This window comes from Podarcis melisellensis (genome assembly GCF_964234715.1).
Source record: "Podarcis melisellensis genome assembly, chromosome: 7".
In the NCBI taxonomy this organism is placed as follows: Eukaryota; Metazoa; Chordata; class Lepidosauria; order Squamata; family Lacertidae; genus Podarcis; species Podarcis melisellensis.
In genome coordinates, this window is record NC_138539.1 from 8705733 (window position 1) to 8849911 (window position 144179).

At 43.7% G+C, this 144179-nt stretch overlaps 3 protein-coding genes across 9 annotated transcripts; 2 read left to right on the plus strand and 1 right to left on the minus strand.

Moving 5' to 3' along the window:
• The first annotated feature begins 4951 nt into the window (after window positions 1–4951).
• On the plus strand, window positions 4952–27611 carry LOC309374033 (solute carrier family 2, facilitated glucose transporter member 5-like). Of its 4 annotated transcripts, none has more exons than XR_014170326.1 (13): window positions 4952–5396; window positions 5849–6258; window positions 7903–7998; window positions 9627–9781; window positions 11369–11493; window positions 12653–12805; window positions 12900–13025; window positions 14355–14542; window positions 18212–18322; window positions 21313–21414; window positions 24553–24628; window positions 25565–26113; window positions 26748–27300. XR_014170326.1 is itself a non-coding variant. In XM_081918809.1 (13 exons), exons 1-13 carry the CDS (start codon window positions 5243–5245, stop codon window positions 27523–27525), a joined length of 1998 nt encoding a protein of 665 aa, XP_081774935.1. In that variant the 5' UTR covers window positions 4952–5242; the 3' UTR covers window positions 27526–27611. The 4 variants fall into 4 exon arrangements, 3 of the variants coding, with proteins under 3 accessions (XP_081774935.1, XP_081774936.1, XP_081774937.1); XM_081918809.1 differs by lacking the exon at window positions 26748–27300 and adding an exon at window positions 27352–27611 and having other exon boundaries at window positions 25565–25692; XM_081918811.1 differs by lacking the exon at window positions 26748–27300 and adding an exon at window positions 27352–27611 and having other exon boundaries at window positions 4969–5085; window positions 25565–25692.
• Window positions 27612–34001: 6390 nt separating this feature from the next.
• On the plus strand, window positions 34002–51326 carry LOC309374043 (solute carrier family 2, facilitated glucose transporter member 5-like). Of its 4 annotated transcripts, none has more exons than XM_081918832.1 (13): window positions 34002–34103; window positions 34892–34971; window positions 37168–37263; window positions 40573–40724; window positions 41949–42073; window positions 43510–43662; window positions 43757–43882; window positions 44940–45127; window positions 46011–46121; window positions 48351–48452; window positions 49381–49456; window positions 49579–49706; window positions 51088–51326. In XM_081918832.1, the coding sequence occupies exons 2-13, from the start codon at window positions 34927–34929 to the stop codon at window positions 51259–51261; spliced, it is 1476 nt and encodes a 491-aa protein (XP_081774958.1). In that variant the 5' UTR covers window positions 34002–34103; window positions 34892–34926; the 3' UTR covers window positions 51262–51326. The 4 variants fall into 4 exon arrangements, with proteins under 4 accessions (XP_081774958.1, XP_081774959.1, XP_081774960.1 ...); XM_081918833.1 differs by having other exon boundaries at window positions 34087–34169; XM_081918834.1 differs by lacking the exon at window positions 34002–34103 and adding an exon at window positions 34275–34295.
• A 12877-nt stretch (window positions 51327–64203) lies between these two features.
• LOC309374064 (solute carrier family 2, facilitated glucose transporter member 5-like) lies at window positions 64204–78241 on the minus strand. The gene is made up of 13 exons (XM_081918871.1): window positions 78130–78241; window positions 77239–77341; window positions 75557–75652; window positions 74890–75041; window positions 72953–73077; window positions 71911–72063; window positions 71686–71811; window positions 70011–70198; window positions 69551–69661; window positions 68926–69027; window positions 67421–67496; window positions 67184–67311; window positions 64204–64834 (listed from the first exon to the last, which is right to left on the minus strand). The coding sequence occupies exons 2-13, from the start codon at window positions 77326–77328 to the stop codon at window positions 64667–64669; spliced, it is 1515 nt and encodes a 504-aa protein (XP_081774997.1). The 5' UTR covers window positions 77329–77341; window positions 78130–78241; the 3' UTR covers window positions 64204–64666.
• Between the last annotated feature and the right edge of the window lie 65938 nt (window positions 78242–144179).

A 144179-nucleotide genomic window follows, 5' to 3' on the forward strand; every position in this document is an offset into this window, starting at 1 on the left:
CATGATGGGGTGAGCTCCCTTTGCTCGGTCCCTGCTCCTGCCAACCTAGCAGTTCGAAAGCACATCAAAGTGCAAGTAGATAAATAGGTACCGCTCCAGCAGGAAGGTAAACAGCGTTTCTGTGCACTGCTCTGTTTCACCAGAAGTGGCTTAGTCATGCTGGCCACATGACCCGGAAGCTGTACGCCAGCTCCCTCGGCCAATAAAGTGAGATGAGCGCCGCAACCCCAGAGTCGACCACGACTGGACCTAATGGTCAGGGGTCCCTTTACCTTTACTAATGTGCTTTTGGGATCCTTGTCCATCATTGCTGAGTAATGCTAGCAGGAGGAGGGGCATAAAATGGGTGGGTTCATGGTGTGGTGAACAGGTCTCTGCATGACGGGATGGCACCAGACACCTTGAAAAAGGAGATAACGCAGCCACTCCTCAAAAAGTCCACCTTGTACCTGATGGCACTTAATGACTACAGCCCTGTCTCAAGTATCCCATTTTATGGGCAAGTACTTGTGAGAGTACCAGAGGAGAAGTGACCACTGGGAGGAGCGCAGAAAGAAAAAAAACACACCATGGTACGCCCGCATCAGCACAACCGTGCACCTTCATGTGCCCCAGGTGCAATAAAACATGTCTCTCCTGTATCAGTCTCTACGGCCACAGCAGACGCTGTAACTCTCCAATGGTTGGATTTCACTCCAAAAGGCGCACTCTTCCATTGTCTCGTGAGACAGATGGATGTCAATGAAACTTATGAGGTCATGGTGACATAGCTGCAGACACTCCTGGAGGAAACTGGTTGATATTTTCATACATTTATTTCATATTTATTTTGTGACATTTATATACTGCTTGACTGTAAATAAAGCCTCAAATCAGTTTACAAATAGAATAAAGCAAAGTGGCATCCGTAAAAAGAGTTAAACTATTAATTTTTTTTAAGAAAACTCAGCAATAAACTAAAAAGAGATTAAAATACCCATTGGCATTTCACATTTTATATTTGTTCACATATTGAGTGGGCATATATGGGGTAAGGTGGTCTCACAAATAAACAGGTCCCAAGTTGTTACGGGCTTTATATGCTAATAGTAGCACCCAGTAGCAAATCAGCAACCAATGCAGATCTCTGAGCACAAGGAAGAGCACGGCAGACTAGGTCTAACTCCCATCAGCAAATGTTCGATGTGGTCAAACAAAGTCTCAAATAAATCCACATTGCAGTAATCCAGTCTGGAAGTAACCAACATATGAACTACTGTGGCCAACCTTTTCTGCTTCAGGAATGGTCATAGCTAGTTATAGGTGCCAACTCCTAGTGGCTGAGGTCCCTTTGGTTCCCCCAATAAAATATTTGAGGAGGCCAGCCCCCCCCCCAAAAACTGATGGGCATTCAAATGGTGTGTGCACACCACATCTTGTGATTGATTATGTGGGGTGGGTCTTACCTGGGTTTTCCCAATGACCGCTCCCCACATAAAAACAGGGGGCACCCTTTGCGTGGATGCGCGCAGCCCCTGGATCTGGAGTGGCTCCATCAGCATAGGCTTGGCTTTGCCTTCCCTCAGGTGGGATACCAGGAGGTCTTCACCTACCTCAGTCAGCTGTCCAATCCCACCTGGGGGAAGTGTTGCCAAGGAGACCAGGCCAGGTAGGGGAGGGACTACCTGCCCACACAATAGAGGGAGGATCTTACCTGGGGATCCTCACTTGGCTCCAGAGCTTCTCTCACCCTACCCACCCTCAGTTAATGTCTTGTTTTGCAGGTTAACGTTTCTTCACAGGTTTTGCAGTTTAACTTTTCTTCACAGCTATGCGGGGCGCTGCTACGTCAAGGTTGCTGTTAAAGGGCCAGAAAGGAATTTGCCTTCATTGGCAGGTTTCGCCTTTCCCGTAGCAAAACATCACAATTTTGGCGGTATCAGGCCTTGGGCGGAATCCTTAAGTCCACCTTCCTCTTTGCAGCAGCAATACCAGGGTTCCCCGTTAAAGGGGTTTCTGAAGGGAGGCTTTGACCGTACGCTGAAAGGTCGTCATTGCTCTCCCCTTCGGTGGCATAACGGGGGCGGCTATCTCTGCTTGAACATATGTTCTACAGAGCCGGCCCATCCCCCCCCACACACACACACACTGGATAACCCTGATGCTCCCCAGGTCCCCGGCTGGGGACTGGGGAGGGAGAATGCCCAATGCCTGAGCCAAGGTTGCTCATGCGTAAGTTGCCACCACTCCTGGCTAGGTGGCCTGGTTAAACCTTTCCTAGCTGGACAGCCCCTCACTTTGTGACTGTTCAGTCGCTGGCAGAATCCGACAGTGGGCGTTTCTTCAACCTTTTCCAACATAAAAGTTGTTTGACGCCCAGTCTCCTCCTACTCTCCCTGCGCGGAAGTCTTCTGCACAGGGAGGGCGTGGGTAGCGGAGGACCTGTGCTCTCCCTGCTGGTGTCCAGTGAAGAGTCTCTGAGCCTGCTCTCTGCTTCCCCCATTGGCCCCCCTCCATCCCTGGTGTTGTGCTGATTTTCTTCCCCAACAGGAGACCTGCCTCTCTCCCTACTTAGCCCCTCTCCAGCATCGTTGTGGAGCCTCGCCTCCTCCTCTCGTTCCGATGGCAGTTCCCTGACATCCATCTCTCCCCCAGAACCCCCCCACCCCCGGCCCGACCTCTGGATCCAACTTTGTCCCTGTCCTCGGCCGACGATGCGGGAAATCCTCGGAAGGAGCTGTCGCCATCCTCAGAGGATTCAAAACCTGCTTCCCACCCTCTCTGATCTCTGATCTCTCCCCGCGGTGTGGGCCTCCCAGTCTGAATCCTCCCTCTCTGACGCTTCTACTCCCTCCTCTTCGGAGTCAGGAAAACCCTCGAACTCCTCCTCGTCGTCGGCGGTGCCAAATTGCTCCTCCCAGAATCTCGCTGGTGGTTTTGGTTTGAGTGGGAACCGACTGTGGAACTCTTCCACTAGATACCCATCATTGATTGCCTCCGCAGGAACCCACGTGTCTTCGGACCGGGATTCTCCCTCCCAAGTGACCAAGTACTCTACCTTGCGCCCCCGCCACCTGGAATGGAGTATTTCCATGGCTTGGTTGTGGTGTTCTCTCTCCTCTACTTGCGGGTGTGTGGTGACTTCTCCCTCCCATCCCGGGAATTCCCGCCCCTCCCTGTGCGGAGAGAGTAGGGACCTATGGAACACCGGGTGTAACTTCATGCTGTCAGGCAGCTTGAGCCTAAATGCCACGGGGTTCACCTGCTGTGTTACCTCAAAAGGTCCCAGTTGCCTCGGCTGCAACTTCTTGCACCCTCCCTTAAAGGGTAACCCTTGGGTTGACAACCACACCCGGTCCTCCACCCGTATTGTCTCCCCTTCCCGGCAGTGCTTGTCTGCCTGCCTCTTGTAAATTTCTTTGGCCCTCTCCAAATTCATCTGGGGTTGCTGGTGCAAGGCCTCCATTTCTTCCACAAACTGCTCTGCTGCAGGTACGCTCCACCCTTCCTCCCCCCTCCCCGGGAAGGCCCTGGGGTGACACCCATAATTGGCCATGAACGGGCTCATTCCCGTGGACATGTGTTCAGCGTTATTGTATGCAAATTCAGCCAGCGCTAGTTTCTCTACCCAATCGTTCTGTCTCTCGCTGACGTAGCAGCGTAGGTATTGCTGGAGTATACTGTTCGCTCGTTCCGCTTGTCCGTTGGTTTCCGGGTGTCTCGCTGTCGAGAACCCCACCTCGACCTGCAGCAAGCTCATGAGCTTCCTCCAGAACCTTGAAGTAAATTGTTTCCCGCGATCTGAGATGACCCTCGAGGGATCCCCATGCAACCTGAATATGTGATCCACAAACAATCTGGCCGTTTCCTCTGCCGTCACTGCATGCGAGCAAGCTATGAAATGGAACATTTTTGTCAGTAGGTCGACTACTACCATGGCTGCTGTCTTCCCTCTTGATTTGGGCAAATCAGTCATAAAATCTATGGACACCACCTCCCAGGGTCTTCCCGGCGTGGGTAACCCTGCAGGAGCCGCCCTCTCCCCCTTTGCCCTCTGGCAGCGGTCGCACCCCCGTACGTACTCCCGTACATCTTCCCTTACCCTTGGCCACCAGAACTGCCTGGTGACAAGCAGTCAGCTGTCCAATCCCACCTGGGGGAAGCGTTGCCAAGGAGACCAGGCCGGGTAGGGGAGGGACTACCTGCCCACACAATAGAGGGAGGATCTTACCTGGGAATCCTCACTTAGCTCCAGAGCTTCTCCCACCCTACCCACCCTCAGTTAATGTCTTGTTTTGCAGGTTAACTTTTCTTCACAGGTTTTGCAGGTTAACTTTTCTTCACAGCTATGCGGGCGCTGCTACGTCAAGGTCGCTGTCAAAGGGCTGGAAATTGGGAATAACTGGGAAGACCCTGGTCTGTACTCTGGGTGCAGTGGTGGTCTGGATGAATGGATAAATAGGGTCTGGCAAGACAGAAGCTGTGTGGGTGAGTTGTTCCAGGATCTAGAAAGACAGTAAGTTGCCTGCCTTGGATGGGGTTGAGGTTTTCCTAGAGGAGCAGGTACTTAACTTTTGGGTGGTTCTTGGGTCCAGCTCTGTCACTGGAGGTGAAGATGCCCTCAATAGCCAGGAGTGCCTTTTACTAATTACAGGACATTTAAAGCACATAACTTTTTTAAAAAAATCTGGCCGGAACCTCTTGATATTGTTTTGTTTGTAAGGATATATTCATGTATTCAAAAATTGAAATATTAATTATTCTTTTTAAACGCACACAAACACACAAACCATATTTGCTTTTAAATCAGTGAAGGAGAAACTATTGTAGAGTAACCCATTGTAATATATGCGAGTGGTTCCAAGAGCCTTCAACAATTGGGGGCTGGAATATGAAACATGGAGCATGGAATATGGAACATTGTCTGGCATGACAACAGAAGCATTCTAAAAACAGCTATTTTGAAATGTGAAATGCTGGAAGCTAAATGAAACACAGCATTTGCCTAAAACATTTTCAAATGTTTCCTGGGAATTATATTGGAGTCCAAAGGATGACCCTGCAAGAAAGGCCAATGTTGTTATCCTCACGTTGCAGAAGGAAGAAGTAAGGCTGCGAAAGAATGTGGTCACACTATGGAAATTCTGTGCAGGGGACTTTGCTATTCAGTCAGCTCACCACAATGCTAGCTCCATCATGCCAACAACCAACCCATATTAAATTGCTGTGACAATGCGATTCTAAACCAGACTTGCAAGCAGGGATGATCTCAGAACCCAATTGTCAACAGCTTCCTGGAACCTTCTGGCCTCCTTCCTCTGATTGGCTCTCACAACACAGAGTTCTGAGAGCTTTACTTCAGAATAAAAGAAGCCTTGACTCAATACTCCACTCCTCGCCACTAAGAGAAAGCTACAGTAAGTCCATGTGTTCTTTGCCTGTTCATCCTCTTCATTCATGTCCTGCATAAGACGAGGAGGCTGCCTACAGTTACATTCCATATCTATCCAGTTCAGTGGCTATTTAAATGGTGTCACAATCTAGGAGTCCAAGGTGAAGATGGAATTCCATCAAAGAAAAGGAAGGAAGTATCCAGCTTCTGCTTGATCATTTCCCACATTAGCTAACCTAATCTAGCTACCGCCTCATGCCAACAGATGAAATAATCACTCCTGCTCTGAAAACAAATCCTTGAATTCCAATGCCTGTGCCTCCGGCCCCCTACAATCCAGTTGATCTCTGAAGGATAAAATCCCAGGCATGACTGTTAGACATACTAACTAAATGGAAGAGCCTCAAAACTTATGGATCTGTATCTGTGAAACAGATGGTAGGTCCAAATGAAAAGAACTCTCTTACTTCTTGACAGGTGAGCCTTCTTTCTGGGCTCCTACACAAGAAACTATGGATGAAATAGAGGAGGTAGACAATGAAACAATCAACACCCAGATGAGTTCGGAGAAAACAACCAACATCCGGGTGAGTTCAGAGGAAACAACCAACACCCGGGTGAGTTCAGAGGAAACAACCAACATCCAGGTGTGTTCAGAGGAAACAGCCAACACCTGGGTGAGTTCGAAGGAAACAACCAACACCTGGGTTAGTTTGGAGGGAACAACCAACACCCGGGTGAGATCGGAGGAAAAAACCAACACCCGGGTGAGATCGGAGGAAACAACCAATACCCGGGTGAGTTCGGAGGGAACAACCAACACCTGGGTGAGTTCGGAGGGAACAACCAACACCCAGGTGAGTTTGGAGGAAACACCCAAGACACAGGTGAGTCCTATCGATCCAAACTGATGTGTAAATGTTTTCCAGATTCTTATAGGTAGAACAACTCATAATACATTTGGTTTGAATTAGGCATTCTTAGGGTAGTCCCAATGTAGAAAGGAAAGATATTATGGGTTGTTCTAAATCTATATGATTAATATGTTAGTTTGGTATAATAAAAACAATTGATACAATAATTTAGCATACCAGCTGGGTTTGAAGCCCGTTAAACTTAGTTACATGACCTGGTTCCCTAGCACAAAATACTGTTTTAAAGGCACATTCTCCATCTGCTGGATTTAGGCAGCTGCATGTTTCATCTGCATAAGATTATTCCCTAAATGTTGCCCGGTTTACATCTGATTCTTGCCCTTATTCGCATTGAATTTATGAATTTTTCCAGGAATGTGGTTGTCGGGATTCAGTAAAATCCTGTGATGGATAAATTTATTTCTTGGGAGGATTAAGTTCAAAACTGAACCTCCCCCCACCCCTTGAGTAGTTTCAGTGTGATGGGCCAAAACTGGTAAGATGGCAGCTGGGTTTGGGGGCAAGTTCCAGGGCCCCATGGAATTTACAACCCTCATTTCATGGCTGGTATTGAAGTTATTAACGACATCAGTGATATCTTGTAGCTGGGGCCTGTGACGGGTTTTCATCTCCTGATTGGACTGTAAGATTCCAGTTTCCCAACTCTTGGATTGGTTGTGGAATGAAATGGGTACTAGAAATTAACTGTTAATATGCTGAACATGACTTGGTTTATTTCCAACAAGGCACCAGAAACAATGTGCTCTCCGTATTAAGATGGAGAAGGAATATGTGGCAGGAGTAGTTAGAAGTACATCCATCACAGCTGCAGCAGGGAGTGCTAGGGTGCTCTGCCCACTAGCTGGATGAGGAAGTGGTGGGAGCCAACCACCCAAGATACCCTCCAGGGAGGGCTCAGAAGAAGACAACTTAGATCCCGGATCCTGGTGGTGTGACACTGAAGAGCAGTCTGCAGAAGGGATGAGCTGGGAGGTGCTAGAAGCAGGAGGTTTGAGTGATCCAAGGAGGGTCAGGACAGGAGAAGGAGGCCCTTCCAGGACAGGGGGAGAGGCTGAGAGTCACAGTGTGTGAGCAGACTCAGAGAGGTGTCAGAGGTTGACCCTGCTACACAACAGCAGGACAGTCCCAGTCCTGCTGGCTCTCCTCCCACTCTGACACCCCTCTCAAGGAAAGTCCTACACATTGCTGAGCAACAGGTCAGACAGGCCCAGAGGAGGAGCTCAGCCTCTCTACATAGCCTCTGTCTGCTTGGAAGGGATCCAGACTGATAGGCTAGAGGGGGATAGGCAGAGCTAGTGGTCAGTTTCAGCTATGTCTTTGCTGGAGTAAGGCAAACCAGAGGACTCTGCTGTGTGCCTTCTGTGTGTGTGCCTGCCCTGTGGTTGACCTGGCTCCCTGACAGCTCCTTGACACCCTGTCACCCTGCTTTCCATGCACTGAGCGTGGACATCAGAAAAGAAGCACATACACTGTCAGGAAACTGAACTGCACAGATAGTTCACTCATGATCTCGTGGAACATCTACACATGAGCAGCTGTTCTCATGTATCTGACCTTGTGCAGTTTCATCACAGTACCTGCTTATCCTTCCTGCAGGAGTCGTCAAAGTTGCTTATTTGGGTCTCAGTTGCATCCTGCCTCCTATCACAGTGTGATGGTTACAACATGTGGCTACTCTACTCTCCAACTGTGGTAAGATGGTGCTGCAGTGTAGCTGGCTTATTAAAGCAGCAGTTATTATAGGGCTTTTACACTGTTGAGGGCCACATTCCACCTAGGGTAATTTGAGGGGGGCCACATACTGGAAGTAGGGATGGAAGGATCTGCTTGTTTTGGTTCTCTCGGTTTCTCACACACCCCAGACTTAAATTTGGTTCCTCACATTTCTGTAGCAAGATGCTTATTTTCTGTTTAAAATCTTCATGAATTTCCAGGCTGGTCATTTGTGCCTTTTTAGAGTCAGATAAGCATGGAATGCAATGATTCAGTGTTTACACAGTGTAGCATGAGCGCTGCAAAACAGAAGAAACACAAGAATCAAAATATTCATTGGCACATTGATACATAATCCTATATAGACTTCTGCAATTACTATTGGAAAAATACATGGAACATCTAAGGCAAGAATCTAATGTCAAAATTTCCATATCAGTCGTGACCCTCTTGGGCACGCATGTGGCATGTGAATATGCACACACATGGATGCACAGTGAGAACGCACAGCATCTCTTCCACTTCACCCCATTTCCTTTCTAACTGCTGCACAATAATGTAACAACAACAACTTTATCATTTATACCCCACCCATCTTGCTGGGTTGCAAACACCAATGAATTTGTTTGTGTTGCAGCTGATCCATAATTCATAAACTACACCCATTTTGAGTCTTAGCATTTTCCATAATTCATAAACTACACCCATTTTGAGTCTTAGCATTTTTTTAAAAAAAATGTTAAATTTTGCAAAAGGGGTTTGTTATGTTACTAATGCAAGCTGCCTCACAAGCAGGTACCCCAAATATGCCTGAATTATTGAGAAGTTTGATAAATGACAAAATGACATAAAGGTGGGGACAGCGTTTGTGATTTCTGGGACATCGCAGATGCTCACCTTGTGCAAGAAACTAACTTTTTAACTGTGAATGAGGCAGAGTCATTCCTCATCCCAACACTCCCACTGTCCATCCAGCATTGGCTGCAGCTTCCCTGCCAAAAAAACATAGGAAAAAAGTCTTAAAAGATCTACACTGGCTCCCAGTACGTTTCCGAGCACAATTCAAAGTGTTGGTGCTGACCTTTAAAGCCTTCAGGGGCCTTGGCCGTGTATACCTGAAGGAGCATCTCCACCCTCATCACTCAGCTCTGAGGGCCTTCTGGCAGTTCCTCACTGCAAGAAGTGAAGCTGCAGGGAACCAGGCAGAGGGCCTTCTTGGCAGAGGCACCCTCCCTGTGGAATGCCCTCCCATCAGATGACAAGGAGATAAAGGACTATACAACTTTTAGAAGACATCTGAAGGCAGCCATGTATCAGGAAGTTTTTAGTGTTTGATGTCTTATGGTACTTTAGTTTGTTGGCTGCTGCCCAGAGTGGCTGAGGTAACCCAGTCAGATGGGCAGCATATTGATGATGATGATGATGATGATGATGATGATGATGATGATGGAAGCTTCCTCATAGTGAGTCAGGCCATTGGTAAATCTAGCTCAACAGTGTTCACACTAACTAGTCAGGGTTTCAGCCAGGTCTCAGCCTCTCAGCTTTTGCTGCCATACACTCTGCAGAAAGGTCCTAATGTCAAATGTTATGTGCTTCTCTCCTAGTTCCTGCATGACTTGTATAACACAACTCTGTTGGAAGAGCTTGGAACTAGAGTAGATTCTAAGCGGGTCCTGGCCACTATCCCTGTGGCTTTATTTCCATTTGGAGCTATCTGTGGGTCCTTTCCTGTCGCTTGGCTGATGGATAGATTTGGCAGGTATAGATATAACCCTTTAAGTGCATTTCCTAGCATGCTGAGGGGATGAGGGAATGGGTGGTTGCTGCTGACCTACATCCCCCAGTAACATCTAATAAAAGATAAAATGCCATCAACTTTGTTAGTTTCATTCCACCTGCCCAAGGCATTCGACCAAATGGAATGGGATTTCAGAGAAAGGCAAAGGGGATGATGTCAGATAATTTTTATCTTTCACTAAACATTTCATGGACTGTTGTATGGCAGGGAGGGACAAAGTCCTGGAATCTTATCTGATCACTTTTAGCTAGCTAATTGAACTTTGTTTTAGGGTGGTGGGAACATGCTCTCCAAATGCATTATAATCCTACAGACACAAAATTAGTTGAAATCACATTGGTAGGTTTATCTTTCACTACACTAACACTACAGACAGAACAATATTTAAGTATTCTTATTATTAAAAGGAAGTAGATTGCACACAAATTGGATAACTGAGATTTCGGGAGGGGTAAACATTTCATCCTGGATTTGCATATCTTAAGAGTCGCCTTTAGGGTAGTTCCCAATCTAAATTCTTTAACCAGTTCCCCACTAAAAGAACAGCATCCATTGAATTCCCCATATTGTGCATTTATTCAGTTTGTTTCTAGGCTTTTGCTGTATTACTCGATATTAGGGGTAAGGCCTGCTTTTGACTGGTTAGCTTCACAATATAGTTTAATTTATCCAAGCACTTTTTAAACTGTTCTGTATAGGTAAAATGTCTTCACCTAAGCCTCTTTAGATTCATATATAAATGTTTCAAAAAGTTTTTGCCAAGCAGCCAAAATTTAGGGTGATATATCCACAGGAAGAACTTGGAAAAGCTACAACTTAGGCAATGTAACAACTTAGGCAGACAATATATCTATTTACAGAAACATTTTTCTCAGTATGGCAAGGTCAAAGGAAGTCAACCTTTCAAAATCGCTTTTCATTATTATTATTATTTTTAACCAGTGGGACAAAGCAGTCCAGAGATTATAGGAGCCCTGCTAGAAATAGTTTCTTTAGGCTCATGGTTCCCCAAACTTCCAAATATTGGAAGCTTTTATATCTACGTGGGACTCTTAAGTACCATTGGAATTAGAGTCTGAATCTTGGGTGGGATATTGAAAACCCTTAAAGTTTATTTTGATTAATTTATTTTAGCCCTGCTATGTCCATTCAGTTCCTGGTGTAAATAAGGTGGTGTATCTAAAGCATCTGCTAGCATCAGGACCATGTCGTAATCAGCATTTAAGTTAGCCAGATGTTCCTTACTTTTTATTATGATGCTTTTAATATTTGGTTAGTTTTTAAGCGCCTCCTCTAATGGTTCCAGGTCCAATACAAAAAGAAGGGAGACCCTGTTTAGACATGCTTGAGATGTTTTGTGTGTCCCAGTCATTTACTCTCAAAATATCAGTAGAGTTCTCCCGATTTGAGAGATGGAATGAGTGATGTGATATCCCAAATTCAGTCCAAACAGTTGAAGTAGGAAGCACCATAACTGCCCCCCCCTTTTGATAGTACCTTATAGTCATTGGTATCTCCTCCCTCAACCCCGCCTGTTTTTTTTTTCAGGAAAGGTGCTTTGATGATAGCTGACATTTTGTACATTATTTGTTCTGTACTATTGGGTCTCTCACACTTGATAAGAACCTATGGATACAGCCTCTTTATCAATTTCTGCTTTGGATTATGTTCAGGTAAGTCAGAGTCCTGAATTTATTGGCTTGCCTTTTTGCAAAAAGAAATCATCCTGAAATGCACAAGATTCATCTGAGCTGATTTCAGGGACCGACTGGATGATGGGGGGGGGGCACCAGCCAGGGAACCCCCAAGGGAAACCTCAGAGGAGGAAGTCTCAGAACCTAGGGATTGGTGGCGGGACACTGAGGAGAAGTCAGAGGGAGAAGAGTGGGAGGAGTTGTTGGATGCTGTAGGGGCAACAGGATTTAGTGAGCAGGGAGAGCCTGTGACAAGGAGCAATTCAGACTCAGATGCTGAAGCAAGAGGCTGCAGAAGAATCCTGGGAGCCTGTCTTACTGTGACAAACTCCCCTCTCCCTTAGTCTCCAAGGACATGAAAAACGATGTGTGGGGTGGATTAGATTAGAGATTAGATCCCAAAGATCTGGGATGTGGTAATTATACTAATCTACTCCAGTGGGAGGCAAATATTGTTGAATTATATTTTCCATCCACCCATGCCAACATATTCAACAGTAAACAATGTTGAGAATCGCAGTCAAAATATCATTTGTGGGGTGTCAGGTTGGCTACTTTTCTTCTAACTTTTCTCCAGCCATCGCAATTAGTTTAAATGAATATATTTAATTCCAGTTCTGGAAGATGAACAATCTCTGGCTTTGGCAAGCAGCTAGGGAAGAAATCTATTAAGTTAAGAGGCAGCAGCCGAGAAGACCTCTCTGCAAGCCTTTGTGGGGCTCAGTTTGGTTTAAGTTACAACTGGGCAACATCTTGGTGTCTATGGCGTCAAGCGCTCTGGCTTCTGGCAACCAGCCAGGGGGAGAAATCTCCAAAGTTAAGATGTAGTCACTGAGAACACCTCTTTCTGTAACTTTGTGGGACCTGAAATGGTGGGGAGCTACAACTGGGCAACAGCTCTGTAACTATGATGTCAAATATCATCTCTCCATGTAACTTGATCCAGTAACCTCTCATGCAAATTGTGAAGGACAGCATGACATTTTGCAGAAGTCTGTGGAGGACCTCTTAAATTCATAAGGAGTTAAGTGCATGCCTCATTGTGGCCTTCTGTACCACGCAGAGTTCTCTATATATGTTTCTGTACACTGTGTCACAAGCTCATTGTAAATTATATTTTGATTTCTCACCTAACCAGGAATAACCTTCTGTGTTGTCTCCATATATCTTGGGGAAATCTCCCCTATTCACCTGAGGGGACGCATAATGATGATGCACAGTCTGTTTTCTTCTTTTGGTGTTCTGTTGGCTCAGATACTTTCTCTCCCAGAAATTATTGGGACCCGAAAAGGTAATTAAGAGAAATTCAGCCTTTGACTTACAGCTTTTCAGAAGTTCCACCTCAGTGTTTTCACGTTATCAGTCACTCTTATTTTCTTTCACAGGTTTACCAATTCTGACAAGCATTTCTGTGGTCATGCCATTGCTTCAGGTCTTTCTACTGCCCTTACTTCCTGAAAGTCCTAGGTATCTCTTCATTCAGAAGGAGGATGAAAACAATGCAATAAAAGGTACTGGGACCTCTAGGTATGTGCACCATAAAGAGCTGTGATATCCCTTCAGGCTGAAGAGACCTCAGGCACCTTTGGCCTGTTGCATAATTCAATCTAGGATTATCAGATCATTTATGTTGATAATCCTCTCATTAATAGAGGGTCATCAACAGACTTTCATAACAATGCACATACAACTGATATATAAATGTACTTTCCTTTCACACAACTATTTAGGGTATAATAATAATAATAATAATAATAATAATAATAATAATAATAATTTATTATATATACCCCAACCATCTGTCTGTCAAACATTAAAAGCTTCCCTAAACAGGGCTGCCTTCAGTTGTCTTTTAAAAATAAACTAGTTGTTTCTTGCCATGACATCTGATGGGAGTGCGTTCCACAGGGCGGGTGCCACTACCGAGAAGGCCCTCTGCCGGGTTCCCTGTAACTTGGCTTCTCGCAGCGAGGGAACCACCAGAAGGCCCTCGGAGCTGGACCTCAGTGTCCGGGCAGAACGATAGGGGTGGAGATGCTTCTTCAGGTATACTGGACTGAGTCAATGGACATTCAATGGCTACTTGCAGTGATGGCAGTAGTGGCAGAATCAGTATACCTCTGAATAAAAGTTGCTGAGTATCATGAGTGGAAGAATGTGGCTTCAAGCTACAAGAAATGAAATTCCGAATTAAACGTTTGGAAAAACTTTCTGACAGCAAGAGCTGTTCAGCAGTGGAACAGACTCCCACGAGAGGTTGTGGGCTCTCCTGCCTTGGAGGTTTTTAAGCAGAGGCTGGATGGCCATTGGTCATGGATGCTATAAACATGATGATCCAGCTGGAGTGATTCAGTGCACTATGTTTAGGCTCTGGAATAGAAAAATAGTCTGCTTGTTTTTTAAATCAAGTTTCCAAAATTGCATGGGGATGTGTTCTGGGATAGGGGGAGGTGGGGCATCGTCGTTGTGTTGATTGTCTCCAGCAATGTAAAAGGAAGGAGCTAATATCCTTTGTGGCATGTATGGAAGTATTAAAAACAAGAGGAATTCTAGGAACAATGAAATTAACAAAAAATACTACACACATGATGTTGTGTAATAGTTGCAACAATTACAAATACAGAAAGTATCCCAATACAATTTCCTCAAATACCACAAATTTTTATTAAGAGATTCCCAAGATTGCTTCTTTATGGTTCTGAATTACTCCCAAGCGTTCCAGAGAGATTAAACCCTCCAGACTTCCCCTTCCAACTTCCTTTCAATCAATCTGCTTATTTATTTATTTTAGAAGTCACCCCTTTCGAAGTCTAATCCTCTCTGCCTCTGTTCACACCCAGTACTGAAGAGGCTGCGAGACACTAGCGACGTGGAAGATGAGATAGAAGAGCTCCAGCTGGAGGACATAATTGAGAAAGACGAAAAGAACATGGATTCACTTAAGCTAATGATGACCCCAAGCCTAAAATGGCATGTCATCCGCATCTTCGTCTTGATGGGTGGAGAGCAGCTTGATGGCCTCAATGCGGTAAGGAAAGTAATATCCCAAGTTGTTAGGAGGTTCAACCATGCAAAATGAGAATGTATTTCACAAAAAGGTTCAGAAGCACCAATTGTCACTGCTTGTCTCTGGGAATGGTCCATGTTGATGTACTCAGGGGCCTGCTCTGTTTTCTAGATTCTATTTCAGGGATCAAGACTAACCACCCTTAAGGGGAGGCCTGTGGTACACCTGGTGTTGGTGAATCCCAGTTCCAATCAACTCTAGACAGCATGGCCAGTGATATATATCCTGACAACACCCAGGGTGCCTCAAGGTTTCCATCTTCACCCTAGTGGATGTCAGGGACTGACTGGATGAGGAGGATTGGTGGAAATCACCTGACCAAGAGCCCCCCCCCCAGGAAAATGCAGAGGAAGAGGATTTAGATCTGGGATCCTGGTGGTGAACAAATGGACACACCTTAGAGGAGGGGAAGAGCTGGGGAGTACTGGAGACTGGGAGCTTGGAGGAGGAGGAAGAGGAAGAAACAGGCAAGTGCCGCAGCACAGAGCTAAGACAGGAATCAGACTTAGCAGTTTCATCACAGAGCCACCCTGACAGATTTTCTGCTGACAGCCTGTGTGCCCCTACTCCCAGAAAAATGCATCTATTGCATGTTACTGAGCACAGAGCCAGGCGGAAACAGAGAGGGTCCCTTGGGGCTCACCGTAGACAGAGGGAGGGGCCTGACACAGAGGGATAGGGAGTGAAGTGGGAGATACAAGCCAGTCTGAGCAACTGCTTCAATTAGACAGTAGCAATCTCAGAAGTCTCCATGTGTTCTCTGTTCTGCTTCCTTAATTTAAAAAAACAACAACTAACTTTTCTTTCTCTGCTCTGTGAATGACCTGACAGTGTATCTACTGGGAAGATGGCATTGCCTAGGGTAGAGGCAGACTATGGTCTTTCAGATTTCAGTGGCACCCTGTGCAAGGTCAAAATTCACCACCACTACCCGCCTCTTGTTTTCCATTCTGTGAATGCACTACTTCATAGTAATGCCCTCCTCAGCTCAGCACCCGGTGTGGAGGAACTCTGCCTCTGCCTAAAAGTTTATAGATTTCACAGGACACTAAAGACATCAGGGTAATGTAGAATGAGGCATCACACAGTTAGATAGATTGGAATGATTCCTTTAAGTTTCTGAAATGTTAAAGATCTGACATCTAATGTGAGATAACATGATTCCCACGTATCAGATTAATGTATGGATTGGAATGCAATGATCTTTCAGGTTCTGCACTTGTTGAAATTTTGCAATATGTTTCTCAGCTCAGAAAAATGTACCAGGTGTTTAAATATGCATTGAAAAAGGAATATTTGTGCAGAAACGTCTGGTTTCCAAATTAATGCAGAAATAGTACAGAACAGATTTGTTAATGAACACATGTGAAGTTAAAATGGATGGGAAATGAACTGATATGTCCGTTATTTGATGCAACATCACCATGTCCTGCGTTTTCCTATTTCAATTCATTTTCTCAGCATGAAGGAAGAGAGGAAAATCAACATGATTATGTTATAGAATTATGGAATTGTGGAGTTGCATGAGGTTCCAAAGGTCATCTAATTCATCCCACTGCAATGCAAGAGTCATGGCTAAAGAGTCCCAAACAAATGACCACTCAATTCCTGCTTTAAAAGTTCCAGTGAAGGGAACTATCACCTTCAGAAATATTGTTCTACTGTCAAAGAGCTCTTACCATCAGAAAGTTCTTCCTAAGAATAAAATAATAGAACTGTAGAGTTGTTAGGGTCCCAGAGAGTCATTTAGTCCAACACACTGCAATCTCAACGAAAGAATCCATGACGGATGGCATCCATGTTTAATCAAAACCCCCCTTTTATCTTCAAATATCTAAAGGGCTGTCACATCTAAGGTGGAGCAAGCTTGTTTTCAGCTACTCCAGAGGGTAATACAAATAACCCATGTTAATAGCTGCTTACCTCAGGGCTCCAAGGGGTAGGCCTTTGCTGTCTGGTGTAGCCATGCCACCAACACCAGGGGTGGTGGCATGGTTTGTGCGGCCAGAAGGAGGTCAATCAAGCTTCACGTCCAATTGTGTGAATATGAAGTGACAGGGCCCCAGGTTAAGGGCCAGTCTGGAGGGTCCAGAAGCCTTGGGCATGTGTGGAGTGATGCCTGGGCTCTGGTACTTTTACCCAAATACTCCCAACCTACCTTCCATGCTCCAAGTCATGGATTTCTTCACAAGTGTACATATCCTTTACATATAATGCTACTTCTCGTTCCTTCCTGTTGATTAGTTCATACCCCTCAATTATTATATTCCAACCATGAGTCTCATCCCATTAGGTTTCAGAAATGCCTATTATATGATATTTGCCTTCCTGTTTTAAGAGCTCAAGTTCATCTTGTTTCTTTCCCATGCTCTGTGAATTAGTATAAAGAAAACTGAATCTACAAATAATTCTTTCCAGCTGCTTCCGCACCCTGTGTATTAGGAGAGCCCAGTAATACTGCTCCAGTTCCCTGTACATCAATGTCATGTAACAATCTTTGAGAATTCTTGGGCAGCAGATTAGGTCCTTGCAAACTGCAGGTGGACAAACATTGTACCCGTCTTCAAAAAGGGGAAAAAATAAGGCACGGATAACTACTGACTAGTCAGCTTGAGGTTGATACCAGGAAAGGCCCTAGAACATTTAATTGGATGGCCAGTGTGTGAATACTTAGAAATGGGTGCTGTGATGACTAAGATCTAGCATGGGTTTCTAAAAAAAAAGAAGGCATGCCGGACAATCTCAATACTTTATACAGAGAGAGTTGCAAATTGGTGGATCAGTGGAAAGCTGGGGACGTAGTATATCTTGATTTCAGTATGGCTTTTGACAGAGTCCCCCGTGATATTCTTGTGGAAAAGCTGGTAAAATGTGGGCTGGATGAGGCCACTTGTAGGTGGACTTGTAGCTGCTTGACAGACTAATCCCAAAGAGTGCTCACCAATGGTTTCTCAACATCCTGGAAAATAGTGACAAGTAAGAGCTGTTTCTGATGGTAAGAGCTGTTGACAGTAGAATGGGCTCTCTTGGGAGATGGTGGACTCTCCTTCCTTGGAGGTTTTTAAACAGAGGTTGGATGGCCACCTGTTAAGAATGCTTTAGCTGAGACTCCTATATTGCAGGTCGTTGGGCTACATGACCCTGGAAGTCCTTTCTAACTCTGCAGTTCTATGATTCTATGTCATATATTTGTTTTACTCTGCTTTTGGGGCAATGATGCAGTTCAGGGGATACCTAGTTAACACCATCACTTTAGACTTAGATTTTGCAAAGGAGGAGGACCAAGTCAGGAGTCTCTTCTCTTTGGTCCCTTCCAACGCTACAGTTTTATGATTTGATGTTGAATTATTTTCCATCTTTGTCATTCACTAAAATTAAGTCAAGCATGGCAGGCATATGTGGAAAACGACAACTCTGAAGCACAGGACTTGCTACTTAAAGTGTTGGGTCAATTATACAGGGGAACCTAAATTAAAGGACTTCTAGGTTAAGAGCAGCTGACATCCAGAAAAGAACAACAGCAACCAAAATAACCAGAAAATGAACTCTAGGATTTCTCAGAATCCCAGGTCACCATCATGTGCTTCTTCCCCTCACCTAACACTTTTTATTGTGATGGTCTGATTTCAGGCATACTATTATAAAGAGAGAATCATCTTGCCTACAAAGTCAGATATTGCGGAAATACATCTACTTTTGATAATCGGAAGCACTGTTTATTCCTGTGCAATTGCATTATCGGTAAGTCTCCTCTACCTTTCCTCTCACTTTCTAAGTCTTGAAAATCACTCTTCTTCAATAGACTGATCCTCACTGCAACATTCTATATCTTTTCTGCCATATTATTTTCTGTGCAGCAGCAGCTCTCCCACTCTCCCCAAAACCTGGGAAATGTAGTTTTATGGGGTTTTCTAACTATTCTTTCTAAGACAGGCATGTCCAAAGTCTATTTCAGGGGTCTAATCTGGCCCGCCGGTCAGTTTAATCTGGCCCCTGTGGCAGTTTATTTCCTGAGGTAAAATCCTAAAAAAAAGCTCAACAGCTTCAATCCTAAAGAAAGGTCAACAACTTTGGTTGGCCCTTTGGTCATCCCTCACACATGTTCACTTCATCAAATCTGGCCCTCTTTGAAAAAAGTTTGGACACCCCAGTTCTAAGAGAAGCCCTTAGATTTAAACAGATTGCATGGCTCCATGCTTTACTTAGAACTGTCCCAAGGGTTTTTTAAAAAATACTTTGCATGTCCGTGTGTTAGAAGAAGCAAGAGCTCCTGTCTTTATGTACTTTATTCTGCTGCATTAACTATTTCATCAATGTACTCTAAGGGGAATTGCCTTTTTTAGCCTAAATGGCCTACTGTATGGAGAAGATATAATAATAATAATAATAATAATAATAATAATAATAATAATAATAATAATAGTTTTTATTTATAACCCGCCCTCCCCAGCCAAGGTCGGGCTCAGGGAGGCTAACAAGCAATAATAAAAACAAGTTGAATGAATACAACTTAAAAACAAGATTAAAATACAACATTAAAATATTGAAACATTAAAATATTAAAATGCAGCCTCATCACAGGAGGAGAAAGGAAAAAGGAAAAAGAAAGGGGGGGAATCAAATTGGCTCCAAGCCAAAGGCCAAGTGGAACAACTCTGTCCTACAGGCCCTGCGGAAAGAAATCAGATCCTGCAGGGCCCTGGTCTCATGAGGCAGAGCGTCCTACCAGGCCGGAGCCAGTGTTGAAAAGGCCCTGGCTCTGGTTGAAGCTAATCTAAATTCCTTAGGGCCTGGGACCACTAGGGTGTTGCTATTTGAGGCTCTCCATGGGGCATACCGGGAGAGGTGGTCCCGTAGGTACAAGGGTCCTAGGCTGTGAAGGGCTTTAAAGGTCAAAACCTTTTTTTGGTTTTGATATATCACCCCTATCTTACTATCATAGAACTACGATTCCTAAAAGTCCTCTGGAAAAGGGAATTAATATTAGACCAGTTTAAGTCTGTGATACAGATGTATCCAACTGGCTACAACTCTATACATCTGGAGTAGCCAACAAGCTGCTCTCTAGATGCTGTTGGAATACAACAAGTGCTTTATTTCTATGAAAAAGGTGTTGGTACACACCATGCCCCCTCTCTCTCCCACCTCCACCCGGCTGCCATTTGCATGCCCTCCTGCTTGCTCCCTCCCCCTTTGCCTGAGACTACTTCTGCCACTGCCACTGCCACCACTTCCTGCAGCGGCAGGCACAGACTCCCAGAGGCACTTTGTCCTCCTACTTCACCGTTTCCCACAGTGGCACTTTGGCGCGACCACTTTTACGATCATCAAAGCGTACCTGGCAATCATAAAAATGTTGCGCCAAAGCACCTCTGCTATGGTGAGACCTTCTTACGATTGCCAGGCACCTTCCTGGAAGGCGTTTTGGCAACTATTCAACTTTAGTCAGGCCACACCTGGAATACTGTGTCCAGTTCCGGGCATCACAATTTAAGAAAGATGTTGACGAGCTAGAACGTGTGCAGAGGATGGCAACTAGGATGGTCAAGGGTCTAGAAGCCAAGCCTTGTGAGGAACGGTTGAAGGAGCTGGGTATGTATAGCCTGGAAAAGAGGAGACTGAAGGGAGATATGATAGCCATCTTCAAGTATCAGAAGGATGGAGCAAACTTGTTTCTACCTACTTTGGAAGGTAGGACTCAAACCAATGGCTTAAAGTTGCAGGAAAGGAGATTCCAACCAGACAAATGATTATTTTCCCCCCTGATACTAAGAGCTGTTTGATAGTGGAACAGTCTCCGTCAGGAGTTTGTGGACTCTCCTTCCTTGGAGGTTTTTAAGCAGAGGTTGGCTGGTCACCTGCCAAGGAAGCTTTAGCTGAGATTCCTGCATTGCAGGGGGTTGAATTGGATAACCTTGGTGTCCCTTCCAACTCGTAGATTCTGTGATTCTATGATTCTAACTGTAAAAGGGTCTCACGTTGGGAACTGGTGGCAGTAGGATGGTGGGGGAAGAGGTGGTACATACATCCTCAAAAGAAGCACTGAAGACAACTTACACCATTCCTTACTATTGGCCCCGATAGCTAGGGTCGATGGGAGTTGAAATCTCACTACACATGAAAGGTATTTTGTTGGCCAAACATGCTACATATACCTACCTGGGATCAGAAGGGCTTATCTCTGAGTGGATATGTAGAGGATTGCATTGTAAGTCTTAGCTTCAGGTCCTTTTTCATTTAAGAGCCTTGACCCCCGACTGTGGTTGTCTAGACACAAATTCAGTATGCCACGCTTCAAAATCTGCTGTTCATGTATGCATTCATTCTCAATGAAGGGTGTGAATAAGCCCCAAGTAACTCTGTCTTAAAAAAAAATAGCAACTGTTTACTGTTTTGCCCTATGCTGCCTCTGCTTTGATTTGTAATTCAGGTTCTGGGCAAAACTGTCCAAAGCAAAGCTCTCCCATTACCCATTTGCTATAACAGGGAACAAAAAAAAAATTAAAAAAAATCAGATGCCAATTTTCCTCTTTTGAACAAAATTATGAAAATTTATGGAACAGGAGTCCCTCCAGAGTGAATGAAGCCTGTTTTTCAACTACAGCTCCCATCATCACTAGCTAGCAGGACCAGTGGTCCCAAACCAGCTGGAGGCCCTAGTTTGGGAAACACTGTTTTAATGTACTGTTGTAATGCCTAGGGTCCCTCTTTCTTCTCTCTATATTCTTTAGATGTATCTGGCTGATTCTAAGGGGCACAAGTTTCTGCTTCTCGTTGGCTCTGGGATCTGCATCGTGACCTGTATCATGTTAACCATGTCACTGGATTTAATGGTTTGTAGTTGGTAGATTTTGAGCTGAGAATCATTAAATAAATTTGTTGTTTGGCCCTGTCCCCCCTCCATCTTTAATCTGTATCATGCAAAAGCTCCAAAGCCAATGTTTAAGTAGGCTGTAGATGTGACAGGACATTTCTTTAAGAATAATAAAAACAAGGCATACGAACGGAGGCATGGACATCCTTCTGATTGGTACATCTGTAAAGGAGACTTGAGAGAAAAGTTGCACTGGATTTTTAACCTTCAGCTGAATTTTGTACAAAGTCTTCAAGTGAATGAATAAGAACATAGTTTCCCATTGACAGATGTTTCCTCTGAAAGTTACACAAATGTTAGATTCAGAGGCAAGAGAGGCCTCCTTCATTCTAGGGGTCAACAGTCAGTGTGGTGTAGTGGTTAAGAGCAGTAGACTCGTAATCTGGGGAACTGGGTTCGCGTCTTCGCTTCTCCACATGCAGCTGCTGGGTGACCTTGGGCCAGTCACACTTCTTTGAAGTCTCTCAGCCCCACTCACCTCACAGAGTGTTTGTTGTGGGGGAGGAAGGGAAAGGAGAATGTTAGCCGCTTTGAGACTCCTTCGGGTAGTAATAAAGCGGGATATCAAATCCAACAGTTCTATGGAACAAACAGTGGTAACTGGAAATATGGGAGCTTACCTCACAAATGTCCCGTTTCGAACGAGACATCCCAGATTGACTTTAGTTTCACTAGAACGTGGGACCCAAAGACACAGGTTTTTTTGGTCCCACACTGTGGTGCGAGTCAGTTGACTCGCAGCAGAGTGTGGGACAAAAGAACAGAACGGCCGATGTACTTATGGAAGCTGGTGCCACACTTCTGGGATTTAACCCAACAGGGACCCAAAAAGTGCAAAACCAAAAGGGACATATCCTTTGATTGCACATTCTTTTGTTTCCACACCTTCACTCGCTGTTCCCCACCCCACCCCCGGCACTGCTGGTATGCAAGCGGGCAGCAGGTGGCAGGATGTGGGGGTCTGTATGTGTCCCAAATTGCCCTCTCAAAATGTGGGTGTGGGGGGTGGAAAGTAGTATGTGTGACAGCCCTTCAGTTGTTGCTGCATTCCTATTCCCATCAGTCTCAATCAAGCATGGCCAATGGTTAGGAATGTTGCATGGCAAGGTCCTGAACCCTCCCTGATTGTAGAATAAAGACACTTGACACCAGAATTTAGGGTAATGGGCTGAAAAAGGCCACAACTTTATTGGTTACTGAATGTGAGTGGTTTTGGCTTAGGCATTGGAACCAATGACTATATCTGTCTCCTGCCCACCTGCAGGGAGTCTAATAAGGGTTAACCACCGATAGGGGGAGCCCTGTTGATGCACATCAACTAGGAATTTCCCCAGGGTCACCGATAGGGGTTGTGCTATTGGACACCCCCCCCCCCAGATTTCTTTAATGGAATACCCTTGAAATACGAGGGGTAGGTGATGGCCGCCACCTCCCACCAAATACTCCAATGCCTTACCACCAAATCTTACAAAGTTGTGAGGATTTGCTACGAGGTAGGCGAAAAGCCAAGTGGCTGGTGCCAATTTGCCAAGTGGAAAAAATTCCTACCAGGCCCCTTCAACAGGCAACCAACTGAGGTCCATAGCAAGGTCAGAGGATAAGGACCTAACCTTAGGGAGGGAGGGAGAACTGCGCAAACAGGAGCGAGGTAAAATAGAGCGAGAGCCTGGCCGCGGCTTGTTTAAATGGGCTGAGCCATACCCCCTTGGCCGAACGGACTAGCTGATATAAAATGACGCAGCCAGGAGCTCCCTGTGACTCAGAACTACCTAAGCCCCACCTGCATGGGCCGGGCTCATGATCTGCCCACAACGTCGACTCCCTGCAAGGGGAATCGGCTTTGCGAACTGTGGTCCAACAAAATATGGAGGGCACCACGAGGACTACACCTGGAAATTTCACCAGCGGCTTGTTCACATTTAAGCTTGATCACACCTACAATCCAAGAGTTGCAGAGCTGGAGGGGCCACAAGGGTCATCTAGTCCAATCCCTTGGAATGCAGGAATCTTTTGCCCATTGGGGAATCCATGTTACCTCCATTAGAATTTGGCCTCCTTAGTATGCACACAGGCAGATTTTCAGTTGGAGCTGAAGACCAAATCTGACTGTTTTCATTTGTACCAGTAGGTGTTGCCTTTTGCCTTGTCTCCCATCTTCCAGTAGATTCAAATTTAATATTTCACAAACAGTGAAATATTATAGATTCAAATTTAATATTTCACAAAAAGTGAAACAGCATGTGTTAAGGAATCAGTTGAGCAGTAGACATGCCTTTTGAAATAAACTGTGTCCAAAGCACACATCCAGGAATTCCCAAGTCAATATAACCTTTGCATGGTCACCTTTTATTTTATTTTCAATCTTAAAATAAAAAATAGGCAAAATAGGCATTTCCTTCTAACACAGGAAGATGGTTCTGGTGGAAATCAATAGAGTCATATAATTTGAAATCAGCAGGAAAGCATTAATCAGGAAAATCTGAAGAAATACAGTGGTACCTCTGATTATGAACTTAATTCGTTCCGGAGGTCCATTCTTAACCTTGAAACTGTTCTTAACCTGAAGTACCACTTTGGCTAATGGGGCCTCCTACTGTTGCCGCACCGCCACCACGCGATTTCTGTTCTCATCCTGAGGTAAAGTTTTTAACCCGAGGTACTACTTCCGGGTTAGCAGAGTCTGTAACCCGAAGTGTTTGTAACCCGAGGTACCACTGTAATTGTTTTTCTGTATTTAATTGTTGCTGTTGTTTTAAGATAAAAATATACTGCTGCAGAGATTTTCAAAAATAGGCACTACCCAAAATAAAACTGGCACCATGATGGTGCAAGGTGCATGGGAAGGATAGTAGTCAGAATGGATGCTTCATCTCATAGGTAAAAAGAGAGAGGAAATGTGCCCATTATCTTAAGTTTTTCAAAACTTATTCGATTCACCTTGAATTGGTGGGCGAGGGGAGAGGGAATCCAGATGTTCAGGGAGGAAACTCATGGAAAATGAGCTGGTGGACAATCCTACCTTAATTAGAACACAAACATTTCAAATGCACATTAAACTCAGCTGTAGACAATAAACACGACCTGCTTTCTCCAACAGAAATCTATCCCGCATTTGGTGCTTGTAAGAAAAGTTTTGGAAAACATATTCATCTTTGGACATGGTATAGGGTCAGGTAAGTGCTTAGATGATATTATTATTATTATTATTATTATTATTATTATTATTATTATTATTATTTGTTGTTGTTGTTGTTTAGTCGTTTAGTCATTTAGTCGTGTCCGACTCTTCGTGACCCCATGGACCAGAGCATGCCAGGCACTCCTGTCTTCCACTGCATCCTGCAGTTTAGTCAAACTCATGCTGGTAGCTTCAAGAACACTGTCCAGCCATCTCGTCCTCTGTCGTCCCCTTTTCCTTGTGCCCTCCATCTTTCCCAACATCAGGGTCTTTTCCAGGGAGTCTTCTCTTCTCATGAGGTGGCCAAAATTATTATTATTATTATTATTATTATTATTATTATTATTATTATTATTATTATTACACCACCCTTCATCCATAGATCTCAAGGTGGTTCACAACATAAAAATACAAGATAAAAACATAATATGCACAACATATGTTAAACACATTTAAAAGGCTATAGGATGTTAATCAGCCAAAGGCCTCATTGAAGAGGAATGTTTTTTTCCCTGGAAGCTAGAACTTGGGTGTCATTCTTCAAGAAACATTTCCGCTTTCAGTGTTCCAACATAGGTTACTTATATTTTTAAGTTCAATGTTCAGGAATGCATGGAGGCTCTGAATACTGAATATTACTGAAAAAGCTGAAAAATGCAGGTTATACATAGTTCCATTAACAAGTTGTTTCAAAACCTGTGCAATCCAGGGAAAGCATTCGGTCAGGAGACAAAAGTGCTAAGTGACTAACAATGCTGTAAAGGCAGATATGGTGCTTGCTGTGCTAGAAGGACAGGTTTGCTTATTTATGGTCTTTGCATTGTGTTCTTTAGATGATATGAAAGATATGAATGCAGTAGATAATCTAGTGAGTCAAATAAAATAAAATAAAAGTGGTATTCAATGCCCTAAATCATTTCTGTCTCCCAAGGTTCTATTTCATCTGTAATTGTGGTAGAGCTGTTCCTTCAGTCATCCCGGGCCTCAGCATTTGCGATTGCAGGATTTGTGCATTGGCTCAGTAGGTTTCTTATAGAATTCATATTCTTTTACATTGAGGTGAGTCGTTTTGAATTTCCGTTTGGTCATAAGTGCGGTAAAAAAAGCTCAGCCCCTTATTGCACCATTATTGTTTCCCCAAACCCACAAATGAAGCCATACCCTTGAACTTATTTATTTGCCATTATTTCTACCCTTCCCCCAATCCAGCCAGTGTGTTTTGTTAAAGTTGAATGTTAAATCATCTCAGGAATCTGCATATTTTCCATTCAGGTTCAGTGCAGTGATGGGGAAACTCTGCCCTTCCAGATGTTGCTGGACTGCACCTCCCAACATCCCTGGGTACACCATCCTGAGATCATCATCATAATCATCATCCCCTGCCCATCTGACTGGGTTGCCCCAGGCTGGTATATTAATTGAATTCATAATAATATCCATGCAAACACCAGCACCTTCCACTCTGCCACAAATTGTTTAAGTTACAGATAGGTAACCATGTTGGTCTGCCATAGTCAAAACAAAACAAAAAAAAATCCTTCCAGTAGCACCTTAAAGACCAACTAAGTTAGTTCTTGGTATGAGCTTTCATGTGCATGCACACTTCTTCAGATACACTGAAACAGAAGTTACTAGACCCTTCTATATAGTGAGAAGGTGGGGAGGGGTATTACTCAGAAGGGTGGTGGGAATGGGTGATTGGCAGATAGCTGTGATGAGCCTGTTGACGACTCTTAATGACTGCAATAGACTGCAATTACCAAACTTAAAACCATGGAGAGACCTGGTCTGAACAAAGACATTGGATTCTTATCTCATTATACATGACAAAGCCATTTTTACCTCCTCAGCCCTTGCTTTTTCCAGTAAGACCTATTGCAGTCGTTAAGAGTCGTCAACAGGCTCATCACAGCTATCTGCCAATCACCCATTCCCACCACCCTTCTGAGTAATACCCCTCCCCACCTACTCACTATATAGAAGGGTCTGGTAACTTCTGTTTCAGTGTATCTGAAGAAGTGTGCATGCACACGAAAGCTCATACCAAGAACTAACTTAGTTGGTCTTTAAGGTGCTACTGGAAGGAATTTTTTTTGTTTTGACTAATTGTTTAGTCATAGGAAAGAGATATATTCTTCTGGAAGTGGCACAGAGTGGCTGGGGAAACCCGGATGGGTGGTGTAAAAATAATAAAATTATTTATTTAAGGAGAGCAACTCTGCAGATGCTTCTCCAGAGGAGGACCTGCCTGTGATCTCTGCCTGCATTACTGACCCACACAGTCAAACTCTTTCATGCGCTCTTTCAGTGTCCCAGACAAAGCCCATGGTGCCTCCTAAGACAAGAAAACCATAGCTGGCTTCTTTGGGTGGAATTGCAGATGGACTTGTAGCAAGCAAGGAGGAAGGAGCCAACCCTGAATGCGCACAATAACGTAGAGCAAAACAGAGATGGATCAACCTGGGTTAGGTGGGTTGGGAGCTGGTCCAAAATGCACCACTGATCTTAAACTGCCACTTGTGGCAAATTTCTGGAGGTCTGGTCTTGAGCTCCTCGAAGGGTAAACTCCAAAAAAATATGTGTGTGACAAATAAATAACCAAGATTCTGTTTCTTTCTTTCTTTCCTTCCTTCCTTCCTTCCTTCCTTCCTTCCTTCCTTCCTTCCTTCCTTCCTTCCTTCCTTCCTTCCTTCTGCCCCCTTTTTGTTCCATCTCTAGGCAAGTATGGGAGCCTATATCTTCCTTCTCTTCTGGCCTGTCTCTGTAGCTACCTTTTTCGTTATCTTCAGGATTATACCAGAAACAAAAATGAAGGCCTTTGTACAGATCAGGAGATCCATGCTGATCCTGAAGCCCAGGAAGAAAAATACCAAGAAGAGGAACATCAAGTAAAAACTCAGGAAGCATCCTATGCAGTTTATTTCGTTGTTTGTGTATATATTAAATAGCTTTTTTAAATAAATGAAATTATTCAAAGAGCTGTTACTGTTATTCTTCCACTGTCTGAAACTGTAATCATTTTGATAAATAATGATGATAGTAGTCTGTGCTTTATTTAAAGAAAAATTTAGTCAAGGTGGTGGGGGAAATGAAAAGAGAAGACAGTTCTGAGATGAAGGACTCACTGCTTAAAGTGTTTAGACAATTATAGAGGTGAAACTAAAGGTAAATATTTTCTAGACTGAGAGCAGCTGACATCCAAGTTTAAGCGCAGAATTTAAAATCAGAAAGAGAACTGACCAGATTCTTCAAGGGCTCAGAACCCTGCCAGTTCTTCAATTCATCTAATAATTTTTATTATGTTTGTCTGATTTCAGACTGCTATTATATGGAGAGACTCTGTTGGTTGACAGGGCCGAAACTGGAGATAGTTCAGCTGGGTTTGATAAGCTTTACCATTGTTTATGGGACACTGGTGGTGCTGTGGGTTAAACCACAGAGCCTAGGACTTGCTGATCAGAAGGTCGGCAGTTTGAATCCCCATGATGGGGTGAGCTCCCGTTGCTCGGTCCCTGCTCCTGCCAACCTAGCAGTTCGAAAGCATGTCAAAGTGCAAGTAGAGAAATAGGTACCGCTCCGGCGGGAAGGTAAACGGCGTTTCTATGCGCTGCTCTGGTTCGCCAGAAGTAGCTTAGTCATGCTGGCCACATGACCCGGAAGCTGTACACTGGCTCCCTCGGCCAATAAAGCAAGATGAGCGCCGCAACCCCAGAGTCAGTCACGACTGGACCTAATGGTCAGGGGTTCCTTTACCTTTACTTTACCATTATTTATTGCTCTACAACTGCATTGGCAGTAAATCTCCTCCACCTTTTCCTCTTTCACTTCCTAAGTTTTGAAAAATCATTCTCCTTCAAAAGACCAGTCTTTTATAGACCAGTATGTAACCCCCCCACACACAGTGTACAATTTAAAACAACAAATAAACAGTGCAATAAAAATTGATGGTTTAAAATGCACAACTCACAAGCCATTACGTTACATATAAGAAAAATAGACATCCAGAAGCAAAGGCCTTACAAAGTGAGGCTGCCTATAACACTGCCTGTTACCTTCTGAAGAACTTTGGAGCATCAGTGTAATGTGAACATTGGGTTAAATTGCAGTCTTTGAGCTCATTTTTGAGTTAGCACATCTCTTCACACAGCTGGATGTTCTGAGATAAGAGGCCAGGTGCACTGGGTTACCATAGCAACAGAGCAGAGGTCAAGTGTATGACTTTGCCGAGTCAATTCACTCTCCCGTTGGTTCCTTACTTGCCTTTTCTCCAAATTAAATCCCTGCTCCAGTATTGAGCTGTTTCCTTTTGGAGCAGTTACTTTGGCAGCTGTTTCCTTGTGGTTGGCCTTTTCTGCACGATTTCTGACTCTACGATATTGTTTTCATGCTGTGGTGGCCTTGCTCCACAGGTTTGTCTAATGGCCTTATGATATTGGCAGTTTTAATGTCAATCCCTTCCTAGTAATCCCTAACAGAGTGAATTCACCTTTTCTACAACTGCCACATATTGGGACAACATTTTCATTGAGCTGTCCACCATGATCCCAAATGCTTTTCCATGGTCAGTCACAGACTCTGATGAGTTCGGCCCCTGTTAGTGTACATCAGTGTTTCCCAAACTTGCGTCTCTAGCTGTTTTTGGACTACAACTCCCATCATCCCTAGCTAGCAGGACCAGTGGTCAGGGAAGATGGAAACTGTAGTCCCAAAACAGCTGGAGAACCATGTTTGGGAAACACTGGGGTATATTTTAAATTAGATGGGGAAATTACCTCAATATGCATCATTTATACTTGCTTTATACTGACAGATCATCATTGTCGTCGTCATCACCATCATCTGATCAGACTTTTGTGAAAGCAAGCTGATACCACTTCAGCAAAATTTGTTCATCTATATGCTTGGTAATATTAGATTTTTTATTTTTATTTTTTTTAAATGAATTTCATTAGCTGTCCTGGAAGAAACATAAGTCAACCAGTGAGTAATTCATCAGATCTCCCAGCCTTATCTTTGTTTTCTCTAGATGTTTATCGCTGATTCTAAAGGGCACAGGTTTCTTCTGCTCACTGACTTTGGGATCTGCAACATTTTCACTGTTCTGTTAACCATGACCCTGGAACTGCAGGTTTGTGATTGATGGCATTTAGAGTTGAGAATGACTTTGACCTTGTTCTCCCTCTCCCTGCCATCCTACCCATAATATGTACTACAGTAGTTAACAGCTCCAAAGTCCATGGAAAAGTTGGTTGTAGCTACCACACACCATTTATTTCTTTTCCTTTTCTGTTTCTAAATTATGCACATGAACTTAGGTTAATTTAAATGGATGTGCTTCCTAAGTGAGAAAAAAGTTAGTTTTGATTTTAACATTCAACTGAACTGAACCTTATTTTTTTGCCTCTCCTAGAGAACTAGTGCAATACTTGTTACTGATATCAATGTAGTTTCTGAGTCTTGCTGTTGTTTTTCATTTTCATTTTATTTTGCTTATGGCTGAGACTGTAACTTCATTATTTTATCAAACTATCAGGGATGTAGTTTGGGGTCTTTATTTTTTGTTGGAAATGTCTATATGATATCGCTAAGGTTTAGCTCCTTCATGGATCACTGCATTGTCATGGCGAAGGGGCTTGAATAACTCAGAGAAGCTATGAGCTATGCCATGCAGGGCCACCCAAGATGGACAGGTCATAGTGGAGAGTTTTGACTAAACGTGATCCACCTGGAGCAGGAACTGGCAAGCCACTCCAGTATCCCTGCCAAGAAAACCCCATGGACCAAGACAACAGGCATATAAAAGTTATGATGCTAGAAGATGAGCCCCTCAGGTTGGAAGGCATCCAACATGCTACTGAGGAAGAGCAGAGGACAATTATAAGGAGATTCAGAACTGATGAAGTGGCTGGGCCAAAGCCGAAAGGACGCTCAGTTGTGGATATGCTTGGAAGCGAAAGGAAAGTCCAATGCTGTAAAAAAAAAAAAAATGCATAGGAACCTGGAATGTAAGAACCATGAACCTTGGTAAGCTGGATGTGGTCAAAAATGAGATGGCAATATAAATATTGACATCCTGGGCATCAGTGAACTAAAATGGATGGGAATGGGAGAATTCAGTTCAGATGACCATCACATCTACTACTGTGGGCAAGAATCCCATAAAAGAAATGGAGTGGCCCTCATCAACAAAAGAGTGGTGAAAGCTGTACTGGGATGCAGTCTTAAAAATGACAGAATGATCCTTTTAACATCACAGTAATTGAAATGATGAATAAAGTCGTAGTCATTCAAAATATCAGAAAATATCAAAAATCATTCATCAAAACGACTAATACAATTCACAGGGTCTCACAGGGAAGGACTTGTACAGTAGCAAACTACACTGAGAATTCTCAAACATCAAGAAATAACACTATTCTGTCCTAATGGTTTTTACAGATATATATGTATGTATGCATTTATATGGATTCTACCTCAATGATACAATTTACATAAATGAGAAAAAAAGGCCACCAAAGAAAAGTTCCCTGTGTTGATTTTGCCTCAGCTCCACGGCAACTATCTCAAAATGGCTTCCACAGAATGGCTTCCACAGAAAATCATTCAGGAAAATGAAATCCACAGGTCCACTATAACATAACATACATAACATGCATAACATACATAACAACATACATAACATACATAACATATATAATATAACATAACATAACCAGACAATGAAGTTTTCAGAAACACATTTTAATTTTTTAAGGGAAACATCAACTGTTCTCAAGGGCGTAAGGTAAAAAAAGGTAAAAGACCCCTGGATGGTGAAGACCAGTCAAAGACGACTATGGGGTTGCGGCCCTCATCTCCCTTTCAGGCCGAGGGAGCTGGTGTTTGCCCACAGACAGTTTTCCGGGTCATGTGGCCAGCATGACTAAACCACTACTGGAGCATGGAGGACTGTGACGAGTGCCAGAGCGCACGGAAATGCTGTTTACCTTCCCGCCACAGTGGTACCTATTTATTGACTTGCCCTGCTGTTCTGTCAAACTGCTAGGTTGGCAGGAGCTGGGACCGAGTAACGGGAGCTCATCCCGTCATGGGGATTTGAACCGCTGTCCTTTCGATCAGCAAGCCCAAGAGGCTCAGTGGTTTAGACCACAGCACCACCCACATCCTTTCTCAAGGGTGTAGGGCCTTACAGAAAAGGAGGTATCCTAACTGTTCTGAGGTAAATCATTTTTCTCTTTTTACAATGGACTAACTGCCCATCATTGTTGCTGCACACAAACACACACACACATATGGTACAATCTTTTATTCAATGGCAGCAGAATGAATGAATGAAACTTTATTTGCGTCAGCCATCAGCCATAGCAACAAAAGAACATTGCGGTATAAACAAGAAAACAAACAATGATCACACCCCATCATAGCAAAGCAAAAGTTTATAGGCTTATAGGCAAAAGCTGAACAGAAAAGCAAATATCTCCATCTATGAAGGACCATACCCTGTCCAAATTTCAGCAACACAGGATTCACACTGGTTTGCACTGATTATTCAAGGCATGGTAGCAAGCAAAGGTTGTATAATTGGCTAATAACATTTCTTAACATGATAAAAGATTATAAAGCAGGTGTGTGTTTTTTACAAAAAGATCTTCAACACTTCATCCTGTTTTCTTTAATTTTATTCAATCAGGAAGCCTTGACACAGTACATTGCAACTTTCCTAACCATGAAATGTTCCATCAGGTATCTTCTGCCCCTCTTTTTAAGTACAAAATGTGCTCTCAGCACATGGTATTGACTGTAATGTACTTTTTGTATTTCCATGTTACAGGAAAATGGCATCTATATGAATGTATGAAATGTGAATAAAAATCTAATGCAGAGGCTTATAATTTCTTATTTTATGCTCATAACTATTATGTACTTAACTAATACCTGGGGACAAACCATATATACAATTTGTTTATTAAGGGTACTAAATTTTGCTTCTAAAAGCAAAATTTCAGAAAGATACTTGCATTAATTTTCCCACAAGGGTAACCAGTATGGTTTGGGGATCACTTGCATTTTCCGGGGGGTTTTTTTGTTTTGTTGTTGTTGTTGTTGTTGTTGTTGTTGTTTTTTACTATTTGGAAATTCCTAAAAATGGCTGTGGCATGCTATTTCTAAGAGAAGTGAACAAACTATTCAGACATAGTAACCATTTTATACTGGTTTTAAGCCAGTAGGTCCAGTGACTCTTGTCTTGGACACCCTTACATTTAGATTTCAAGGTGGAAACATAAAAAAAAGGTGAAGAAATTTGCAAGCAAGTTTTTCCCTTTTGATGGCAATGAATCCTGCCAGAATTCCAGAGAATAACTGCAGGGGTGCAACCATTGGTGTTTTGAGGTCTGTAAATCAGCTGTCAAATCCATTTCATCCTCAAAGGTGTCTAGCACAACAAGCAAACAAAAACTCTGGGTCCATTTGTCCACAAATTGTCAGTGTTCTTACCTAAGGGTACCATGTCTATATCTATGTCTATGTCAATCTATGTGGAGAGAGAGAGAGAGAGAGAGAGAGAGAGAGAGAGAGAGAGAGAGAGAGAGAGAGCCAGAGCCGTAAAGGAGATTAAGCAATTGCTTATTCCTAGGAAAGGAATATGTTCTAATTCAGGGATCAACTGATGAAACCCTTACTAGCAAATTTGTGGGGGAAATCTGAAGCCTCCCATATTAAATACGTTCTGAAGGATAGGTCAAATGATATTGCACTGACCATGGCAAAGTCTCTTTCAGAGGTTGCAAGAAACAAAGACCATCATGCTCTAGACATGATTGGGCCGACCCTATCAACGGAGGAGTGGCTAATATAGAGTTGCACCATATGCTAGCTGGTAAAAGAGCCTCCAGTTGAGAAGACCAGGATTGGCAGGGAAAGGCAGTGGTTAGAGCATGGATACCCAGCATGAGAACTGACATGTTCCCCACAAAAAAACCAGCTCTCTATTTTGAAACGTGAAACATTGGAAGCTACATGAGATGTAGCATTTGTATAAAGCAATTTACCATCACTTCCAGGACATCATATTGCGATCCTCAGAACCACACTGGAAGGTAGGTCACTATGATTAAACCCATCTTGCAGGTGGAGAGAGTATGTAGTCTGTCTAGGGCCACCTATGCAATCATGCCAGATGAGGACTTCCAGATTCATAGCTCAATCACTTCCCAGATTTGGAATTCTAGACCTATCGTCCCACCAAACAACCCACATTAATTTATCGTCAGAATGCAACCCTAAACCATTCTCCGCTGCAAGCAGAGATATTGCATCATCTCTGCTCCCAACTGTCAACAGCTTCCTGGAACCTTCAGACATCCATCCTCTGATTGGCTCTCACCACCCTGCCATAGTTCTGAATGCTTTGTTCCAATATAAAGGACTTGGCTCAGTTCCTCTCTCCTCACAATTAAGAGAAAGCTACTGTAAGTTTGTGAACTCTTGCCTACTCATCCTCAAATGCTAATATGCTTAATACTCATCACAGCCAGGTAGGGAGGCTGCCTATAGACAGATTCCATCTGTAGCCGGTTCTGTGGTTATTTATACAATCAATGACACTGGGCTCAATAGCTCCTGTACTAGATCCTTCAGGAATTTCAGCAAATATTAAAAGGGTCAGTGCAAGAGGACTAACATGGTTCCCTGCCATGATTATCTCACTGCCAATGATTTGGTGATGACCAGTTGTGCTCTAATAATCTGTGAAGTCATGAAATACAAATTTAATAAATAAATCATATTAATAATAATTCATCATGGCATATCCTTTACTGTATCTCCAAGGAGAATTCAAAAAGTCAGGCAGCAATGCTCAATTTACTAGGATCTGCATGACTGTGCTCCTGTGAACCTTCAACTACTATACAACAATAAGCTTTATCAAAAGATCTTCAGCCAAAGGAAATGCGACTTTTAGCTTTTAATTGGAAGTGCAAACAATATTGCAAAGTAGTGTTAAAATTTAGGCAGCTAGTGTGAAGAAGAAGAAACCCCGTCAAAGATCAAGTAAAAACCAAGCATTTACTTGATTATTTTCCATATTCCAACTTCCTCTAAGCTAATGTGTCACAAACTTTACCAGCTCATTCACCAGGCAGAGCAAGGAAGGTCCATCAGTTATCCTAATGCATCCAACAAATGTCGTAATTACTCCTGCTGTATCAATCTAGTGCTTGGAGCAAATCGGAAACACTATCTTCTTCCCCGACAGGCGAGCCTTATTTTCTGACTCCTACAGAAGCAAGCATGATTAAAAATAAGAAGCTCGTCAATGCAGCAATAAGAAGACGGGTGAGCTTGGAGGACTTTGTCCAAACAATGAGGTTTATGGGAAATCTAAGTTGATGCATAAATCTTTTCCAGGCTTCCAAAAGGTACCACATAGTCCTTTGGGTTTGATGCAGAATTTGTTGTTCTAAGGGTGCAAGCTTATGCACAAGAACTTGGTGTTAGCTGAATGGGCTTAAGATCCATACAAAGTCTCCCCATTCTGGTCCTGCCCTCACCATGCCCCCAGAATGCATTCATTCATCCATCCATCCATCCATTCATTCAATTTAAACCAACCTCAACTCATCCAGCTTCAGCTCATAATTTGTCGTTCTTAGAGTACTGTAGTACCAATGAACAGCTCTCATGCTTTCTCTATGCATGGATCCAAGGCAATACATTATATTAATTATATATTAAATCTCTATGATCAATTAATATGTTGATATAGTATAATAAAGAACTGATAAGACAGTATATTAAGGTATAATAACATTAGGATATAATAGATTATTCATTATATTATTACAATATCCTCTCCTGCACTATTATGTATTACTATTAATAGTAATCAAGTCATATCATCATTTTATTCATGCAATGTAATGCAATGTGTTATTTAACATGTTTCCATGTTAACCTCCATTGTGTAAATTATAATTTACAAAATCAAAATCCTGAGCTAAGTGATTTCGTAGGAATGTCATAACCAAGAAACAATAGAGCAGCAGAATAGATGTACAGCCAACAGCTGTGGCAGGGTGTGTGGGTGGGATTTGCTGCATGCTGAGCAAACATCAGAGTGGGTCCTGGGATAGCTGGGGAGAGAATTTGATCAGCAAAGTGCCAACAAATAGAAGCCTTCCCCCTTAACAAATATCTGCCTCATTCCAGTCTTTCACCTGTGCCTATCTTACCCCCAAACAGGGGCTTGGACTGGATGATGATCACGTTCAGCTCTATCTCTATGGATGGTTTTGGTTGGCAGTAGAGTTGTATTGGCAGCTTCTGTTGTATTGGCTCTGTCGTACAAAGTCACCCAGCTCCAAGGTAGTGGTGAAGCTTGAACTAACCACAAGGCAGGATGTCATAACCTATCCATATTGCACAGACTACACATCTGCTCAGGGTGTGAACCTGAACAGTTTCAATTTCCCAGTATTTTGGAGCTTGAGTGAACATGGGAAGCCCTTTAAAAATGTTTTTTGTTTTTTTGTTTTTTTGCTAATTGAATATAAATAGATTCCAGGTACCAAATTTTGCAGAGCGAGAAACAGAGAAGACAAATTGAGAAATTTGAAAATTTGAACAAGTGGGTAGGGTAAGATGGGGTGGTGACAAGGAACACGTGGATTCTCGTTTCCAACTAAATGTGGTCCCGTTTGGTATCTGGATCTCATATTTCCAGTATTTACAGTGTATTTAGGAATATTTCCAGGAACATCCATGTTTCTTGGGGGCATGGTGGGAGTTGCAATGGACCTTGATGTTCCAAATGGGGAGAAACACGAGAAATAAACTAGTCATATGCCAATTATGACTTGGGTGCTTCCAGCAAGATACCAGAAACAATGTGCTCTCAGTGTTAGGATGCAGAGGAACAGTGTGGTAGACACTAGTCCTATTCATGTGTCATTAAATAGGTGTAGAGCAATCCCGGGTGCATCAGGGAGTGGCACTGTGCCACTTCCCCCAGTGCTACATCTATCCCTGTGCTCCTGCTGTCCACACCGAGTGTTGACATCTGAAACATGGGATCCACACAATCAGAGAAACCAATGGCACAGAAAGTACACCCACATGCTTGTGAAACTTCTATATCATGGGTAGGCAAACTAAGGCCCAGGGGCCGGATCTGGTCCAATCGCCTTCTAAATCTGGACCGCGGATGGTCCGGGAATCAGGATGTTTTTACACGAGTAGAATGTTTCCTTTTATTTAAAATGCATCTCTGGGTTATTTGTGGGGCCTGCCTGGTGTTTTTACATGAGTAGAATGTGTGTTTTTATTTACAATGCATCTCTGGGTTATTTGTGGGGCATAGGAATTCATTCATTTTCCCCAAAAAATTATAGTCCAGCCCCCCACAAGGTCTGAGGGACAGTAGACCGGGACCCCTGTTGAAAAAGTTTGCTGACCCCTGTTCTATGTCAGAAGCTGTCCACATGTATTTGCCCTGTCCATTCTCATCACAGTATATGCTGCTCCTTTCTGTAGGACCTGTCAAAGATGCTTATTTGGGTTTCACTGGCTTCCTGCCTCCTATCACATCATGATGGTTTCAGTATGGGGGTACTCTTCTCTTCGTCTATGGTAAGATGGCATGCAGTAGAGATGGCTTTTTAATGCAGGGATTACACAGTAGGGCTGGGGGTGTTTTGTTCTGTTGAGGGCCACATTTTGTTCAGGGTAATTTGATGGTAGGGGTGAAAGGATCTTCCAGAACAGTTTCTCATTTTCCCAATCTTAGATTTGGTCTCCCACCTTTCTGCAGCGAGATGCTGATTTTTGTGTGAAAATAAAACTCTTTAATATTTCTTCTAATAATCTTTCTCATTTTTTTTCTTACGTTTTGACTACTGTAGAGATTTGTGCAAGCAATTTCTCCTTAATATAATCCATTTTTTGACTGTTACATTTAATAGTGGATTCATTTTATGCACACTTTTACTCTGTTTTTGTTGTTGTTTAGTTGTCATAGTTGTTCGACTCTCCATGACCCCATGAACCAGAGCATGCCTTGGAAACTCTCACTTTCTTCTCAAAGCTTCTCCTTTTTTAAGTCCATGGAGTTTTCTTGTCAAAATACTGGAGTGGGTTGCCAGTTCCTTCTCCAGGTGGATCACATTTAGTCTAAACTCTTGGCTATGACCTGTCCATCTTGGGTGGCCCTGCACGGCATAGCTCACAGCTTCTCTGAGTTATTCAGGCCCCTTCGTTATGACAAGCCACTGATTCATGAAGGGGTTTATGTTACAATATGAGAACAACGCAGCTGCAAACTGGCAGCTTGGTGGAAACATCACATGATGTGGCTAGCTGTGGGAAAGAATCTTCCCGGAAGTTCACAGGCTTCACAAAGCTTTGTTCAGTGTGTAATATGAGACCTTCCTGTTGCGTATGTAAAGGAAGTCTGTGTCACTTGCTCGATGGAGACTGAGCAGATCGGTCATGTTTTTGTACAGCTGTAAAGTCAGAAATAAACTGCAGAGATGTAGACTTCTGACTATCTCCTTTCTCTTGCTGGTATGCAAGGAGGGAGGCAGTGTGCATTTCCCAAGCGGGGAAATGTCACCTATCAAGATCTACCCTGGACTTGCGGGGATGCCAGCCAGGGAGATCACCGGTAAACAGCTCCGGGAGCCTGGGAGAGTTGCCAGCCTCTCCCAAGGGGGCTAGTTTTCCAACAGTTTACTCTGTTACTTGACCATAAATTTGCTTTTGCAGAGAGAGGGTGGGGGTTCCTCTTTTGTAAAGTTTCATGGGTATATATGAGCTCAACAAGACGGGAACTTCATGCCACCTAAACCTCTTTCTCTCTGGCCCTTGGGAAGTCACTAGGTGAATGCTCTCATGAGTCCTGCCTCACATTTCCTTTTGCCAGGCTGGAACTATTGCAATACTTCCTTGCTTGCTAGAATGGATAATCTCTTAGAGCAATCAAATGAAACTTTAACACAAAGCATGATAAAATCTGACTTCCAGAATGCGGCCCCTGAAAGGCTGCTTATTGCAGAATGCATCTTATGGGATGATAAAGGTCTCTACCCCTGCTCTAGAAGACCTCAATCTCTGACTAGGGTGGGGGTTTCATTTGGCCCCTGCTGCGCATGCATGCAAATCTTCACGTACATGGATGCACAGTGAAAACGCACAACTTCCATTCCATTTCACCCCATATCCCTCCCAACTGCTCCACTGCAATTCAAACACCACCACTGGATTCGTCTGTGTTGTAGTTGGCCTATAATTTGTAAGCTACGTTATTTTTAGTCTGAGCCTTTAAAAAAATATTCTGTATAAAAAACTGAGGGACCATTATGGTCAAGTTATGAATGCAACCTGCATCAGAAGTAGGTGCATGACTGGCTGTTTCTGAATAAATGAACAAGCAAGGCCTGCAGAGCATAATAATAATAATAATAATAATAATAATAATAATAATAATAATATTTATACCCCACCCATCTGGCTGAGTTTCCCCAGCCACTCTGGGCGGCTCCCAATCAAATGTTAAAAACAGTACAGCATTAAATATTAAAAACTTCCCTGAACAGGGCTGCCTTCAGATGTCTTTTAAAGATAGGATAGCTGCTTATTTCCTTCACATCTTAAAGGAGGGTGTTCCACAGGGTGGGCGCAACTACCAAGAAGACCCTCTGTCTGGTTCCCTGTAACCTCGCTTCTCGCAATGAGGGAACCGCCAGAAGGCTCTCGGCGCTGGATCTCAGTGTCCGGGCTGAACAATGGGAGTGGAGATGCTCCTTCAGGTATACAGGACCAAGGCCATTTAGGGCTTTAAAGGTCAGCACCAACACTTTGAATTGTCCTCAGAAACGTACTGGGAGCCAATGCAGATCTCTCAGGACCGGTGTTATGTGGTCCCGGCGGCCACTCCCAGTCACTAGTCTAGCTGCCGCATTCTGGATTAATTGCAGTTTCTGGGTCAGCTTCAAAGGTAGCCCCACATAGAGTGCATTGCAGTAGTCCAAGCGGGAGATAACCAGAGCATGCACCAGTCTGGCAAGACAGTCCGCGGGCAAGTAGGGTCTTAGCCTGCATACCAGGTGGAGCTGGTAGACAGTCACCCTGGACACAGAATTAACCTGCACCTCCATGGACAGCTGTGAGTCCAAAATGACTCCCAGGCTATGCAACTGGTCCTTCAGGGGCACAGTTACCCCATTCAGGACCAGGGAAACCCCCACACCTGCCTGCCCCCATTATCATCATCATCATTATTATTATTATTAAATGTATACTGCCCTTCATGTGTAGATCTCAGGGCATTTCACAGCATACCTGTAAACATACAAGATAAAGCTACCCCCCCCCTTAGAGCATGTCCTTGGGGATTCTTCCATCTCCCATTCTGTGGACAGAACTAAGCCAGCATAGACGTCGCTGAGACAAGAGTGTGAATGTGCTGGGAATGTGGGCTTGAAGGTGTCATACAGTTCTTGTGCTTTTAGCTTTTCCTGTCACGTCATCTGTAAGGTAAAGGTAAAGGCACCCCTGAGCATTAGGTTCAGTCGTGACCGACTCTGGGGTTGTGGCGCTCATCTCGCTTTATGGGCCGAGGGAGCCGGCGTACAGCTTCCAGGTCATGTGGCCAGTATGACTAAGCCGCTTCTGGCGAACCAGAGCAGCACACAGAAATGCCGTTTACCTTCCCGCCGGAGCGGCACCTATTTATCTACTTGCACTTGACGTGCTTTCTAACTGCTAGGAGGGCAGGAGCAGGGACCGAGCAATGGGAGCTCACCCCGTCGCGGGGGTTCGAACTGCCGACCTTTTGATCGGCAAGTCCTAGGCTCTGTGGTTTAACCCACAGCGCCACCCGCGTCCCCACGTCATCTGTAGAGAGGTCCTAATCCTGAACGTTATGTGTTTCTCTCACAGAACATCCGAGAGTTTTTCAACTTAACAGGATATACTGAGGTGCAGGTCGAAATTTCTGAGATAAGCCTGGTCGCAACTGAAATGACGTTCTTGTTCTTTGGAAACATTGCTGGGTCCCTTGTTGTTGGCTGGTTGGTGGAGAGATTTGGCAGGTATAAAGATAAACACTTGACAGGTAAACTACACTAGTCCTCTGACTCATGGTGGTGGTGTTGCTGCTGACCTACATGCCCCCTCCCCCCAGTAACATCAGATAAAAGATACAATGTCATCACTATTGCTGGTTTCATTTCCCGTGCCCAGACATTCAACCACATGTAAAGGGAAAGGCAGGAGGGAAATTCAGTGATGTCAGATCACCTTGACCTATTACTAGCCATTTCAGAGAGGGATGTGGCAGGGAAAGAAAGTGTATGATCTAATGAGGTCCCTCAAATCCTATTTGATGACCATTAGTCAGGCAATGAATCTTTGTTTTTAAGAAGGTGGGAAGACACCCTCCAGATACAAGTTAATCCTACCAATGTGGTTTTAAACAATGATGGCTATTTGCAGTTTAGTAGCGCTGCAGAGAGCTTGCTGGGGAGACCATGCATTAAAACAAGGGACTCAAAAATAACTTAAACAAGGTTTTAATAACAAAAACAAAAACTCCTTATACACTAAATACATCAACAACAACAAACCAGACCCAACCACCAACCCATCCCCCAGGGTAATGGGAGAGCTAGGTGCTACTCCTTATATACTATGCCCAATTGCTGACACAGCTAGATTAACACAACTCAGCAGCACCTGCTATGTTTCACAGCTGCAAGACTGGGTCTCATTATCTGCCTTGGCCCTGGCTCTTAAAGACATACACAACTTGTGAAATAATAATGAACCTTCACATTTTAAAGTGACCATTCAACAGTATCTGGCGTAAGACCTAATATGAGTGTGCAGACTTTCTAGTATGCCAATGGGGTAAGGGCCATGTCAGTTGTAGAGCACATATGTCTATGCAGAATATTTCATGCTCTTTCATCACTGTCCTCCAAGTAAGAGAATTTACCTAGCATGGCAACAAATATCAAGTTTCTAGCCTATATATATAAAAAAAGACTTTGAGCACTGTCTCCTGAAATCTGTAGGTGGGGGGGGGGGTAAAGGGTTCCTGGGCGATTTTACCAGGCTTGGGAGTATGAACTTCGGTGCCTTGGGTACATTCTGTCTCTTTTCAAAACTAGCAAAACCCAAAGAAATTATCCCCCAAACATTATTGACTGTCTTACAATTCCATAGTTTTTCTCAATTGTCTGATCTTTCGATTGTACCTTACATTCCTTGGTATCGCACCCCCCTCCCCCAACCCCCTTTTACTGTCTTTACAGGAAAGGTGCATTAGTGATAACTAACATTTTATGCATTACCTCTTCTGTGATATTGCTTTTTTCGCGTAAGATAAGATTCTATGGATGCATCCTCTTCACCTTCTTCTATAGTGGAATATGTTCAGGTGAGTCAGGGTCCTGGATTCAGCATCTTGCCACCTATCCCCTGGTAGTAGTAGTAGTAGTAGTAGTAGTAATAATAATAATAATAATAATAATAATAATAATAATAATAATAATAATAATATTTCTACCCCACGCATCTGTCGGCTTCCAACAGAAGGTTAAAAATACATTAAAACATCAGTCATTAAAAACTTCCCTAAACAGGGCTGCCTTCAGATGTCTTCTAAATGTCATATAGTTGTTTATTAAGGGGTGATAAGATGAACTCAGACAACAATCTGGTTTAAAAATGGCCACAACTTTATTGGCTACAGATGTAGGTGGAACTTTGGCTCAGGCATTGGGTGTACTGTATATCCGTTCCAGCCTCCTGCAGGAAGGTTGAAACCATTTCAGAGTTCTGGCAACCAGTCCAATGAGACAGGACTCCATCCACGATCTAATATCCACAATCTTCAGTCTTTGGTCTACTTCTTCCTTTGGCTCTTCTGCCAACTGCGTTGAGTGTGTTCAGTGGAGCTGGCTTAAATGCATCACCAGTGAGCCGGGCATGAAAGCAGACAATGCATGGCCAACCAGCAAGGCACTGACCAGCAATAAGGGCCTCTGATCGGTCCATTTGATCAGAAGGTTTTGGCGGGCAATCTTGCCCAGATCAACTAGCCAAGGGAATTCCCAGATAGTTGGACTGTTTCTAACAGCCCAGTACAACTCATGTGCTAACCTGGAACAGAATCCAGACATGGGGGATGGACAACTCAAGACATGGCCCAAGCTGTTAGTGCAATTTCACCCAGTCTAGGTTTTCAACCTTGAGTTGAAAAAGATATTCACAGAAGACCAAGAAAGACGAATAAATGAAATGAAGTGAATATCCTGCAAAGAAACTTTTGTGTGCAGAAATGACTTTGATGTTTTGTTTAACATAAAATATTTGCCATGTGGTAATTTGTGCACAAATTATTCTACACTGTGGGAAGCAGTGTTGTTTGATTACATCATCATATTGATGGTGTCAAATGCTCTGGCTTTGGCAAGGAGCATGGGGAAGAAATTTTCAAAGTTGAGAGTCAGCAGCTGAGAACACCTTTCTGCGTTTATGCGGGGCTCAATTTTGCTTAGTGCTACATGTGGGCAAAATCTTCATATCTATGGTGTCAAATGCCATCTCACCTTGCAGTTTGACTCACTGGCCATACATACAAGTTGTGAAGGACAGAATGGCATTTTGCAGTAGCCAACAGGGGACATCATGACATCATAGGAATCTACCTATGTGACTCACTGTGCCATGCAAACATGCCTATGCATTTCTGCACATCAGATCATGTGTATATTGTGAATTATCCCTTGAAATCATACACTTGTTTATACATTTCTGCACATTATGCCACACACTCATTGTGAATTGTGCTTTAATTTATCATCAAACTAGGAATAATCTTCGGTGTTGTTCCTCTGTATCTTCTTGAGATTTCCCCTAAAAGCCTGAGGGGAGGCATAACCATGATGCATCATCTGTTTTCTTCTCTCGGTTATCTGTTGTTTGAGATACTTGCTCTTAAGCAACTTCTTGGGGCCTCACAAGGTAATTCAAAAGAATTAATATTTTCGCTTAAAGCATATAAAATGTTCCAGCATAGTTTCCCCCCACATTATCATCACACTATCTCCTTGCTTAGGTCTCTCAATTCTGGCAACCTTTCCTGTAATCATGCCAGTACTTCAGAGTTTCGTGCTGCCCTACCTTCCTGAAAGTCCTAGGTATCTTTTCATCCAGAGGAAGGATGTAGTGAGTGCAAGACAAGGTAAAATATTCTGAATTGTACAGTTTCTATTAATTTTCTTAATATAGAGTTATCAACATCCATTCTGTAGCAAAGCAGATACACGTGAGGTGGAATCCAATACTAGTCCTGCTCAGAACAGATCCAATGAAGTAAATAAACATGACTAACCTAGGTACATTGATTTCAATAGGTTTACTCTGAATAGGATTTAAACTACAACCCATTGCCATGAACCACATGGAGATGTTGTGGCAGGGCTGCTCACAGGGAGATGAGGAATGGGATCTGCTCTCTGTGTCTGTTGCTGGGAAGCAGTCTGCTTGGAGACGTTTGTATTCCACTGGTGTTGGACATCCTAGCGGAGGAGGGACAGATTGCTCCAGCAACCAGAGATAAACAAAACTTGAGTTGGACAGTGAGCTGGCCATACAGATTCAGGTCCAGTGTCCAAGGACACACTGTCAGATGCACTGCAACAAACAGACTCAGCCTACTTGTTGAAGTGCCCTCTTGTTTGCCCATCACTTGGAACAAGAACTATTCAGATGTCTGTGCCCACCCAGTTTTTCAAAATGAGAGCAAGGGGCCCTGGCAGGCATTCAGACAATGTCTTAGCTTATGCCTAGCCATGTACTTTAATTAATTTTTATTCAAGTTTTTTTATATTACAAAACAGATAAAGAGGGAAACGATCATCTACTGCCTCCAATTTCACTTTCATAGTCTTTTTCACAGTTCATTTACATATAGTGAGAGACACTTTTGTCATAGACATCTTGCATTTGGGGAAAGCAAGGGGGAGAGCGATGTGTTATTGTTATTTTGTTCTATTGCTCATTATTAGTTTAGTATGTTTGTGTCAGCATCATGTGGGTAGGTCCTTTGTTTATGTATTTCATTTTATTGTTAACGTGAGAGATTAGGGGGTCCTGAGCTTGGTTGGCTGCATTCAGTTGACTGCAGTGTGGCTTGTTTGTTGAGGGAGGAGGGTTGGTTGTTGGGTCAGGTTAGCCATAGTGATTCGTATGCTATTGGGGAAGTTTCCTCCATTGACGTCTAATCCTTTCCAATCCAGCACTGAAGAAGCTAAGAGAAAGGGATGATGTGGAGGATGAGATTCAAGAGCTGAAGCTGGAGGACATCACTGAGAAGGAAGAAAAGAATATGAATCCTCTAAAACTGCTGAGGACCCCAAGCCTACGACGAGAAGTGTTCCCCATAGTTGCCTTGATTGGTGGAGAACACCTCAATGCCCTCAATTCGGTAAGAAAAGCAAGATCCTAAGATGTTAGGAGGGTGAGCCTGGTAAAATGAGGGTCCATTTCAAACCAAGTTCAGAGGCACCAGTTATCACTTTTTGTCTCGAGGAATGCCCTAGATCTTTTCTCCAAGGGAGCTGTTTTGTTCTCCGGATTCTATTCCAGGGGCTGGGACTATCTAACCCTCCTACTGTGAAATCTGTGGCCCAGCCAATGTTGTTGGACCCCAGTTCCTATCACCTCCAGCCAGCATGGCTAATGATTAGGAATCACTCACTCACTCATTTTATTTGTTAAATCCATGCTCAAGGCAGCTTACAACTTATAAAATAATACATAACAACAAATATAACCAAAGCAGTCATCAACAATAATGTGTGGAATAATGGGTGGATTTGTCCCAAAACGTCTGGGTGTCTCTTCCATCATGAATGGTCATGTTCTCCTGGAAACATGGGTGTCAATAAAAAAAAATTGGGAGGGGGGCAAGTAAGTCCTGCCCCATATAAATGATAAATTGTGCTCAGTAATTCCCTGTATCTGTGTGAAGGCATTGACTGTCCCAAGATCACCCAGTGAGCTTCATGGGCAAGTGGGGATTTGAACCCTTGTCTCCCAGGTTCTAGTCTAACCGCTGTAACCACTACACCACACTGGGTCGCAAGGAACCTGGAAGTAGTTTATCTTCTAGACTAAGAGCAGCTGACATACAAGGTTCAGTCCAAAAAGAGAGAGAGAAAGAACATTGCGGAATCAGAACACTGAGTTCAACATCCTGTTTCTCACATTAGCCCAAAGCGGAGTCTTCAATTTCTAATAACCTTAGGTGACCACCAGTTGTTTCTTTCAGTCACTCAAGGCTTTCCATTGTGTTGGTCTGATTTCAGGCATACTATTACTCAGAAAGAATCTACCTGGCTATGGGAGTAGAAATAGATAACCTCCAGCTTACTGTTATAGGCGGAGCTGCTTTTTATTGCTGTGCAACTGCATTTACGGTAAGCCTCCCCAGATTTTTATTCTCTTGCTTTCTAATTCTTGAAAATCAGTCTTCTTAAAAGGACCGGTCTTTGCTGCGACCGTTTACATCCCTTCCATGGCTATTTATGGTGCAACAGCTCCCTCCACTCTCAATAAATCATGGAAATTGTAGGTCTATGAAGGTTCCCACATTCTTCTTTGTAAGAGAACTCCATAGATTTAAATGCGGTTCATGGAAACTGCAAATTGACTGAAGCAGGTTTTTTAAAAAAAAGAAATCCCTTTTCAAATTTGTTTTAATATGTTTGATGTTATTATTTTTTCTTCACTTGAGATAGAAAAGAAAACTCACATCCGTCTATCATAGAACTGCAGTTCCCAAGATCCTTTGAGAAAGCAGAAGGGAGCAATCCTATATAGAAGAAGCTCGCGTAGAGCAAGTCAGTGTACATTTACATGGTGTCAAGATACATGACATCCAGTTATAGGATTGCTGCTGCTCTGCTTAATCATGGCAGAGGGGAAACTGCAACATGCTCTACGTGGGGCTACCTTTGAAGGTGACCCAAAAACTACAACTAATCCAGAATGCAGCAGCTAGACTGGTTACTGAGAGTGGCCGCCGGAGCACAATTTCTGAGCACAATTCAAAGTGTTGGCGCTGACCTTTAAAGCCCTAAATGGTCTCAGCCCAGTACAGTGGTACCTCGGGTTAAGTACTTAATTTGGTCCGGAGGTCCGTTCTTAACCTGAAACTGTTCTTAACCTGAAGCACCACTTTAGCTAATGGGGCCTCCTGCTGCCGCTGTGCCGCCGGAGCACGATTTCTGTTCTCATCCTGAAGCAAAGTTTTTAATCCGAGGTACTATTTCTGGGTTAGCAGAGTCTGTAACCTGAGGCGTATGTAATCTGAAGCGTTGGTAGCCCGAGGTACCACTGTATACCTGAAGGAGCATCTCCTCCCCCATCATTCAGTCCATACATTGAGATTCTCTTCCAAGGGTCTTCCCTCACTGTAAGAAGTGGGGTTACAAGGAACCAGGCAGAGGGCCTTCTCGGTAGAGTCACCCTCCCTGTGGAACACCCACCCTTCAGATGTCAAGGAAATAAACAACTATCTGACTTTTAGAAGACATCTGAAGGCAGCCCTGCATTGGGAAGTTTTCAATGTTTGATATTTTAATATGTTCTGATATGTCCTGTGAGCCGCCCAGAGTGGCTGGGGAAACTCAGCCAGATGGGTGGGGTATAAATAATAAAATGTTGTTGTTGTACAAGCCTTTAAAATAGCACTCTATGCCACATTGCCAGGTCACGTGACTGGGCTGAATGTGCTTACGTCACCACTCTCTGGTCCCATCCTTTCCACACACCCAGAATATCCCCTTTTTTGGAACTTACGCTGCTCCCAGTTCCACCAACCTGTATCTTTGGCTGAGCTGGGGTTGGGTAATTGAGGCCAGGTCATCCATTGCATCCTAAGCTGCTCATCCTGGCATACCTCATGAGCCTGCGATGCAGTTGTTACCTAAAGACTGCTAGCTAAAATATCTCTGTACACCTCTACCGTGTGACCCCTTGCTTTGCTTTTTTTCTTCCCTAAACGAATCTCCTGCCTCAATGTTCAGCTCTTTCCAAACCAGGGAGTTACTTCATAGAATCATAGCATTGGAAGGGATCCTGAGTCTAATCCAACCTCCTGCAATGCAGAAATATGCAGTTGTCCCATATGGGGATCAAACCTGCAACCTTGCTGTTATCAGCACCATACTTTAAGCAACTGAACTATTTGACCTTATAATCGTGGCTGGACTCTTCTGCACTTTTTCCAATGCTGTGATATTGTTGTTGTGAAAATTTTGTCTAATGGCATTATTACTTCAGGAGTTTTATCTTCAGTCTCCTCCCTGTTGATCCCTTACAGAGAATTCAGTTTTTTCCACAGCTGCCATGTGCTGGGGACAACATTTTCCTTGAGCTGCCCACCGTGTAGTGGGGAGATTTTAGTGGGGAGAATTGCCCCAATATGCATCGTTTATGCTTTCTTATACTGACACACTCAAAGAAATCCAAAAGTGTCATTAGCAGGGAGAGAAACCAAGCTAGGATTTCTTCAGCATGACTTGTTCATATATATGTTTTTAATTTTATCTTTAATAGTGCTTTCTGCCAGCTGTACAGGTAAAGGCATAAGCTAACTAGCTTGTAGCTAAGAGGATCTTTTTCTTTCTCTTTATACTCTTTAGGTCTATCTCACTGATTCTAAGGGGCACAGGTTGATGCTTCTTATTGGCTTTGGAATATGTATCATTTCCTGTGTTCTGTTAACCCTGAGCCTAGAACTACAGGTTTGTGATTGGTGACATTTGGAATTGAGAATGACTAAGGGTTCTGCTCTTTGCCTCTGTTCCTTCCTCTGTAACAGCTACAAAGGACTGTGCAAGTAGGCAGTAGATGTGACAGAACATTTATTTTCTTGAAATATTTTCCATTTTCTGATCTTCCCTGTGAAAATCAGATGGGCTTTCCACTCCAAGGCAAGTGATCTCAAAGAGATCTTCACTCTGTGGGCCAGCAGTTCTATGGAATAAGAGATGATAATTGCTTAATAGAAAAAATTATGAAGATATAGTTGTATCTGACAACCAACAGATTAGCAAAAATGTCAAAATCAATAAAAGGTAACTGTTGGAAGTGTAAAACAACAGAAGGAACCTTCTACCACATGTGATGGTCATGCAGCATAATTTAAAATTATTGGGAAATGATTTTAAAAAAAACCTTTTGTTAAAAACCCAGAAGCACTACTGCTGGGGTTAATAACAACAGAAGTTTCCAATAAAGAAAGAAAGTTGTTTTTGTATGTCACAATGGCTGCCCGCATATTATTAGCACAAAATAGAAAAAATGATAAAGTGCCAATGAAAGAAGTCTGGCATATTAAACTGTTAGAATATGTGGAGTTAGCAGGGATGGGCACTGGAATAAAACCAAAATGATGAAAGATGTAAAGAAGACCGGATACTATTTACAGAATATATGGGAAAGTATATGGCCACATGAACCAGAAAAACTGTCTGCGGACAAACATCAGCTCCCTCAGCCAGTAAAGCGAGATGAGCGCCGCAACCCCAGAGTCCTTCGCAGCTGGACTTAACTGTCAGGGGTCCTTTACCTTTTACATGTGGAAAATGCTGCCTAAATATGGACACATGAAATCCAGGGGTAAATGACCCCCGGTATGTAATGGAAATACTACCCTACTTTCTTCAACAGGCCACCTTCCCAGAAATGGTGTATTTCAGCTCAGTTGTTGACCACTTGTTCATCTTTGGAGAAGGCTTAGGAACAGGTAAGTGCTCAGATGATGTGCTGTGCTCTTTAGATGATGCAAAAGATATGAATACAATAGATATTCCCCCCAAAAGGTGAAAAGATGGTATTCATTTCTCTGAATCATTTCTCTCTACTTAGGTCCTATTCCAACTGTAATTGTGATGGAGTTGTTTCTTCAGTCATCTCGGTCATCAGCCCTTGTGATTGCAGGAATAGTGCATTGGTTAACGAGCTATCTTGCAGACATGACAACCATTTATGTGGAGGTGAGTGATTTTAAATGTCAGTTTGATAAAGAGCGCATCGTTTCAGTCACGAAACTAAGCTCAACCCCTTCCCACACCATTATTGTCCCCCTCCAAACCCACAAGTGAAGCCATGTCCTTAGAGTGATTTTGATTTATCCGCCATTATTCCTTCCCCTTCCCCAACTGTCAGTGTGTTTTGTAAAGCTGAATGTTAGATTGTTTCAGAAATATACAGCATACGTTTGTCACCTGGGTTCGGTGTAGTGATGGGAAAACTTTGCCCTTCCAGATGTTGCTGGGTTGTAAATTCTAACATCTCTCCATAATGGACATCCTTGCTAGGGCTTATGGGAGTTGGAACCCTCTGGCTTCTAGGTGGCCACAACTTCTACATTTAGTAGGTAGGCTTGGGGTTCAAATGCCCAATTGGTCATGAAGCCCATGAACAACCCATGTCTTTGGGCAAATCACTCATGCTCTCAGGTGATAACCCACATCTCACTGACAGAGAACATGGTTTGCATGCAGAAGGTCCCAGAATGAACGCCTGACACCTCCATGGAAGCCCTCAAAAGACCTCAAAAGACCTGCTGGGCAGCATAGACAGTAGCAAGTTAGATGGACAAGTAGTCTGTCTCTGTAGAAGGCAGTGTTATGTCTTCATAACTGTGATTGGTTTTGTCTCGCCATAAGGAAGAGAGACACCAGTCATTATTCCTTACAACAAAGGAATGGTGGTAGCAACAGCTGTAACATGCACATCCTGGAGACCAGATCTGCACACACCCCCTGCACACCATGCCACCTCTACAATGACCTTTTGGTGAAAAGGAGGTGCTGCTGGTTTCCTGATGTAGATCTTTATTTCACCACCACCCTGTTCCTGATACAGATCTCGCCCCTTCTTCCCTAGTGGGATGTGCATGCGGTTCTGTGGTTCACCTCAGGTGCTGAAATGTCATGGGCCAGCCCTGGTAATAAGGGTAGTGGTCACTCAATAATTAGCAAGCAGCACAACAGTAGGGAGGACTCTGCATAGCCTCATCCCCTACCTCCAAGACCAATAGTTCCGTCCAAGGAAAGAAAGACTTAGCTAGGTTTTTGAGTGGGCTGGCAAGGTTCTGGGACAAGTGGTAACAGCAGGAAGGTCCCAACACTCAATGTGCAAGACAACATGAAGCAAAACTGAGGCGGGCCAATATGGGGCAGAAATGCCGGGAGCTGGTTCACAATCTACCCCTCATCCTGAACTGCCATCTGGCACAAATATGGCAGCAAGGGTAAGAGGATGACTGGTCTTGATCTCCTTGTGGGGAAAAGTCAAGGAGAATACTTGTACGACAGGCAATTAAAAAGATTCTGATTCTTTTCCTCCCCTCTCCCTTTCTCTCATCTCTAGGCATATATTGGAGCCTTCATTTTCCTTCTTTTCTGGCCTATCTCTGTAGCCACAATGTTTTATATCTTCCGGTATGTCCCAGAAACGAAAAACAGGACCTTTGTGGGTATCAGGAGACGCACGGCATTGAAAAAGGCCGTGAAGATTCACATCCAGAAGCAGGCGGGAAAGTAGAAACTCAGGAAGCACCCCTTTCGGCACATTGATTGTTTGTCTATTAAATAGATTTTTAAGACTAATGGAAGGATTCCAAAAGAGTAGTTACTGTTATCCTTCAACTCTTTATGCCCAGTTGGCTAAATTTCAATAGTAGCAACTTCCTTCCTGGGCTGAAGACAAGACCTTCTTTTCTCATCCCACTCCACCCCAGTTTCCTGGCTTTTCTGTGAAAGCGGGAATATTTCAAGAAAGCAACAGACATACGCCTCATCGGTTGCTACCCTTCTAGACCTCTGCAGTTGTTTGTGAATATTGCGTGGCTGATATTTGGGCTGGGCTGAACTAGATGCACCTCTGGAATTGGCTGCAGCTCAGTTTTATTTATTTGTTATTGACATGCAGCAATGGCAGCTTAGGAAACGGAGGCCTGTTAAGTCTGAGTCGATTCCTGTAAGGAGAGATGGAGAAGTGCGTAACTCATGCTGGGGATAACTTCTCAGGAATGACCCTCCTGAAATTATTGGACTAATACATATCTGCTGAACTCAGCATAGTCAAAATTCATGGGAGATGGGAGTTGGGGGTCCAACAGTATCTGAAGGACCAGTTCCCTCATGTCAGGCTTAACTCAGGCTTAATTCCCTATTTATGAAACCTCAGTACTAAGCTGACACTGCATGCCTTTTTACCTAATTGGATTGCTGCTCATGTCCTAAGTAGTCTGAAGTAAATTCACAGTCTGAATGTAAACCACTTACAAGGACTATCAATCGTCCCATGAGTGTGGAGAACCAGCCCTTTGACTTCTGTCGTCAAGTGGTTTGCATTCAATCCACTTACACAGAGACTTCTGAAAGGATTGTTCTCTCCATCAATCGGCTGATGGGACCAGAAGCCATCTCCTGAGAGCCAGTGTGGTGTAGTGGTTAGAGTGTTGGACTACGACCTGGGAGACTACAGGGTTCAAATCCCCACTCAGACGCCATCTCTCAACCTAACCAACCTCAAAGGTTTGTTGTAAGGATGACATGGTGAAGAACAGAACCATGTGACCACCTTTAGCTCCTTGGAAGAAAAGGGTTGTATATAAATGTAATAAACACAAATATAATGCTCAAAGTAGCAATTCATCCAGGAATACCAGGAAGGAAGGAAGGAAGGAAGGAAGGAAGGAAGGAAGGAAGGAAGGAAGGAAGGAAGGAAGGAAGGAAGGAAGCCCTCCCCTTTCAAAGCAAGCTGTTGGTGCCAATTTTCTGGTTGGTATTGGCAGCCACACTGTCATAATGATGCCAGGTGAGCAACAGATAGGGCACCCATACACCTGTCAATCTGGGCCCAGGTCTAGTTCCCTATCCTTGAAGTACAGCTTCCAATCAGGAACTGATTTTACCAGGGCTATCCTTTTTCTCCAATCACAGTGCTGTGATTCCTATCTAAAGCTTATACTAAAAGGGAGATATGGGCAGATGTCTTGGACCACAAGTGTCTGTGTCTATGCCAAGGCAACTGTAAACGGAAAGCTGTAGTTGTGTGTGTGTCAAACTCTCCATCTGCTTGGGACTGGAATGAGAACATTGCAGATCCAACAGATCCTTCCCTGAATTCAGAGCAGCACGTGGCACTCATCAGTGTGCTCCTCCTGGCAAAAATTCTTGGAAAGAGGTGCAAGTCTTGCAGATATAATTTCTGCCTGATCAAGGGTTCTTCAGAAACATTACATTTGCTAGTGCTTAATTGCTTCCACGGGATGGAATGGTGTACTCTCTGTATCTGAGGAAAAAAGGGTAGTTTATTTTTCAGTGCAAGAGATAGGGGCAGGTCATTCAGCAATGAGAGAAGGTAGGGCGGACCCTGTTGGAAACACATGCAGGAAAGCCGCCAACTTCCCAAGACTGGGGCATCTTCCCAGTGGTCCCCCCTGGCTATAAATCTCCTTCAGTCCAGAGAGACCGGTAATAAGTGACCCCTCCCTCCTGAGAGGAGCATGCTCTTCTTCTGGCATATCATAGCAGAAGAAAAAGTCAATCAGTAGCCACCGGGGCCCATCACCTCCTGGGAAATAGAAGGGGAAGAAATGGAAGCAGTGAGAGGTTTTACTTTCTTGGGCTCCATGATCACTGCAGATGGTGACAGCAGCCACGAAATTAAGAGATGCCTGCTTCTTGGGAGGAAAGCAATGACAAACCTAGACAGCATCTTATAAACCAGAGACATCACCTTGCCAACAAAGGCCTGTATAGTTAAAGCTATGGATTTCCCAGTAGTGATGTATGGAAGTGAGAGCTGGACCATAAACGCCGAAGAACTGATGCTTTTGAATTATGGTCTGGAGGAGACTCTTGAGAGTCCCATGGACTGCAAGAAGATCAAACCTCTCCATTCTTAAGGAAATCAGCTCTGAGTGCTCACTGGAAGGACAGATCCTGAAGCTGAGGTTCCAATATTTTGGCCACCTCATGGAAAGAGAAGACTCCCTGGAAAAGACTCTGATGTTGAGAAAGATGGAGGGCACAAGGAGAAGGGGATGACAGAGGACGAGATGGTTGGAGAGTGTTCTCGAAGCTACCAGCATGAGTTTGACCAAACTGTGGGAGGCAGTGGAAGACAGGAGTGCCTGGCGTGCTCTGGTGCATGGGGTCACAAAGAGTCAGACACAATTAAAGCTCTAAACTACTTTATTTTACATTCTATATACAGATAGTCCATCTGTATAGCCAGATGGAGAGCCAGTGTGGTGTAGTGGTTAAGAGCGGTAGTCTCGTAATCTGGGGAACCGGGTTCGCGTCTCTGCTCCTCCACATGCAGCTGCTGGGTGACCTTGGGCTAGTCACACTTCCTTACAAGCTGCGGCTTGTAAATGGAAACTGAACCTCAATAAAGACTTTTGTACATTACTACTGGCTAGCGTTGGTCCTCTGTGAGCTGGGACCTGGAGGCAGCTCTGACACCTACCATTCATTTTTCAACTTTATTTCACATGGCTTAGACGCTATGGTGTTCAGGAGCACATAAATGGGTGGAAATACTTCATCAGTTAATTATTTAATATATGTATCATTTCACCCTGATACTTTATCAATGCCCATGTTTCCTTCTACACATTGGCAAAACATGGCACAAAATAATATTGGTCCAACTGAATGTACAATACCATCAAGTTTCCATACCATCAGTTTATACTTATGCTTGTCTGCTGGGGCAACACAGAGCATCCCCAGCAGCTGGATCTAGTCTTCAGGCGGCTCCTTCATCTCCTCTGCTTTTTCATATTCAGTATGCATCATTTTATGATTTTGAACCACAGCTGTGGAGCTTTTTACCATCTTCCCATTGTCCAAGATTACTTCAGTCTCACGCAGGCTGTTATTTCTGCAACAGTTGCAGTCGGTGACAGAGTTCAAGGACAGTCAGTATCACGCCTGGCTTGTTCCATGCCGCTAATCTCAAATATAAAAGGAGATGTCACCTCCTACCTTTCCAAGTAGAGATAGCACTGCCACTGGCCCAGGAAATCTGGTGAAACTCTGAATGGAGTCATCTGGCCAAGTCCTGTCCCCAAATGATTACATTCAGCTGTGAACGGAGAAAATGCAGTTCACATAAAATTAAAAAAGGTTAAAGCATAGCACCCAAAGTGCTGCAAACTGAGTTTCCCCCTCAGAGAAGCATTATTGCTTATCAAATATCTTTTTCTAGAGAGAGAAAAAGCACGGCAAAGGCCCACTTATACAGCTGGGTAAACCTGCTGGAACAAAACTGCCTTCAGTTGTTTTCCGAAAATGCAGATAGCAGGTGCTGTCGTATCTCAACAGGGATGCTATTCCACATAGTGGGGCTTTCATGCTTAAAGCCCTCCTCCAAGTAAATGCAGAGCAGTAGATGACAATCTGGGACACGTGTGGCGCTATTGGTTAAACCACAGAGCCTAGGACTTGCCAATCAGAAGGTCGGCGGTTTGAATCCCCGCGACGGGGTGAGCTCCCATTGCTCCTATATAGGGAAGTTGTTTTAAAAAAGGTTTAATGTTTTATTATGTTTTTACAAATGTTGGAAGCTGCCTAAAGTACTCGGGGCAGCCCAGTAAGATGTGTGGGATATAAATAGTAAAATTATCATTATGGAATGGGGAGTCCCTATTTTCATCGGAGAAATGTTGGAGGATATGCTTTAAAGCCTAAATATGCATCCATTATGGGATGCGGGTGGCACTGTGGATTAAACCACAGAGTCTAGGACTTGCCGATCAGGAGGTCAGCAGTTCAAATCCCAGTGACAGGGTGAGTTCCTGTTGCTTGGTCTCTGCTTCTGCCAACCTAGCAGTTTGAAAACACGCAAAAGTGCAAGTAGATAAACCTTCCAGCGGGAGGTAAACAGCATTTCCATGCACTGCTCTGGTTCGCCAGAAGCGGCTTAGTCATGCTGGTCACATGACCCAGAAGCTGTACACTGGCTCCCTTGGCCAATAAAGTGAGATGAGTGCTGCAACCTCAGAGTCGGTAACGACTGGACCTAATGGTCAGGGGTCCCTTTACCTTTACCAGAATGGGCTCATATGCATCTCTGTACCCAGATCCAATGTGATTGTGGGTAGAATTGCTGGTGAACTGCCCAAATAATTATTATTTTCAGATAGAGTGGTACTTTGGTTCTCAAACTTAATCTGTTCCGGAAGTCCGTTCCAAAACCAAAGCGTTCCAAAACCCAGGCACACTTTCCCATAGAAAATAATGCAGAATAGATTAATCTGTTCCAGATTTTTAAAAACCCCTAAAACAGCAATTTAAGATGAATTTTACAATCTAACAAGACCACAGATCCATAAAATGAAAGCAATAATCAATGTACTGTACTATAAAATAAATACGACACTATTGTAGATGATAAAAAAATAAAATAATTATTATTTTCTTACCTGCACTGATGATCGTCATTGTTTCCGGGGAGGGGGTGGGGTTTTATCCATATCTGCAGTCACACAATCAATCAATCAATCAGTAGCTGAACTGGGTTCCGTACAGTCACAAAAACAAATGAACCAAGAAAGACTCAAAAACAAAAACACTAAATAAATAGCAAAAACAAAAGCACCAAACTTAATCTGTTCCGGAAGTCCGTTTGACTTCCGAAATGTTTGAAAACCAGGGTGCAGCTTCTGATTGGTGCAGATTCATTCTGGACTGGGCTCTTAAGCTGTCTCTAGGAGTCCATGTGAAATCTGAACTGAATCTGAATTGGAACTTTTACATAAGTCTGGTGCATCCTTAATTCCATGGATGAGGCTCCACACTTGTCTTTGGTTGTTGTTGTTTTTAGCTCAGTGGAAGAACATGAGGTTTGCATGGACAAGGTCCTGGATTCATTCCCAGGCATTGTAAGTTATGAAAAGTTTGCCTCAGAGCCCTAAAAGCTTGGGATACTGCCATTCTGCAACCTCCACCAGAGGACTGTCACTCCCCTGTTCAAAGAAAAGAGGGCCCATTTGTGGGCGATGGAATATCTCAGAGTGTTTGGAACCATTTCCCAGACGAACCACCACTTCAGAAGAGCTAATAGAGGAAAGATCAGGCCTCAAGGAAGTGTTGAAATCAGTTACTGTTAACACCCTTCAGATTTGAATCCTTATGCAACACGTGTGTGTGTGTGTGTGTGTGTGTGTGTTTTCTTTGCAAATGTCTCTGAGTTGTTTCTTCTAACGGCTGTCCTTGTGGGCGGATTCCTTTGGGACAGTTTGTTCTTTGTCGCCCCCTCCCCTTCTCCCGAGCAAGCACTCTGCCAGCCAAACAGGGAGAATTTGAATGACTTCATTGCGGCAGTGCTCCAGGAACAGAAGAAGCTACACATATTTGCACTGCACACTTAATGATCCCATCCAATTTTTTTAATTTTTTTTTTTTACTATTTCTATTTAAGGGCTGGGACTGGATGAGATAAGATTGCCTCTTTTTCGACACCTTTGTGACCTCGGAAGGGAGTAGGTTAGGGACACGTGCATTGTAGCTCATGCTAGTTCTACTCTGAGTAGCATTGAATGCAACCCCATACTGGTGTCTCTTTCCCCTTTGATGGTTGCCTTGAAAGTACAGGCAGGTCTCCCTTACCTCTGTGCCCCGTTAACCCCAAACGTAAGTCTCTGGCGCTGGACCATAAAGAAGGCTGATCACTGAAGAATTGGTGCTTTTGAATTCTGGTGCTGGAGGAGACTCTTGAGAGTCCCATGGACTTCAAGAAGATCCAACCTCTCCATTCTGAAGGAAATCAGCCCTGAGTGCTCCCTGGAAGGACAGATCATGAAGCTGAGGCTCCAATACTTTGGCTACCTCATGAGAAGAGAAGACTCCCTGGAAAAGATGTTGGGAAAGATTGGGGGCACAAGGAGAAGGGGACGACAGAGGACAAGATGGTTGGGCAGTGTTCTCGAAGCTACCAGCATGAGTTTGACCAAACTGCAGGAGGCAGTGGAAGACAGGAGTGCCTGGCATGCTCTGGTCCATGGGGTCACAAAGAGTTGGACACGACTAAATGACTAAACAACAACAACAACAAAGTCTCTGGCATGTTAAACCAGGGACTTTACTGATCTTCTGTTCACCTAGTTAAGTGGCAACCCAGGCAACTGCTATGTAGGATCCCAGAGTGATGCCTTAAGAGATGTGGGCTCTCCTCTTCATCCTCTGGGGCTTTGTGAGGGCTGCAGCTCACTCCTGGTTCTCCTTGCTGACAGAGGGCAGACCACTGGACCCACTTCCCTTGGAAGGGGAAGAAAGCTCTTGCCATTGCTCTTGTTCCTCAGTGGCTTCTTCTCACCTTCTTCCTCCTCCTCATGTTGCTTCCTCCACCATCACCCCACCAGGAACCTTTTTCAGTGGGGCTCTCCATGTTGCTAAGAGGGGCCATGCCCTACCTCTAGTACTCCTCTCCTTCCACTCCACTCTTTCTGCTTCGGATGCAAGCAAGAGCTGGGAGGTGTCCCATGGTTGAACTTTGAGCCCCCCAAACACAGCAATATCTTGTTTAAATTGCAGGACTGGACTGAACACTCACTTGTTCTGGTGGGGAGTGAAGAAGAGGAGGAGGAGGAGGAGGGGAGGAGGAGGAGGAGGAGGAGGAGGAGGAGTTTGGATTTGATATCCCGCCTTTCACTCCCTTTAAGGATTCTCAAAGCGGCTAACATTCTCCTTTCCCTTCCTCCCCTACAACAAACACTCTGTGAGGTGAGTGGGGCTGAGAGACTTCAAGGAAGTGTGACTAGCCCAAGGTCACCCAGCAGCTGCATGTTGAGGAGCGGGGAAGCAAACCCGGTTCACCAGATTACGAGTCTACCGCTCTTAACCACTACACCACACTGGCTCTCAGTAAATTGTGATGTCAGAGCCCAACTTACTTTGTGAAAAAACTATTGCATGGAGAATGTGTTTCTTTCCCAGCACATGCTCCCCCATCTATTACAGCTTTTTCCACCTTCACTATGTGATCCCAGCCAGCATGCCCAACTGGGCTGATTTTTACATTTTCAAAGAAGTGTCCAGGTTTGGGAGATTTTGGGGGGCTCGGACGGTTTGGGCTCAGACTTGGGCTGCTCTGCACACCGCTGCTGCTGCCAGTCCCAGCTGGGGAAAGAGGCTCCTTGGCTTCCCTCGTTCGGGCTGGCAGCAGCTTGGGTTGTCCGCTTTTTTGCTCTTCAAGATATGGCAACCCTATTAATGCCATTCACAGCAGTTATGTAGGAGGCTTGTGATGCTTCTCATATATTAAAAATTCACAAAACATTTTGGCTTTTGCCTTTGAGATGCTGCTGCCAAAACAACTGTTATAGCTCTTTGAGGATAGACTACTCAGAAGCTACTATCCTCCAGGCTCAGCCTATGTGGTATTAATATGTCTAGTATGTCCCATTTTTTTATTGAATTATGGTGCTGGAGGAGACCCTTGAGAGTCCCGTGGACTGCAGCAAGATCAAACCTATCCATTTTGAAGGAAATCAACCGTGAGTTCCTGAAGCTGAGGCTCCAATACTTTGCCCACCTCATGAGAAGAGAGGACTCCCTGGAAAAGACCCTTATGTTGGGAAAGATTGAGGGCACAAGGAGAAGGGGACGATAGGGGATGAGATGGTTGGACAGTGTTCTTGAAGCTACCAGCATGAGTTTGACCAAACTGCGGGAAGCAGTGGAAGACAGGAGTGCTCTGGTCCATGGGGTCACGAAGAGTCAGACACGACTAAATGACTAAACAACAACATGTCCCACTTTGCCCATCTAGCCCAGCTACATGTTCTTACAGAAGCAAACTGTGAAAACCTGGCAAGCAGGTCCTGAGTGCAAGAGCACTCTGCCTTCCTGGCATTTCCTGCAGCTGGTATTCAGCGGCGTACTGCTATCACCATCACCAACAACAGCCACAATTCTCCATTCAAGACATATGGTAATCTGCCCCACAAGTAATGGACTTGTGCATGCTTTTGCATGAATGTCAGATTTTGTGAGGGCAGGGAACATGTGTAACCAGTGCAGTTCTGTTTGAGGAGCCGGAGTTTGGTGTTGGGGTTTGAAGAGGGAAAAGCATAAGGTCTGAGTTGGAGAAAGGTAAACGAGTAATGATTGTTCAGTGCTTTCCCCAGCTCTGAGAGTGCTGTTGAGCTCATGTCCTGATTGCAGCCTTCTCAAAGGTTGGCCACTACAAAATCAATGTGCTGGACTAGATGGGCCCTTGATCCATCAGGGCTCTTTTAATGTGCCATAACCAGGCTGAATGCACCAACGAGCCCACTCCATGAAGGCTTTCAGTCTGGGCCCAAGTCTTCAGTTCTAGATCACGGACAGCACTAGTGGAAACATACTTTACAGTGAAGTATGCATCAAAAATTTGTACTTTAGGAAAATTTGCACAATTTAAAATGTTCCAAAGAAACTGCAGCAGAATATATTGGAATTGTTGATTGACTGATACTGCATTATGATTGTATCCCATGATGTCATGCGGCAGAAATAATCATGGAGAAAAAGAGGAAGCCTAAGATTCTTCAATGCAGTTGGAAAAAAACCTGTTATTTAGTCCTAATTATGTCTGCTTCTTTTCCTCACTAAAATTATCATTGTGTCTTAGAAATTCAGAACTGACCTGTAAGGTTGTCTCCTCAATATGGAATAGCTACTTATGTTGATGTTACTGCAAATCCCAATGCATCCCTTTTACATTAGGTCATTCTCCCACTGGCTATCTATGTAATCATTTATTAACAGAAATATTTTGTCAGCTGCTCTCTTCCTTTTCTCCTCCCACAACCCCACTTTCTCAGAGATTTCACCTCAAATGGACTGTGAAGAATCCAGATATTTGCCTTACCGACCAAAAGGGAGAAACACACCTTTCCTTCTTTTATATTTTATGTTATACCAGCAGTCTCAAACTCAGTATTGCTCAGCAAAAAAATAAAAGGGTCAGTGTAGTTTCAATATCAGTAGTTAAAATCAGTGCAGTTTTGAAATGTTCACTCTGTCATTTTTATTCAAAAAGGTGCCCAGTTGTATCCAAACACAGACAAAAGTCTCTTTCTGATTTCTGGAAATGTTATTCCCCACCCCATTCCACCCCTATTCTGCCTTCTTCCAGGTCCAAAAGAAACGATGCGTTGATGATCATGCATCAATTGGATGTGCCTAAAATGATTGGTGCCTGTACAAACTAAAAATATGTGTCTTACATTACCAAGAGTTTATTTTTCCAGTTCAATACAGTGGTACTTTGGGTTACAGATGCTTCAGGTTACAGACTCCGCTAATGCAGAAATAGTACCTCGGGTTAAGAACTTTGCTTCAGGATGAGAACAGAAATTGTGCGGCGGCAATGGGAGGCCCCGTTAGCTAAAGTGGTGCTTCAGTTTAAGAACAGTTTCAGGTTAAGAACGGACCTCCAGAATGATTTAAGTTCTTAACCCGAGGTACCACTGTAACTTATAAATAAAGAATACCACTCTACATACTGATTTGGAACTGAAAGGCATTCCCAGAGTTGTGCATATATGCTCAACCATAAGCTCAATCCATCTCATTTCTCTGGACTTAAAAAAATATGCAGGGTAAACATTGCATTTAAATTGTATACATTTTGCATGCACTTTCTCCTGTAATATATGTGGATGTACACACAGTTGACACTTGCAGAGAAAGGTGTTTTGGAGATAAGAGGCTATCGGTGATAGCTTCTGAGAATGGAAAGAGCTAGCAGGGACACAGAGAGGGAACGGCCAATTCCCATTGTCTCAGACTGGCAAAATCACAAGTTCTTCCATTATTGAGAGGGTAGGGCAAATTAGCTATGTAAAGCCTAAACATAATTGCCCAACTCTGCTTCTTTCTTTTTTTAAAGCTCTCATTTGTATTTTTAAGCTCTCACGATGGGCTGCAGAGGTGGTGGTGAGGGTACAGGTATAAACCATGTACCTAATGGAGCTCCACGGACTATGGTCAATTTGCTCCAGATCAGGGTAATCAGTTACTTATTAAATGGATGTGCCCCAAAATAAATTGGAAATCTATTAAATGGATCATATAAATATTAAGAGTTCCACTTTCTTACAGATCTGGTTCATATTAAGTTTTCAATCATTCATGTCTTCCATGGTGTCCATTTATTATAATGTAGTCACACTAATCTTCTATGTAATTAATTTTCTAGTTCCTTTCCTAGATAAAATTAGGGTTGCTTTTTTAAAAAAAAATGAAATTTTGACTTTTGTGCCATTAGATATGAGAGAGAGACAGAGAGAGAGCACACACTTATGGTACCTGAACCTGGATGTAGAATTCTGAACACTGCATCCATTTCTCTAGTCGTTTTCACAGGAAGAAAAAAAAATACTATGAGAGGTATGGGTAGAAAAGGTTACGTTACATACACAGGAGAATAGCTGGGAGACGGGGTGGTGGACAGATGGCATTTCAGTGCCCAAAGAAATGGAAGTAAAGGAGTAGTAAGTGAGATGGTGACCTTCAGATGTCATTGACCAGATATGACTTGTATCTGTAGCTCTGGGAAGCACCAAACAGCTTGGGAGCCACTGTGTCTTTCCAGTTCAACTTGTTACTTGGGACCAAATTAAATCTGTTAAAAACAAAACTCTGTTGCCCCCATTCCCTATATACATAGCTATTCTTTCTTTCACAGAAGTGGATTAAATTTGCAGGCAAAGTTGCTCCACCAAATCGTAGACAGATACATCCAGGGGTTTTCATGTAGGGAACTTTAGAGTCTGGCGATTAAAAACACAAAAACAAAGGAAATGTCTGTACATATTTTTGCCCATAATTGGATGCAAGATGCCAGAATGGTCACCCCGATGAAGGGATGAAGCCTGCCAAACTTTGGAATGGTGGTGGTTTTACTGCAATGGGCAGATGCTACCTGTTTGGGAGTGATTACATATGAATCAAAGAGGGATGGAACATAGATCCCCAATAAATACTGGGGTAGATGAAGGACAGATTGTACCTCAGGTCCAGGTATAAATAGATTGGCAGTGGAATTTTACTTCAACCCTAGCCATGGGTCAGAATCTTCCACTGTACCCAAGGGCAGCAGACTAGCTTAGGTGGTACTCAACATGGCACACACAGGCCTGTTCTCCAACACCTCCCCACCACCCATGAGTTTCTGAGTAGTTTTCAAAACAGCCTCACATCCGTGTTGTGCATTGCAACTAAAACCTTTCCTTTCCCATGAAGTTTCCCAGGAATGGCACAAAGTGTGTAAGTTGTCATATGTGTGCGATTGGTTTCTAGATTTGTCAATAGACTGTGTTGCTCATTTTCTCATTGGATGGATCTACAGGGTTCATTCATGTTCAACACCGCTCAAAAGTTTGCACTGGGAAATACTGTGACAACCATTTTTTTCTCATTCCAAGGATCAATGTGGGGCAACATTCTCATTACATATTGCTGAAGACTGTTGTATTCTGTATGGCATCCTCTTTTAAAGCCCAATGTAGCATTAACTCTTTAGGCTGAAAAGATTTGGAGTTGGGGTGGGAACAACAGTTGTCCAATGATCTATTATCATCTGTCCAAAACATATGTCATAAGCCTGTGAAATGGCAGTTTAGTATTTGTGTGTGTCCATTTTACATACATTATGCATTAAGAGACAAGGTGTGACTTAGAAATCTAGCTTTTAAAATTCCCAGGGATGTAACTGAACCATTAAAAGAGACATTACAGACAAACCATGCTGGTGATATGTTAACAGCAGATAAGGCCTCCTTGGTAGCTGCTCTCAGATTGTGGAGTTGACTCCCTTCCATGGGAAGCTAGGGCCTGCCCCCCACCCATTGCTTTCCTTTCACCGGTAGACAAACAATTGTTGCTGTTGTTGTTGAGACAGGCCTTCGGGTGCTCAGTTACTGTTACGGCTGGGTTTTCTGAGGATGAGTGTTGTACATTGACTTGTGTGCTTAAAAGGTTTTCAGTGTTTTCAGTGTTCTTTTTAATAGTGTGTGTTTTTAGCTGTTTTCATTCATCCTATGTCCCCCTTTGGGTGCTGAACCGGGAGATAGGCAGAGTATTAAACAAACAAACAAACAAAGGCATCTCAAAAAGACAAAAATCTGTTAAAAACAGAGCCATTTACCAGTCACAGAAAGCAGAGGTGGGTAAACACTTCTCTGACAAACTGATTTGTTATATATTTAAATATGAAACTCAGAAAATGAAATTTAGAAGTGTCCCTAGGGATGATGAATTTCAGTTTATACATATATTTCATTATTCCAGTCTTAGGTTCAGTTCACCACATTCCCTTTGCCTAATGAAAATTTCCCAGCAATTTAGCATGCATTTCTCCTAAAATGCACATCGTGTATGCAATTTTGCCTGAGAGCACATTTTTGCAAGCAAGTTGCCCCCCAATGTATCCATTTCTGTACACAAGCAGCTCAAACAAAGCCATTAAGATAACAATCAATGAACAGAGGAAGCTGTTTTATGCTGAAGCTGGGCAACTGGTATGTCCAATACTACCTGCAAGGACTCGCAGCAGTTCTCTGGGTCTTCTGGTTAAAATCCTTCCCAGCTCCACCTGGAAGTTCTCAGGGTTCACCCTAGGACCTCTTTCCTGTAAACCCACTGAGCTACTGCCCATCCCTATCTCCATATATTTTGACTCAGCCAAAACATTGAAAAGATGGCAGCTAATAAGATGTAGTGCTTTCTCAGTTTGTCCCTGTTTTCACAGGTAAGACTGAATGTAAAAAAGAAGAAGACTGGTTTTTAGATCAGCAGGGAATCTTATATTATTACTACATTAGCTGAACTAAGGCAACTGGAGGATATCAATAAGAGCTTTCTTAGAATCGTTTGTTTGGAAATTCAAAAACAAAAAGAAAAAAATCCCAACTAAATAACTGCATAGGGTGATTCTTGAGTTTCTAATCAACCACCGTGGCTGAGACCTTCTTGACTGACCGCAGCAACATGATTCTCTTGATATCCACAAAGGTCCTCTTCTTGGTTTCTGGGAGAAACTTCAAGATGAACAAAAAGGTGGCTAGGCAGATAGGGAAGTAAAGCAGAAAGCAGTAGGATCCAATCGACTTCTAGCGTTGGGAAGGAAATGGGGGAGGTTGGGTGGGGAGGGGGAGAGGGGGAGAGGGGGAGAGGGGGAGAGAGAGAGAGAGAGAGAGAGAGAGAGAGAGAGAGAGAGAGAGAGAGAGAGAGAGATATGAGCATATCGTGGAAGCTTATTTACTTATCTATCATGCACATGGTGTATGTGTTTCTGTGTTTAGATCCTCATTCACACTCTGAAAGAGGGGGATGACGGTCAGTCTGGGGAAGCTTTAGGTTAGGCTACAGAATCAGTGTGAATTCTTCAACCCAGTCAGTTTATGGATGTCAGGTTTTGATATGGAGTCTGGAGAAGTAAAATATGCTGGTACTGACATGTCAAAAAAGCAATCCAGAGGTTAGACATGGCCCACCAATCACACAGCCTGAATTTAGATATTGCTATACCCTTCCATGACTGTGTTGATGTTTAGTCATTTAGTCGTGTCCAACGCTTCGTCACCCCATGGACAAGAGCATGCCAGGCCTCCCACAGTTTGGCCAAACTCATGTTCGTAGCTTCAAGAACACTTTCCAACCATCTCGTCCTCTGTTGTCCCCTTCTCCTTGTGCCCTCCATCTTTCCCAACATCAGGGTCTTTTCCAGGGAGTCTTCTCTTCTCAAGAGGTGGCCCAAGTATTGGAGCCTCAGCTTCAGGATCTGTCCTTCCAGTGAGCACTCAGGGCTGATTTCCTTCAGAATGGATACATTTGATCTTCTTGCAGTCCATGGGACTCTCAAGAGTCTCCTCCAGCACCATAATTCAAAAGCATCAATTCTTTGGCGATCATCCTTCTTTATGGTCCAGCTCTCACTTCCATACATCACTACTGCAGAAGGCACCAAAACATGGGCCCCTACACAGTAGCTCTGAGCCCCAGTCCACAATGCAATAGTTGGCATCCATTTGTCTCAGATGTGCCTTGGGGTGGGTAGGTGAGTGAAGCCAAACTGCTGGACAGTTACAGTGTCTGCTGTGACTATAGAGACCAATATGGGAGAGGCATGTTTTGTTGCAGTTGGGGCAGATGAAGGAATCTGTTTGCACACTGACTTGTTAGCTTTGGTGCTTTATATGGCATCAAAAGAAAACAACCCAGAAATTTATAAACTGCTTCACAGCTTAAAGCTTCTAGGGGCAAGCAAATGGGGGGGGGGACAACCATATTGCTTTATAATTGGGTGGATTTAATTAGAGGGGGAGGTACTGGTGCTACATGTGGCTGGGATTAATTTACCAGTGCAAACCACTGGCCATCTGTTTTATGGTTCCAATCCAGGGTCAACCTGGGGACCAACTCCTCACCACAATCTGTTCCTGAATACATTTGTGGCCAGGGCTAATGTTTAATTAGGGTTTTAAAAGCCTTTCTAAACACGAAGTCAGGAGTTGGGTGCGGGAAGGAATCTTCTGTCTCCTTCCCCTCTCCCTACCGAGACCAGGGTGCCACCCCATCCCCGGTGTCATGGACTGGTTGGGCACAGAGGAATGGTGGGAGGAACAAGCTGAGGAAGCACCAAGGAAAGCTCAGAGCCCAGGGAGTGGTGGTGGGATGACGATGAGTGGTCACAGGGAGAAGGCTGGGAAGAGGAGATGCCAGAAGCTGAAGGGGTAGCAGGACAGAGTTGTTCCACCTGGCCTCTGGCTTAGAATCAGTTTGATTCCCTTCCCCTCTTTCTTTTTCCTTTCTCCTCCTGTGAAGAGGCTGCATCCTAATGTTTTAATGTTGTATTTTAATCTTGTTTTTTAAATTGTATTTTAATCAACTTGTTGTTGTTGTTGTTGTTGTTGTTGTTGTTGTTCTTCTTCTTCTTCTTCTTCTTCTTCTTCTTCTTCTTCTTCTTCTTCTTCTTCTTCTTCTTATCATGGAGTAAGACCACAGGGAATGAACTCTTCTGCTCATTAGGCCTGACATTCAACCAAGTCTGTAGTGTACCTGGTAATAATGAGTTAACTCCAACATGCAGAGTGTGATTTATTGCTGGCTCACTCCTGACACCCAGATCCTAAAGGAAAGCTGCTTGCACAGTAACACCCATACCCAGCTGTTGAGCGGAAGGGGTCATGTGGGGAGGAGGAAGCATCCAGCAGTCATGCAGTTTCCCCCCACCCTGCCTGCCTCTCCTTCTTGCCTAATTCCCCACCCCCAACAGCCATGGATTGTTCTGGGCCACGCAATGTGACCTGCAGTGAACTGTGGCTGTCCGAACCTGACTCATCCAAAAACTGAGTCCCTCCAAATAGGCCCAATTTGTTTCAGGCCTCAGCCAAATCTGCTGCACAGCCCTAAAGCAAACCACGACCTCCCCGTCAAAACTGACCATCAAAATCACTCACCTCTGTGTGATAAAAAAGCACTCCTGATACAAAGTTCATGAACCAGTGCACAAAGCCCGCAATCACAAAGCCTGAGGCCCGCGATGTCTGAAGGAACAGCTCCAATACAATTAGACACGGAGTTGAATCTTGGGAGAGAGAAAGGATTCAGAACATTGAATACAACGTTTTCACTGACTCAGTAATTTATCTTTCCTATTCATATCCTTTACATCCTCCATGGAGCTGGGTACTTACTTGGGCCAATGCACTGTGCAAGGAGAAATAGGAGAATAAAAACTGTGCTGAAATACGCCATCTCACTTATGGTGTCCTGTTAGGGAAAGTTGGGTATATGTCAGTTATGTATTATTAAAGTTCCTAACTACCATTTACATAGAGCAGGGGTAGCCAACATGGTGCCTTCCACAAGTTGCGAAGCCACAACTCCGGTCATCCCTGTCCATTTCACCATGCTGATTGAGGATGATGGGAGTTTGGGGTCTACCACACTGATTACCCCCTTGATCTTCAATGATGGCCCCTTCTTTACAATTTCCATGTCTTTTCCCACAGCACTGCTGGCCCACGGAATGCAGCAGGTGCCACAGAAAATCAAGAGCAAAGCCCCTGTGAGATCCCTTGTAATGGGGAAAATCAAAATGCATGATCCTGGGAGTCATTTTGGACTCACAGCTGTCCATGGAGGCGCAGGTTAATTCTATGTCCAGGGCGGCTGTCTACCAGCTCCATCTGGTACGCAGGCTGAGACTCTACCTGCCCAGGGACTGTCTCGCCAGAGTGGTGCATACTCTAGTTATCTCCCGCTTGGACTACTGCAATGCGCTCTACGTGGGGCTACCTTTGAAGGTGACCTGGAAACTGCAATTAATCCAGAATGTGGCAGCTAGACTGGTGACTGGGAGTGGTTTCCAGGACGATATAACACCGGTCCTGAGAGATCTGCATTGGCTCCCAGTACATTTCCGAGCACAATTCAAAGTGTTGGTGATGACCTTTAAAGCCCTAAATGGCCTTGGTCCTGTATACCTGAAGGAGCGTCTCCACCCCCAGCGTTCAGCCCGGACACTGAGGTCCAGCGCTGAGGGCCTTCTGGAGGTTCCCTCATTGCGAGAAGTGAGGTTACAGGGAACCAGACAGAGGGCCTTCTCAGTAGTGGCACCCGCCCTGTGAAATGCCCTCCCTTCAGATGTGAAGGGAATAAGTAGCTATCTTATCTTTAAAAGACATCTGAAGGCAGCCCTGTTTAGGGAAGTTTTTAATATTTAATGCTGTATTGTTTTTAACATTCGATTGGAAGCCGCCCAGAGTGGCTGGGGAAACTCATCCAGATGGCCGGGGTATAAATATTATTATTATTATTATTATTATTATTATTATTATTATTATTATTATTGACTTTTCCAGGAAAAATCTGCAATTCCTTATCACCCACATCTTGAAGCTTTCACACACAAACCTACTGGAATTTAAATTTCAGAGTATGCATTGGACTTCCAACGAAACTGAATATTGGAAGATTCAGGACAGAAAAAAGGAAGTCCTTCTTGCAGCACACAGTTGAACTATGGTACTCACTCCCCACAGTGATGGCCACAAGCTTGGATGGCTTTAAAAGGGGATTAGACTAGTTCATGGAGGAGAAGGCTAACAATGGCTACCAGTTACTCTGCACATACTAAAGGGGAGGGTGCCCAGGTTCAAATGGCTATACAGATGCCCAAACTTTTTGAATTGCCCACCTGCAATTCCACAGTAATTGCTAACAGAACACAGAGGATGCCACAGATGCCAAAGCCAGAGAGAAGCAGAATCTTCCGCCCCACAGAATCAACTAAAGACATCTAGAGAGAGAAAGAGGAAAAGAAGCAGTTCAAACACTTGCCTGGCCAAGGTTCATAAATCATTGCTTGCTCACTGTCCCCTCAGTGGCCATGGCTGCTCCTCTCTTTCGCTCCAGAAGAGCCTGCCACTGATGCTGCACCACAGTCCACTCAGCGCTTGGCCTCCTCCACCCCCTCAGTATTGGGGGGGTGCTGAGCCCCCTGATCAACAATATTGAGGGGGCTGAAGACAAGTCAGCCCTAAGGAGTTGGTGCCTATGGGTACCAGGAACTGCAGCTCCAAGAAGGATAATCTACAGCACCGATGGTTCCTTGGGGAGAAGCCATGTGCATTAAATGTATGGTGATGAAACCTTAGAATCCAATAATTGTACAGTTGGGAGGGACCACAGGGATCATCTAGTCCGACCCTCTGCAATGCAAGAATCTTTGTGTGGCTTAAACCCACAACCCTGAAATTTTAGAGTCTCATGCTCTATCGAATGAGCTAAGATGAGAGAGAGAGGAGTCGGAAGATGCTTACCGAAAATATGTTTGCCAGGAGGAAACTCACAGTGGTAGCTATACTCATGAAGCGGACATTGTCTTTTCCCATATGTGTATACGTGTAGGTTCTCTCTGAATAATAGTAAGTCTGAAATTAGACCAGAACAATCAGAGGTTTTAGCTCAAAGTAATTTGTTTATTTGTTTATTACATTTCTGTCCCACCCTCCCTCCCAGTGGAGTCCATGGCTGAGAACATCAAATGTTAAAAGAAGTACAATCAATTAAAACTGTAATGATTTAATTATTAAAAGTGCTGGGGTGCTTGATAGTTGCAGACCTGGAGAACAGAATATCAACCGAGTGCAGAGAACATGACCATCTCCCTAGATACACAGCATGAATGACTGGTGTCATCGCCTGTGAACTTTGTGTTCAAAACAAGTCTTTGTTTCACCTGACTCAACCTCAGAACACCTTGGCCTGCATCTCTCTTACCGCAATGACTCCAGTGAGATGCTGGGAAGCCATCAAGGTAATTACAGTGATGACTTGCCATCGCAGGCTTCTCTTCCAGAGCAATTTGGGCGTGTTCAAGGGCTTTTCTGCCTTCGCAGCAAAGAACTCCTCGCGGAGCTCGTCCATCTCATCCTCCACGTCTTCCCGTCCTCTCAACATCTGCAAGGCTAGGTGGGAGTAGAGGCAGAAAGGAGGTGACTTCCCAAATAAGCAAAGGGGTCAGTGGAAATGAAGTTTTTTAAACACCCAATTAAAGGCAGTGCAAAGCCCCTGTGTTAATCACAACATCAGGATAAAAGGAATGATACAATAATGATGGAGTGCTGAGATCCCATGATAGGAGTAAGAAATCTCCAGCCTGCGGGTCACTCTTGCCCCACTGAGGTTCCCAGCTTAGCCAACGAAGTTATTTTGGGCAAGCTGTGCCCACCCGAATGCCAAACAGGCAAGGGAGGGGCCTGACCAAAAGGGCAGGGCTTGACCAAAACTACTTTGTGCAGCTCACGAAGTGCCCAACAGCCAGCTGGTTGTTGAGAGCCATTGATATGCTGGGTGTGGCGTTTGCCTCCTAGGTGGGTTATAAGGAAAGGGTTAAAATGAGTGTGATGTGATTGGCCAGTGGAAACTGATAGGGGGAGTTAGAGTGGGTGTTGTGTGAAAGTCAGTTGAGGGTTGGGAGTTGGAGAAGGAAGAGGGAGGATATAAGTCTGTGGGTTGGTCGAGTGGTGTGGTGAGAGGAACTGTTAGGTGGAGTCAGATAGATAGATGGGATAATCAGTTTGAAGTTGTTAGGAACTAATAGGACAGTTAAGGAACTAAAATTAAGAAACTGCCAAGAAAAATTAACTGAAACCATAAGCTTGTTCATGCCTATAAAATAAACTTGATTATTTGTTAATGTTAACAACTGTCTGGACTCCGTGTGTACCAGTGAGAAACGGGTTGGTGGCAGCGAAGAAAGCAATTACAGTGGTGGCACAGGGTCAATAGACCGTCAAACGTCCAGGGACCCTGTGTGATCACCACACTGGGCAAAGCAGAGACCAAACACTAAGCAGGATTGCTCCTCCTTTATATCATCCGAGGCAAAGGGGGAGCGATCTTGTTGAGCAGCAAACTCTCTGGTGCAGCTGCACTCAGCGGTAAGCAGGGTTTCCCACTCCCCTGTTGAAAGTGAGTTTACTTACCACTGTGCTCAGGAGAGTGATTGGGTCTTTCTGCTACTCCACCTTTAAAAGACGGCTCCAGCAATCTTTAAAAAGGTAGGCGAAACACTTTCCCATGCTCAAATGGGAGATGTTGACCTGTGGGGGGGGGGGGGCAACCCACCCATCAACCATGTGATGTCATCAGGATGTTATGGGATTGACAGGTAGCTTGACCCATCCACATGTCAACATTGGCCCACTGGCCCCTGGAGCTGAAAAAGTTCCCTACCCTTGTCTGATGGGATAGGCAAATTTTCTTCAGGCTTTTGGAGTACCCCCCCACTGTGTACACTGCCCACACCCAGTGGTCCCAGTACAGTTCAAAGTATTGTAAAGCTATCCACCATTCCTAATGGGATCCTAAATATGAGTTGCCCGGGAATGAACACAGGAGTTTTGCACGGTGTCCACTCCTAAAGGTCCCACTACAATTGATAGTATTGTACCTTCTCTTGCACCATCTTCATCCTTCTTCTGAATGTATAAGTACCTAGGACTTTCAGGAATGAAGGGCAGTAGGAAGACCTGACACGCTGGCATGACCCCAGCAAAGCACATCAGAATCGGCCAACCTGTGCAAGAAGGGTAACTGATGATATTGAGAACAATAAACCAATGGGGATTGTGCTTCTGATCTGCTATACAGCAGAGGGTGCTCTTCTCTAAATTACCTCTTTCATTCCCCAGGACTTCCCGAAGAGCCAGGGTCTGAGCCAACAAGACACCAATGGAAAAAAAGAAGTTGGCCGTCATGGTTATGCATCCTCGCAGCTCTACAGGCGATATCTCGCCAATGTATATGGGAACAGCACTGTAGATTATTCCTGGTTAGATGATAAATCAAGGGATAATTCATGATCTGCATGTAACATGATGTATATAAACATCTGATTATCTCCACGTTGAATAGGAGGCCCTAGTGGGAAGTAACAGGAATTGTTCAGCACCACAAAATGTTCCCCATGAAGGTATGCAAAATGGCAACCAGTTCTTTTTGATCTGCATGAGACATCACTGTGTTAAATGATGCAGAGACACAGCAGGTAACAGCATGTTATGGGAAAGTCGTTTCCTCCTAGGAGGAGAGGGGGTTGCGGGCTAAACCCTCCTCCCAGGACCTATGACCTTGCTATGGACTTCGGTTGGTCGCCGCAAGGGGCCTGGTAGGAATTTTTCCAAGTTGGCACACTTCAAGCCTTTTGGTTTTTTTGCCTACCTCGTAGCAAACGTCACAACTTCCTCGGTATTGGCGGTTAGGCATTGGCAGGGGTTAATTGTTATGCAAATGAACGGGGGGAAGGAAGCGCCATCACCTTCCCCAATGGAAAGGGTAGTCCGGTAGAGGACTCCGGGGGGCGTTGCCTTGTCCGAAACCTAGGGAGGTAAGGGCCTCCGGTACACCCCCGAGCGGTGACACCCGTGGGATCCTAGTTGGCATACTTCAACAGGACTCCCACGGCTTGTGGACAACCCATCCTGGTCTCCATGCCGGGTAGATGATAGGAGGCAATGCCTAAGGCCAATACCTTTCAATTCTGTAATCAATAAAGTTGTGGCCTTTTTATGCCCATTAACCTTAAACAATGTGTCCAGTGTCTTCATTTCTCATGGGGGGAGGGGACTTGCCACGCAATGTTTTTAATAATAATAATAATAATAATAATAATAATAATAATAATAATAATAATCACTCAATCCAGTACCCTGACTCACCTGAGCATATTCCAGTCACCAAGCGTGCAACCATTTTGAATTCATATGTAGTTACCTCATGTGTGCAACCCATCAGTACAGCAGAGAGAATGGACAAAACGTTAGTAATAATCAAAGTACCTTTCCTGAAAAGACAAGGAAAGCAGAAAAGTTTGTGTGGGTTGGGATTTGCTAGTGAAGATATGATACCACCCAAAGAGCAGCAGTAGGAGAGCAGCTATGGAATTGCAATAAGGCCTTCAGCTTTCTATGGATACTTAGTTCTGTGCTTTGCTAGTTATGGGTGGAGATCTGCCATTGATATGCTGGGTGTGGCGTTTGCCTCCTAGGTGGGTCATAAGGAAAGGGTTAAAATGAGTGTGATGTGATTGGCCAGTGGAAACGGATAGGGGGAGTTAGAGTGGGTGTTGTGTGAAAGTCAGTTGAGGGTTGGGAGTTGGAGAAGGAAGAGGGAGGATATAAGTCTGTGGGTTGGTTGAGTGGTGTGGTGAGAGGAACTGTTAGGTGGAGTCAGATAGATAGATGGGATAATCAGTTTGAAGTTGTTAGGAACTAATAGGACAGTTAAGGAACTAAAATTAAGAAACTGCCAAGAAAAATTAACTGAAACCATAAGCTTGTTCATGCCTATAAAATAAACTTGATTGTTTTTTAATGTTAACAACGGTCTGGACTCCGTGTGTACCTGTGAGAAACATTATGCTAGTTATGGGTGGAGACCTGCAAGGCACTGACTGCCCTACTGTTAAGCACTTTAAAATGATCCAAGCTCTTTCTAGGATTTCAGCAGACATTGCTCACATGTTTCCATGAGGTCTAGTAAGTTGGCTTTTGCAACCCTGCTATGTTCCCGCGAGGGGTGCAGAGCTTGGGATCATTTACATGGAAGCTTATACTCTAACTATGAGCTACCTTTCTAAAGGGTATATCATAAGGCCAGTTATTAGATGCTACTGCAGAGATGTAGGTCTGCAGCAACTGTATTTCCTCACTTCCCCTGAAGCAGGCATAGGCAAACTCAGCCCTCCAGATGTTTTGGGACTACAACTCCCATCATCCCTGACCACTGGTCCTGTTAGCTAAGGATGATGGGTGTTGTAGTCCCAAAACATCTGGAGTGCTGAGTTTGTGTATGCCTGCCCTGAAGCTTACTGCTTGGTCCCTCTCCAAGGTGCTGATCCTGTCTTATCTTCCTTTCTTGTCTGCCTAGAACTTTGAAACTTTACTTAGCCCTGGTGGCTATATCCTCAACTATTTGAGTCACTATGGGGATCGCAGACCAGTTGATGGTGGTTACAAGTGTGGGGAGGCACCCAGAGCATGCTTTTTAAAGTGAGTAGAGAATGAGACTCTTAATCACAGGGCCGTGGGATTGAATTCCACATTGGGCCAAAGATTCCTGCAATGCAGGGGGTTGGTCTAGATGGCCCTTGTGATCCCTTCCAACTCTACAATTCTATGATTCTATTTCCATTCATCTTGCAGATTTATAACCACGTTGCGGCCAAAAGCTATCAAAGCCACAGACGATAAAACAAAATACAAAAGATACTGCCTCAAGAATCTAAGAACAATAAGAAACATTTCAGGAGTTCTACAGGTAGTATTCCATTATAGAATTGGGTAACACTTCAGGGAAAGCTTTCTTAAGTTATTAGTAGCTGTCTTGTGGGCTTTCCATAGGCATCTGCAGACATTCTATGGGCACCTGTAGGCTATCGTGAGGACAAGATGCTGGAACTAGATGGCCTTTGGCCTGATCCAGCAGGGCCCATCTTATGCTCTTCTTGTGACCTCCTCCCCCTTCATGGGCCATTTGGTATCTGTGGTGGTGAGCAATGAGACAGATCAGGGCATGTAGGTCAGAAGCAACTCATTTTCCCTCACTTCTCACCAGCCTAGGGCATGCAGTTCATCAGTCATGATTCTGTCTATACCTGCCACATCTATCCTCCAGGACGCCAATCAGAAGTGCCCCAAATGTACCTCCCAGTGGATATAAAGCGATGGAGGAGGACATCAAGAATAACTTGATGTTGGGGTTCATCTTCGGGGGGAAAGTGGTTACGTTATAAAAGTCTTTTATGAGCTAGGAGAGAAGCACAGAAAAGTCGATGTTAGGACAGCACTACACATCACATGACAGCAGAATCTCAACGGTTGTGACCAGGGATAGGAGAGTCTGTCAATCTCTCTCAATTTCTCATTTGTCCCTTCTTAAATTCGGTCCTCTTCCGGTCCATATCAGTTTGTGATGTTTTTGAAGTCCTCATGAAAATTCAACCACCTTTAAGTGTGGATTTCTCTAAATTTACAAATGTTTATGCTATTTTGTCTCCCCCTCCCTCCCTTATAACACCAGAAATTGAGGAAATCCAATGGATCTAAATGTTGGAAGATTCAGGAGAGTCAAAAGAAAGCACTCCTTCAAGCAGCACAGTTGCTGTTGATGGCACTGACAGTCACTAACTTGGACAAACTCATGTAGAATTAGACTGTCAGTGACTGCTAGCCACAATAGCTATGGCTTACCTCCACTTTCAGAGGCACAACAAATTACCCCTTGGGGAACACAGCCCACAAAATAAAAGAAGCCATTTGTACCACAGAAGGGGAGTAGATCAGCCAGATGTTGTAACCATAGGTTGCAGACAGGAGGCAGGCAGCAAACAACACCCAAAGAAGTGTTATTGACAAGTCCTACAGAAAGAAGTAGGAGATACTGTGATGAGACAGGGCAAAATACTTGCATTTCTTTCTTGTTAATTAGGTGTATTTACAACCAAGAAGCAGAAAGATAGAATAAAGACAAAGGTGCATTCAGTCCTCAAGGGAGGTACATTTGGTGGACATGCAGATATTCCTTGACAATTACAACTTTTGTGGAGATGTAACAATCCAAAATCATCATCATCATCATCCCAAGGATTCCAGTTACAGATAGGTAGCCATGTTGGTCTGCCATAGTCAAAACAAAACAAAATCCTTCCAGTAGCACCTTAAAGACCAACTAAGTTAGTTCTTGGTATGAGCTTTCGTGTGCATGCACACTTCTTCAGATCTGAAGAAGTGTGCATGCACACGAAAGCTCATACCAAGAACTAACTTAGTTGGGGTTTTTTATCATCCCAAGGAGTCTTTGATACTAAGAGGCCACTTGGAGTTCTGAAGATACCAGGGATTTAAAGATGGAGAAATCTGATTATGATTGTTTACTTATTTCCCTGAACAGTTTTCAACATTAGTAAAACACCAAATGCAAGATTAAAAACAAATAAATAAACAGAAATAAACAAATATTGACTATAAGCAACACAAATGCAAATAAAACCCTATCAAAGCCAGAACAAACTCAACAACAGAAAACCCATTTAAAATCTGCCTAAAACCAGACCTGGAAAAACAATTTAGTGAAGGAAATTAAATATTAGCAAAATCACTTAAATAATGTAAATAAAACTTTTTTTAAAACTTGAAAAATAATACTGTAGTATAATGGGTTGGATTCAGACTTGTTGTTTAGTCGTTTAGTAGTGTCCGACTCTTCGTGACCCCATGGACCAGAGCACGCCAGGCACTCCTGTCCTCCACTGCCTCCCGCAGTTTGGTCAGACTCATGTTTGTAGCTTCGAGAACACTGTCCAACCATCTCGTCCTCTGTCGTCCCCTTCTCCTAGTGCCCTCCATCTTTCCCAGCATCAGGGTCTTTTCCAGGGTTTCTTCTCTTCTCATGAGGTGGCCAAAGTATTGGAGCCTCAGCTTCAGGATCTGTCCTTCCAGTGAGCACTCAGGGCTAATTTCCTTAAGAATGGATACATTTGATCTTCTTGCAGTCCATGGGACTCTGAAGAGTCTTCTCCAGCACCATAATTCAAAAGCATCAATTCTTTGGCGATCAGCCTTCTTTATGGTCCAGCTCTCACTTCCATACATCACTACTGGGAAAACCATAGCTTTTACTATACGGACCTTTGTTGGTAAGGTGATGTCTCTGCTTTTTTAAGATGTTGTCTAGATTTGCCATCGCCTTTCTCCCAAGGAGCAGGCGTCTTTTAATTTCGTGACTGCTGTCACCATCTGCAGTGATCAGATTCAGACTTAGTCATGCTTAAAGAAGACCCGTTGAAATGAGTCCAGTGGGACTACTTTCACCATGATTATTTCTGGACCCCACCCAATATATTATGAACCAAACTGTACTATTAGCTGATAAGTAATGCTGTATCTGAAACCTGGGAAACAATTACACAGAAACTTTGATTTTCAATGTGTTATAAACCCAGTACCTTGAATGCAGCCTCCAGCCTCACTCGTTTCTTGGGTTTTTTACTAGTTGGCGCCTCCTTTTTGTCCATGGTTTCCTGAGTAGAAGTCATAAAAAAGGCTCACCTGGGGGAAAATAAGATAGTGTTGTTGGTAGAAGGCAGCTGATCAGATGCATGCAGGAAGTCCCTAAGCAAGGTATGGAGGCAAGGCACTTATTTGTCTCTGTGATGGCCAGCTTACAGCCTCCCTAGGGTCTTCCCAGCTAAGACAGAATACACTCCTCTGCTCAGCTGACCCCCCCCCTTTAAAGAGCTGCTGCCATGATACAGGGGTTAATTATTGCCATGAGGCTCTCCCTTATCATCCAATTTCCAAATCTCCCTGGAGTCTCCCTAAAAGTAGTGTGGAATGAAATCTTCTAAGCATGAGGGCATCGTGTTAGCTATTCAAATGGGGAGATTGGAAGGCAGGCAAAGACCACCACTGCAAGGCCTACTCAAACTGAATTTCCCCCTTTGGGGTGATCTACCATCAACTGCACTGTGTGAAGCATCCCAGTGTGTTTTCAGTACATAGATACCCTTTTCTGTGTCTTTACAATATGCAAATAAACATTACTTTTAAACTGCCCTTCTAGAACCTATATCCTGAATGCTGGGCTATAAATAACAGACCCAGAGTGATTCTGGGGCTCTCTTGATGCAACCTGGCTGAAGCCTGAATCATCTCCCCTGAATCAACCCAGTTCATCTTGGGATTTGACTGAATCCAGTGCACAGCCCTAATTCGGGCAACAGGATCAGCCAGATAACTGGTAAGTAATGAGATCTGCCTGGAAAAATCCCTTCAACCATGCAGAGGGTAGATCCCACAGGATGGAAGACGAATAGGCCAAGAGCACCCGGACTTACCATAGCTTTCTGTGACTTGTAAGTAGGGGGGAACTAAACCTAGCACAACTGTTCTGTAGAAATAAGGCATTTCAGAACCTCTAAGAGAATTCTGGGAGACAATCAAGGGAAGGGCATCAGAAGGTTCCAGGAAAAGCTGTTGACAGTTGGAAGTTGACACAATGCAATGATGGAATGCGGATTAGCTGCCGGTGTGGCAGAGCTGGAAGGTGACTGAGCTTTGAATCAAGAAGTCCTCCTGCCATTATTGATTGAAGTGCAGAGTGTTTGAGGACCAGGACATTCACAGGGAAACCAAAATGCTTGTTTATAAAGCTATTGTAATACCAACGTTACTGTATGCATGTGAAACATGGACCACTTACAAACGCCATCTCCAACTTCTTGAAAGATTCCATCAACAGTGTCTCCAAAAAATAACTTGGGAAGACAGGTGAACTAATAGTATACTGGATGAAGCAAAGATCACCAGTGTTGAAGCAATGATTCGTCAACATCAACTTCGTTGGACTGGTCATGTTGTGTGGATGCCTGATGATTGTCTTCCAAAGCAACTACTCTATTCCGAACTTAAAAATGGAAAGCGTAATGCTGGTGGTCAACAAAAGAGGTTTAAAGACTGTCTCAAGGCAAATCTAAAAAAATGTAGTATAAACGCAGACAACTGGGAAACACTGGCCTGCGAGCACTCCAATTGGAGAACAGCCTTTACCAAAGGTGTCATGGACTTTGAAGACATTCGAACTCAGGACGCAAGGAAGAAATGTGCTAAGAGGAAGGCATGCTTGGCAAATCCACACCATGATCAACTACCACCTGGAAACTAATGTCCCCACTGTGGAAGGACGTGTGGATCCAGAATTGGCCTCCACAGTCACTTACGGACTCATTGTTAAAACCGTGTTTATGGAAGACAATCTTACTCAGCTACGAGTGATCGCCAGAGAAGAAGACAACGACGACTTTATGGCCTTAGCCAAGCCACATAATCCCTTAACCTTCTTTTCCAACTGAAATTTTAAAGGTGTTTTAAATACTGATTTATTTTCATAGAAACATTGAATGGGAGAGTTGGATGGGTCCCAAAGGAGTATCTAACCCAACCTCCTGCAATGCAGTTAAAGAACCCCTGACATATTTTAATATGGATGCTGTTTTAGGAAGAAGGGTGGGATATACATTATCAAACAAGCAAACATGAGTTATAAACTCATACTGACCTACTTTTATAGGATCCTTATTAGGAGGCACAGATTACAGCTATAACAAAGGCGGCATTTTTTCATCTCCTCCAAGCTAAACAGTTGGCTCCTTACCTCTCTCGCCCTGACCTAGCCACTGTGATCCACATGACGGTCACCTCGAGAATTGATTATTGTAACTCACTCTACGTGGGGCTGCCCTTGAGACTGACCCAGAAACTCCAGCGGGTGCAGGACCCTGGTACCTACAGGGCTGCCTCTGCCTTACGGTCTTCAAACAAAAACACCTGGGAGGTCCCGGGCCACAGGGAGGTTAGGCTGGCCTCAACCATAGCCAGGGCTTTTTCGGCTGTGACCCCGATCCAGTGGAATGCTCTGTCACAAGAGACTAGGGCCCTGCAGGACCTGACATATTTCTGCAGGGCCTGCAAGACGGAGCTGTTTCCACCAGACCTTTGGCCAAGGCACAGTCTGACCCCCTCCTTTGGTAATCCTCATAGAACTCTAGCCCAATGGTTGCCATTAATTTGATTTTGAACTGATTTTATAATGAATTGGTTTTAGAATGTTGTGTTACTTTTATTGCTGTTAGCCGCTCTGAGCCCGGCTTCGGTTGGGGAGGGCGGGATATAAATAAAATTTTATATTATTATTAGTATTATTACAGTGTGATGTTAGGCATAGGAGCCAACTCCTAGGGGCCAAGGAGTCTTCTCCCCCCCCCAATAAAATATTTGAGGGGGCCACCCCCAAAAAAGTTGGTGGGCATTGCCATTCAAATGGTGTGTGTGCATCGTGACACGTGACATGTGTAGGGAGGCTTACCTGCCCCCCCCCCCAATATATTTTATTCAAGTTGGCACCCCTGATGTCAGGGAAGCTTTTGAAAGTGCTACATTCAAATATGTAAACCCCAACATTTTCCCATTTGAAAACAGATACCTTCTTTGCAGTAGAGTAGCGTGGGGGGTGCAGGGGGGCCCAGCCACACCGGGCGCAACATCTGGAGGTTAGGGTTAGGGGGCGCAAATCCACGGGTTAGGGGGCGCAAATTACTTGCCTTGCCCCAGGTGCTGACAACCCACGCTACGCCACTGCTGCTTTGAGATTGCTCCAATTCTCATTCCAAGCAGTCGTGTTCCAGCCACTTTACCTCTCAGTTGTTAGAAGCATATCATGAAATGGTTTACTCTGCTGAAGCCTCTCTATTGATTTAAAAGCTAGTGTGGGGAGGTGGCCTACAGAATTGTCTTACAATGTGTTCTTTATCAATCTTTTATTCAAGTTTTAAACATGCAAAATCAGCCACCTGGTCATGGTCTTCACCAATATAATGAGATATATTGTACAGTGGTACCTTGGTTCTTGAACTTAATCCATTCCTGGAGTCCATTCGACTCCCGAAACTGTTCGAAAACCAAGGCGAGGCTTCCGATTGGCTGCAGGAGCTTCCTGCAGTCAAGTGGAAGCTGCATCAGACATTCGGCTTCTGAAAAATCTTTGCAAACCGGGTTTGCACCTACTTCCGGGTTTGCAACATTCGGGAGCCAAAACGTATGAGTACCAAGGTGTTTGAGAACCAAAATAAGACTGTATTCCTATTTCAAACAGAGGAATTATTCTAAAAACATATCTGTACACAAGAATTGAGACTGACAAATTTTAGGCATTTCTGTATTCTTTCGCAACTCTTTTTTTGGGGGGGGGGCAGGGGGAAGAATGCAGAAAGGACTGGCCTACCTGCAAGCTATGGTGTATTCCCAATAAAGTCATTTTAAGTATACCAGGATTTCTCATCTTGTGCTATGCATTCCCAGTCAGGGAGCAGGGAAATTCCAGTGGCCAGACTATAGTTTGATTTCGGTAACTGTGGTTTATTGTTTCACTGTTTGCATATCTTCTCTCTTCTTATATTTGAATAAATATAACCCTTTTCATCACAGCTACAGTTTCTTGCGGCTTCTTTAAGAATTTGCTGGCAAGGATTTACTAGGGATAAGTAACAAAATAACAAGACCTATCCTTGATAGATTGGGAGTGTTGGAATATGTGGTTTCAGCCACCAGACACTTGTGAGAGATCAAAGAAAAATGAAGGAACCTTGGAGCAACCAATCTCCTTAAACACACACATACCCTTTCCTATACTGTCTTTCTTCTTTTTCTAAAAAAATGGCTAAAAGAAAGAAATCATCAAAAGGAAGAATTTTATAATGATTCTCTTCAATGGTCAGATTAAAATAAAAAATTACACGCTCCAAACTTCCTGTTATTCATGGCAGTATTCAAAGAATTGCCTCAAGCCAGTCAGTGCTGATAGCCATCTGGGATGGAAGCATCGGGGAACAGATGGGATACACTGACAAATACAAGGGGCAGATGGAAGCAGACGATCACTGTTTTCTTGAAGAGCAAACCGTGGTGGTGGTGTGTGAGTGAGGGCTTTGCAGCAGGCCAAGTCACTTGGAGGTGGTGGAACTGAGGAGACTGAGAGGAGATACACAGCCCTCTTCAAATATCTCAAGGGCTATCACAGGGAAGGTGGAGAAAGCTTGCTTTCTCCTCCTCCGTGGGGTAAGGACTCGAACCAATGGCTTCAAGTTACAAGAAAGGAGATTCTGACTGAACATCAGTAAGAGCTGTTTGACGGTGGAATGGTCTCCCTCAGGAGGTGGTGGGCTCTCCTTCCTAGGGGGTTTTCAAGCAGAGGTTGGATGTCCATCTCTCATGGATGCTTTAGTTGAGATTTTTGCACTGCAGAGGGTTTGAGTAGACAATCCTTTGAGTTACTTCCAACTCTACAGTTCTGTGGTTCTATTCTCTGGTGCCTTGATTTTTGGAAAAGACAAAGGAAGTAGCATGGAAATATATGCTCTGGCAATGTGGGACACAGGTTAGATGGGAGGTTTCCTGCTGGTATGGTTGTTGTTGTTGTTGTTGTTGTTATTGCCCTGCCTTTTCCCCTTACAGGGACTCAAGGCAGCTTACAGATAAAAATAAGAACAGCTAAAAAAAGGGGGGGAAAATCATTAAAAAACAATTAAACATTGATAAACTATCTTTCTATATCTACCCATTATCTATCTATCTATTAAAAACATACAGAAGATTACAATAAAAACTGAACAGTGCTAGTACAATTCCCAAAAACCTGTTGGGACAAGAAATAATTCACCTGCTGGAGGGAGGACAAGAAGGGAGCTAGTCTAAATTCTGTAGGGAGAGAGTTCCACAGTTGGGTAGCAACCTCTACCAAGAAGTCCCTCTCCCATGTCCCTACCAAGGAACAGTTACAGATAGGTAGCCGTGTTGGTCTGCCATAGTCAAAACAAAAAAAAATTCCTTCCAGTAGCACCTTAAAGACCAACTAAGTTAGTTCTTGGTATGAGCTTTCGTGTGCATGCACACTTCTTCAGATATCTGAAGAAGTATGCTCCTACCAAGGAAGTCTGTGATGGTGGTAGGACCAACAGTGGGGCCTCCCTGGAAGATCTCAAAACCAAGGCTGGTTCATATGAGGGAATGCAATCTTTCAGAGAGAATGGATACAAGCTATTTGGGCTTTATTATCACTATTATTTTATATCAGGTGGCAAGGGTAGGGACTGATGGTAAGAAATTGCAGCCTGCCTTAGTTCCCTCTCTCTGAATTTTAATGGCAGACAGGGATTTTGATCCCCAAACCTGTTCGCTCACAGTTCACACCCTTTGTTTGTGATACACCACTACTTAAAAGAGGTGGGGGTTGAGGCCTTGTGAGCACCACTATAATAAGAGCCTAGTCCAAGCCTCAGCTGCCTTACCTTCAAGGTTGTTCTAGGTCTGGTGGTGGAAACATGCAGTGTTTTATAGCAGAGAATAATAAACCCAAGAGTTCTGTTTTCTATAGCAAGGTCAATTAAAGGAAAAAGAAGAAGAAGAAGAAGAAGAAGAAGAAGAAGAAGAAGAAGAAGAAGAAGAAGAAGAAGAAGAAGACATCTCTCTGTGCTTTGCATTAGCTCTAAGTGCAAATCACTGAACAGCCTTAAAAGCCATTAGCTAAATTCTTCTCAGTCGTTCCACAAAATATCACAATTCCTTTTGTTCAGAAGCCAGGATGGGGGGAAAGCATTACTGCTAAGGAAAAAGTGTGTGTGTGTGTGTGTGTGTGTGTGTGTACAATAAAAGACTTGGAGCCCTCAGGATTCAGAAGACAGGTGAAGTGACCCACAAGTCTTTTAATTATATTTGCTAAGCCTGAGGCATGTAGAAGCATCTTCTATCTTAAGAAGGGTAATTTATAATATCAACGCCTGTCTGTCCAAAATGAATGTGCAATTTTGGCAAGCAGAAATACTCGACAATGTTTCCTTGCTTAAGGAAAATGACAATGACAACGCTAATCCTACCAACTTTTGGGAGGCTACAAAAGCATTGACAAGAAGTATCTGCATCAAAGAAAAACCATAAATTAAAAAACAAACCTGTGCAATAATAACCAAACTAGAAATGGATTTACTAACTAATTATAAAAGTTTGGATTCAAAAGACCTTTGAAATAGATGCTTTGAAAATTTGTAGCACACTAGTCAATTTATTATAGGTGAATGTGGAGGTAAAACTCAGAAGTTTGGGAAACCCTTCTGGATATGATATTACTTGATATGTGGTTAAGGAACTACGTTTTGGGTGGGGGTATCCTGTTAATTCTGCTAAGCAGGACCCTGGGTATCTGCTCTAAGCCGCTGTTGCATTGCTCTGTATGTTTTTGAAATGTCAGTTCTCTTGGTAAGGTGCAAGAGAACATTTCAGTCCCATTGTGAATAAGGACATTCCAAGCATCTTTATAAGCCTAATGAAAAGTGACTCAGTGAATCCCATCAGCTGTTCATAATCAAAGCATCTAGATGGGGAGGGTATTCTTGGCACCCTCCCCTTATTACAATGAGTAATAGAACAGACAGTGCAGATCATTTTTGCAACTCACGCAACCCGACAAAAGTATTTATTGTGAATTATTATAACATTCTGAAAATGCATAATTACCTTTTAACCCAGGTTGGCAAACACAAATCAATACCTTACAGCTCTAGCAGGGCATTTTACTGGCCTTTAATGGCGAGATGTGAGGCACAGAGAATGAGAAACAGGCTGGTGACCTATTAGAACTTGTGAAACTTTCAATGGAATAAATCAACTTTGGGGAAAAGCCAGTGCTGAAATGGGGAAAGGTGTTAGATAATGAGAACAAAAGTATGTAAGGACAAGCGATAAACTAAAACACACACGTTATACTCTCTCAATCTGTACACACAAGGCCGTCCCAATACATTCTGGTACCTGAGGCAGACCCCAAAATGTTGCCAGGAAAGAAAAGAAGGGGTGAGTGAAGATCTACATCAGGAACAAGGGGGGAAAGAAAGATAAACATTGAGATCATTGAGATCTGCTACCTGAGGCAACTGCATCAGCTTGCCTTACAGGTGGGCTCGCCCTGTGTACATATAACCTGTCATGTACTCAATCCATTGATTTATCTAACTTGCAATTATCTACTCACTTTGGCAACAATCCCCAAGCACTCAGGAGTGGATGTCTAATACTAGAGATCCTTTCAAGTGGAGATGTCAGAGACTGAATCTGGAATCTTCTTTACAACTCAACTACGGTGAAATGTGCAAGACAGGGAGAGATTCTCACTAAATATAGTTCAGAGGTCATAGACCACAGGCGGAAATTGGAAAGCCATCAATCTCACCCCAGCAATTGAGAGGACCAGATGCTCAGCCAATGTGACGCAGAGGAGTTTAAGAAAAGATGCTCTGCGATCCACGGTGTCAAATACAATGAAATGTGAAAAGGCTCCTTCTTAAATTTATCAGAAATGCTACTCAGCTTCTCTTAACATCGATGACAAAGATCAAGAAGTGCAGGCACCATGCTACACAGCTCTCTGCCGAGAGATCAGAGCTGACAGTGATGAACAAGAGGCATAGTGTCTTCCCTGACCTCTGGGTGTGAGGTCAGGTGTCCAACAAGTAGGGAAGCAAGTCTTTCAACTGCTGACAATGGTGCCTGGGTACTTGGAGATTGCTTGGCTGATGCTCCTGAAGCAATCTTCAATGACCAGAGGAGAAGCCCACCCAACCCTTTCCCTGGGGCTATGTAAGCCACATTACTGACAGGGATGAGAAGGTCTGAACATATTACAATGGCTGCGCTGGTTACCAAGTAGTTTCTGTGTTCAGTTCAAAGTGCTGGTTTTTAATCTACAAACCCTTATGAGGTTTAGGACCCCAATATCCCAAGGACCACCTCTCTTCACATGAAACAACCTGAACCTTGTGGTCCTCAACAAAGACCCTTCTCCGTCTGCCTCAAACCAAGATTGTGGAGGAAGGAAGCTACACAAGAATGAGTCCGCCACACCACCATGCAGTGGAATGCTCTCCCCAAAGAAATATGCCTGGTGCCATCATTTGCATTTGATGTTGTTCTTAAAAATAAAGTGAACATTTAATGCTAATAATTATTATTAATGAGGCCTGGTGGAAGGCAGATGCAAGGCTGCCCAGTTTAGAGAATGAGTTTGATTGGCTCCTGCATGGACCATTGGTTAGCCTGAGAGAACTCCATTTTGTAGGTTGTAAGAGTTGTAAACTGCCTTGAGTGCCTTGGCAGAGGAGTGATAAATAAACTCAATGCATAAATAAATGATCCATATTGTTTTCTTGAATCTCTTATGTCCTTTCTATTTCACCTGGACAAATCAATTCAGGACACCTCTGTTTGTGTGAAGGAATGCTTAAGTATTTAAGAAGCTAAAGCAACTTAACTAACTAACTTAATAAGAATTAACTTTGCAATCTGACATCAAAGTTGAAAAACGCTGATGTCAAAGTGGAAACATATTTTGACATTTGCAGAGATCTCATTAAGAAACCTACCATGGGGAAAACTTAACTGGGCTCATTTTACTTGCATTGGTGCTGGAGCTGCATTGACAGAGAACTGATTCATAAATGATCCTATCAGCTATCATTAGCCATAACAGCTAAATGGAAAGTCTTTGCCAGCACACCACCAGGAGCCAGCAGCTGGTGGAAGGGGAATCAGGGAAGCCATCCAGTTGTTGGCTAGCTGCTACCAGCAACAGAAGGCTAAACTTGTACCCATTTGGGGAATTCATTCTATGGGTAATGGCCATACATAGAGTCTGCAACTGCTAGGAAGTAGTAGCTATATGCTGAGGTGCCCTCTGCAGATGTTCTGATGAATGTGTCCAGGTTGGAGGCCCCAGGCCTACAGCGTTTATCATGAACATTCATAAGAACAATTGAAAGGGTGCCGGAACTCACCATTAAGTTGTTACAGTAAGTCGCCAGGAAACATGGGGCAGTGCTGAACAGATTCTAGTTTGACAAAAGCCATGTTCACCTCCCACAGAGGCGCTAAAAACTATGGCAAGCTGTCTCCCTCGCTGGTTTGGGGGTCTCCCCTGGGTTCTGATGTGGGTCAAATAAATACACCCCCACTTTCATCATTCTCTTAGATTCAAGGAGATAGCTAGGACAGCTTGTAGAGCAGTGTTTCCCAACCTTGGGTCTTGAGCTGTTTTTAGACTACAGACCCCATCATCCCTGACCACTGGTCTTGCTAGCTAGGGATGATGGGAGTTGTAGTCCAAAAACAGCTCGAGACCCAAGGTTGGGAAACACTGTTGTAGAGACCCTGGATGGAAAGCTTAAAGCCCACCACTGCTACACAGGAGATTAAAGAAAAGGAAATATGACTTAGCCTTGCCCCATAGCTTGATCAATCATGGGTAGGAGTGGCTAGGAGCTAAATGGGCTCATAGATCTTTTAAAAAATGAAGACTCGCACAAGCTGGCCAGCATCTGTTTTGACTTGAAGTGGTCATTTGGGGCTTTTCAGAAGTACATACAGGCAAGACGAAGTGGGGGGGACCTCCGACCGACAATGGCACCCACCTGAGAGGTGCCCAAGGTGTGCTCTGGTGCTTTCTGGCTACAAAAAGAGAGCACTGGGTGTAGTTCATAAGGCAAACAGTGCAGGCTAAGGCACGCACTTCATGAGACACAACAATCAGCAGATTGTTGTGTCTCATGAAGCGCATGCATAGCACTGTACAGTTCTCAAACTTAATCTGTTCCGGAAGTCCATTCCGAAACCAAAGTGTTCCAAAACCAAGGCATGCTTTCCCATAGAAAGTAATGCAAAACAGATTAATCCGTTTAAAAACAACCCCTAAAACAGTAATTTAACTTGAATTTTCCTCTCTAATGAGACCAATGATCCATAAAATGAAAGCAATAATTAATGTACTGTACTATAAAATAAATAAGACAGTATTGTAGATTATGAAAATTATTATTTATTTATTTTCTTACTTGCTCTGATGATATTGTTTGGATGGGGGACTTTTCTCCATTTCCGCAGTCACAAAATCAATCAATGAGCTGAACTGGGTTCCACAAAGTCACAAAAACAAATTAACCAAAAAAGCCTCAAAAACAAAAACGCAAAATAAATAGCAAAACCAAAAGTGCCAAATACAGTGGTACCTTGGTTCTCAAACTTAATCCATTCTGGAAGCCGGTTTGACTTCTGAAATGTTCAAAAACCAAGGCGCGGCTTCTGATTGGTGCAGGCGGCCAGAAACAATAGCTGACAGCCGCCTTGGACGTTTGACTTCCGAAAAACGTTTGAAAACCAGAACACACACTTCTGGGTTTTTGGAAACCAAGGCGTTTGAGAACCAAGGTACTGCTGTACAGTCATCAGAAGTCACATCAGGGCAGACAGATAGAAAGCCCTAACTGGGGAAAGGGTGCCCCAAAATGTATGTCTTCACATTTACTTTCACTGAAGCTCATTTGCTGACTGAAGGTAACTCTGAAGCACAACATCATCACCATAAAACTGAAAATATTTCTCCTCCATAGCTTGGAGGCAGCCTACTTCTGAATGCCAGTTGTTGGAAACCTCAGATGGGGAGAGAAATGTTCCATCCAGGTCCTGCTTGTGGGCTTCCTGGGGCATTTTGTTGGCCACTGTGACAAGAGAATGCTGGTCCACAGGGGCTATGTAGTAAGGGGGTCTCTAAAATATAAAGGTAAAGGTAAAGGGACCCCTGATCATTAGGTCCAGTCATGACCGACTCTGGGGTTGCGGCGCTCATCTCGCTTTATTGGCCAAGGGAGCCGGCGTACAGCTTTCGGGTCATGTAGCCAGCATGACTAAGCCACTTCTGGCGAACCAGAGCAGCACACGGAAACGCCGTTTACCTACCCTCCGGAGCGGTATCTATTTATCTACTTGCACTTTGACATGCTTTTGAATTGCTAGATTGGCAGGAGCAGGGACCGGCAAGTCCTAGGCTCTGTGGTTTAACCCACAGCGCCACCCACGTCCCTAACCTCTAAAATAATTTAAAATAATTAAATTAAAATAATTAGGTCAATAACGTCCTTAGGAGGACAACCAAATTTAAGCACAAATTCGACCCACAGCTGTGAGGCATTCGCGAGTTTTTTTGCGGAGAAAGTCCTGTTGCTCCGCCGTGACCTCCCTGCCAATTTAGATACAGTGATTGAACTGGAGGCCCCTCAACTGACTTCAGGTCCAGTGTTGGACCATTTCGATCGGATACTCCCTACTGATGTGGATAGATTCCTTCAAGTTGGTAGGCCCACCACCTGCCTCCTTGATCCGTGCCCGTCTTGGCTGATTAGGGAGTGTCCAGATGTTGCGCGGACCCCCCTGGTTGAAATTATCAATTTGTCCCTTGACACGGGGACATTCCCAGGGGAACTGAAGGAAGCAGTGGTGTGTCCACTCTTAAAAAAAACTTCATTAGATCCCTTAGACCTATCCAATTACCGCCCAGTTTCAAATCTTCCATACCTGGGTAAGGTAATTGAGAGAGCGGTTGCTGAACAGCTTGGTAGGTTTCTGGAGGAAACATCGGCATTAGATCCATTTCAGTCCGGTTTCCGTCCTGGTTTTGGGACGGAGACGGCTCTGGTTGCCCTAACAGATGATCTCCGTAGACAACTGGATCGAGGCGGGTCAGGACTGCTGATCCTTTTAGATTTGTCAGCAGCCTTTGACATGGTCGATCATGATCTTCTGGACCACCGCCTCGCAGACGTGGGGATACAGGGCATAGCCCGTAACTGGTTGTGCTCTTTTATCTCTGGTCAGGGACAGAGGGTGGCACTAGGGAGGGAAATGTCGTCGCACCACTCATTGGTGTGTGGAGTGCCGCAGGGCACAATTCTCTCCCCAATGCTTTTTAACATCTTTATGCGCCCCCTTGCCCAGATTATCCGGAGCTTTGGGCTGGGCTGTCACCAATATGCTGATGACACTCAGCTCTATCTGCTGATGGATGGCCACACTGACTCGGCCCCAAACACACTGACCAGATGTTTGGAAGCTGTGGCTGGATGGTTTCGTGGGAGCCAATTGAAACTAAATCCTTCGAAGACAGAGGTCCTATGGCTAGGTCGGGATGGCATGGGGATGAGGGACCAACTCCCTTCTCTTGCGGGGGCCCAATTAGTGCCATTGCCTTCCGTTAAGAGTTTGGGTGTAATCCTAGATGCCTCCCTTTCCATCGAGGCGCAAGTTACAGCAACAGCCAAGGCGACATTTTTCCACCTTCGCCGCATCAAGCAGTTGGTCCCTTACCTTTCCCACCCTGACCTGGCCACAGTGATCCATGCAACGGTCATCTCCAGGTTTGACTACTGTAATTCGCTCTATGCGGGGCTGCCCTTGAAGCTGTCCCAGAAACTCCAGCGGGTGCAGAATGCTGCAGCGAGGCTCCTCACGGGGTCTCTGCCATGGGAGCATATTCACCCAGTGCTTTTCAAGCTGCACTGGCTCCCGGTGGAGTACAGGGTCAGATTTAAGGTGCTGATTTTGACCTTTAAAGCCCTTCACGGCCTAGGACCCTCGTACCTACGGGACCGCCTCCCCTGGTATGCCCCACGGAGAGCCTCAAATAGCAACACCCTAGTGGTCCCAGGCCCTAAGGAAGTTAGATTGGCTTCAACCAGAGCCAGGGCCTTTTCAACTCTGGCTCCGGCCTGGTGGAACGCTCTTCCTCATGAGACCAGGGCCCTGCAGGATCTGATTTCTTTCCGCAGGGCCTGTAAGACACAGTTGTTCCGCCTGGCCTCTGGCTTGGAACCAATTTGATTCCCTCCCTCTCTTTTTCCCCCCCTTTCTTTTCCTTCACCTCCTGCGATGAGGCTACATTTTAATATTTTAATGTTCCATTATTTTAATGTTGTATTTTATTTTTGTTTTTAAGTTGTAATCATTCATCTTGTTTTTATTATTGCTTGTAAGCCGCTCTGAGCCCGGCCTTGGCTAGGGAGAGCGGGGTATAAATAAAAAATTATTATTATTATTATTATTATTATTATTATTATTATTATTATTATTACCTCTAAAATATAGGTTGGTGCTAAAGGTGGACCTGAAAAGGAAGACATAATATATTGGCTTAGAGGCATTCGTTGCTTAATTAATTCATATGTCCCACCCCAATGAATCAAATTCTTGCTCCAGATCTGAAAAAGCTTTGAGTGTGAATTATACTCGGAGTCGAGTGTGGATTTCATACTCTTTATTCAGCTCACAGTAGTGAGGAGGAATGGAAGTTCCCCTGAAATGTCCGCTTTATATACATTATTTACACAGTGGGCCCATGTGATTGGCTAATTCCGGGAGTCTCCTGTAGGCCAATCAGGTTGCGGATTCACTTCCACCTGGAGCTGGATTGGGTGGCTCCTGCAGACCAATCAGACTGCTGCATTCTGAATCCTATTGTTCTAGGACCAATCAGACTGCTGCAATTTGGATCCTATTCAACTCAGTACATAACAGAGTGGATGTCAAAATTGTAATTCACTTCAAAGTGCACAACATTTGTTGGCATTCTCTGCAACAAGCAAACCTGGTCAGAATTATTTTATTTTTATTTTTTGGTTGGCACTTTCTTCTTTCATATGGTAGGAATAATCATAAAATCAAATGGCATCTAGTTCTAATTTTTATGGTAATTGCTTTCTATAGCACTCGCCAGATTTCCCCCCTTTTCATAATAACATCATACATAATTACTACATAATCTTCCAGCATAAATAACACTCCAATTAGTCTGTAATCTGTAATTATAATGTACTTACCAAATAGTTTTGTGCTTATTTGAACTCTGTGAAATAAAATACCTTGTTAATAAAAATGCTGCGAGAGAATTATGTAGATTTTTTCATGCCAAATCCAGTCTCTGCCAGTAGGATACAAACTATAATGAAGTCACCGAGAATTTTAAAAATATATTATATTTTCTTTGTACACTGGGAAAACAACCACCCAAGGCTCAGATCACGCCTTTTATTTTAGGAAGGGGAGCAAACTGGTTGGTGACCTGTGGCATTTCTGCATAAAACAGACCAATTTAAGTATTTTAATAGCTCCTCATTCCCATGTTTATTAGTGTTGCCTGCAATGTTCTCCCAAAACAGTCTTAGAAATAAACTTCAGGGTTTCTTAAAAGCCTGTATCCGACCAGAGGTGAGCTTTCAAAGCCTGATAATTCTTCTCCTTCCTAGATTAAAACTGGAACATAAAAGCAATTCACACCTCCCTGCTAGCCTCCATAATCTATAAAGGGTCTTCCAACCAGATTTAACACCCCTTCCAGATACCAACCCCCTAAAATGGTGTAGCCAATGAGGTAAACTCCACCTCCCTTGCCAGCATGGACAACATAATAACAGCAACAATTTATTTATACTCCACCCATCTGGTGGGGTTTTCCCAGCCACTCTGGGTGGCTCCCAACAGAATATTATTATTATTATTAATAATAATAATAATAATAAAGAGATAATACATCAAACATTAAAAACTTCCCTAAACCAGGCTGCCTTCAGATTCTAAAAGTCAGATAGTTGTTTATTTCCTTGACATCTGGTGGGAGGGCATTCCATAGGGTGGGCGCCAGTACTGAGAAGGCCCTGGTTCCCTGTAGTCTCCCTTCTCGCAGTGAGGGAACTGCCAAAAGACCCTCAGAGGTGGACCTCAGTGTCTGGCCTGAATAGTGGGGGTGGAGATGCTCCTTCAGGTATATTTGGCCAAGGCCATTTAGGGCTTTAAAGGTCAGCACCAACACTTTGAATTGTGCTCAGAAACGTACTGGGAGCCAATGTAGGCCTTTCGCGACCAGTGTTATATGGTCTAGCTGGATTAGTTGTAGTTTCTGGATCACCTTCAAAGGTAGCCCCATATAGAGTGCATTGCAGTAGTCCAAGTGGGAGATAACCAGAGCATGTATCACTCAGGCAAGACAGTCTGTGGGCAGGTTGAGTCTCAGCCTGCATACCTGACAATGGTCAGGGATGATGGGGGCTGTAGTCTTCTGACAACTGGAGGTCCAGGGGGCTCCCACCCTTTAACTAGCGGATCTATTGATCCACCTTCCATGCACCTTGGCCAGCAGCAAAGCCAGCTTCCACTTTTCATGAGGTACTGCCTTCATCAGTGGCTGTCTTTCAATTCACTATTGGAAGCTGTACAACAGCAGTACTCTGAGCAATGGTGGGCAGCAGGCAAAACACTGGCTCATTTAAATTTGATTGCCAGTGCCGATAAAGCCCTGTGCAAAGCCCTCTTCAAAATAGTGCTTTAAAAGGCATGATGTGGACCCCCTGGAATACTTTGATTCTGCTAGAAGGCTGTTTGTGATTTATATGACCAAACAATCTCATGGTTGGCTCATTTCCACAAAATCTGAGCTTATTTGGCAGCATTCGAGAATATTTGGTTAAAAATTATGATAAAAATAAGTACAAGTAGGAGGCTCTATTGGCGAAAGCACACCTCAGGTTAAGAACCGCTTCAGGTTAAGAATGGACCACTGGAACGAATTAAGATCTTAACCTGAGGAACCACTGTACTTAGGCAAAATTTCCTACAGATATATTGGGAGAAAATTGCACTAAAATGCTGAGAATATTTTTTAAAATAATAAGAAGAATCGCAAACTGATGTAGACAGGTGCAGAACAGAGCCTAAGGGTCAGAAAAATGAGAAATTGGTGGAACCTGAAATTGAGAGATTCACATCCCTATTCCCAACCGCCAAGTGTGAAGCATGGGTTCTCCATCACAGCAGAGAACCCCTTCCCTAGCAGTGCTCCTCTCTACTGGCAGAGGTTAGCAGAGAGAAACTGCACGCAGCCATATGAGAAATATGTAAAATAACTGAGCAAGTATTAGACCTCACCCCAGAATTGGCCCTACTAAACATCTTCCAAGACAACAATGCCCATTTACACCACAAAGAACTCATAACCCACCTACTTTCAGCAGCCAGACGCACCATAACCAGACACTGGAGAGACCTGTCAGGAGTAAGCATGGACCAATGGTACCAAATAGTATGGGAAACAGTCCTACTAGAAAAATTAACCAATAAACTGAAACTGACATGGGGACAAACAGAAGAAGACACCTTCACCCCGGTATGGCTCCCCTTTATCACAGACACAGCCCAACAAGACAATGAAAATAATCCACCAACAGCGTACAAATCAATATGGCTAACCTGATCCAAAACACCTACCCACCCCACTCACACATGAAAACAAAGATCACCACAGCCAATCACAAATGAACAACCACACCCTAGACCTACCCCAATCTCCCTCACCACCAAAGGAACACAAATGAACAGCACGAGCAACGCTGACACCAAACCCTACATACATTAAGCAAAATAGAAACATTGCCACCCAACCCCAACCCCACCCATCTTCCCCCCTCCACCCCTTTGTTTCCTCCCTAATGTCTCAACAAATGAAACTGATTTGTAAAAATGTTGCATGGAAAAAATAAGAGAGACATTACACATACTTCTGTAAAACAAGAAAATATTTAATAATAATAAGAAGAAAAGAAACTGCACACAATCCTAACCCCCCCCATCAAGCTCTCCAACATCATCATTACAGTTAGTTTTGTGCTATAACTTAACATTAACCCCCCCACACACACCAATTTGACACCAGTCATCAATGCAACAAAGCAGCCACCAAACACTAAGACAGTAGAGAAATATATATATATATATTTCTCTATAAAGTACAAGAGTAATTTAATCTCAGCAATTGCACCGCTTCAAAAAGGAAGCCATTTCTTGGAAAACCACTTCAAATGCTCTATGCTTCCCACTTCAAGTTGAAAGTCCCACAATCGCTTTGCCTTGCAGGCTTACCCAAAAGTGAAGTTCCTTGCCAAGGAACCCTCTTGCCAATTTCTTGATTTTCTTGTTTGCAAAGAAGCAGCCGACGTCAAGGTGGGGGAGAGGAAATGCAAGCCATGAATCATCACGTTATAGAGGAATAACACACTTCTCGTAAGCACAACAGGAAACTATCAACAAAAAGCAAGCAATTTGGGAGGAGGGGGGAAGCACATGAAATTGTACATATGCGTGGCATTGTGGAATGGGTGCAATTATGTTCACAGTTGCGACACCTACATTTTGCAGCAGAAAGGCAAACTGTAGAAGAGGGAAGGAGAAAACAACAAATTGTGAGCAGCACGTCGACGAAATAAAGAAAGGAGACGAGTTTTTGTAGTCATATTAATGTATTTCTTACATGTTTACCCTGCTAAAGAGCTTCACGTAGGACTAAGAGAGACTCCTGCCTGGAGCTTTGGAAAGTGCTTGCCAATCACTGTAGACAATATTACACTGGCTGGCAGAAACTAGCCACTAGCCACAATGTCTATTCCCTGTCTCAGCATTTGAAGGGTGCAATACTTCTGAATGCCATTGGCTAGAAGCCACGGAAGGGAAGAATGCTCTTGTACAGTGGTACCTTGGGTTAAGTACTTAATTCATTCTGGAGGTCCGTTCTTAACCTGAAACTGTTCTTAACCTGAAGCACCACTTTAGCTAATGGGGCCTCCTGCTGCCGCTGCACTGCTGGAGCACGATTTTTGTTCTCATCCTGAAGCAAAGTTCTTAACCTGAGGTACTATTTCTGGGTTAGCGGAGTCTGTGACCTGAAGCGTATGTAACCTGAAGTGTATGTAATCTGAGGTACCACTGTACTCAGATTCTGCTTGTGGGTTTCCCACAGAAACATGGTTGGCCCCTGTGAGAACAGAATGCTGGTCTAGGTGGGCACCTGGCTTGATTCAGCAGGCTAGTTTTATGTTCTTAATCTATGTCCACATTGAAACAGCCACAGCAAAACAACAACAACAAAACCACCAATATTATGTTGAAAAACTTGTTGGATTTTACAGTCTGAAAGGGGGAAGAGAAATGCTCATCTGGGGATAAGCTGTGGTATCTTTCCTAAATTGAAAAGTCTTGCTGGGTGTTCTTAGGTTCCTAAACTGAGAGATGGTATGACAGCTACAGTATGTTCCTATTCTAACAGGCAGAGGCTACTCCCAGTCTCAGGAAATTGGAGTGGCTTTAAAAACATTATCCTTTTTCAGAAGAACACCATGCATATTATCTCACTGTGTGGTGTATACTGGCTACAAACTGCAGACCACTGCAGAAATAAGATGGACTGAATTTAAGGTTGGGGGGGAATGGAGAGGGGGAAATAAGAGAAACTAAAACTGATCATTTCATCCATTCCTATGCTTTTTGCAAGACCGTGTTTTAAGCAAGAAAAATATGGATTTCATGACATGGAAAAGGCAGTAAACAACTCTGGAGTATTGTTGAACAAGCTGTCAAGTTCATGGTAGATATCCAGGAGAGAACAAAACCAGCTTAGTAGCTAACCAGCCCTCATCCCATCCCTTCTCTTCCATTTTGATTTGCTACAGCTGTATGCCTAGAAATGTTTATTATTAATTAGTTAATTAATTAGTTAGCTTTCTATGCCAACCTTCATCCATAGATCACAGGACAGTTTACAATATCAAAATACAAAACACATACCATAATAACAAACAAAAGCAAGACCCCCTCCTCCCAGTTTAAAAGGCCATAGACCATTTCATTAGCCAAAGACCTGGGAGAAGAGGAATGTTTTTGCCTGGCACCTAAAGATATGTAAAGAAGGTGTCAGACAAACCTCCCTAGGGATAGCATTCCACAAGTGGGTAGCCACTACAGAAAAGGCCCTGTTGTTGTGCTGCCACCCTGTGGATGTGTCATGGAGGAAGCACATGAAGAAGGGCTTCAGATGATGATTGCAGGATCCAGGTTGGTTCATTAGGGGGAAGGTGATCCTTGAGAAATTGTGTTCTGAGCCATGCTGAGCTGGTCCAAGAAAACTAGTTCTCTTATGCAGTGCTTTTTTTTCTTAAAAAAATATGTTTAGGGCTATACTCTCATTTTCCTACTCACATTGAAATACTGCCCCTCAATGAGGCCAAACTTAGATTCACAAAATGTTTAGGGGTATGCGTACCCCCAGAAAAAAAGCACTGATCTTGGTGTTTTTAGCTACTGCTGTGCCCGATATATAAACAAGGAACTGGAGATTACGCTAAGGGTGGCCAAATTTTGTGCAACTGCCATAAAACTTAAGGAACAAGCTGTACTACCAAAATGATTAAGGTTTTAAATGATAATTATAGGTTATATTTTAGTGATCAAGTTTTAATATATATATATATATATTAACTGCTGCTGTATCTGAATTGTCTCTGTTGTAGCCAATTGCAATCCAATGTATCCCTGTTGCGTTTTATGATTTTTCTGATATTGTAAGTGACCCGGAACTGGTCTGTGACCGTAATAATAAAATTCATTCATACTGCTGTGCCCAGCACACCTATGATCCTCAGAAATCATAGGATTATAGGATAGAATCCCACACAGATAGATGATGCTATTGCCAACGCTTCAACAAACTAGATTTGAACATTATGATAGCAATCTTTGACAGCTAGAATCTCGTTCATGCAGTTGGAACTGTTACTCTTTCTTTTTTTTAAGGGAAAAATAGAATATCAAGTCCCAAAGCGGTAACTAAAATTAAGCAATAAGGGGTGGGTTGGTTATCAAATATATTTTTTATAGATTCGCCTGTACCTCAAATGATTGGTGCTTCTACAGACACATAACAGAGCAATTATGAAGCACAGAAAGGAATGATAATTTTTGCATGAGTGTTTTAGAACAATGATAGGCCATTTCATTGAAACACTAATTATCTTTTTGAAGAGTTTCATGAGGTTGATGGTCTCTAGCAACAGAACCCAAAGCATGATTGCTATTCAAGCTTTTAGGCTGAATTCTAGTGTTGAGGGAGTTAGTCTGTTCGCCACTGGCTGTCTAGGGCTGATGGGGACTGCAGTCCAACAAGATCTGAAGAGCATCATGTTGGCAGCACCTGGATTATATGAAGAGGAGGGCAGCTGGTCTTTCTTATTGCAGTCAATCCACTGGACTAGTGCTATTTAACTGTCATGGGGCCTCATCTTCCGCTACAACCAATCTCCTAGGTCTCTGCAATATGAGCATCTCTGCTAATTACATTGAGCCAGAATCATCTGCCTTCAGGATATTACAGCCCCCCAGCCTACCAGACATGGGGGAGAAGGTGAAATCTCCATAGACCTCTTTCCACAGAAAAACAGATTGCAGCCAAAGACCCAATAACCCTATTGCAGACATTTGAGGGCAGGAGTCTGAATCAATTCAAGATGAGTTTTCAAGACTAGCCACTCATTTCTATGATTCTTTTGATTTGCACCTCCTTCTAGGAATGAAGGGAAAATAGATTCAGTTCAGATTTAAAGGCAAATCTACCTGATTTACACTCCCCCGGAACAACCTGCAAATCAAAACACAGTCATTTTTTGAAATTCGCACTTCTTTGAATTTTGCAATGCAGTTCTCCAGTCAAGTAATGTGTGCAAAAATGCATATGCTAGAATGAAGTGTGCATAAAAATGGTGAAACAGTGTGCAACAAAAGAATTGCATCAGAGAAAATTGCTTTGCAAAAATCTGTATATTAGGCAAAACTGAACACAAATGTGTGTATGTCAGGAGAAAATCACAATGGAGAAAAATGGAAATGGGTAGGCTAGCTGCTGCTACCTTTTATTGACCACACTTGAAGCAAGTTCCAAATAGCCAAGCTGAAAATTGGAGATTGGAGCCATAAAACAATATCAAGAAAGCTCTCAAAGCTGTGAGATTGGACTTTTTGCCTACATAACCTGGAAATCTCTGATAGTGCATTTTGGATCCCCCTTATGCTCTTTCCTTTGTGTTTACGATCCCCATTATGGTGGGCATACCTCTGATTGAACTTTGCTACAATAGAAGATGCCACCTTACGCCCGCCGTTTCCTTTTGGATTTAACATGGCAGTAAACATTTCCTCCCAATGCATCTGGTGCAGTGTTAAGATTAAAGAGGAGCCCAGATGGGTGTTTGGTTAAATGGCGTAGCTTGCAAAAAAAAGGGGGGAGTATCTAATGTTTCTCATCTCCGTTCCTGCTGTAATCCCCTTCAGAAGGCACTGGCATACAAAATGAACATCAAAAGCAATGCAGCCAATTGATTGCAAGGGAAAGGCCTCTTAATCAAAGAGGAGGGGGAGGGAGGAAGGGGAGAGAGAGAGAAAGAATTGGCAACCCTAAAGGAATGGCCCAGCAAGCCAGCTGCTCCTTACAACAGCCCCGAACGAAGTACTAACTCGTTAACCGCCATCAGCCATGTGCGAAGCTTGCCAACTGAGCTGCCTCTGCAAAGACAAGCAGAAATCAGGAAAAAGCACTCTGCAGATGCTTCATCTCCACTGTTAAAAGTCCTGATCTCAGCAACTGAGTGTTGTCTTTGCCAAGGAAACATTCCGAATGGCTGAAGGCACTGCTGAGCCAGACGTCGAGCAACAAGAACCCAGAGAGGGGTTAGGAAACAGCTCAGAGAAGAAAGGCATAGACCAGCAAGTCAGAGGCGATCGACAGGAGGACGGATATACCTCCTGCTCCTGATTAGGGTGCAGATTTGGCTTCTGATGTAGAATGCCGTGCATGGGGGTGACTAATCGGAAGTTCCTTTTGTACCTGCATTTGAAGTTACTAGCACACATGGGGTGCATTCAAAACTGACATAAAGGCTGCAGTCTATTCCCTAATGTGCTGGTGATGGGTAATGCACTATGTAATGACTGGAACGGGCAATTTTAATTGCAGCGATAATTCCTAGGAAAGTGTCCAGATCGGATTAATGAATGTGTTTGTTGCTTCTGTCAACGGTCACAAATGTTTCAATGGGGTTGCAGAAGTATAATTGAGCTTCAACGGTTACATGACTAAGCCAACCTCAGATAGTGCTGTTTCCTGAGTCGAGGCACTAAAGATCACTAGAAATTGCCTTGCACTAAGTCAGATCAAGCTCATTATTGCCAACACTTAGTGGCAGTAGCCCTCCGGGGTTTAGACTGCCCTACCTAGAGGGACGCAGGTGGCGCTGTGGGTTAAACCACAGAGCCTAGGACTTGCCGATCAGAAGGTCGGCAGTTCAAATCCCCACGACGGGGTGAGCTCCCGTTGCTCGGTCCCTACTCCTGCCAACCTAGCAGTTTGAAAGCACGTCAAAGTGCAAGTAGATAAAAAGGTACCACTCCGGCGGGAAGGTAAACGGCGTTTCCGTACGCTGCTCTCGTTCGCCAGAAGCGGCTTAGTCATGCTGGCCACATGATCCAGAAGTTGTACGCTGGCTCCCTTGGCCAGTAAAGCGAGATGAGCACCGCAACCCCAGAGTTGGTCGTGGCTGGACTTAATGGTCAGGGGTCCTTTTACCTTTACCTTTTTACCTGGAGATACTGAGAATTGAACCTGGGACTGTCTGCATGCTGGTTTTGACCTTTAAAGCCCTTCATGGCCTAGGATCCTTGTACTTACGGGACCACCTCTCCCGGTATGCCCCACGGAGGACCTTAAGGTCCATAAATAGCAACACTCTAGAGGTCCCAGGCCCTAAGGAAGTCAGATTAACCTCAGCCTGAACCAGGGCCTTTTCAACACTGGCTCCCGCCTGGTGAAACGATCTGTTTCATGAGACCAGGGCCCTGCGGGATCTGATTTCTTTCTGCAGGGCCTGTAAGACAGAGTTGTTCCACCTGGCCTTTGGCTTGGAATCAACTTGATCCTCTTCCCCTCTTTCCCTTTCCTTTTCCTCTTCTGTGATGGGATTCCTATTTGGGGACTTCCCTGGCTTTTTTCTGGCCCACGTAGGACCAGTCTGGATAGTTGGCCTTGGTGAAGATTTGACATTTTCATCCCCCAAAAGTTTTTGATTTGAGTTTCTACTGAAATGAAATGATGCTTCATCTTAATGTTGTATTTTATTCTTGTTTTTAAGTTGTATTTTAATTAATTGTTTTTATATCTGGTGTTAGTCACGTCTTGGCTGACAAGGGCTAGGTATAAATTATTATTATTATTATTATTATTATTATTATTATTATTATTATTATTATTATGCAAGGCAGATGCTTCACCACTGAGCTATGGCTCTTCTCTATGCTCCATTTTCAGACTGATCTTAATAAATTTGTTTTGTTCAGCAACCAGTTTGGCCTGGTTTCTGCTTTAAAATAGCCTGACTCTAACGGAATAGCTCAGCTGGTTAGAGCATGGTGCTGATGACACCAAGGTTGCGGTTTTGATCCCCATAAGGGACAGCTGCATATTTCTGCATGGGAGGGAGCTGGATTACACCAATCTTTCCCAAACTTGGGTCTCCAGCTGTTTTTGGACTACAATTCCTGTTGGTCTTGCTAGCTAGGGATGATGGGAGCTGTAGTCCAAAAACAGCTGGAGACCCAAGTTTGGGAAACTGGACTACATGATCCTCGGGGTCCCTTTCAACTCTGTGATCCTAACTATCACTCCCTATAATAACAAGCTCAGGGGGGTGAGTGCCAATGGCTTTAGGGCCCAAATGGGGCTTCTGAGAATCAAACGGAAGGTTTCTCAATATGTTGGGGGAAGGAAGTAGACTAAATTAGAATGACTGGACTGGATTTTTCTGTTCCACATGGGCACTACATGGGCCACCCCTAGTCTACACCAACTGGTTGAGGTTCACCAGGAGTTCCTGTCCAGGGTCTTTCCCATCCCTGCCTTAAGATGGAATTCAACCTGGAGCTGTATTCAAGGCAGCTATTCTACTACTGAGCCATGTTCCTTTACTGCCCGAGTCTGCTGATTGTGTAAATTTGCCACTAGAATCCAGTGGGTCGAAGTGATTAACTCGAAAAGCCTCCCACCAACATTTCACATACGTAGGAGGCGAGGCAAGTTTGCGTGGTGATGGTATAAACTGACATCTGTCAGACAAGCAGAACTGAAATCCTCTTGACATCGTCACTGCAAAGCCAGCTAAGCCTCCATAAAGCTTACACATGATCAAGTTGGATGATATTCTAATAACAAGTGTCAAAAGGCAAAGCCTCATAAAGATACAGATACGGATGTGTGTGCACACATACCAAGAGAGTCAAAGTACATGAAGAAATCATTAAAATATTCAGGCTAGATCAATTCTGTACAGATGAAAGGATGGGAAAGTTTCCCAGGGGTGTCAAATTCCTACCCCAAAGACAGCATCTTTGGTGGGGTCAAACACACCCAGATTGCCATAGGTGGGAGAGGGTGACCAACATAAACTCTCGATTGTGGATTGACAGCTAGACTACAAGGTATTCTAAGAGCCTTCCTTTTGCAATCCAAGACTGTCTAAATTTGCAGCTGTAATTGCAAATTATAGTTTTATTATATTTCATTTTAAAGGGGACCTCATGAAAATCCTTCAGAATTTTAGTGCAAATTTCTCTTAAGGTACACATATCTGTGTGCAATTTTGCCTAGCATATACACTTTTGCAAAGCAATGTTCCTTAATCTACCTTTGTATGTTATGTTCACTAACATATGTGGACAATTTATGTACATGTATCTCTCTATACACATTTTTGTACAATCTGACTTGGCTGGAGAACTGCATTAAAAAGATTTTGAGACATGCAAATCTGTGTTTTCAGTTCATGTTTCAAAAACTGAAAATTAGGTAGATTCACCATTAAATATGAATTAAATGAAATTTCTTCCCTAGCCCAAGTTCTGATGACTACTGTAAAAGATTCCATATATCAGGGGTGAGGGGTGTTTGGCCCTCCAGATGTAACTGAACTACAACTCCCATCATCTTCAGCTATTGGCCATGCCTGCTGTAGTTGAGGATAAATATATTAATGGTGATGTCAATATCCTACGTCCACTATCACAGCAGTGTGCCAGCTATTATTGTTATTATCACCATCATTATTATTTGCTTTATCTTGTCCAAGGAAACCCAAAATAACTTACAACCAAATGCCTGGCAGTTGCTGGGATTCCCAAATAAGGAGAGAACTGCTGTGTTCAATCTTTAGCCTTCTCAGAGACGTCTGGTGGGCCATTAAGAAAACAAGAAAAACCACTAGATCAGGCCAATGGCTCATCTAGTCTAGCACCCTGCTCTCACAGCAGCTAAGCAGATGCATATCAGAAGAAGAAGAAGAAGAAGAAGAAGAAGAAGAAGAAGAAGAAGAAGAAGAAGAAGAAGAAGAAGAAGAAGAGGTGTTTGGATTTGATATCCCGCTTTATCACTACCCTAAGGAGTCTCAAAGTGGCTAACAATCTCCTTTCCCTTCTTCCCCCACAACAAACACTCTGTGAGGTGAGTGAGGCTGAGAGACTTCAGAGAAGTGTGACTGGCCCAAGGTCACCCAGCAGCTGCATGTGGAGGAGCGGGGACATGAACCCGGTTCACCAGATTTCGAGTCTACCGCTCTTAACCACTACACCACACTGGCTCTCATGAGGAGGACCTGAGCACAAGAGCATTCCCCCCTCAGTAGTTTCCAGAAAATAGCAGATCTTTTTTCCGGGGGGACGCAGGGGGTAAGCGTACCTCTAAACATTTTGTGAATCTAAGTTTGGTCTCATTGAGGGGCAGTATTTCAATGAATAGGAAAATGAGAGTACCCCTAAACATTTTTTAATAGAAAGAAAGCACTGGAAAATAGTATGCAGAACCATACTGCCTCCCACCATGGCATGCCCTCCAACATATCTCCAATGAAAACAGGGATGTCCTATTCAATAATAGTATTAAATAATTTTATTAGTTATACCTCACACATCTGACTGGGTTGCCCCAACCACTCTGGTGGGCAGCTTCCAACATAGAAATTAAACACAAAATATTACAAAAACTTCCCTACACAGGGCTGCCTTCAGATGTCTTCTATAGGTTGCATAGTTACTTATCTCCTTGGCTCAGGGGTCACATAACTCCAACATTTCCCTGATGATAATAGGGGCGTCCTAAGGAAAAGCAGGACATTCTGGGGTCAAATCAGAAACAGGGACAGCTTCTGTAAATCCGGGGCTGTTCCTGGAAAATAGGGACACAGAAGGGCTTCCATGGCATTGCCATTGTGGTTAGTAGCCATAGGTGGCCTTTACCTGCACTGTGAAAACAGGATGCAATGCTCTTCTCACAGTCTGATGAGTACCAAAGCTTGCCAGAAAACACCAGTCTTTCTTCCCGTCCACACCTTGTCCGTTTCCACAAGGTGGCCGCCATGCTAAGTCTCCAGAGAAATAGATGCTTGTCTTGTTCTTTGCTTGGACTCATCACTTTCTTTCCACCAGGAAAAATGTTCAGGCCCCAATAACAACTTTAAATTCAAAGTGGAACAGATAAATCTCCCCTTCCTGCCTAAAGCACACTGGGGGAATTATTTCTTCATTTAGCAGGATATCTCCTCTTAAGCTTCCTCGGCTGCTCTGAACAACTTGTATCAGCTGGGCCTGGAGGATGCTGGAGGAATTATCCTCTATTTCCTCCCCTAGCTCACCTGTGCTAATCTGATCCTGTGCTTTGCTAGGGGTGCTCAGCAAGACCTGGAAAGGAAATCTTATTTTCCTAGTCTGCCAGTCACAGGTGATATAAGCTGAATTTTTTTTTCCATTGGTGTGGACTCACTGGATGGCTATTTGAGGCAAAATCTCAGTGTCATTTCGCTAGTGAAGCCACCGTAGACAGACTTAAAGCTTTCTTTAGGTGCTGTTATCAGTCATTAATGTTCTTGCTGTCTGCTTTGTGGGTGCTGTAAAAGAGGTATTTTTGGGGAGAGGGGTGCATCCAGCTAGAGTTTTCAATTTAGTCAGGGTATCATAGCTCACCCCCAGAATATTTTTCATTTTTTCATTTTTCACTTTTCAGAGCTTTCAATCCAACGAAATTTGCAAACGTATTTTTCTCCCACCTTGATAATATGGTCTGTTTTGCACTGTGGCTGTGTTGAACAGGTGCGGACATTGATTGTAAGTGCTGCTTGCAGACTTGACCCATATAATTGTTGTTATTTATTTCTGGTGTGTGTGTTAAAAATCAATATGAAATGATTTTAAAACAGAAAATGGAATTTTCTATGAGGACTGTTGCCTTCTCTGCCCCCAAACATAAATTCAAACTCAGTGAGTTGCATTAAAAACATGCAAACTATTACATTTAATCACAGTCATAATCATTATTTTAGGGATGTAAACCAATGGAAGAAATTTTCATTGCTAAAACTATGTGCATAGATAACAGAAAAAGGGGATTACATTTCCAATGAAGTCTGGGTGGTATAATAAAACACTTGGGAGGGTTGTTCAAGGAAAAACTAAACGTAATCACTTTGCTAGCACACAGTTTCCATTCATATGTTTCAATAAATGAACCACCAACAACAAAAACCCTTGCCCTCTTTTGACTCATACAGCAAAGATACCTTCAGGTGCCTTTGTGATGCAGATAACAACAACCTCTTGACTTGACGTACTCCATTGTTATGAAGCAGACCAGCATTGTTTGCTAATGGTTCTGTTTTGTGTCATGGGATCAAGAATTGTAGAGTTGGAAGGGATCTAGAGGATCATCTAGTCAAATCTCCTGCAATGCAGGAATAATAATAATAAGAAGAAGAATTAAGAATTAAGAATTTATTTGTACCCATTTATTTGGACCCATCTGGCCCATCTGGCTGGGTTTTCCCAGCTACTCTGGGTGGCTTCCAACAAAGATTAAAAATACAACAAAATGTCACACATTAAAAACTTCCCTGAACAGGGCTGCCTTCAGATGTTTTCTAAATGTCAGGTAGTTGTTTCTCATTGACATCTGATGGGAGGGCGTTCCACAGGGTGGGCACCACTACCAAGAAGGTCCTCTGCCTGGTTCCCTATAGCTTTGCTTCTTGCAGTGAGGGAGCCACCAGAAGGCCCTTGGTACTGGACCTCAGTGTCCAGGCAGAATGATAGGGGTGGAGACGCTCCTTCAGGTATACTGGGCCAAGGCCTTTTAGGGCTTTAAAGGTCAACACCAACACTTTGAACTGTGCTCGGAAACGTACTATCACAGCTATCCATGTATATTGTGAAAACTCTCTCTCTCTCTCTCTCTCTCTCTCTCTCTCTCTCTCTCTCTCTCTCTCTCTCTCTCTCATAGTTGCTGACCTGCTATTTACAATGGGAATAAAGCTCTCCTTGGTGGGAACCTATCTTCCACTGCAGTCACCAGTTGTAGTAGGAGTAAGTTGTGATCAATACTGTTGAAGCTCCCCTCCCCCTATTCCATGGTCTTGATCCTGGCTTGTGCAGTTGCTTGAGAAGTTCAGGATGTCTGATTGTGCAGGTGCCAGATCACCCATGGAGGCTGGATTTGTAAAGGAGTGTCAGCAAGTAGAACGTGTGGTGTTAGAAAACACTGAGCTCTTTCAGTCAGCTCTGGGTAGTCTGTTATATCTGTCACAGTGGAGCAGACCAGACATTGCATTTGCTGTCAATCTACTCAGTAGAGAGGCCTCAAGTCCTAGTGTGCAGGCCTGGAATGGTATAAAGCGGGTGCTGTGTTACCTGCAAGATACCAAAGACTTTTGTCTTAGGTTGTCAGCTCAAGGAGATGTCAAGCTGACTGCTTGGGTGGACTCGGATTGGGCTAACCTTGAGGACCGCAAATCAGTGTCAGGTCTGGTGGTGAAGTTTGGGGACTCAGTAGTTGGGTGGAGGTCCCGGAAGCAAAGTCTCATAGCGCTTTCATCTACTGAAGCTGAGTTCAGTGCGCTATCGGATGCTTGCAGAGAGTTGGAGTTCTATGTGTGTTTGGTCGAGGAAATCTGTGGAGAGAATTGTCTGCCCGTTGTGGTGCATGAAGACAATCAACCGTGCCTGAAATTAGCTGAGACGGGGCAATTCAAGGCGAGAACCAAACATTTGGACATACGTTTTCAGAATGTGTGTCAGAGCATTCGTGAGGGGCTAGTTGCTCTGAAATACTGTCCCTCAACAAAGAACCTCGCTGATGGTTTCACAAATCCATTAACCTTCCAGAAGCATGAGGAGTTCTGTGAGGGTCTGTGTATGGGGAAAGCAATGTTGGCTATTGTCCCCAGATGCAGGACAAGAGGGGGTGTGGAGTTTGGAACAGACAGGGTTAAAACGCCGTGGTGCCCTGCATCTGGGAGGGGCCGGAAGCAGGGCCCTACGTCACAGGCTTTGTCTGTGAGAGTTACTTTCAGTTCTACCGAGAGACGCTGAGAGACACAGCTCGGAGGCTGCAGGCTGTGTCTGTGTGCTTTTGGAAAGCACGGAGGAATGCCTTTGGAATGGCGGAAGTTTCTGACGGGAAAAAGACTGATTTATGGCTTGTAAATAAACTCTTCTAGAGATAAGAACTGATCTGTCTTTTGGACTTAATTTATCCCTTTCTCACATGGACTCAGGACCGCTGCATTACTCTGCTAGGCCAGCTCAGAGCTTCCAGGGATACGGAGCTGAACTTGGAAGCTTGCCAGACCCAGGATTTATATCCAATATCAGCAAATGGCTTGGACCACTCTGTGCCTGCTACTGAAGCTCACTGCTTGACTTTGGGTCAGTCATGTCAGTTTGAATTTCTTAGCGAATAAAGTATTGATCTGATGCGTAGAGGTTTTTCGTATTCTAATTAATTCAAGAGGGTTCTGGAAGATTCTCTGTGTGAAAGAAACAAGCAGGAGGTTCATGATGTTTGGGTTATTCCTTCAGAGAAGCTGAGCACAGCTGACTTTAGCTGGTTCTCTGATCTCGTCTGTCAAGATTATGCTGACTATAAAAATAGGCGAGAAGGAGCCTGGGTTTCACTTTCTCTTTCTATCTCTATTCCTTCTGGTGTGGTGTTCTATACATAGTACAGTGGTACCTTGGGTTAAGAACTTAATTCGTTCCAGAGGTCCGGTCATAACCTGAAACTGTTCTTAACCTGAACACCACTTTAGCTAATGGGGCCTCCCGCTACCGCCACACTGCCAGAGCACGATTTCTGTTCTCATCCTGAAGCAAAGCTCTTAACCTGAGGAACTATTTCTGGGTTAGCGGAGTCTGTAATCTGAAGCTTCTGTAACCTGAAGCATATGTAACCCAAGGTACCACTGTATGCTTAGTTTTAAGGTTTTATAAGTTACTGTAAGTTTAAGTTAAGTCTGGATTTCTTATGGACAGTGCCAATCCTGATTGTAAAGGATTTGAGACCATTATGCTCATTTGCCTTCAAATAGCAGTAAAGCTCTCCTGGATGAAATATCAATTGCCTCTGGTCTGTTTTTGGGAATCCTGTAATATGTTTAAGTTTTTACTATACGTTGGAATCTGCTCTGGATCAATATTCAGTAGAATTCCATGGCAAATATGTCCTTTTATGTGTAGGTTTGGTATTCTGGGTGAAATTCCAAATGGATTGCTATGGCTCTTCTTTTTGAAACCCCACTGAATCTTTTCCAAACCAATGCAGGTCCACTTTAGCACAAACTCTTCCATTTCTAAGCCTGGCTGAAAACTCCTTTTTTATAAGCTTGTATGATTTGCTCTTTTCTACAAGAGGGTTTTTTAACCCTCAGCTAGTTCAGCTAGTTGTAGAACCATGCATGGGTTTTTTTTAGCTCCAGTCATAACTGAGAGTCGGTGTGTGAGAGCCTCTCCCCTCCCAGCACAGAGCAAATGTCAGAAGAATGGCTCTGAATCAGACAAGGGACCCTGAACCACATTTATGAAAATCTATGGTTAATTCCACTGAGATTACACAAATTGGCTTCCCCTTAATTGGCAGTTGCCAAATAGGCTCTGCAGGAACCTCAATGTAACGGAAGATTTAAAATTCTATTAGCCGTGGTGACAGCATCGTAGGCTGTGAGGAGGTAGGGCTGGTCTGATCCTTTGTCTGAGAAATTCAGAGTAATTGATGATAGAAAAAAGAAAGGCCATTAGCCGAATGATTGATACTGTCTCCCTTTCTAATTACATCAGCCCATTCCACGAGAGACAGGTCATGAAACATATAGATCTAGATCCACAGGTTTCAGAAAGAACGTTTCTCTCTCAAGAAATTGGGCTCTGTATACAGCTTTGCACTACAACCCCAGACCCTGCAAATGTCCCTATTTTCTAGGGACAGTCCCGGATTTACAGAAGCCATCCCAGTTTCTGATTTCATCCCGGAACGTCCCACTTTTCCTTAGGATGTCCCTTATTATGTTTTTGTGTATGGTGGAAGCCACCCAGAGTGGCTAGGGCAACCCAGTCAGATGGGTGGGGTATAAATGACAATAGTATATTAATTATTATTGTGGAATAGGGCATCCCTATTTTCATCGGAGAGATGTTGGAGAGTATGCAGCCCACACTGTACATTAAAAGCACATCAAACCACATTACTCCCCCCCCCCCATAAATCCTAGTAACTGTGATTTGTTAAGGGTACTGGGAATTGTAGCTTTGTGAGGGGTAAATGACAGCTCCCAGAATTCTCTGGCAGTGATGTTGTTGCTGGTCTACAGCTCCTATCCAACCTGGCCTGTGCTTGCAGGTGCTGGTGGAAATTAAATTGTAGGGAATATTGGAATGGCACTGCTTGGGGGGGGGGCAGATGGTGAGCACCAGAGATGCTTTGATGTGCCTTGCCTGAAAATTTATGTTTTTACACCACGTTGAGGGCTTTCAGAATCTAAATTTTCTAAATAAACAAGAAATCCCTGCCCCAAATCGTGCTGCCTCTTCTACATTTGCCATTGAGGAACATTTCCTTTTTCAAACTTTCTTTGCCAGAAAGAGAGAGGCAACATTTGTCATTTATGTGTAACAACTGCGAACCTTAAAATCTCAGAAAACAGAAGGCAAATAAAAGGGAAAGCCACATTTATTTTCTCTTTAAAATATCACAGCTTTGAAGAAAGGCCTGGTTCGTAATTCTTGGACATTTGGGGCTGGCAATGCCAGTATTCTCGGTCACCCAGCTGGCCTCCGGACTCAGCAGGCGAGAGGAGAACTGTCACAATTCCCAAAGATGATTATTGTCAGACTTCCCAGTTATGCCGATTGGAAGGCAAGTTAATTTGAAGTTCCAGCTTGCAAATTTCCAGTGTGGCCCTTTGGCAAGGATGCTGCAGTCTCTCTCTCAAAGTAAACATGCAGAGTGTTGGGATATTCCGTTCCACCTTAAGGAACAGGCATGATTGTTGTGTGTCACATGCCTGTTTACACTCCAGCACAGTATGCTGGGAACTTCCGTTTGTGTATAGCTTTTGCTTTAGCTGCTTTGCTTTGGATACGAAGGAGATCAGACATGTTTCCTTTTGTCCTGATCTACACTGAATAAACTTGCTTGTAAATATGCTCACACAGCCTCCCTTGCCACTTCTGTTTGCGCAGTGTTGCTCTGCTGAATAGCGTGCTCAATCTTCTAAAGCTTGGGCCACAGATTCATGCTGCACCAAGGACCAGAGTTCGCCCGGCACAACAGCCGGTGGGCTGGAGCCAGCCGGGGGCGTGCCAATTGTCCCCGTTTCCTTGGCTGTATGCCAACACAGAGAACTACTCCAAGTTTTGAATGGATCTTTCTTTTATCGGTGCACCCCCCCCCAAAAAAAAACTGTATAAAATACTGTAAATGAGAGGTGTGGTTTTGGCGAGGAGTAAAGAGGATGGGGTTGGCATTTGTGAAGAGTAAAGGGAGGGATTCAGTAGCTTTCTCAAGGAGTAAAGGGGGTGGGTGGGTGGCTTTGCAAGGAGAGGTTGGTGAGCTAAGTGAACAGGGGCACAACCCCTAGTTATATACAGTAGACCCTTGGGTTACTTTACTCTTGAGTAACCTAAACTTTGGGTTGCAAAAGCAGCAAACCCAGAAGTATTTTTCCTGGTTTCACCACTCATGCATGCGCAGAAGCGCTCTATTGAGCCCCATGCATGCACAGAAGTGACACCTCTGGATACAGATTTTTTTGAGGTGCGCACAGACCCCCAGGATGAATTAAATTTGTATCTAGAGGGTCCACTGTATAAAAACTCAATGTCCACTGCTACTAATACAACACACAGATATATCTGTGATCCTAACTGGAGCCACAAGATTTTGCAACTGTTACATTACGTAGCTTTACTTCTCCCCTAGTATCATTTGTTGCTTCGTAAAACACATTTTCTAACAAATACAATACAATTACTAACATCTGAATTCCCACCCTGACATGAAGCTCACTGGGAGACCTTGGGTTGGTCAGGTTCCCTCAACCCAACCTGCCTCAGAGGGTTGTTGTCAAGACAAAACAGGTGGTGGTAGGCAGAGGGCCATGCATGCCACCGTGAGCTCCTTGGGAGAAAGGCAGGATAGAAAAGTAGAGAACGAATGAATAAACTTGGACTATGCAACACACCGGGATGCGGGTGGCGCTGTGGGTTAAACCACAGAGCCTAGGACTTGCTGATCAGAAGGTTGGCGGTTCGAATCCCCACGACGGGGTAAGCTCCCGTTGCTCGATCCCTGCTCCTGCCAACCTAGCAGTTCAAAAGCACGTCAAAGTGCAAGTAGATAAATAGGTACCGCTCCAGCGGGATGGTAAACAGCATTTCCGTGCGCTGCTCTGGTTCGCCAGAAGCGGCTTAGTCATGCTGGCCACGTGACCCGGAAGCTGTACGCCGGCTTCCTTGGCCAGTAAAGTGAGATCAGCACCGCAACCCCAGAGTCAGACACAACTGGACCTAATTTTCATGGGTCCCTTTACCTTTATGCAACACACCAGAAATTTAGAGCACATCTACCCTCCCAAAGACTCCCGGGAACCATAGTGTCAAAGCACAGTTCCCATGATTCTCTGTGGGACAGATGTGCTTTAAATGTGCTTGGGTGTTTGAAAGTGCTCAGCTTCGGTCGCTCTGAAACTTCTATGCTTTGGGACTATGGGGACTGGAAGAACGGAACCAAAACTCCCACAAAGCCCAATCAGTGCCGGAAGCAGGTGCCTGTAATTCCTTTGTAGAGATGGCTCCTTTCCACTTGCATTCTGTTCTGAACACCACTTCTGTGCCAGTGCAAAACTCTCATCCCTCTCATCATCATTCCAGCTCATGAATACCTGCTTTATTTTGCTCTTGTTGCCAGACCTGCAAATTAACTCTCACCAGCTCCCGATGTATCTAGCTTTCTTCCTTTGAAAGCAAATGAAAGAGACTGCCCGGTGGGGAGGAGGGAACATTTTTTTTTAAAAAAAAAGAACACCCACAAAAGTAATTAAAGCGTTAAAATTTCCCTGTGTAAGTTCTTCCTGCCTCAATCTCTTCCTGGAACTTTTTGGATTGATGTGCGAAATTCTAATGAAGGGAAGAGGAAGCCAACCTTCTTGCCATTTCCAGTGATACACTGTATCATTTTAATCCTTTTAAATAGCTTCCACATCCCATCTCCCTCTATTAGACATATGCCACCCGGCATCTGACTTCAAATCGGATTATGAATACGCAAATCAAAGAGGAAAAATCCTGAGCGCAGAGCTCTGGACTGTTTTATTCTTTACCATTAACTCTATTTCTGTTGTTCTTCCTAAGCTGAAGCCTGGCTGAAAGCCCGAGACGGAATTGCCAGCAAAGCTGGCGAAAACAAGCTTGGCTTACTGATGTTAGGGATTGTGCAAAAACATATTTCAGAACTCAGCAACTATCTGCTAGAGTAGAACTAGGTGCTCCAGTACTTGGCCTGGCAGTTGTCATCCACTTGGCCTAGACATTGGTATAATTTCCTATGGCCTTCCAGATGTTGCTGGATCGCAAGTCCCATCATCCCTGACTATTGGCCATGCTGGCTGGAGCTGATGGGAACTGGAATCCAACATCTGGAGGGACACTGCTCACCCACCTCTGCCTCAGATACTAAAGGTTTCCCAGTTACTGGGGGAACTCCATCCACCCTGGCTGGTTATTGGCAATCTTTGTCAGGAAGTACTATAAAGTAGTGCTAGACTGAATAATTCAACCAGTGGAGACTGAATTGGCTTTGGCTCCACCTACTGGTGGGCTCCATGCTTTCCACTGTACCTGTTCCAATGAGCAACCAATGAATTTGGCCCAACTTTTTTGACCTTCCTGGAAGATATTATTTGGCTGAATAAAGTGGGGACTGAGAGTTGCCCAGTTATAATGGAAAGATTTCAAGACATGCATGTGCTCTGAGACAGAAGGTGATCTTCTGAAGGTCAGGGCTGGGTGGAAGGGACATCAAGAGACAAAGGAAACCGTCAAGGAGCTGTCATTAGACATTGCAATATGGCTTCCCTGGCAGAGAGTGGCTGGCTAGGCATGAGAGGTCGGAACATGCTGCTGCATGACTGAGATGGCTCTCCTGGGAAAAGGTGGAGACATTTGCCAGGCAATGAAAATCTAGACTTAATCCAATTACCAGGGGATGACGCTTGCCAGAGGCTGCCTCTGCTACTGTCCAGAGTTAATTAACACTAAATAACTATGTCTACTTGCATTAAATGTGATAGAAGAACTGGGGACTAATTAGGGTTGCATTTACATGAACCATAATGTGTATTGGTTACGACAGGGAAAACTCTCCTGTACTGCCCTTACTATGAGGATTATCTTTGGTTGGAACCACTCTGGATACATAGGTTGAGCTTCCTTTGCTGGGGGGGGGGCACACTTAGTTTGAATGGACAGAGCATCCTCTGATTCCTTGCAATGGGGCCACATTCATTGCTCAGAGCATAGCCAAAACAAACAGAGTCAGAGTCCAACTGGATCCTAGTATGCTAGATAGCAGATGGTGCCGCACCTGGTAATCTGATATTATTCACATTTGTATCCCACTGTTTTTGCACCAAACTCAGAGGTGTGTGCTTATATGTGATAGAAAGTGCATGTGTGACAGTGGATGGATGGAAGGCTGTGTGTGTTTGCATGTTTGTGAATGGGCAATCCCTCACTTATGTGACCCTCAGAGCCTACATGGATGTCCATCCCTGGGCTAGATGGACCTCTTGGTCAGATCTAGCAATGCTAGGGTTGCCCGTTCCCAGACATACCCAGAATACTGCAGTCAGAAGTAGTGTCCGAGTGAAAATCGGCAAAATTCTTTCCAGCCGTATGGCAACCCATGTCAACAGTGTCGTTTTTCCCAACTTCTCTGAAAGAAAGCTCAACAACTTTTGTGTCCAGATTTTTCACTTTTTCTCCTGTTGCCTCGGATCATTGGTGAGGAGAATGCTATGGTACTTGTAATGGTTCTAGGGGTTGCTCATGTGTAAGCCAGTGCAAACACCTGGCTGGGTAGCCTGAGTGAACCTTTTCTGTCTGGACAGCCACTCACCCGTGGCTGCCTCAATCGCTGGCAGAATCCGTCAGTGGGCGTTTCTTAAACTTCTTCCAGCAAAGAAGCTCTTTGACGCCTAGTCTCCTCCTACTCTCTCTGCGCGAAAGCCTTCTGCGCAAGGAGGGCATAGGCAGCGGAGGACCCCTACTCTCCCTGCTGGTCCCCGGCAAGGAGTCATGGGACCGCCTCACCGCTTCCCCCATCTGCCCCCCTTCTCCACTGGTGCTACGCTGATTCTCTTCCCCAGAAGATGGGCTGCCTCTCCCAATCCCAGGACGCTCTCTGGAATCTCTCTGGATTTTGCTCTCTCCCTCCAGCACTGATGGCAGTTCCCTGACAGTACTCATGTCCTGTCTTATGCGCTTCTCATAGACATCTGGATGGTCATAGTTAGAAAAGGTAGGGATTCTCTGCACAGGCCACAGCTGATCTACTTATAAATGTTATCTCTAGCCAGACAAAATGTGTTACAGACACTTCTAAGTACCAAGTCCTTTTTTACCTTAAAAATGCAAGTTGGCAAGAGATTGTCCATTTCATATGGATGTGAGTCATGCATGCATTCTTTTTTTTAAAAAAAATGGTATGTTTAATAAACCACTTCATGCATGCCAGTCGAATTAGACCTCCTACCCATTTGGAGAAATGAATCCATTCTCATTGACCCGGAGTGGAACAGCCTGTTAGCTGTTCAAGGTGAAGCGCTCTGTGTTGTCATTATCTCCTGACAAAAGATGGGAATTGATTCAGTTCGAGAGAGGGTTCCATCTGCAATTAAGCAACCGGTGCCTGGACATATCCGTTGTATTCAAGACAATCACTGGAGAGGAGAAAAAAGACAGATTCTAATTTATCACAGACTCCCAGTTCTGTGGCAAAGAGACAGGTTTTAACTATTCTTGTCCATTCCCACAAAGCCCTGAGGAGTTTGTAAATTATCTGATCATCTAAGTGAATGATTTATGACTCCCTTTTGGTTCTGATCAAGGATTTGCCCTGCTTCATTCATCTTCTTGGATATAATTGGAGGTAAAATTAAAAATACTTTACTTTTCAGTTCATTGGAATGAATTTGGTCTGGACTTTAACAGTGGCTTCAGGTAAAACATCCATTTTGACTGATGTGGAATCTTTCTCACTCTTTTTTAAGAGCAAAAGGGGAAGGGAGGAAATTAACACAAATAGCCACCTATCTTGAAATCAATAATTTGTAGCCATGGGATTTTACCTTATTTAACAAGAAAAAAAAGAGAGAGAAAAGGGGAGAGGGAAGTACTTTTATCTGTAAATATCTTGCCTTGGTAAAATGAAACAATTCTAAAGCCTAGCATCCCACATTCAAAAATCACATGAATGTAATTACAAAATCAAAATTGAAGAATATTGGGACTACTATGTCTCATCAAAAAAGTGACAGGTGACCCTACCACATTTTCACCAGATGTTCCACCCCTTTTATATAAAGTTTATATGACTTGAAATAATGCCTATATTATTTAATATGAATTTTACATAAATTATATATTTTAAGAAAATTGAAAAAAGTTTGTTTCAAGATGTTGTGTGACCTATGTACATGACCGGCTCACTGCCCCCAATGTGATGGAACCAGTGTTAAGTCCTCATGACCTAAACTGTGGGTGCTAATTTCAATTGTTTCTGTTGTTCCCCCTGAACATGGATTTATGGAGAGCTCATCTGCAGATGTAGTCCCTTCAACTGCTGGGCTAGCATTTAAAATTCTCTAGTGTGTCTAGTCCTTTCAAGTTGCCCCACCAATAGGAATAAGGGATGACCCCACAACCATTGGGTAAAGATGAAAAAGGGGCCTTTCCTCCAGTATGAAGGGTCCATTGAGAGGTAATGTTTTATTTTGAAATCTTTCAGGAAGTATTTTCACTTCCTGATCACTACATTGCTTTGAATGCATACTTGACTTTCATAGAATAGAACAGGCTTCCTCAGCCTCAACCCTCCAGATGTTTTGAGACTACAATTCCCATCATCCCTGACCACTGGTCCTGCTAGCTAGGGATCATGGGAGTTGTAGGCCAAAAAACATCTGGAGGGGCGAGGTTGAGGAAGCCTGGAATAGAATCATATAGAGTCGGAAGGAATATGCAGCTGTCCTCCATACGGGGATCAAACTTGAAACCTTGACATTATCAGCATCATGCTCTAACCAAGTGAGCTATTGTTTTATTCTAGATTATTGTATTTGATTTTTTTAATGTAGATTGCAAACCACGTTGGGGTTTTTTTCCCCCACTTACAAATATAAAGCAGTACAATGGTACCTTGGTTTACAACCATAATCTGTTCCGGAGTTCCATTTGTAAATAAACCAAAACAGGTTGTAACTCAAGGTACACTTTCACCAATGGCGCCTCCCCCCAAAAATTGTTCGTAACCCCCCCAAAATGGGTTGCAATCCAAAAAAAGGTTGCAAACCATGACACACACTTCTGGGTTTGACATGTTTGTAATCCAAAATGTATGCAAACCAAGACGTATGCAAACCAAGGTACCACTGCATAGAAATGAATGAATGAAGGTTTGTTTTCAGTAGTAAACTGCCCCTTCAACCCTGATGCCAAGGAATATGCTTGGAGTCCTTACTGGACATTTGGTTCTCCTAGGTCACTGCAGACACTGTGATGTAGTTCCTACAATGTACAGACTCATCTTTAAGATTCCCCAATGTGTTCTGTTATTTCCATGCCCCTGCTTACTACCCAGCCAACAGGAATAAGGGATGTACCGACTCACCAACCTAGCCCTATAGGAACAGACTGCATCACGATACGGGTGAATCGATTTTGCTCACATGCCCATGATGTACCTCCCCCCACTTACCAATCCCATGTGACTGCCCCCTCCCTCAACCAATAGGATCACATTGCAAAGCTCCATATATATATATATATATATATATATATATATATATATATATATGCTTTCGTAGATTTTCACGGGTACAGGAATGCAGGTTTTGGTGTCCTCGGGTGTCTTCCCGTGTAAAAGTTGGGGTGTCTAGGCGACGTTTCGACGAGGTCTCACTCGTCATCTTCAGGCTGGTGCTTTCGGCTTCTTGTTCCAGTAACAAGAAGCCGAAAGCACCAGCCTGAAGATGACGAGTGAGACCTCGTCGAAACGTCGCCTAGACACCCCAACTTTTACACGGGAAGACACCCGAGGACACCAAAACCTGCATATATATATATATATATATAATGGTTTGTAGGAGAGATACAGATGCATAGCTGTCAACTTACAGATTTGAAAATAAGGGACCAGCAGCCTCGAAAATAAGGGATCAGCAGCCAAAATAAGGGATTTTGCAAGCACAGGTATGTTCAACTTCTGAGCCCCTCCGAGCCAAAGGTAGAAAGCCCAGCCAGCAGCCAAACAAAGCCTCAAGCGGTGGTTCCCACAGCGCAGCAACCAGGCAAAGGGGATGCAGCAAGGAAAACCACTGTCACCTCTCTGCTGGGAAGCACTGATCAAAGGTGGCTGATTTGATCGGCACAAGGCATGCAAGCTCCACCCCCCAGTCGTTCTTAGACTCCTTATTGGGTGAGCAATGCAGCCAAGCAACACAGTTGGAGCCTCCCTCCTCCCTGGCCGGCAGGGAGGGAGAGAGAGGAGCTGCTTCCTTTGAAACCCGGGGAATTTAAGGGACATCAACAATAAGGGACAGCAGCGGGACATGGCTCTGGGATAAGGGACTTTCCCACCAAATAAGGGACGGTGGACAGTTATGTACAGATGTGTCTATACCCATGTTATACTTAAGAACCCCAACAACAAAAAACCATGTATCTCTACACCTTCATTTCTACGAGCGAATAAAGATTTCAATTAAAAAGAAATCCTATTACACCAAGGATAAAAAGTTCTTATTCATTATATCTTTGCATCCCCTTGCATCTCTAAAAGACGCAGGGTGCTCTTCTAACAATATTTGTAAATATGGAATTGCATGCATAATGTAATAAAAAGGCTTACAATTTAAAGTTTAGTAGCAGATGTTTGTGTTAATAACAATAATATGAAGCAGAACTGTGCAGGGGAAACTGATGTAACAGAATAAATGTGGTCCTTTGTACAATCAGTCTTATGAGAAACATAATTAGAAGGAACATTTGAGAGGAAAATGTCTTAAGGTAGCATTAAGCTGTTAGAATAGAATAAGTGTTTTTAAGGATGAATGAATAGTGCTGTTGATGTAACAGTGTCAGGAGTGCATGGAATGTGAAAAAGCAGAATTGCTAAAGATTTCCAGGGAGAATTTAGCAAGGCATTGAAGAGAATATGTGCTTCTGAAGTATATTTTTATCAGTATTTTTGAACTATTTGATAAGCTTATTTGTAAGATGCCTGCTGAAACAGAAAGGTCTTCATCAAGCACCAGAAGCTCAGGTCTCAGCATTGAGGGACTTCCACAGAATCGGCCCCACAATACAGAGCCCCCAAGGCATACCTCTGAGCTGTGGGGGACCACCAACAAAGAGACTTCACTGAGGACCTCAGAATCCTGAGAGTTGAGCCCTGGAAAACAAATACCAACCAAGACAGACCTTTCCAAGACCAGAGCACTTGGGCAAAAAAAATGAGAGGCACAAATACAAGATGGGTGACACCTGGCTTGAGAGCAGTACATGTGAAAAGGATCTAGGAGTCTTGGTTGACCACAAACTTGACATGAGCCAACAGTGTGACGCAGCAGCTAAAAAAGCCAATGCAATTCTGGGCTGCATCAATAGGAGTATAGCATCTAGATCAAGGGAAGTAATAGTGCCACTGCTCTGGTCAGACCTCACCTGGAGTACTGTGTCCAGTTCTGGGCACCACAGTTCAAGAAGGACACTGACAAACTGGAACGTGTCCGGAAAAGGACAACCAAAATGGTCAAAGGCCTGGAAACGATGCCTTATGAGGAACGGCTAAGGGAGCTGGGCATGTTTAGCCTGGAGAAGAGGAGGTTAAGGGGTGATATGATAGCCATGTTCAAATATATAAAAGGATGTCACATAGAGGAGGGAGAAAGGTTGTTTTCTGCTGCTCCAGAGAAGCGGACACGGAGCAATGGATCCAAACTACAAGAAAGAAGATTCCACCTAAACATTAGGAAGAACTTCCTGACAAAGAGAGCTGTTCGACAGTGGAATTTGCTGCCAAGGAGTGTGGTGGAGTCTCCTTCTTTGGAGGTCTTTAAGCAGAGGCTTGACAACCATATGTCAGGAGTGCTCTGATGGTGTTTCCTGCTTGGCAGGGGGTTGGACTCGATGGCCCTTGTGGTCTCTTCCAACTCTATGATTCTATGAGTAACCATACTCCAGCTAGCAGCTCAGCTTCCCCATTTTTCCTACATGAGATGCGACAGCACAAAAGGAATATTGATTCAATCATTAAGACAATCAAGTTTTTCAGCACCATCGCATGCCTCTTTAACACAGAGTGAAGAAAAGATGCGAATCAACTAGAAACGGTGATGAATGTTCACAAGCAGTGATTTGTATACCCAAGAATGAAAAATAAAACATGGGTAAAAATGGAAGGATTTCACATGCATCGATTCCTCTTTGGAAATAAGACCAGGAAAGTTTTTGGAAGCATCTGTGGTGTGTGTGGGTGTGGGTGTGCGCGCGCACACGCACGCAACCATATATGAAGGTGTCTTTTCAACTCAGCCTGACAACTTGCAAGAACCACGAGTAGAAATTGAGTAGCTCGCTATCAATATCTTGAAGATTGCCAGGCTTCTTGAAAGCTTTAGGGACAGCTGGTTCTAAAACCTTTCCCACAAGTAGTCAGTTTCTGAGATTTAATTCCCATGTTTTTCTTTGGAAAGATTATTGGGTTGAATTCTTCCTGGATTATGCATCCTTTTAAAAAAACGCTGGCAGGGAGGGGGAAGGAGGAATGAATAAAAAAGAAGACGTAGTCAGTTAATACATTTAGGTGTTCTTATAATGCTCCTACAATGAAAGATTAGAGTGAGGATTTTCCGAATAATGAAGATGTATGACATAAGGGTGGCGGGGGAACTGCACAAATTGCCAGTGCATTTTGTTATTTCATTCAGTACAAATCCCCTTTTTTCTCTCACCACACATGGTATTCATTATGCTGTAGATAAATCCCGAAATATGATTTCCACTGATTTAGCATTGTACTTAATTGGCTTTAAATTTAACATACTGCAATAAGCCTTAAGTGCTAGTTTGCTGGGAAATGCAAAAGAGAGAGTCTTTGTGTGCGTGCTCAGAAGCAATTCCATAGCAAGATCCAGCAGAACGAATGGGTTAGAATCCAGTGGAACTTTAGCTGAAGTGGGGGGGGGGGGTTTCCTGGCACAGCTGTACTATAACACTCCCCTCCTTGACTCAGCCAGAGATATGTTGGTGTATCTCTGCCCCAGGACCCAGCTGACTGAACTGAGCCCAGTGGCTCTTAGGCCAGCTTCCACACCTCTTTCATAGAAGGGTCCCTTTTCCCATTCTTTGGACTATTGGCAAAACCTATTGGTGTTTCGCAACTTTCTGACTAGTTGCAGGACCTTAGCCAGACCTAGCAGAGTAAGCGCAGAGTTGCAATTGGCAACTTGCAGACAGGATGGACGAAGCAGGAACCAGGAACTTGTAGTTAGGTATTTATTATATACAGTGGACTATTTGCAGGAACAGAACAGAACACGGATCTTCGACTAGCTCTCCCATACACGACTCACAACTCCTACACTGGCACACTCATACTAGTACACATTCCAGTTAGTAGGTCATTAATCATTATTCCCATGAGAGAGCTTGACCAATCATGGAGCTGTCTCCATGCCTCTGTATCACCAGGCAGACTTACTCCTTCACATTGCCTTGGCTGTCAGCCAAACCCTAATTGACTCTCTGTGTGTAGCTGCACATATGCAGATTCCCAACATGGACTCCCTGGGATACTCAACCAACCTGCTGCACATGGAACTGGGTGTGGCAAGCCCAACTGAATGGGATAGCTGTGAGCAGCCTGGGAAAGTGTCATCCACCTTGGGCCTGCCCATAAAAAAAGCAAGCCTAGAGTGAGAGACAAGGGTGATGTCTGCTGTTTTCAGGAACTCTTCTCATTGTGATTCTTTTGTGGGTTATCTGAGAGTTTGTTTGGACCCTGGGTGAGAACCTGGAGGCTCAGAGTGTGTCAGAAGGAAAATGAATTGACACAGTTCTCTATATATTAGTAACTTTGTATTACTGGTAATTTAATTTTTTTAAAAAATATGTAACTGTGTTTTGGTAATAAGATGTCTGCTGTTGCTTCAGTTTTTTGTACACCGCTTAGAGATATTTTAAATATACTAAGCGGTATATAAATTAAATAATGAAATCAAAATAATCAAAAGAGTGGTTGTGTCCCCATTTGCCCCATATTCACTCTTGTCCACAGCTGCTCTTGTTTCCCAGACTGTGCTGCTGTAGACTGATAATTTCAGGTTTCTTCTGCCATCAAACATGATGGGAAACCAGTGTAACATCTTCATATTGCTCAGAACACACCACCTTGGCTGTGGCTGCAGTGGAATTTCAGAGCCTGCAAAGGGAGCTTACCAGTTATTCTTTGATAGATTTCATGACATCTTGTAAACTGCCTGGAAAGCTAACCTGTCATATCAAATCAAACTTCCCAGCTGTCTGAAACAAAGCCAACTTCATGATATGAGCTCCTTGACTTAATTTCTTTTTGTTCCCTTTCAGCAGGAAACAAAAAGCCCATCTGGGTTGTGAGAGAGATATGTCAACAGTAACTTAGAGGAAAGGGGTCCTGTGCAAGTTTCTGCGAGCATTTCCATGGCTAAGTATCTCTCTTTGGGTAATTTTTGGGATTGCCTTAAAAGGGGATAAAATCCTTCCCATATTCAGAAAGTGCTGCCCTCATTTTGGATAGACTTCATTTGTCATAACTTATGTAAGCACGGGATCAAATCTAATTGGCTACATTTCTGCAGTTTCCCCATCTTATGTCTGACCCCTGATAGGTTCAGATGACCTTGATAATCAAGAAAGCATTGCTCTCACTTTGAATGATATATTTGCCCTCAGTGACCTCAGTCAAATCATAGGGTCTACATGATCAGTGATTGGATAGAATCACTCTAGGGAGGAGAAAGAAGCCCTAAATGGGAAGAACATAAGAAGAACTTGCAAAGTCCCTGGTTTGCTCTGTTTTAGAGCAGTAACATTTTTTCTGGCATTTCTCTCTCTGCTTCCCTCCCCCACAAATGTTCTTAGCAGTTAACTATTATAGAAATTTCTTTTTCTTCCCAGTTATTAGATGCATCTGGTATTTAACCCATAATCTGCATTTAAATTATTTCTAAGGATGTGTAGTGGAGGGACTTCCTAAGGCAGCACAAATTTCTTACAGAAGTCCAGCATTGAGGGCCTCCTGGCTGTTCCCTCACTGTGAGAAGCGAAGTTACAGGGAACCAGGCAGAGGGCCTTCTTGGTAGTGGCAGCCGCCCTGTGGAACGCCGTCCCATCAGATGTAAAAGAAATAAACAGCTATAGGACTTTTAGAAGACATCTGAAGGCAGCCCTGTTTAGGGAAGCTTTTAATATTTGATGAAGCCACCCAGAGTGGCTGGGGGTATAAATAAATAAATAAATTATTATTATTATTATTATTATTATTATTATTATTATTATTATTTATCCTGTGATTCCCAGCAACTGGTATGAAGAGCCATACTGTCTCTGGCAGTGGAAATACAGCAAAACCATTGTGGTTGGCAGGCATTGGTAGTCTTATCCTCCATGAATTAGTCTAATTCTTTTTTAAAGACATCCAAGTTGGTGCCATAGTCAGTTCCCCATGCAGTATGAACCTTGTCAGACTACATTAAGCCTCAGCTAGATAGAGTTCTTGGTTGAAACAACCGCCTCCATAGTTCACCCAACTAGATCCACAGGGAGCTGACCAGGGTCCTGATCTGCTTAGAGAAACTCTTTGCCTTTGCCTGCTTGGATGAGAACACTTCACCCAAAAACACCAACAAATGAAGTCTGTTCAAAATGAGCACACCTTGTATCCTGTTCTTCTGGAGTTGTTCTTTGGTGTATTGTGGGCAAGGTCATTTTGAGAAAGACAGGCTTAAAGATGTTCTCTCTCTCTCTCTCTCTCTCTCTCTCTCTCTCTCTCTCTCTCTCTCTCTCTCTCTCTCTCATATCATGGGCTTTAGCTATGTTAATTCATAACCTTAGGACTTTCCCCAACCCGGTACCCTCTGGAGGCTTTTGCTGACAACTCCCATGATCCCCATGCATAGACAATACTAGCATAGGATGTTGGGAGTTGAAGTTAAAAGCATCTGCTGTGCAACAGAGTGAGGATGCTATAGAGGGAGTGTCAGAGGACCATATGGGCTAGCCTGCTGCTAAAAACAACCACAATAACTCTTTCATTCCCCCACCCCCAATGTCCACACACCTGGCACACATTAGTAGGTGTATATGTGTACCAGGATATTTGGCATGAGGGGCATCCTGGCTCAATCAAGATCATGACTCAAATGAAGGAGCTGTCTCTGTGTAAGTAAATTCAAGTGTTATATTCCTCCTGCTATATGCTGAGCACTTGAGTGCCCTGGTGCCCTCTCACGTTCTTTGAATGGAGGATGGTGCTATCTATCATTGGCTGCTAGGCATGATGGCTCTGCTCTGCCTCGACTCTGAGGCAGGATGCCTTTGAATGCCAGTTTCTAGACATCACAAGTGAAGAGAGTGCAGCTGTAGTGCTCAGCTCCTGCTTGTGGACTTCACGTAGGAATCTGGTTGGCCCCCTGTGAGAACAAGGTGTTGTACTAGAGGGTCCTCTGGCCTGATCCAGCATCCAGACACTTCTTATGTGGTTGAATTTATGTGTCAGGGTGTGTGTGTGTCATCTGAAGCCCCTTACGTCTGCCACTATTTATCATAATGGAATGGCATTTGTTCCACCTCAATCACTGAGATCTTCTGAGGGCACTGCTGGTTGTCCCCCATGTCCCAGAGACTCAGTCAGCCTTTGCCACGGACCAAGCCTTTAGCCCTGTGGAACTCTTTGACAATAGGAGTCTGGCAAGAGCTATCCCCACTTTTAAAAACCGTATTCTTTACACATAACTTTGGAACATAGCCTTTTCTTCCCCCCGACAATTCTTTACTGATACAGCAGAACTTTGGTTCTCGAACTGCTCCACTACAGAACGTTTCGGCTCCTGAATGTCAAAAACCCGGAAGTAAGTGTTCTGGTTTTTGAATGTTCCTCGGAACCTGAATGTCTGACATGGCTTCTGACCTGCAAAAAAAAGCCTAGCTGTCAGCCAATCGGAAGCCGCACCTCAGAATTCAAACGTTTCTGAAGTCAAACATCCTTCCGGAACGGATTACGTTCAACTTCTGAGGTTCCACTGTATAATATTATTTTGCTATTGTCCTTGTAGAATGGTGTTTTCCTATGTTACACCACCTTGTTGTGTTTTCTTTGGAAGTGTCATTTGTACATGTTTAGATAAGTAAACAAAACACACGTCTGGTTTTATTGCAAAACTTGTATATATCAAAGCTGACTTTCCTTGCAGCAAGTCACCAAGGCAAACTGATTATTCCCTTTTACCTCTTCCTCAACCCCCATCAGTTCAAGATTTCCCACTTCCATTGCCGCTTCTTTCAAAACAATTTATTTTAACTAGATGTCCATTTCTCTCAGCAGGAGTATCAAACATAGCAACACAGATAATCTGTGATGCATTTCAGGAAACTGTTTACAGAATATTTCCCGCAGCTTTTGTGCTTAGTATTAAACAGTTTCGGTAATGAAAAAGATCTAAAGGTATTGACAACAAAGGGACATTCAGATGTGTCCTGAAAAATACCAGGATACCGGGTCAACATTACCCCGGTGCTCATGCATAGGTGCATGCTGAGCTCTGAGGAAGCCTTTTGGACTAGCTTTCAAAGAATCATAGTGATGCATGTTTGGAATAAATGTTCAGGGATGCAGACAATGAACCCTCATGGGCTGAAGGGCTGTAGCTCAGTGGTCTGGGATTTCTGCTGCCTTATGGTGGGTTCAGACATGAGTCTCCTTCAGCCCTACCTGTTATCCCTGAGATCAAATCCAGGATTCTCTGCAGACAAGGCAGGTGCTCTTCACCTGAGTACTGTCCTTTGTTCCGCTTACCTTATAATGTGCATGACACTCAAACATATAGGTTGTTAGGATCGTCCTACTCGTGTGTAGGACCCTGGCAGAGACACATGCCCGACTGGCATGTTCTCTCCCTCCTGGTTGATCGTTAAGGAGCTTCAAAAGCTTTCTCCAGCCCGAACATCTCAGCAACTCATACGAAGAGGCATCAGCACACTTATGGATCCTGCAGAGTATTCGCAGTTTGCGTAACAGAACTCAGTGGCACAGGATTTTGGCTAATCTACATTTATTTACATATAATACACTCAGAGCATTCTGCTTTAGCTCCTTCCTCTTTCTCATCAGACAGTAAAGAGAGAGAACAAAGGACAATAGTCCCACTTCATAGAACACAGTAACACAAAACATCCTGTCTCTGTCACTACCCACACTGTGGAATGAAAACATACACCATCATGTGATAGACAACAATCTCATGACTGCAAACACGGAGCAAGAACCCTAACATAGGTATGGGTATATTCTCTTAAAACGAAGAGGTGAGAGGTGATGTGATAGCCATCTTCAAATATCTGAAGGGCTGTCAAATGGATGGTGGAGAGAGCTTAATTTCTGCTGCAACAGAGGGTAGAAACTGAAACAATTGATACAAATTTGCAGGAAAGGGGATTCTGACTAAACATTAGGATAGGGAGAGGGAATGAACCAGGAAGAAAGGAGAGTCAAGAAAAGAGATTATGAATAAACATTAGAAAGAACTTTCTGGCTGTAAGAGCTGTTTGACAGTGGAACAGACTACCTGAGAAGGTGGTGGGCTCTTCTTCAATGGAGGTTTTTAAATAGTTTGGATGACCATATATCAGGGTTTCTTTATCTGTGATTCCTGTATTGCAGGGGGTTGGACTAGATGCCCCTTGGGGTCCCTTTCAACTCTATGATTCTCTCTCTCCATATACTCTTTCATATTTTGATCCTTTTTTTCTTTCCATTTTTCTGAGAAGTTTATTAGGACATCCAAGAAGTGTGACTACGCTCGAATCTACTCATTAGCCCAGAGCTGTATATCAAGTCAGGTCATCTTGGAATTCACAAAGATCAAATCCCTCAAGCACTGCTGTCTCAGAAGAGGCAGATCTGCCCCCCTCTCAGAATTCTGTTCTCAGATGTATTTCTGCAAAGAAACCACAAAATCTTAAATGCGTCACTGAATCCATTGCCTAAGGGAGACAGTTAGAAATTGGGGCTCGGCAGACATTGATTTCAACCTCTTAACCTTGATTGCTCAGAGGGCAGATAGCAGGTCTGATCACAGACTCAGAGAAGACAATGAACTGAGGGGACAGTGTGATTGTCTCATCATACGTGCCTCACCCTAGATTGTCAGCCGGGGAAGTGCTTTGAGTGAGAAGAAAGGGGTGAAATATGCTAAAAACAGCCTGGTAGAAATATTATGTAGGAAATAGCCACCAAATGAATGCAGCAGCCTTGTAGCAATAGATATGTCTACTAATCTGTCCTATCAGAATGCCTTCATTATGGTGGGATGGGGTGGGGGGAGGTTAGAGAGAAGGCTGTTCTGTTTCTAATCAAGCTGAAAGTTGGAAGATTCAGGACAGACAAAAGAATGTACTTCTTCACAAAGTGCATTTCAGAGCTTTGGAGCTATCTCCCACCACATTGGATGGAGGTTGGTTTGGAGGAACACATCAGAAGAAGAAGAAGAGGAAGAGGAAGAGGAAGAGGAAGAGGAAGAGGAAGAAGAAGAAGAAGAAGAAGAAGAAGAGTAGTAGTAGTAGTAGTAGTAGTAGTAGTAGTAGTAGTAGTTTGGATTTGATATCCTGCCTTTCACTCTCTTTAAGGCGTCTCAAAGCGGCTAACATTCTCCTTTCCCTTCTTCACAAAGTGCATTTCAGAGCTTTGGAGCTATCTCCCACCACACTGGATGGAGGTTGGTTTGGAGGAATGCAGAAGAAGAGGAAGAAGAAGAGGAAGAAGGAGGAGGAGGAGGAGGAGGAGGAGGAGAAGGAGGAGGAGGAGGAGGAGGAGGAGAAGAAGAAGAAGAAGAAGAAGAAGAAGAAGAAGAAGAAGAAGAAGAAGAAGAAGAAGAAGAAGAAGAAGAAGAAGAAGAGGAGGAGGAGGAGGAGGAGGAGGAGGAGGAGGAGGAGGAGGAGGAGTAGTTTGGATTTGATATCCCGCTTTATCACTACCCAAAGAAGTCTCAAAGCGGCTAACATTCTCCTTTCCCTTCCTCCCCCACAACAAACACTCTGTGAGGTGAGTGAGGCTGAGAGACTTCAAAGAAGTGTGACTAGCCCAAGGTCACCCAGCAGCTGCTCAAAGAGAAGGATGCACTCTGGTGCAAGAATACATGGTAATATGTACATTTCTTGATGTTCTAACTCTGGAGGAAACTCATGGAGCATGACAGCTCTTGAACTGCTGCACATATCACTCAGTAAGCACTGGAACCCCATCCCTGTCTAAACATCATTCTCTACCAATTTTAAGGAGGGCTTTCAGTGCCCCCTGGATATCCTCCCCTCAAAGTGTGCTAGAAAATGTCAGTCTGTAGCTTCAACCTAGATTGAGTTTCTACCTGAAAACTCCAAATGGGAACCTTCTGCCATAGGCCATTCCTGGATTACTCCCAGACATTTACATCCTTGTCTCTCCATCCCTGCTGATGTTGCTCCAGTGGTTCATTTAGCAAATTGTGAACGGAAGCAGGAGTGCACATGTGAAGAGCCAAGGACCAAACTGTGTCCCACTTTATACTCTGCAAGAGGGATTTTAACCCAATTGTTACTGATTAAATAACGTTTCACCCAGACTGACACTGCGTGCTTTGAGCTTCATCCCAATGCAATTTGAAACGACTGAGATATTACGCCTTGGAAATTGAAGTTTGTGATGGAACGGCTGACATGTGACTTGACTTTACAACAGTTTGAGTGATGTGGCGGTAATAAAGGTAGGATCCCCTGTCATTCAGGACAATTCTAAGTGCCTCAGCAAATCTTTTATCCTGCCAAGCAATTAAAGCAGCTTGTTTAGAATGGATTCTGACTTGGCTAGATTCCATTGGATGTCTCCATGATGTGGACATTTCATTTCAGCCCTGATACTGCAACTGCTACTTTGCTTGCTGCTGCTAAAGAGCAATTTCAGTAATCTATACAGAGTTATAAGGAGAACTTGCTCAGTGGCAAAGGTTGGATGGAGGAGAGGAACAAGACCTAGACATCTAACTTTTTCCTGCTAGGCACCTAAGTCCTCTGTCCGCCTGAGAAATGTTTCTAAACTTATCAAAAGCTCTTTTAAGCTTCTTTCTATATCCTTACAACTGAAGAGGATCTTCCCGCTCAGTGCACTCTGATTGTTGCTTCGGCCACATGCTGATGGCAATTTGCACTGTATGCAATCCTAGGTAAATTTATCATGGTGGTGTTCCACAAATAGGTACAAATAGATAATGGGAGAGGATTTACCCCAGCAAATTATTTGTCAAAATTACAAATACCTAAATACAGATGCTCATTTACCCTCGCTAGATTCAATGTGCTGCCATCTGCCTTATTGCAGGGCAGATTCAAGGGTAAACCATATGCGGAACGAGTCTGTCCCTGCAGCTTGATGGAGGTAGAAACTGTCTCTCATGCCTTGTTATGCTGCCGTTTCTACGGGGATATACGCTTGGATGAAGGGGAAGACAGAGGATGAGATGGTTGGACAGTGTTCTCGAAGCTACCAGCATAAATTTGACCAAGCTGCGGGAGGCAGTGGAAGACAGGAGTGCCTGGTGTGCTCTGGTCCATGGGGTCACGAAGAGTCGGACATGACTAAACGACTAAACAACAACAACAAATGCAAAAATCTCCAAATGAATCCAAACTTCAATGTCTAAAATCCCTGGTAGAGGACAAGGATCCTGAGATCACGTTAAAGGTAGCCAGATTCTGTGTGATTGCCATAAAACTTAGGGAACAAGCTGTGATATCATAATGATTAAGGCCTAAAATGATAATTTTAGGTTATAATTTAGTGACTAAGTTTTAATTTATATATTTTTTAACTGTTGCTATATCTGTCTTGTATTGTCCCTGTTATACCTAATTGCAAATTCAAATGTACCCCTATTGTGCTTTGTGACTTCCTTGTTATTCTATGTGGGCTGGAACTGGTCTGTGACTGAAATAATAAATTCATTCATAGGTATTTGTAGAATACCACCATGGTAAATTTATTTTGCATACAGTGCTAGTCCTAAGAACATAAGAAAAGACTGCTGGATCAGGTCAAAGGCTCGCCTAGTCCACATTCTTGTTCTCACAGTGGCCAACCAAATGCCTACAAGAAACCTGCAAGCACGATTTGAGACATTACTGCCTCCAGGCAGTGAGGCACCGGACAGCCATTGCAAATTTGTCTGCTCTTTTTAAAGCCTTCCAAGCTGGTGGCCATCATTACCTCCTGGGGTAACAAGAGTAGACCTATTGAAATTAATGAACACAACTCATTTAGATCTGTTTCTTTCAGTGGATCTTCTCTGATGGAAACTTTGTTGTTGTTGTTGTTTAGTCGTTTAGTCGTGTCCTACTCTTCATGACCCCATGGACCAGAGCACGCCAGGCACCTCTGTCCTCCACTGCCTCCCGCAGTTTGATCAAACTCATGCTGGTAACATCAAAAACACTATCCAACCCTTTTGTCCTCTGTCGTCCCCTTCTCCTTGTGCCCTCCATCTTTCCCAACATCAGGGTCTTCTCCAAGGAGTCTTCTCTTCTCATGAGGTGGCCAAAGTACTGGAGCCTCAGCTTCACGATATGTCCTTCCAGTGAGCACTCAGGGCTGATTTCCTTCAGAATGGATAGGTTTGGTCTTCTTGCAGTCCATGGGACTCTCAAGAGTCCCATGGAAACTTCAAGTTCAAGTAGATAAATAGGCACCGCTCCGGAGGGAAGGTAAATGGCGTTTCCGTGTGCTGCTCTGGTTCGCCAGAAGCGGCTTAGTCATGCTGGCCACATGACCCAGAAGAGTCATGGAAACTTAGTTGGATGCAACCTCTTCAGAATTTTCCTAAGGGAGAAAAATCAGATTGGATTCACTCAATGGTAGAGCATCTGTTTTGCATGCAGAAGGCCCAAGGTTCAATGGCTGGCATCTCCTGATAGGGTTGGGGAAGATGGTTGCCTTTGCCAGTCAATGTAGGCAATAATAAGCTGTGTAGGCCAATGGTTTGACTCCGTATACAGCAGCTTCCTGTGTTCTTAAATGTTGCTTTAAGGTGGAAATGTTGTGGAAAAGCTAGGGAAAGCAGCTTCTTGACTTCCTTCTCAGCTTGGAAGGAAATGGGGATGAGTCTTGTGGGAGGCATGAGAGAAGCAGAGTGGTTTTAAATGGCTATCCCATACCACGCAAAGCATGCAGTACAACAATATCAATTATTCACCGCATAGACTACCGAGCATAAATATTTCAACCCATGTCAACAACTGTACGACAAGAGAAGAAAAAGACAAATGCTTAAATTTCCATTTTAGGAAATCAGATGTGACAAGCTAGATACTAAAAGCAAATCAGATTCTGTGCATCCATTAGCACAAGGATTCAAAAGCACAGGCATTGTGAGTGAAACCCACTGAAGCGTTAGATATCCAGAGTAGAAAATACCCATTGGCATTTGCTTGCATTGCTCGGTTTCTATCATGGGGCTTGCATACTCAACTTTCAACATCAAATGAACTAAGGAAGAAAGGAGATTCGAGAAAGGAGATTCTGAATAAACATAAGGAAGAACTTTCTGGCTGTAAGAGCTGTTGGACAATGAAACAGTCTATGTGAGAAGATGGTGGACTCCCCTTCATTTGAGGTCTTTAAGCAGAGATTGGATCTCAGTTAGGGATTCTTTAGCTGTGAACTCCAGACTGCAGGCAGTTGGAATAATTTGACCCTTCCAGCTCTATGATGTAATATGCTTTAATATGTAATATGGAACATGGGTGGCACTGTGGGTTAAACCACAGGGCCTAGGACTTGCCAAGCAAAAGGTCTGTAGTCCGAATCCCCGCGATGGGGTGAGCTCCCGTTGCTCAGTCCCTGCTCCTGCCAACCTAGCAGTTCGAAAGCACATCAAAGTTCAAGTAGATAAATAGGTACCGCTCCGGAGGGAAGGTAAATGGCATTTCCGTGCGCTGCTCTGGTTTGCCAGAAGCGGCTTAGTCATGCTGGCCACATGACCCAGAAGCTGTATGCTGGCTCCCTCAGCCAATAAAGCGAGATGAGCGCCACAACCCCAGAGTCGACCATGACTGGACATAATGGTCAGGGGTCCCTTTACCTTTACTTTTAATATGCTTTAACTAGTGTTTTGAACACAGAACTAGGACATCGCAGGGGGTTGGACTACATGACCCTTGGGTCTCTTCCAACTCTGACTATATGACAATTGAAAGAGTATCAAGACCCCCACCTGTAATGCTCAAGGTATGTATATATGTGGAGAAGTCATTCTTGTCCAGGGTAACCAACCTAGTGCCTTCCAGATGTTGTGGACTATAACAACCATCATCCCTGACCATTGGCAGTGCTAGCTGGGGCTGATGGGAGTTGGAGTCCCTAACATCTGGAGAGCACCATGTTGGCTATTCCCACCCTGTAGTGATAAGACTGTCACATTATACTCCAAGTATCATGATAAGGGTGCTTAAGGGATTGAAGGAACAATCCAGATCCATGATTGGCTGTGATAAGGGGGATTTAGAGTAAGCAGATCTTCAGCTCAGCTGGCTGGACCAAACCCTGAAAAGCAGCCATTTTGGAGTGTGGAGAGGTAAAAATGTGGCAGGGGAAGCTTACCTTTACTCTTGACTCCTTTCAGCTCATTCATATGACACAGCAATGTAGTGGATGCTACTTTGGTAAAAAGCGTGGTATAAGTCAAAAACTATTTTTTAAAGGTTTCTTTTTCTCTCTGCCAGGTTTGGGTCAGTTCAGTGGAATTGGGGTAGGTTACTCTGGCACAATCTGTTGGCATGCAGAGAGCCGGGAGGCTAGCTGGCAAGCCCCAGCTGTGCCGTCTCCATCCATCAGCCCATGCTCTGACATAAATCAGTGACCTGGACTTCAAAAGCCAGGGCACACTATTAGCAGAATGTACTGCGCACACAGAATAGGCATGAGGTTTGTGAAGTCATACTACAACTACAGATTTATTAAACATAATTCAGGACAAAGAAACATGTCGTCTCTCTCTCTCATGTTGTCTCAGAGAGAATGGCAAAAAGCAAAAGGTATACACAAACGAAGTTCCTAGCATACTGTGCTGGAATGTAAACAGACATGTGATCCACAAAAATCCCATGCCTGTTCCTTAAGGTGGGATGGAAATGTCAACACAATCTACCCCAGCTTCCTATAGTTTGGGCAACTCTGCCCATCTTTGTGAATCCTTGTATTAAATGACTTGATTGACACCCCTCAGACTCAAGGTTGTGCAAAGCTGGGAACAGGCCAGATAGGGAATGTAAGCCCCATTTCAGTAATACAGTGGTATCTCGGGTTACAGATGCTTCAGGTTACAGACATTTCAGGTTACAGACTCTGCTGACCCAAAAATAGTACCTCGAGTTAAGAACTTTACTTCAGGATGAGAACAGAAATCGCGCGGCGGCAGCGGGAGGCCCCATTAGCTAAAGTGGTACCTCAGGTTAAGAACAGTTTCAGGTTAAGAACGGACCTCTGGAACAAATTAAGTTCTTAACCCAAGGTACCACTGTATACCTGGGAGACGCAGAGTAAGTACCCTCAAAATCATATGCCCATGCAAATTGGCCCACCTGGTGCCCACTCTGTTCTACCCTGCTCAGACTTAGAAGTGTGGACTAGAAATTAATCATCCAGGGGATTTCATATTTCTCCAGATGTTGCACCACCATTCTTGGCACTTGAAATATATCAAAATATCTACTAATTTTTGAGGGGAAATGCACATTTAAGCATGTGTTGTGAGTGGAAAAAGACATATTTAAGCAAGTATTTTGTGGAGGGGGAGCTGGGGGTGTCTTCAGAATAATGTGGAAAAAGAATGGGGCAGAATTATGAGTAAAATGTGGTAGAGGTATAGATTGGATAGATAGCTTTAATCCATCCATATTTCTAATAGGTGAAAGACACTTTCACCCCCTCTTATTAATACTGAAGCCACTCTTACACCTACCTATATACGCTGTACCTAATTTTTTTGCAAATCGTCTACTCCTTTTAGAGATGAAATGGATTGCACGATAAAAGTGAACAGCGAAGGAACAGAAGAACACTCTTCACATATGTATCAAAATATCCACTGAAACTTTAAGAAAAGATACACACTTTTAGAAATGTGCTCTGAGGAGTGAGAGAATATATGAAAGTGGCGTTGACTGGCTATAGTCATGGAAATGGCGTTGCCTGGCTATAGTCAGAATTCGTCATCCCTGTACCTCGCAACTTGGCACCCACAGTGTGCCTGCAGGTATATGGATGCCCCTGAGGTCTTCTCCTGTCACCCACAAAGCCTCTGAGTCCCACCCCTTCAATGTCCCCTTGGTCATGAAATGATAAGGGTGGTTACCTTTTTCAGCAGGTGCTAAAACAGAAGATGCCAAAATCTTCCACAAGACTGGACTGGTTACACCAGCGGCTCAGTTTCTTGCTGCTGTCAAATGAACCTCACCAACTTGGGGAACGTCTGAAAATACTCCTGAACCCAGCTTGTTTTCACAATCATATGATTATTTTGTTGTAACCTAAACTGAAACCTTAAAGATGATGGGAGTTGCGGTTAAGGAGATGTTGAGAATGTTCTTTCCAGCGCAGTGCAATAGCTTCTTTATCTTTTAGAAGTGTGGTACCGTCTGCTGAGCGTAGGGGGCATATGCCATGATTTATTGACCCATAGATGGTCTTTGTGGCTTTAAAGAAACTCTGTGTATCATGAGTGTTGGCTAGGTGCTGGATCTCTTGAGCTTTTTTTATCTACCAGGTTTTTTTTAGTTCTCTGGTTCTTCTTTGAACCTCAACCTTAGCATTGGCATAGGTTTTTTTTTTCTTAGTGGCACAGTTTCTATCTCTTTGCCAGATCTGAAAGGCCTTCCTTTTCTTGTCAATCATGCATTCAATCTCATTGTCATTCTTAACAAACCAGTCCTGGTGTTTCTTGGTCCAGAATTGGCCTTCACAGTCACATACGGACTCATTGCTAAAACCATGTTTATGGAAGACAACCTTACTCGGCTACGAGTGATTGCCAAGGAAAAGGAGAAGAAATAAAAGGTACCTCTGAGCATGTGCAAAGGGCATTTCTTCCACCATAAGGCGACCAGATCCAACCCTTACACACTATGCATGAGAGGACAGGAGGCCTTCTAGATCAGTGTTAGCAACTTTTTGTTGTTGTTGTTTAGTTGTTTAGTCATGTCCGACTCTTCGTGACCCCATGGATCAGAGCACGCCAGGCACTCCTGTCTTCCACTGCCTCCCGCAGTCTGGTCAAACTCATGCTGGTAGCTTCGAGAACACCGTCCAACCCATCAGGGTTTTAAGGTGGTGTTTGCTAAATCTCGCTGTGAAATTCATCGAGATGGCAAGCTCATTCTATATGCAAAATGTGTTAATGGTTTGTACCAATTGCCTTTTGTTTCAGGTACAGGTACTGCAGAAGCAACTGAGAAAGAGTGTTGCAATTTCTCTGTTGATAAGAATGAGAAGTTGCATGACCAATGTATTCATTATTACCACCGTCTTTATGGTCATTTGAATTTCCAGGCTGTGGCAAAAGTGCCTAATATGGTTAAGGGTATGAAGTTGAAAGAATGTCCCTACCACATGAAATGTGTTTCTTGTGCTGAGAGTAAGGCAAGGCAAGCTCCCAAAGGTACAGAGTCTGGGAGAGAGGCCAAGAAACCATACGAAGTCATTCATGCAGACTTAGTGGGGCCTCTAGCGCTCTCTAGAGGCAATTCAAGGTTTTTCATGGTTTTGATAGATGCCTATTCTAGATATGTATGGGTCTATATGCTGCAGAAAAAGTCTGAAGCCTTTACCAAGTTTTGCCAGTTTTGTAAATGGCTCAGAAATGTACATAATGAGAATGTATGTTGTATTTTCACAGACCGGGGTGGAGAGTTTTGTTCAGAGGAGTTTGAGAGTTTTCTTTCTGAACAGGGCATTGAGCATAGGACAGCCACGCCCAGATCACCCTGGCAGAATGGTTTATGTGGGAGAATAAACCAGACCCTGCAGCAAGGAATCAGAACACTGTTACATGATTCGGGGCTGCCCAATCCTTATTGGGCCGAAGCTCTTTCGTTTTTCTGCCACGTGTATAACAGAAGGTATCAGTCAGCAGTAAATCGCACCCCATATGAGATGCTTCACAAAAGAAAGCCATGTGTAAAGTATTTTAAATTTTTTGGATCGGAGGTTTGGGTGCACACCTCTCAGGTGACAAACTGAGCAAGCGTGGTGAGCATGGTGTTTTCCTAGGATATGAGAAAGGGTCTTATCGTGTCCTGATCACAGACACAAAAACCATAAGGCTGACCAGGAGTATTGAGGACAATCCAAAATGGGACAGAGTTGGCGTTTTTCAGTATTATCCCATTTGTGATGATGCTGCAAAAGGGGCAAAGACAGTTAAGAGGGAGGCAAGTTCTGATGTGAATGATAATTCTGATGCTGATGTAGTTCCTGATGGTGGCACAGATTATCAGAGCCCAAAAGCCTCAGGTGACTCTGACGCAGACTCAGACTTAGCAGCTTCATATACTTTAGCTCCCCATTCTCCCAAAGAGGAGGAAGCACCAGAACAAGAGGATCAGAGAGTTTTGCGCAGATCCGAGAGAACAACCAAGGGTGTACCACCGAAAAGGTTTTCTGAAGAGTTTGCAAAGGCTGCGGTTACGAGCAACTCTGGTGGGGTTTTTAAACCAGGCATGAAGTGTGCTGAGAGTAATAGCACAAAACGCTTTATTTATTTCCTTACCTGACCTTAAGTGGTTCATGTGTAATACGTTAAAAGATCAGAATTGAAGGAGCAAGCGTTTAAGTACAAAAAGTGGTTTGTTCAAATCTGCCTAATTAACAATATCAGTTTGCATTTGAGAGTGAGAAACGTGTATGAAGATTTTTCTAGAAGCTGCTTTTTCGTTTGTATATTCACAATGTGTATTGCGTGTGTACTACAGATTGAGGTTTGTGTTTTAACTCTTTCCTGATAGACACAGAGTGGTTGCAGTGACTGTTTAATGATGTGATAAAAGTGTCTTAGATAAGGGGGAGAGAGAGAGATACTTGCAGATGTGTTAACAAAGGTTGTAAGCAGAGAACAACTTTTGGAATGTGTATGTAAATTGCAGTTATATTTAGATTCTTGAATGGTCGGATTAAATGGAGGATGAGGAGATTTCACCCCTCCCATATCCAAGAATCTACTGATGAGTCTGGTGATTTTCAAGAGGGGAGGGGCGGTGTTCTGCTCTCTACTTATTCCACTCCAGCCTAACATCAAAGAGTCAGTCAGTGTGTCAGGGAGAGAGAGAGACTGAGTGTTAGAGATTGTGTGTATAGATAAGGTTGCTGCTAAAAGCAGCTGCAGACACTCAGTGCAGTTCAGCATTCATTTTGTTTAGAACTCATTTAGCTCTGTATATAGTTGTGTATTATAGTTGTAGTTAGAATAAAAGAAGATATTCTACAGAGCTGCTCTCCAAGTCGTTTATGCTCTGCTGTACTCTGCTATATTCTGCTGTGCGATGACTGTCTTCTTGTGGAAGTGAATCTGGTGCTCACAACTCTAAGCTGTGAGTCCACAGCACTTTGACCTGTTCCTGTGCAGAAGGTGGTCTCTGGAAGTGCTACCCAGCTCGCCCAGCGCAGTCGGGGCTGAAGTGGATGAGTCCAGTTGGTGGCACTGGCTCAGGGGCGATGCTGACAGTCTTCTCTTCTCACGAGGTGGCCAAAGTATTGGAGCCTCAGCAACTTTTAGCTACTCATTCTTAGAAACTAACCTCCCAAGTACAGGGCTCATAGCCTTTTCTGTCAACTCAATTGTATGCTGCACTGCTTCTACAGGCGCTGAACTGAGAAAAACCTTTTTTTTTAAAGCAGAGAAAATTGGAATGAAAGCCCCATATCCCAATCCTTTCATCTTGGCACTGAAGCTACAGTCCAGGGGAGCTTCTTCTGTTTTATGAACTAATTTCCCAGTCTCTAATTTCAACCTCACTGGAAATATCTATATATTTCAACCAGTATTGGAATTGGAGGTGTTCAGCCTGGCATGTTGTCAATACAGGTGTCTCAAACACTATGGATCTGGAGAAATGTTCCGTGTGAGCGCTAGAATTGGCATGCTGCTGGTCCAGAAACCATTACCATGTCAATAGAACGTCTCGGCCGCAGTCATTGATGCTGGGATTCTTGCAATTTCAACTGAGCAACTCCTATTTAAGTTGTCAATGGCAGAGGCAGCTACCTTGTTGATTCTTGTTTCGGTGATTCTGAAGAAAGCCATCAGCAGCGGTACCAATGAATGCATCAGTTAGCAGTTCAAAGACTATTTATTTCAAAGAGAACAATGAGATGCTTTATGGGATGAAAAAGCCACCAAGGGGATATATATATATAGCAAGCGTTTTTTTAAAAAACAGTCTACAGTTCTAAAGTATTGGAGCCTCAGCTTCAGGATCTGTCCTTCCAGTGAGCACTCAAGGCTGATTTCCTTAAGAATGGATAGGTTTGATCTTCTTGCAGTCCATGGGACTCTCAAGAGTCTCCTCCAGCACCATAATTCAAAAACATCCATTCTTCGGCAATAAGCCTTCTCTGGACCATAAAGAAGGGTGATCGCTGAAGAATTGATGCTTTTGAATTATGGTGCTGGAGGAGACTCTTAAGAGTTCCATGGACTGCAAGAAGATCAAACCTATCCATTCTTAAGGAAATCAGCCCTGAGTGCTCACTGGAAGGACAGATCCTGAAGCTTAGACTCCAATACTTTGACCAACTTATGAGAAGAGAAGACTCCCTGGAAAAGAACCTGATGTTGGGAAAGATGGAGGGCACAAGGAGAAGGGGACGACAGAGGACGAGATGGTTGGACAGTGTTCTCGAAGCTACCAGCATGAGTTTTACCAAACTGCGGGAGGCAGTGGAAGACAGGAGTGCTTGGCGTGCTCTGGTCCATGAAGTCATGAAGAGTTGGACACGACTAAACGACTAAACAACAACAACAACACAGTTCTATGATCCTATGACCAGTAATTTTTTTCCCTTTAAAAAGGTATATTTGTACAAATATATCAAATAATAATACCAAATGAAATGAAACAGGGAACCATAACAACAACACTACTAGTAATTTGATCATACTATAAAACAACAGGCATAAAGAACAAAATTATAAATGTGCCAATCTTATTTCCTGGAGAGTTTTATATGCACCAGCACAATTCTGATCTGAAAGGAGCAGGGGTGGGGAAATAAAATGCACCTAATTGTCCTAGGAATTTCCATAATAAGGGTTGTTAGATAAAGAAATACATGGATATAAATACACACACATGTACACATTAGAACATGAGTTATCAATTACACCTCTCCAAAGCTTTTTTTCTATAAAAAAATGTTTAGGGGCACTCTTATTTTGACCCAATAAAATAACCATTTTATAGTTCAAATCAGGGAACATAAATACAGTAAATGGACAGAAGTGCAAAAAACATGCATTACTTCATGCACACAGTACACAGTAACTTCTGAGACACAGGAAACACCAAGAAAGGAAAAGAAGCCGCTATCAGGGGTAGCAACAGAACTGACGATTCAGCGTGCTAGAGAGGAAAATAACATTTTTTAAAAATAATAATAATTAGTTTCTTCTCCTGTTAGATTCACAAAATGTTTAGGGGTATTCGTACCCCTGTGTACTCCCAGAACAAAGCACCGAACCTCTCCAAATTTACTGTACAGAGAAATTTCCATTGGCCCTACGGGATCTTTTGGAACCTCCCCTCCAAAACTGATGATGGAAGTACATTTGAATGCAGCTGTGAATTTCCTCTAAAGAAATGCAAAGATTTCCTGAAGAAGAAACACTTGTGAATATATTTTTTTTTGGGGGGGGGGGTTTACAAGAGTCAGGCTTGAACCCTTCTTCACAAGACTCGTTGTAAGAAGAAAGTGGAACCCACAAACATGTATATTTACAGCATTCTTATCCCTCTCCTTAACAAAGTATTTCTTGGGGAGATTTATATATTTATTTAATGGACCATAACTACCTCTGCAGGGACACGGGTGGCGCTGTGGGTAAAACCTCAGCGCCTAGGACTTGCCGATCGTCAGGTCGGCGGTTCGAATCCCCGCGGCGGGGTGAGCTCCCGTTGCTCAGTTCCAGCGCCTGCCAACCTAGCAGTTCGAAAGCACCCCTAAGTGCAAGTAGATAAATAGGGACCGCTTACTAGTGGGAAGGTAAACGGCGTTTCCGTGTACTGTGCTGGCTCGCCAGATGTAGCTTGTCACGCTGGCCACGTGACCCGGAAGTGTCTTCGGACAGCGCTGGCCCCCGTCCTCTTAAGTGAGATGGGCGCACAACCCTAGTGTTGGACACGCCTGGCCCGTATGGGCAGGGGTACCTTTACCATTAACTACCTCTGCATTAAAACAACAACAACAACACAGCATGGACATAAAATCAGAAAGAACTTGTAATGGTTGTGAGGGGTTACTTGTGCGTAAATTGCCTTCGGTTTAGTTAGATTGCTTGCCCAACCATGCTTAGGGTCAGAGCTCGCCCTCCGTGACCTGTTAGTCACTTGCAGAATCCGTCAGTTGGCGTTTCTTGAACCTCTTCCAGCATAAAAGCTGTTTGACCCCGAGTCTCTTCCTATGTTCCCTGCGCGGAACGCGTCTGCGCAAGTAAGGGAAGGCAGGGGCGTGCCAGCGCTCTCTCCACTAGTTTCGGGTGAAGGGTCTTGGAGCCCTGTCACCAATTCCTCCATCTCCCTCTCTTCTCTATTGGTGTTACACTGAATTCCTTCCCCCCTGCTGGTCCCTTCTCCGGCATCGCTCGGGAGCCCTGCCTCCGCTTCTCGCTCTGATGTCAGTTCCCTGACGGAACTTAATCCACATTTGGAAAAGTTGCAGTTATTGGTGTGTGAGTTCTCCCACCTCTTCCCTGCTGTAATTTGCAATTTTCCATAGCAACAATTCCATAGCATAGCACTTTTCCACAGCAACAAAAAATTACAGTTCTCAGGATTCTTTGGATGGAGCCATGACTTTTTAAAGTAGCATGATAGTGTTTTAAATGCATAGTGCAGACAGGACCTAAGTCTAAATGCAAACCTCAAGGTTTCAAGATCTGCTATTATTTTATTCGTTCGTTTAAATCTTTGCATTTGTTGCTTCACCCACTTCCCTCTGATTCTGTCCATCACTGGAATGTTGCCTCTAAATGTAAAAGGTAAAGGACCCCTGGATGGTTAAGTCCAGTCAAAGGCGACTATGGGGTTGCAGCGCTCATCTTGCTTTCAGATCGAGGGAGCTGGCGTTTGTCCACAGACAGCTTTCTGGGTCATGTGGCCAGCATGACTAAACCGCTTCTGGCACAACGGAACACCATGATGGAAACCAGAACACATGGAAACACTGTTTAGTTTCCTGCTGCAGCAGTATCTATTTATCTACTTTCACTGGTGTGCTTTCGAACTGCGAGGTTGACAGGAGCTCACCCTGTTGCGGGGATTTGAACTGCCGACCTTCCGATCAGCAAGCCCAAGAGGCTCAGAGGTTTTAGACCACAGCGCCACCCACATCCCTATGTGGTCTCTATAAGGTTTCCCAGGATATATTGTATCACCTTGGCTGAAAAAAAGCTTCCTAATCATTGATTTATTGGCTCCCCACACAAAGGAACCCTGCTCTCTCTCTCTCTTCCCACAATAATCCCTACTCTCTCTCACTCTCTCTGCAGCACTTATCACATTGGGGAAACGAATGCCTGAAGAGTGCTGATATGTGTACCACTACGATTTTTCAAAACATTTGAACATGAAAGTGCCTGTGTTTGTTCTGCCTATGCTGGTTCTAAGCAGGCTGGATGTAAACATTGTCAATGGGCTAGCATCCTCAAACACACCCAAGGGCAACAACAGGCAGGTTAAGGGGTGCCTGACAGGGCTATGCCACACTTAGCTTTTGTGTCTAACAGAGGGGACTGTCTAAGGAGATCATAAAAAGGGATGCAGAATAAATTTGATTCATATTGCATTTATAGATGGACCTACCCAATTCACCCATGCTGCAACATTATGCAAACTGGAACACAGCTACCTTATCCCACCAAAAATGCACATGCTAGTGAAAAGTGTGCATCAAAATGCATTTATTGGTGGAATTAGTATTTAATAATGCATTATAAGGAAACTGCTTTGCAAAAAAACACAAATGTGCACATCAGGCGAAACAGCACCCAAAGCATATATTAGGTTATCTTCACACTAAAATGCTGCTGAATACTCATGAGTACTTTGGAATAAAAAAATCAAAAAAATCAACTGATGTAGAAACATGGAGAACTAAATTTTAGCATTGAAAATAGAGGAACCGGGAGAAATCAAAATCGGCAGGGTGTCTCTATTCATGACAAATGGCTGCTACTGCATCTGCCACCTGAGGCAATTGCCTCATTTTGTCTACTGGTAGGACTGCCCTAAGAGAGAGAGAGAGAGAGAGAGAGAGAGAGAGAGAGAGAGAGAGAGAGAGAGAGAGAGAGAGAGAGAGAGAGAGAGAGAGAGAGATTCTCTGTTGCTCCTTCCTAGTAAGCAAGTTAACATTCATGAGGCAGTTCCTTTTCTAAAGGTTATTTTCTTTCTCCTTCTCTTGTAGAGTTTTAATACACTATTTCTGAAAGAAAGAATCTTTGTGTATTGCAGCAACACAGAGAGTGTCTGTTTTGGATTCAACATGTTGCTACCAACCAATGCTGGTGTCTCTCCCCGCCCCCCCCCATTCCTTTTCTTCTCCTTCTTTCCTCCAGCAATAGCAAGCTGCTTACAAGCGGCTCCTTTTCAAATGCAAAACCATTATCGGCAGCCGTTTCCTAAGTCAGTTCAAAGGGAGGAAATAATAGTGTTTTACTGCACCGTCCTACACCTGGCTGATGTTTTATTAATGAATGTCTCAACATCCTGCACACATGCACAGACGCTGGCGGGTTTTCGTTCTCCCCTTCTGCTGCTCAGTTCAGATCAGATGTCAAAATAAGAGGGAACACGAGGGGTCATTTCCTCTTAAATGAACGCCGGGCTGCTGCTTCAGACACAACACGCTGCGCAAAGAAAAAAGGAGAAGGAGGGAGAGGCAAAGAAACTGGAGAGCATGAAAACATCTTGTAACCCCAGGCAGAGTTTGGCTCTGGCTGTCCCAGGGAATGACATGTGAATGGGTCCCAATTAGAAGGCTCTGGAGGAATTTTAGGGATCAAATATATTGGTATGACTGCTCTACAGCTCCTTGGCATATAAATGAAAGCAACATATAAACAAGTAAGCACTGCAGTTTTAGTCATTCCTTTAAAATAAACCCAAATGTTCCTCCCATCTGATGGATTGCAATGGATTCCAGTTTAAGTGCATGCTGTACTGGCTCCCATTCTTTTCTCTCTGCTTAATCTACAATGGCAACAGGCAACATGGAAGAGCCACCAGCTAAGTAAAGAGTGTAAGAAGAGCCTGCTGGATCAGGCCGATGGCCTATCTAATCCAGCATCCTGTTCTCACAGTGGCTGACCAGATGCCTGTAGAAAACTAGCAAGAAGGAATCCAGTACAAGAGTACTTTCCCCTCCTTTGGCTTCCAGAAACTGGTATTCAAAAGCATTGCTGCTTCCAAGTGTGACGGCAGAACTTCTCCTTCTCCTTCTCCTTCTCCTTCTTCTCCTCCTCCTCCTCCTCCTCCTCCTCCTCCTCCACCTCCTTCTTCTTTGCCAATCATTTGTAGCCGAGTAAGATTGTCTTCCATTAACACGGTTTTAACAGTGAGTCCGTAAGTGACTGTGGAGGCCAATTCTGGATCCACACATCCTTCCACAGTGGGGACATAGGTTTCTAGGCGGGAGCCATGGTGAGGGTTTGCCAAGCGTGCCTTCCTCTTAGCACGTTTCTCCCTTTCGTTCTGAGTTTGAGCATCTTCAAAGTCCATGACACATTTGGTAAAGGCTGTGCTCCAAATGGAATGCACACAGGCCAGTGTTTCCCAGTTGTCGGTGTTTATACTATAATTTTTTAGATTTGCCTTGAGAGTCTTTAAACTTCTTTTGTTGACCCCAAGCATTACACTTTCCATTTTTAAGTTCAGAATAGGAAGGCAGAGCATAGCCTTCATGGCTAGTAGACTCCAAAAGCCCTCTCCTCCAAGAATTTGGTGGAACACAGGCTGTGTGCATCAACCAAATTGAGCAAAAAAATAACAATTCCCCCAATTACAGAATTGGAGTCTGACATTCTCACCAGCATTCTTGCACCACATCATCTCACCACTGCCTTCCTCCCTCTCTGTCCCATCAGCAATGCAGATGGAGGGAGGTCAGGTGCGTAGCACAACAAAACAATGACATCTGCTACTGCTCTGGAAAGTTATCCAACATAAGGGCTTCACCTCTGAAAAGTCCCTGTCCAAGCCTGATCAACTTTCCGAACTCATTTTATGACCTTTCTTTTAGGCTGCAAGAGAGATAGATAGTAAAACAAAATACTGTGAAAAGTTGTTTAAGACATAGGGCTTAATGTTTTCTGTTTTGATTTAATGAGAGTCAGATGGGTGGAGCTGATTGCTTCTCAACTTGAGCTTTTAGGATGGGGCCAACTATATGTCTAAACTAAAATAAGGCCAGAAAACT

Coding starts and splice junctions, on each gene's coding strand:
- LOC309374043 (XM_081918832.1), top strand. CDS start 34,927: ATGATTAAAAATAAGAAGCTCGTCAATGCAGCAATAAGAAGACGG. Junction 46,122..48,350: donor GCTGTGCAACTGCATTTACG/GTAAGCCTCCCC, acceptor TATACTCTTTAG/GTCTATCTCACTGATTCTAA. Junction 48,453..49,380: donor CCCTGAGCCTAGAACTACAG/GTTTGTGATTGG, acceptor TTTCTTCAACAG/GCCACCTTCCCAGAAATGGT.
- LOC309374033 (XM_081918809.1), top strand. CDS start 5,243: ATGATCTCAGAACCCAATTGTCAACAGCTTCCTGGAACCTTCTGGCCT. Junction 12,806..12,899: donor AATTATTGGGACCCGAAAAG/GTAATTAAGAGA, acceptor TTTCTTTCACAG/GTTTACCAATTCTGACAAGC. Junction 14,543..18,211: donor AGCTTGATGGCCTCAATGCG/GTAAGGAAAGTA, acceptor GTCTGATTTCAG/GCATACTATTATAAAGAGAG.
- LOC309374064 (XM_081918871.1), bottom strand. CDS start 77,328: ATGACTTCTACTCAGGAAACCATGGACAAAAAGGAGGCGCCAACTAGT. Junction 70,199..71,685: donor TGAAGATGGTGCAAGAGAAG/GTACAATACTAT, acceptor ACTCCCACCTAG/CCTTGCAGATGTTGAGAGGA. Junction 69,028..69,550: donor TCCTGGCAAACATATTTTCG/GTAAGCATCTTC, acceptor TTCTCTCTCTAG/ATGTCTTTAGTTGATTCTGT.